Genomic DNA, 144,179 nt, shown 5'->3' on the forward strand with positions numbered 1-144,179 from the left:
CTTCAAAATCGACTTTCCCACTCAGAACTAGTAACTCTGCATGTAGGCCCTACTTTCAATTCTACACATCATGTAGAAGCCACATACTGTTGTAATGAGCCTACATTTTTAGGCCTATGGCTTTAAGTTTAACCCACAAAAAAAAAAACCAGACCATATAAAACCTGAAAAGAAAAATAAAGGAAAGAAAAGAGTTTTGATCAGCAATCACTGAATCAGTTAAAATGGCACTGCCGCCACTGCGGCACTGGCACGAACTTTCGACAATTTCGACATCTAGTCTAGACCTAGAGCTATGACTACCGGTATGTCTTTACAAATTATACAATGCATGTAATTACAGATCTGACAAAAAAGGGTAAATCGACAAAGGTTTGATAACAAGTGCAGGCGAAGCAATGGAAGTAGAGTGGGTCTTCATATTACATGCTAAAATTTAACATCTGTCCCAGTCATACGTTACAGCATGAAGCAAGGAGTTATCGTAGAAAACTCCTTGGTACTGGCACTTCTACTGGTCTGTCTCGGAGTCGAAGTCACACCAAGGAGGTACTAGTAGTACCTCCTTGGTCACACTCACTGCACTCAACAGTAAAATAGCAACACTGCATGCACTGTACTGTGAAACAGCTTGTTGAGAATATGACGGTAAGGCATACGATTATTGCACAAGACAACACACTACACACAGCTGGTAAGAGATCTCTGCACGACCAATCGACTTACCTTGCTGTACTATCCTCTAAAAGCAGGCTTTATGCTCGAAGTGATCCAAGAGAAGAAGAAGGGTAACCAGCACCTGTAGATTCACACCTTCGATGAGCTCAGAAATTCTTGAAGTATGGGAGAAAACTCTAAATTACGTGGATGCTTTCTTCCTTGTCGCGGGAAAGATGAACAAAGCACGTCGATCAATGTTTTGATTATTGTGCGTGCGCGCGACGTCGACTTCAATACATGGCTGCTATACTACTAGCTGGAGTGCCAGGAAAACTCCATAGAGAGTGTATGTACGTACGATCGGTGAGAAGATTACATTTTGGAACGGGGTTAGTAATATTATCATAATTTAGTCCCTCGCCATGTGGGAGTGAGCTGTCGAGGAACAAAGGATTATCATTTTGTTTCCCATGCAGAAAGAATAAAATGTCTTTGTTCTGAAAAACTTTTTTTTTCAGATAAATTTCAATCCTTAATTTTTTTTCACAGATGTATTGTCTTCACGTTATGAGCTATTTATGATGATTTATTTATCTATACACCTATTTATCTATTTATCCATTCATCTATTTATTCATTTATTTATTTATCTATCTATTTATCTATTTCTTAGTCTTGTTTTCACAGGGTGGCTTCATCAGTGCATAATTATATGTTTCTTCTTATTAGAAATAATCATAACTATTGAAATGACGCATGGAACATAATAATGCTTAGACAAGGATTACGGAACGTGCATGGGGGAATATTTTCATTTTGATATTGTAAACTGCTTTGGTCCGAGGATACAGGATATTTAAAGGGGGACTTACATCAGAGACGTTTACTGTGACTCAATTGTTAAGATATAATAGTGAAAGTAGCATTGAGGTGTTGCAAGCAACACTTACTAGGCCTATATGGCACGTGCGGGGTCAATCCATGAATATGCTCTCAATTTTAAGCTTTGAGGAAGGGCCGGAAGAGAACTGAATTTTACCATATTCGACAACTGAATCGCATCGCCATTCATTCTTCCCAAGAACTGTAAGGAACTGGAATTCCCTGTCGTCAGAAATTGTTTTAGCGCCATATGTGGGATCATTTCGAAACCGTCTAACGGTTGATCACAGTGGCTAGTTATTTTCGTCAAATTTTCTATGTGCTTGTAAATATCTGTAAATGAATTGTATTATGATGTAAATAGCACCAGTCTGCAAGAATCTTCAGTCTATTGAAGGAGGCAGACTTAATCAGAAGAAGAAGAAGGAAGGATACTTTTTATGAGAAGCAATCAGATTAGAAATCAGAGTCTCGAGTTCCGAGACTAACGCCAGGAACCCGTGCGTGCCCTATTAAGTTGTTGCCGCCTTGTCATATTTTTATGTCTCATTTTTGATCCTGCATTCTTCGTTCATAAACCTCATCATTATTACTGTTTTTATCACAGACAGCCAGAAGTAATTTCACTTTCTCACGAACCGTGCTAAATTGATACCGCCAACCGCGATTGTGGTTGCGTTATTTATCAAACAGGAAAAAGTCACAGTAGGTGATGGCTCCAGACGAGGGGGAAAAAGAGAAGAAAAGCATACAAACAAAAAGAAAAAAATTGCCAGTTTAATTCGCGCGTTGTTCTTGTCTCATCATCCTTCCGGTAAAGGCCAGAGACCTCCGCCGTTTCTGCACACGAAAGAATGTTCTTTGTCACTTGTGTGCAGATCTAGTATGTGTGCGTGTGTTTTGTATTCATCTTTATTTCTTAAAATACAATATATATATATATATATATATATATATATATATATATATATATATATTACATGCAGGCTTTTATAATATCATAGATATATTTTATATGATAATACGTAATAAATGTCAAGCTAAGAAATAAGCATTAGCGAAATAGTTTCTCTCTCGATCTTTCTCTAAGATTCTACTTAATATTACAGACTTTGTATCTTCACTTTTGATTCGTCAAGATGATTTGATAGTCAAATAAAGGGAGAGTGAGGGAGAGAAGGAGAGGGGGACACACAGACAGACGGACATACTTAATGGAAAACTTCGATCCCGCGCGCGTAATACATCTTTCTACTATCCCCCCTCCCTATAAATGAAGCCATCCCAGCTTATCCTTCCGATAGTACCGTGTAAGGTTCTATGCACACCAAGGTGCACACCTTCATGTTTACAATCGATCTTTCCCCGATCGTCGTATGGTACGGTACGTATAGTACGGATAACCACCCCCGCGCGCCGTTGGGTTGGTGACAGGGGACAAAAATAGAATATTGCGAAGTTTGTTATGATCTCTATGCAAATGAGAAAGTGGCGGAAAAGCTCGTTGTGTAGACTTTGACCCATAGGAATATAGGCGCGAGATACACACGTACAGTACCAAATGCCTTCCATCTGTGTAAAACGTTGTTAGTTCTCTTTTGTGTGCCGTTTTGGACGGAATATCGTGACTGTACACGTGGACTTCATTTTTTCCCATTCAGCAAGCTTGAATAGCTGGCGTTATGCAAAGGGCAAAATTTTGCGAGCAAATACAGAGAAGAGGGAGAGAGAGAGAGAGAAAAAAAAAACCAACAATACACACACATAACAGTACAACTACTAGTAAGCTATGAAATACTTGACAAACATGGCAGGCTGTATCGAGAATGTGCCTTGTTGTTTTCTTTTTTTTCCTGTTGCGTGATTAACAATGCACATCAGGATTTGACATAATATAGTATTATTGTGATATCAGCATGGAACAATCGACCTTTTCGTCTTTGCCAAAACTGCTAAACTCTAATTAGTATGAGCTGTTTGATACTGGCACATATCATTTAAACTGCCCGCATTGTTGAATCTCGAAAATAATAATAATAATAATAATAATAATAATAATAATAATAATAATAATAATAATAATAATAATAATAATAATAATGATAATAATAATGATAATAATTATTATTATGTATATATATTTATTTATTCATTCATTCACTTATCTATATATATATGATTTCATAATTGCGTGTGCGTGTGTGTGTGTGTGTATGTGTCGATTTATCCACGCACTAGTATTTACATATTGATGATCAAGAGAAAATATATATATACAAATATATATAAATAAATTTAAAAAAAAAATATATATATACAGTATATGCTCATTTCGTTTTGCATCAGTCATGATTCAAGATTGCAAGAAAAATTCACAGGAAGAAAAACAAAGAGAAAGAGAAGGAATGTGAAGAGTGGTGGAGAAGTAGGCTACCTTGGTATTAATCCTTTGATCCTGTCGCAAATTGTGCTGTACGCCAGTACGCCATGCGACGAACGACATCATACCGCACGATTTTCACGTGTAATACATCGCGTAAAAGTTGCCTACTGCCGTTTATAGATCACTTGTACAACTTTTCTTTAAAAAGATTGTTGAAAGCAAGAGATTATTAAGCAGAGGGATGAAGGTTGAGGTGTGAATTTTCTTCAATTCTGCCTCCCTCTACAAATGAAATTTGTAAGATCGCAACTGCTGATCTATGCTTACAAATTACATTTAGAGAGGGAGACAAATCGAAGAAAACTCACACCTGCGTGTATTTGTTTTGCCCCTTTTTTATAAATTTTCTAGCAAGTTTTCATTGAGACATTTCAAGAAAGCTCACTTCATATCTTATTCAATTCTTGTTTTTGTAAAAGAAGGAAATCGGGTCTAAGTAATAATACTCGTTTATTTGAGGATACCTATCAGTACCGATTGTGCATCCTGTGTCTGTTCTATACGTCTAGATTTAGTGAACCGTAGCTATCATGAGATAACCCTCGATATCTTTCATTTCAGGGAGTCTTCAAAACATGCCTGCTTCGATGATCCTCATTATACGAGGATGTCATTTCATTAGCTATAGTACAATAATATTGTTGTTTTTTATCATTATTGATAGCAAGATAAATGGAGCATCATGACCTCGGATTGCAAATAGAAAACCGATTTTGGTTTTCACCAAAGGATTTCTATCTGTATTCTTGATGATCCTTGAAATTCCACTTTTAATATCACAACTTTTTAAAATCTGAATTCTAAGGACTGCCCCGTTTGCCCTGAACTGCAAAGTATCACGACAGTACTGGCAGACGCGATGGGTCTTATAGCAATGATTAAATTCATATATCATCGGTATAGTATAACAAGCAATCACAACGGCATTCTGATGAAATATAGATCACTCTGAATGACAACATCTTTTTATTATTATTATCATTATTATTATTACGAGGTTTCTGTGCCAATCCGCATTAAAAAAAAAAAAACATATAGGTTTTACACTGAGTGGTGTACACAGACCGGTCTCATTGGTAATGACGGAGTTGAACAATTTATGCTGTGTATATACTGTGTATACTTATAGTATACCAGCAACATCGGGGGCATCGGAATTTGAAACCCCTGTTGTTGACTACAAAATTTCACCTGTATACCCGCAAATAAAAAAGGAGAGAAAAAAAAAGCAGGGGGCATGTTTTGCATGCCCATACATCTAATGTTATGCGGTCAAGGTATATACAGAGTTTCCACTCCAATGCAACAGTTTGAGGCAACGGTATTACTTTATGCTCATTATTATAAGGGTATATATATCCTTAAACTCGTGAGTATTATGTAGACATATACGGGCAAACCAGACCTCGTACCATTGATATAAAAAAAAAACAGCAAACGAGGACACCGCTTGTATAAACTTCCTATCTTATGAAAGTGCAATGTTCTCTTATCATTTTAAAACCCCGTTATGTTTTACATCCGTCCAGAGCAGAATATCCATGACCCGATTAATTTGACTGGGCATATGATTACTATACTCTCTCGATACCTCGATCACTGTGCAACTCATTTCAAAGGACATTCGACTTTATTTCGAAGTTCACCTCTTTCATATCCTCGCCTTGTTTCGAATGTTTTCATTGTCTTATATCTATACTTTGGTATGTAATTTGTTCATATCTACATGAATTAATCTATGTGTTGAATCGATATAAAGTATTGAATTAAATAATCTCTTCACAGTTTTTAAAGGGATGGTATACAGTATTGGTGGAGATGAGAATTGGGCTTTTAACTTTTTGTGAGATACCAAGAAAACACTTATGATATAATACAGAGCATATCATTTTAAGAGGAATTCAAAGTTTATTTGATGAAAATCAGGTTTGGAATGACTGAAACATCCAAAAACAAAGTAAAACAAAGCGATCGTAATAAAGTGTGGGTCCCACACTTCATTAGAATCGCTCTTTTTTGATATCTCAGCCATTTCAAAACCAATTTTCATCAAATAAACGTTGAATTCCTCATAGAATTACATGCTCTTTCATTTTTCAAATGAGGTGTCTCATTATTTCAACAAAAAATGTTAGAAACCTGAAATTAGGTCTCAACCAAAACTGTAGATCCCTTTAAGCCTTGTAGTACGCCCTAGCTGTACCATGAATTTGAATACAATTACATTCCACATTGTTAAAAAAATAAAAATAAGTCAGACATCCCCATAACACTCACACACACACACACACACACACACACACACACACACATACACACACTAACTAATCCCTCTAAACTTACAAGCTTAAACTTATAATCTATATATCTATACCTACAAATCAACAACCTCGAAGAAATCAAGACCTACATATTTTTTTATTGACATTGTAATGATCACTCAAACCAGGGAGGTGAGAATTTTAGTCTCACTTCCCTGCTCAAAGCATTATTGGCTCAGTGTTTGCTGTATTATATGAACAATGCTCTCACGGAAGAAATTCCAGCAAGTGCTGTCTTTTGTCGCATATATATATATATATATATATTATATATATATATATATATATATATATATATATATATATATATATATATATATGTATATGTATATATATAATATATATGAGTGAATAATGATAGAATGATAACGAGTGAATAATGATAGAAAAAAAGTGCAAATCTCAGATGAAAAGAAAAAAAAAGATAAATTGTAGGGGGCGCTATTGCAGAAAGAGCGGAGAATTATTATTTTCATTATCACCCATCCCCGATGAGCTTGGTTGAGTTTGGTATAGGCAAAGACAAATTAAAACAAACAAACAACTAAAAACATGGAAAGCAAATAAAAAACAACAACATAATAGTTTAACATTCACACCTAAACTTTATCATATTCTTTTAGAAGCATATAGGCATGTAACCTCACAGCATCTAGATGTTTTTTGTCAGTTGATCACAGATATATTAATTATGTACGTACATGTACATGCTTCACTTACTTTCCTCGTCTCCTTTCGAATATATCACCACACCAATGAATCTCGATCATCCTCAAAAAAGAAACAAAAAAAAAATGATAATTAGACACTATTCTATCTGCAAGTCCTGTCTGGTCCGCCTCATCCCGTTTGAATCACCTTCCTCAATCCGTTTTAGCTTCGAGGCTGAATTCCGCTCACATTAATTTTCAAACATGGGTGCTGAACTTTGCACACGTGCATGCTTTAAGTGAGAGGCGCATTGAAATAATCCTGGCATCTCACATCCAACGGGAGTCTATTGACTTGACGTGGAATATCAAGCACACACACTCTTGTATTACAGCAATGTTCTTCAACCCGAATAGGGACTAAATAATTGTCTGCAAAGTTATTTTTGCTATTTAACATTTTAGCGGTTTTTTTTTTCTTCTGATAAGTGAATGATGGAATGACCGTATAATTCAGTGTGATTTTGATGTATTTTACTGGTCATCTACAAAGTAAAGTAAATTTGGATTTGACTTCATTTTGAATAGCAATGAACGTTGAGATTTCAGGATTTTTGGCTGTGCTCATCGATTTTGATTAACTTGTTTGAATGAAGGAATTCTCGCTGGAAACATGGTGTAATCAGTGCATTGAATGCTTTTCATGACAAACAATGGCTTGCGATCAATACTGATGACTTGTAATAATGTTGGGATGAAGTCTTTAAAGCTTTTTAAAAGGAATAATCTTACATTTCTTTTGCAGATGAGATGAATCTTGAAATGTAATGATTTCTAATAATGACCTACAAGGCATTGAACAGAGGCCCGAGTGTCACTGAAATCTGTTATTTTATCGAAACTGGCTTGATTGACACACACACACACACACACACACACACACACACACACACACACACACACAAAGAATCAGGGTATGCATATCCACAGGGGCGAATCCAGGAATTCCGTACTCTCTTAAAAAAAAAATCGAGTGAACATTTTCACTCTTGAAGGAGTGAATACAAAAAAGAGTGAATTTAGAGTGAAATGGGAGTGAATTTCGAGTGAAAATGTTCATCTTCACTCGTTTTAGAGTGACGTCAGGGATCACTCAAAAATCTTCGAGTGATCCCTGATGATCACTCCAAACTGAGTGAAAATGAACATTTTCACTCGAAATTCACTCCAATTTCACTCTAAATTCACTCTTTTATGTATTCACTCCTTCAAGAGTGAAAATTTTCACTCGATTTTTTTTAGAGAGTAAAGGGGAGGGGGGGGGGGGGGGGGCGCCCAGTGCGCCCCGCCTGGGCATGGATCCGCCCCTAGTGTATAGCATATTCAGCACAACATTGGATGGAAAGATGGAGGAGGGATGAAGGGGGAGAGAAGGTGAAAAAGTCCTATTATACCAAAGGGTTTTGGAGTTTTTAAGAGGGAGGAGATTTCAAATATAAGTTCGTTGAGGATTTATTTAGGAGAATATCAGATTCTGGAAGAGTTATGGAAGAGTTGCTCTTCCATAACGTCAACCCTCTTCTATAATGAGTCTTATTCTGAAGTGTCTCTCGATAATACTTCAGAAGAATCAATAGACTATAATCACCACATGATATCTTACAGGGATGATATAGTTTTTGGTGGAGATGGGGATTCAGGTTTTAAGGTGTTTTTTTTTTCAAGATAATCAGAAACCATGTACGGTATATGAAATATCAAAAGGCATACAATTTTAAGATGAATTATTTGATGAAAATCGGCTTTGAAATTCCTCAGATATCCAGAAATAAAGCAAAGCAAAGTGGTCCTAAGAAAAGTGGGGAAAAAAACCATCAGACAAAAACATGCAAAAAAAAAAATCAGGTAGGAGAAGGAATAAATTCCTGTCAGGACCACCATCCTAATAATATCTTATTGATATCAAAATAATAAAAACTTGTTTCACACAGAATTTATAAAACAAATAGTGGTGCCTCGCCGTTGATGGCGCACATGCTGTGTGACTATCGAAGAGAGATTGGGATTTTCTTGTTTGGTAACCGACGACTTTACAGATCCATCATGGCGACTCTACGGCATCTGTCGCTTGCCTCAAAATCGGGTAAGTAGGCCCTACTCGCATTTGTAATCGTACTTGAATTAGCTGAAGTCGTTCTAAAAAAGTTGTGATTGACTTGATTTTAGGCCGATATGAGATTATGAATTATCACAGAAATCATATTTGCGCAAAATATAAGCAAAAGATTTAGAGTGGACAAGAGGTAGTCCCATGTGTTCAAAATTCTGTAACCCGTAGGCCTACGTGTAATTACGGCATAGATTGGTCTAGATTCTAGTTCTAGTTGTCTAAGTTGTCTAGTTGTCTAAGTTGTCTACGTTGTCTAGTTGTGTAAGTCTAGATTCTACTAGTTTATAGAAGTAAATTAGGCTTCAGTTGTACTGTCATTAGTGGCAACATAATAGCATATTTTCATTGGATTGCAATTTAGAAAGTGAGTTTTTTTTTTGTTAGCATGATATTGCTTTACTGGAGCTGGAATATTTAAAATTTTATAAATTTAACAATGAAAAGATGGAAGTTACGACTTGTAGCGTACAATCAATAGTTGGATCAGACTAAGTAATGTTAGATTGTTTATTACATTTCCATTTTTAAGTATTAACTATTATGAGTGTGGCCATGATTTGACTCATTTTGAGTTGAGCCGAGTCTGGGACCAATGGGAGTGGACACAGATCTCCAAGTACTAAGTTGACTGATGAGGGAAAGCTGGCATATTATCATTCTGCATACTATGCCATTATACTCATGACTAGTAGAGAGGGACTTTTAAGTTTTACTTTAGTTTGACCCACTTTTGTCAGCATTATTTATCAGGGGAAAATATTGTGGGTTCTATGGGAAATGCACAGCTAATGACATTCCTGTTCACTTAGTATTATTTAAAGGCAGTGTATACAACCACATGCGTGTGTCTTTACCATCCAGCCACACGAGTGTGGTTGTAGCCATGGCCCTAGTTGCTGGACACAGCCACACCGGTGAGCCACACTCGTGTGTAATGTACATATCCACACACACGAAGAAGCTCTTTATTGCGTAGCGGGAATGTGTGTGTGGCCGGCCACATCAACACGCGATCATGCACCACCGCAAAGCGATGAACATGAACCTGCCTCCAAGATTAATCCCATTTAATATTATCACACCATCTAGACAAATTTACTTTTTATGCCTCCGCCAACGAAGTGGCCGGAGGCATTATGTTTTCAGGTCGTCCGTCCGTCCGTCTGTACGTACGTACGTCCGTACGTCCGTCCCGTTTTGTTTTTGTCAATATCTCAAGTACCGTGAGGTGGTTTTGCATCAAACTTGGTATGAGAGTATATCCTGGGGGGATAATACTTTGTTTGGATTTTAGGGTCACAGGGTCAAAGGTCAAAGGTCAAAGGTCACAGGTTATTTTGTGAAAAAAAGGTTGAAATTTCATGTTTTTCTCCATATCTCGCAAATGGTTCAAGGTATCTTCATGGAACTTAGTATGTATGCATGTACCGATGGGCAGTGATTATCTAGGGAAGTTGGGGGTCATGGGTCAAAGGTCAGGAGGTCAAAGGTCAAGGTCAACTCCTCAATATATCACTACTTTCCTTATATTTATGCAATGCCTGAAGGATTTTTTTTAAACTTGATGTATGCATGTATAACCCAATATATATTCTGTGGGAAGTTTCTTGCCAAAAGGTCAAAGGTCAAGTGAAAGTGCTAAATTGCACTTCTTCCTCCATATCTCAAAAGTAACTCAAGGTATTATCATGAAACTTACATATTTATGCATGTTCTACCTAACAGTGATTCTCTTTGGAACTGTGGGGTCAAAGGTCAAAGGCCAGGTTTAGATAATACTATTTTACCATTTGATACTGAAATTATACTTTTTCTCAATACCTTGAAAATTACTCAATGCATAAACTTATAAAAGGGTCAAAAGTCAAGTAAAAATCATCAGTTCCCCCAAATACCTGCACTCTAACGTTTTAATCATTCATCCAATTGAACCTAGTTCTGGGAAAGTGAACATTCAGCACATTTGTGGCAAACCTGTCATTTTAATATTTTGCCAATTGTGTGAAACTGTCATCACACATTGTCAAGACATTGTACTATAGACCTATTAGGAGAACCATGCATTATGGCGGAGGCATACACCAGTCGCCGTAGCGACATTTCTAGTTTCATTTTTAACTATATTCTCATTTTCTTGATTTGATGAGGTGAATTTAAAGTTACAATTGATTTTGATACATCATGTCGTTACGGAGACTTCGCCTTCGTTCGTTCAGCCCGGGTACTCGCAAATCGCGCATCCATGATCCAGCGTACACAGGCAGCCGGCGCACGGGTCCAGGTCCCTGCTGGGGCGGCGGGCGGGCGGCACAACTGCGCTGGCTAGGCTGCAGCTGCGCTGAGCGATCGCTAGCACACCACCAGCAGTTTAGAGATGTCAATCCAAAGTCCCCCAATTTAGCGGCAGTTGTAACTTTGCTGTTAATTCTAAACCCATCATATCAAGCAAACACGATGAGAATGGAGCGAAAAATATATTTGTAAAATAACAATATTAAAAGGTATGAAAATGAGGTTACTTTCAACACTTTGTGAGCAAGCTGATTGTGTGGCGTTAACGTGTTTGACATGCACGCACAGCGATCATCTTCTCTGTACTGTGTGCATGTGTGTATCCCTATGTACATGTACATTACAGGCCTTGAATTAACCGACGGCCACCGACGGCCATGGCCGTCGGTGCCCCTCTCGTTGGCCGCAATGCCTTTTGTTTTTTGATCAAAGTTACGGCCAAAAAAATGTGCCCTTTTTCTTGGGGCCGCGGTGCCCTTTTAGAATGAAAGTTATTATTCATGACGTATGATATGCCCTTTCTCAAAGTCTCTTTAATAAGCTTGAACAACTTTCCTGATCTCAAATATCATACCTTCAGTTCACTCGCGTCCCGATATATCTGATTCAAACTCAAAGTATCTTTCCGAGATACGAGACGACGTGTACGTAATACACATGTACGCCCGACCGGCTTTTACCGTCCCGACTGCCTCCGCAGCGCAGCGGCCGCGAGTATGTACTACAGTAGCTAGGCAGCGCATACTAGTAATGATAGAGTAGTAAAGAGTGAACTCCAAGTTCACCCAGAAAAAAGAAAAATCCCACGATGCCAAGGTGTGCCAGACTGGGGAATGGGGAGGGGTGGAGAGAGAGAGAGACCAATCAACAGAAGAAACCGCGCGTACTGGCGCATTCTTGGAGGTCATGAACTGTCTGTCACAGACTAATCATAGCAATCTACACGCGCACACAAATTCCTTTGCCTTGTGGTTTTGCCAGCCAGCTGTCGGAATGTGCTTTGAAGTTTCATCATGGCAGCCTGGCCTGGCTGGCCTGAAAGGGTGTCGAGTTTCAATCAATACCTACTGTTGTTTTATTCCTGTTTTAAAAAATGTCGTTTCACCTGATAGAAACGCGGAGATCGGGAATGTGTTACAGCTGTAGGGAAGAGGTTTTTGTTGTGTGTTGCACTGTGTGTGTGTGTGTGTGTGTGTGTGTGTGTGCGTGTGCGTTTGTTTGTTTTTCTCGGTTTGTTTTTCTTCTTTCTTTTTTCATAAACACCAAACATGCCCTTTCCAATGTGGCCTTGGTGCCCCTCTGACTGACTTAAGTGCCCTGGCCTCTTGGAAAAAGTGCCCTTTTCTAAATGGCCGTGCCCCTCCAAAATCCTATTTCGAGGCCTGCATTACATGTACACACGAGTGTGGCTGTATCCAGCGACTCGGGCCATGGCTACAACCACACTCGTGTGAGTGTGGCTGGATGGTAAAGACACACGCGTGTGGTTGTATACACTGCCTTATTTAAAAGCTTGTGTCTGCAAATGCCAAATTTCTGGCATTTTTATGGGAAAATATGAACTTCTGTTGTCCATTGTGATAACGATGATGATGACTAAACAATGATGACTATTATTAATTTTGAATTATCATCATCAAATTACCCAGGCCCAGGGAAACCTTTTACCATTAATATATAACTTACAGTGTGATTCATTTCTGAAGTATATGTGATATCCAAACAAGAATCATTGTTACTGCATTAGTAGAAACAAACAACAGTGTAAGTAATTCTGTTATTTTATTTTGTGCAGGGACTACTCTGCTGTACAATGCACTGAAACCAGTGACATATGCATCGGCAAGAACATGTTATAGTAAGTGCAATTACTCATTTTTTGGGGGTAGTGTTTTTGTGATTTTGCTTGAGTCAAGTTTTACATAGGTGCTTGTTGTTGTTGTGTTTTTTTTTTGTACATTAAGAACATGAAGTATCTTAAGTCGACATTTCCCAGAGAAGTACCTACGATACATTAAACTTAACTGCATTCAAAACTGATCTTTGTTTAATCAATATCAAACTTTTGCTCATTTAATGAGGACTGTTGGGATATTTTTCACATCGTATTTACATGTATGCATCCTTTTGCAACAGGATCAATTTCTAGTCCAATTATTTGTTGATATGAAAACTTTGTTGATTGAATTGGAAACACCATGTATACATTTCCTCTCTGAATGAGTTTTAATGGACAGTATGAACTGATAACTCAACATGTAACTTCTGTTCTCAGGTAGGAATTCTTTAATCATGACCTTGGTGTATAAATGGGTACCTGGTAATGCTAGGGTGATAGTAATGGCAGGGCCCTTTTGAAGAACAGTGTCAACACTGAAGAGACTACCCTGGGTAAAGAAGACCATGTTGTTGTTATTATCTCTATCATTGTTATTATTGTCATCAGACAAAGGGGCATACATGTATATTTATTAAGGAGAGTGCATTTTAAACCAGCAGAAACTTGTGTTTTATGGTTGTACTGCTTGAGAATGCTCATCATATATGTATCATCTTGCAGAGTATGTGAATGCCACAGAGCCGGGAGACACCATGAGGGACATCACAGACCGGGCCGCCTCAACACTTTTCTTCACCGAGCTGATCAGAGGTAACACAGCCCTCACCGCGTTCAGTGGCTGCCAGCTTACTAGTTCTCATAATAATGATAACAATGACCATTTTTATATCTAGTGTATATCACAATAAAAGAGAGAAAATAAATCAATGTCTCTAAGCATATCAATGGAAGAAAAAAAAAATGAAATTAGACAAGACAGTAAGAGAAGAGGAAACTAGGTAAGATGAAAAGAGACAATACTTTGACATAGAGCACAATGTAGTCACTTTGTGACACCTAATGTTTAAAAAAAAAAAAAAGGGAACAAAATGAGGAAGATATGCCTGTATGTTGCATGGTTTCAGAGAAAGTGTAGATGACATCAACTGCACCATGGTGATTACCAGGTATAACTTGTCTAGTGTTTCTGTGCCGTTTCTCGTACTGTTCCATGGATCAAACCATGACTTTCGTTTTATCTTGTTCCCTGTAAAATATGAAGATGTTTTTCTTCTGATAGATACGCATTTGCAAATGAGAACATGAAGGGAGTTACAGAAACAATCATTATCCATGATGTGGCTGCATGTCAGCAGTAGAAGCAATATTATATTGCCTTTGCCAGGCACATTGTACGGTATTTGGGTACCTAAAAAAAAAAAAAAAAAAGAAGAAAAAACAAACTGCTTATGAGAATAGTCATTGTCAAATTGTGCATGTTCCGCGTGAAGTGAGATTGGGAGGCCACTGATGCACTGATAACTGCAAGTAGTTGGATTGGTATTGTCAAATGTTGAATTTCAGTTGTTTGAGTTGATTTGATTTTGATTTGATTTCTGAATTTCTTTTTCATACATAAATGAAATACAAAGTCAATTGAACAAAGTAATTGAGCACAGTATAATTTGAATCTGACAGTTAAAACAAATAAATGATTACTTCAAATATCCAACATTTTTTTTTTCCCTGACACAATGCAAAATGAAAACAAACAAATTATTTCATGCATACATTGATGCAAACATAAGTTCTAATGTTCAAAGACAAATTAGGCAACTCTTGATGTACAGAAATTCAGGAGACCATCATCATAAGCAAACGCTTGACGAGGACAAGGGCCTCAGAAATGATTGTCTAAGCAATACGACATTGTTAGATGATAATATACAAATCACCACTCCCTGAGTGGCGATAAAGAGAAAGGGAGGGAAGAATGAGGGGGAAAAAAAGGTGCATTGTGCAAAGAGTGAAGTGTTTGCGTGGAAATGACTTATGAATATGTGTTAATGTTCATGTTTGTTGTGTACGTTCAGTTCGGAGCCCTTACTTTAACTATAGAAGTAAAAAAATAAAACAGATAATGTTATGATATCATTATGATTATGAAATCTCAGGGAATGATTTTCCTGGTATTGCATCGCAATTTTGCTATGCATTTTTACACCACTGCTACACAAACTAACTTTTGTGTAGCAGTTTTCTTTCATAGAAATGTACGGGATACCATTTGAAATATTGTTCATCAGCTGAAATTGCTAAATCAAATTTCAGTTGGAAAATTATTCCCTGAATCTACTCACTCAAAAAATCTTCTAATGTCATTTGTATATTTTACTGAATTGTGTTCAAATTGCAAGCTGCATCATGAATAGCATAAGATTTGTATTATTCATAATTTTCTGTAACAATCGAAGTAAAAGACTTCTGATTGTTAGATGTTTTCTGTAACATGGAATGTATTCTGTTCTGTGAATGATTGCTATTTGTATTTCATTTATGTCTTGCTGTAAAGCCTATTTCCACAATTTTATTAGTGGACAATGCAATATTCAATTCAGTTCAATTGTCATCTTTATCCTTAAACATGTATTCTTCTTACGCACCACTGAAAGGTTTGGGCATGACACTGAGTTACCTTTTCCGGGAGCCAGCCACCATCAACTATCCGTTTGAGAAGGGACCCCTTAGCCCCAGGTTCCGGGGAGAGCATGCCCTCCGCAGGTATCCCTCTGGTGAGGAGCGCTGCATTGCCTGCAAGCTCTGTGAGGCTGTCTGCCCAGCACAGGTTAGTATGGGAGCTGTTTTTTCTTCTTTTTTTTAAATCCTGTGTCTGGCCATTCTGAGGGTTTGTTTGTTTGATTCTGGGATGGATTTTGTTTTGTTTTGTTTTGTTTAGTTTAGTTAAGTATTGGAGCCGTGTCTTTTTTTTATCCTGTGTCTGGTCATTCTGAGGGTTTGTTTGTTTGATTCTGGGATGGATTTAGTTTAGTTTAGTTTAGTTTAGTTTAGTTTAGTTTAGTTAAGTTTAGTTGTCCCCGCCGAACGAGTTCGAGCAGGGGACTATGAAACGGGCTCCGTACGTGTGTGTGTCCGTGTGTCCGTCCGTCCGTCCGTCCGTCCGTCCGTCCGTGTGTCCGTGTGTGCGTCCGTGTGTGATCAAAATCTTCAATTTGCTACTTCTCTGTCATTTATGAGCCAATTTTGATTCTGTTCGCTTTATATGATAGCACTACATGGGAGCTTTGAAACTTCTACACAGAATTTCAGTCGTGACCTTTGACCTTGACCTTTGACCTATATTGTACATTTTGCTACAAAATGCTACTCCTTCGCCATTTCTAACCCGATTTCGATTCTGTTTGCTTTATGTGATGGCACTAGATGAGGGCTTCAAAACTTCTACACAGAATTTTGACCTTTGACTTCTTTGACCTTTGACCTTGATTTTTTTTACCTATATTGTACATTTTGCTACAAAATGCTACTCCTTCGCCATTTCTAACCCGATTTCGATTCTGTTTGCTTTATATGATGGCACTAGGTGAGGGCTTCAAAACTTCTACACAGAATTTTGACCTTTGACTTCTTTGACCTTTGACCTTGATTTTTTTACCTATATTGTACATTTTGCTACAAAATGCTACTCCTTCGCCATTTCTAACCCGATTTCGATTCCGTTTGCTTTATGTGATTGCACTAGGTGAGGGCTTCAAAACTTCTACACAGAATTTTGACCTTTGACTTCTTTGACCTTTGACCTTGATTTTTGACCTGTATTGTTCATTTTGCTACAAAATGCTACTCCTTCGCCATTTCTAACCCGATTTCACTTCCGTTTGCTTTATGTGATGGCACTAGGTGAGGGCTTCAAAACTTCTACACAGAATTTTGACCTTTGACTTCTTTGACCTCTGACCTTGATTTTTAACCTATATTGTACATTGGCTACAAAATGCTACTCCTTCGCCATTTCTAACCCGATTTCGATTCTGTTTCCTTTATGTGATGGCACTAGGTGAGAGCTTCAAAACTTCTACACAGAATTTTGACCTTTGACTTCTTTGAACTTTGACCTTGATTTTTTACCTATATTGTACATTTTGCTACTAAATGCTACTTCCGGCGGGGACATATATTACGCACCGCGTAATTTCTACTTTTCCTTGTTTAGTTTAGTTTAGTTTAGTTTAGTTTAGTTTAGTTTAGTTTAGATTAGTTTAGTTTAGTTTAGTTTAGTTTAGTTTAGTTTAGTTTAGTTTAGTTTAGTTTAATTTAGTTTAGTTTTTGTTTGTTTGTTTTATGGGGGGCCCATCTTGAAGGAGAGTTCTTGTGCTTGACATAATGTGTGTACAAGTCTAACTTTCTTGAGACCACATTTAGCCCTATGTTTTTTTTGCTGTCTGTGTATCAGCCTTACAGAGAGTCAAGAAGTTATTAACTTTTGAAATTATTTCCCTGGTTGTGCTGTACCTGTTACTTTGTTTGATTTCAATTTTTTATTTATTTATTTTTTTGATTTGCATATTTGTGCACTCATTGCACTATATTTTGTTTTTGTTTTGTTTTGTCATTTTGTTGTTTTAAAGATGATGGTAGAAGAGCATTACTGGTAGCCCAAAGGCCATTCTGTTTTGAATTTTGCAGTCAAGATTACCCAAAACAGCTTATTGACACCATAGACAGATGTACAAGGATGTAAGAGCAGTGTGAGATATCATGACATATGAAAAATTATAAATAGAAAATTCAGCATATTTTCACTTTTCTAGCTTGATAAAAGAATTCTTAACTCACCTCCTTCAGAAAGCAGGGGAGAATAATATTACCCTTAGCATATATGAGTATCAAGTCAAAGGAATGTGTACTTAAAAAAAAATGAATTTTGTGGAAGGTTCTTTACATTTTCATACATTGTTTTCCATACGTGACGTCACAAAGAGTTGCAGTCTTCTCATCAAGCAATGGTGGCGCCAAACTTTAAAAATTCATAACTTTGCAACGGATTATCTGATTTTCCTTGAACTTTCACTGATGTATTCTACTGATATTGCTGCATTCACTCGTTCACATATACATACCATAACATGTGTATTTGGATTTCATTCCCCTTTAAGACTTGCTGTGAGCAGACTGAGTGAAGGATTGAAATCTGTCAGTGGTATTGTGTGAAGAGTGAGTCATAGCAATATAAGAGTTTGACATTTGTGGTCTTTCGCTTCCTGACAGGCAATCACCATCGAGGCAGAGCCCAGGGCAGACGGAAGCAGGCGGACGACTCGCTACGACATCGACATGACAAAGTGCATCTACTGCGGGTTCTGCCAGGAGGCGTGTCCCGTGGATGCCATTGTTGAGGTGAGAGGGCGATGTGTACAGATAACGAGTATGTGCTTATCTTATACCGTGCACTCCCGCTATAACGAACACAGTTTTAACAAAATCCCTGAAGTAGACATTCAGGTCCCAAAAGTATCATCTACATTATATCATATACTTTATTATATACCTCATTTCTAGAATCCTCTCATCTGATTGGTTAAAAGGGGAGTCATGAAAATAGCTGTGCCCTATTTTTGAGTTAGTGTGACCGGGGCCCGGGCACGGTTAGTAAATAGGTTTTAGAGACAGTCGCGACCCCATACACATAGATCGCTCATATGTACGCACCAATGATACGACCGCTGCGCATTCGATCAGCGTGCTGTAAAAGAGACTAGCGGACTGGTTTGGAGACAGTCGCAACTCGCAACGTACATACACTGTGTACACATAGATGATCACATGTACGCACCAATGATACATGTACGTACGACCGCCGCGCTGTCGATCAGCATTGATTACAACTTACAAGTGCTGTAAAAGAGACTAGAATCTATATTTTCGGTATCTATATTTCGGAATCTATATTTTCGGTATATAAAACAAATAATGACTGCTTGATATTCGGGGCACAGTTAAGATTATGTAGGCCCTCAGTGATGTGAAAACCATAACCATGCCCTCAGCTTCGCTTCGGGCATGGTTACGGTTTTCACATCACCTCGGGCCCATAATTTTAACTGTGCCCCTCATAGCAGTCATTATTTGTATACTGTTTGGCTATAATGAAGGAATCTTTAAATTGTGGTCAGCTAGTGATATGATGTCACTCGGCGTTTTCACATCAGACCGATAAAAATCCAAGCTCGAAATATTTTCGCGATTGCGAACTAGCGCGCTATTTCATTTCTTATTCACATCAGTCCGAAGAGACTTAGCCCGAATTTTTCAAGCTAATTCGACAGCTGAGTATGTGCAAATAGCATAAGTAATGTGTGTGCCCGCTCAAAAATTCCTCATGATTTGTGTACGGTTTGCCTCGATCGATCGGGTCACACACACTAGGCATAATGGATACATCGCGCTAATTTCTCGAGTCGTTTTCACATTATCAAATAGCGCGCTACTATCCTGCTATTTCAGAAATTTCCCGAGTTGGACTCGAGAAATTTTCTCGATCAGAGCGACACAATTAGCGCGTTAATTTGTGCTCACATTATCAAATAGCGCGATATTTCGCTATCGGGAAAATTTCCCAAGTCAGAAAATAGCGCGCTATTTCGAAACATCGGGCTGATGTGAAAACGCCTAGTGACATTTCATTGCTTAAACAATGCATGCTCCTTTGTTGTGTTATGGCAATGGAGGAGCTTCCCTCAAATTTATGGTTTGTATGGAGACTAAGCTTGGTCTGATTTCTAGAATACTGGCCCTAGTTTCAATGTACAAAGCAGACCTCTACTTGCACGCAGGTGATCGTGGTGACTGTTGCTGAATTTGGGTCACATAATCTATGTATTTTGAATTATCAGCTTGTAGATAACATCCTTTTTTACACCCCCATCTACACATGGTGTGTATGGGGTATATAGGAATCACTCTGAGGTCGGATGGCTGGGCGGTCCGTTGCAAATCTTGTGGATCAAACTACTCGCTCATTTTATGAGCAATTGACCCCAAATTTGGCACGTGTGTCCGCTATCAGAGGTAGATGTGCAAGACACCTTTTTTCATTAGTATCGCATAATGCGTTGCCATGGCAGCAGCAAATTTTTTAAACTGAAGGAGGAGGTCCAACTATTATAGCACTTTAAACTTGCAACTGGCCTTCCAGCCGTAGAGCATCCTGAAATAATTGATATGTATCGTATTTCCCCCCCCCCAAAAAAAAAAAAAAAAAAAAATTACAACGGTACCCTCCTTAAAGATAACTTTAAAAATAGTGAATCAATCCAAATACAATTTTAAGGTATGAAACTATAACTCATTGCCCACATCTTACAGAAAACCCCATTTGATTTGCTTCAGTGGTCAAGGAGAAATGAGGAATTTTGTAGAGCATGTCAGGAATCTCTTTCCTCCAAGTTCTGTCTATTGTGTTTACACATTAACATGCAGTTCCAAGAGCATCCAAGTGCCAAACTTGGAAGAATCAGACTCGTGACATGCTTTACAACAATCCACATTTCCCTGTGACCGCATAACCAAATTGAATGGGGTTTTCTGCAAAATAGAGCTAAGATGTTATATTTTAAGACCCTGAAGTAGCATTTAGAAGGTTTAATCATATTGGGCGTTATCAATGCGAAAATCTGATTGTAATTTTTTTTTTGGACATACTGTAATGTGTGTTTCTCTTTCCACCTCCCGTCACCTCTCAAACATACAGGGCCCCAACTTTGAGTTCTCCACAGAGACCCATGAAGAGCTGCTGTACAACAAGGAGAAGCTCCTAAACAACGGAGACAAGTGGGAGGCGGAGATTGCTGCCAACATCCAGGCCGATCATCTCTACAGATAGGAGGATGGCCAAAGGATGACTTCTGTCATTTTGTTTTTTGAGAAAAGAAAAGAAAAAACTTCAAATAACAAGAGCTTTTATCTATACATTATAAAGCAAAGTCACATCACATAATATCGCCAATATATACTCACTTTCTTTTGTCTTGTGAAAAGGCAGAAAGCCCGAGAGAAATATTGTTCTCCTGTGATTGTAGTCAGTTATATGAAAATATAGGAAAATGTTGGACTTACATTTACTTGTTTCAAGTGTTTTCTGCCAGAAAACCCAATATTGCACATGTTTCTGGAGAAAAATTCATATTCATTCATCAGTTGTTGTAGTGTAACCCATATTCTACACTTGTACATCATTAAATCTGTGCAATTTTTAAAAAGTGGACTACATTTGTCACATAGAGTTTGGTTTCCTTTGGTTTGCTTTGTCAACATTTGATATGCAAGAAACATAATGGATTTAATTGCATCCACAGTCAGTGGGAAAGTGAACATTATTAGTTGTGTCAAGATGTCAATCAGAAATAATGTATTTCATTTTGCAACTAAATTCTACAAAATCCCTTCTGAAATGCTGACCTTTGCTCTCCATGCATACCTGTAAGCAGATGTTCATGCAAAATGTCTGTCGCACAAATTCATCACTTAAAAGGGGCATCGAGTTGCTCATCTTTGTGGTAGTTTGTGTGAGCTGTGTAAGGTTGGCAATTGCACATTGGCATTACTTGCAGAAACCTTTGTCCAGCCTGTCGCCTGTTACACAAATGCGTGGGTAAGGGATGCTAGAGTTTGATGAACCCTCTCATGACAATGACCCCAAAAGGCCACTGACATCGTGAGCCAACAGATTGCCAGTTGTACATTGGAACCTCATTATAAAGAGGTCAGATTTGACAAAACTCTCTTATAGCAAGGCAATTTTGCAGATCCAAACTCTCTATACATATATTTCCTCTTTATACATGCATTTCTTTGCTTTTGTATCCTGATGTAGCAAGGTAAATGTCATGGTATTTAGGTACTAATTTTGAGGAGATTCCCCCATGCCAACGGAATTAAAGTCTGGATGCTCATCAAATTCTATTTGCATACATTTGACATGTTACATTGCTTGTATCAGTCCCTGCAATATAAGAGTTTAACTCTCCACACTCATAAGTTTGGCGTGAAAGATTACTAGAGACTACTGTGTGTGTATTTTCATTGTGATGCTCGCATCAGAGATGCTCCTGACTTTCAGACTAACAAGGTCAGATTGTTTCATTTTGCTTCACACAAAGTATGAGGAAGCTTTGAGAGTCACAAGAAATCTTTTGATAGGGCAGTATTGTATTGCTGTACTTGTTTTTGGGAGAAACTCGCGAGGGTATTTTAAGGTGTAAAATATGCACCTGGAAACAAAAGAATTAAAAAATGTGAGAGCTTGGTGATGGTTGGTCGGAGAATAAATATTGACTATTAAATATTTGTCAAGTCCAGTGAATTGTTTTATCCACAAGTGCTGTCTGTGTGCTGTGAATCATTAGCTTTCACTGAAATTCTAGTCCATGTGTATGTGGATTGTCTTATAGAGTATAGAATGATGAAACAGATAGTAGTGTAATTAGATTTTTTGATTGAGAACATACAAGTGACCAAGCATTCATTTGCCCGACACATAATTTTGCTCATGACTGATCATACGTATACAGTAGTACATTGTACAGTGACAGGTCATTAGCACTAATACATGTAGCAGTTTCATTTCACGTTGGTGACCGAGCGAGATTTCATATTTTTACTTACACCTGCGAAAATGGCTGATGCTTCGTTTTATAAAACAAATAATACACATATTGTTTGGGCATTTGTATAATTATTCATGTTTACTTCATATGAAGTAAACTTGATGAGGTGACATTGTATTTTTACAGTGTACTCCTATTTAATCACAATTCTGATAACAAATTATTCTCATCTAGGTAAGATGGCAAATGGAGTGGACCAATTCTAAATTACTTTTGAACAAATTGTTTTTCCTCAAACTTTACCAGGTTTTAACTCATCTGTCTGCAGTCACTGAACCCACATTGTAATTGTGTGTGAGTGTGTGTGTGTGTGTGTGTGTGGGGGGGGGGGTCCCTTTTAATGTCTGATGCACATTCCCAATCTGTATGATTCTTGTTGTATGGACATTTATTTTTTGTTTCAACATCTATTTCATTACATAATTGACGGGCAAACCCATGGCTAAAAGTTCATCATTTTGAACATTGAAGAAAAAAATCTGTCTTTGGGGGTCATATTATTCTAAGAATATCTATGGGGCAGAGGGCTCAGGTCCTAGTTTCATATGATTTATTCAAATCAGGGGGGCATTTCATCAACGAGTTCGTCGGAGTTTTCACCGACAAATTTGCTATCAGCCAATCAGATGCAAGGATTTTATTAGCTTTTAACAGTTGTCCGTGTAAATCCTTGCGTCTGATTGGCTGATAGCAAATTTGTCGGTGAAAACTCCGACGAACTCGTTGATGAAACGCCCCCCTGGAGTTTTAGTGAAAATTTATGTCTAAGTCAAAAGGCCAGTTTACTAACATATTGAAATTTATGGATGTTTCTTCCGTCCTGACGTAGTATATGTAACAAGCTATTCAATTAACCTGTACCTCAAAAACATTTTTCAATACTTGGGATCCAGTTTCCATACATTAGTCATCACTACATTGAGCAAACCTTGGGCAAGCTTTCAGGTTTTAAGAAGAACCATATTCAGAGATGCAGACATAAAATTTGAATATGTTAGAAAACTCGTAGTCTATCGAAGACTAACGAAGGCTATGACATCACCTCATAAAATGTGAATATGAGATTACGACAAATAGTTGTACTAATTCTACTCTTTTATGAACACAGGAACCTTTATAGAGTTATCAAAGTGATGATGTCACAGCCCCCTTAAAGGGACTGTACAGTACTGGTTGAGGTGGGGATTCATGTTTTGCACATACCTAAGTGAGATAATGAGAATCCTCTTATAAAATATGAAAGAGCATGTAGTTTTAAGACGGGTTAAACGTTTATTTGATGAAACCTGGCTTTCAAATGGCTGAGATATCAAAAAAAAAAGTGATAGTAATAAAAGGCGACATGCCACAACTTTATTAGGATCTCTTTGTTTCATGTTTTTGGATATCGCAGCCATTTCAAAAGCGATTTTCATCAAATAAACTTTTGATACCCCATGGAATTGCATGCTCTTTGACATCTCATAGAGTGGTTTCTGAATATCTTGCAAAACATTCAAAGCTAAATCCTCACCTCAACCAGAACTGTACACACCCTTTAAGTTGTTAGAACATTAGTGCTGGTTCTAAACAAGATATCCTGACACAAGGCTCTGAGCAGTGGGTTGGAATCAATATGAGCACTGACGGCACCTTTTGTGTTCGCCGACATTTTTAGGGTACATGATGAGGTTACTTACGACCAGTTCCCATGGCAATGAATGGCTATGATGTCACACTGCTGTACTCAATAGGTTCCATACCACATGTAATATAATTTAATGAAATTCTAATGGTGTGTTTGAGCTTCTCTGTAACCATTCCACACATCCCACAAACTCATACACTGTGTATACAAGTACAGCCATGAACACCTTACTGGAATATTGTTATTTTAATGATAAGAATGTCTTGCACTTTAAATCAAAACTTGACAAGTAACAGAAGAAAAAAAAATCATATTTGAATGAGGACAGTAAGCATGTCTTGCATGTAATTGCATTAATATTACTCATGCCGGCTTCAAGATGGCTTGTTAATGGTATCGGCTGAAAATTTTTGAAACACAGGAGATACTGGTGCTTAACAATTCTGTGCATTACAATTAAACAGACAAAATAATGCCTCCGCCACCCTTCAGGCGGAGGCATAAAAAAGAGACAAATACTTTCATGGAAGTAACTCAATGTATTCCATCAGATGGACAAAGTGCGGCTCCCTAATTTACTATGAAACCTGCATTTGATACTTGAGACATTCGTCTTTACCTGCTTTAAAACGCAATGGATGGAATGGTCACAACAGTGTAAGATCATGGATAGAAAACATCTACTGACATTAAAACACAAGTTCACGGAATCCCTACAAGCTCGGGAGTGCAAGGTCGCTGAAGAAGAGGGACAACAAAACTTGCAAGGGGAAATTTCAATCTTGCTCCACCTATATGGCTCGTAAACTTGACAATTATGATTCCTATTCCTTTGCATTGACACAAATAACACTTGCAACAACAGTAACATTTTACAAATTAAAATAGCTGCTCAAATTTGACGATCAGAGCCCTCATCTCAAGATAAAAATACCTTTTATCTCGAGTCAACTAATTATAGTACTATACTGGTAACCACTTGGTGACATTGTCAAAAGAAACTATGTTGTCAGTTTTCCTGGCATTCTAACAGCCCCTGAGATTCAAATTTGCTGTGGGTATGCGAAGGGGGGGGCACAAGCAGGAGCAGAAGCGAAAACGGCAATTGCTTCTTCGTAGGCACTGGTTTACTGTCCCTTCCCTTCCCTTCGGACTAAAACATTTGCCACAGACGTCTACCAGGTACATTACTTTCAAGACTCCACTAAAATATTACGAGAATTAGCTGTTCGTTTAGACAACTGCACAGATCTGGTTATGGGTGAGAGAAAATCACTCCTTGTTTACAGTTGACAGGGAACACCACCACATGTAACTTTGTGACCTTGTATCAACTTTGTATCATGGTGAAATCTGGGAGTCTAAACTCTTTATAACTATGAACATTTAATATCTGAAATGTATTACTTGTTGCATCTAGGTTGCATAGAAAAAATAGAGCATAGCTTCAAAGCAGAAGGGGAAAAAAAATTGTCAGCATTGTTCCCAAAAGTGAGTTTACTGCAGCAAATCACAAATATGTTATTCTTTCTTGTTATTTGGTTTTGTAGATGGCAGCCTTTATAAGTAAACATTAACAAAACTTATTTCATATCATGTTAATAACAGTACAACAGTAACTTAAAAATGCAATGCAACTTTTCTGCCTACACCATACCAGAACAGCATCTGGTTAAAAAAAAAAAAAAAAAAAACATGACAGAGGAAGGCAGTTTCTTCAACCCTTCGAATTTAGGATATGTGCAATGCTGTTTCCGTTATACAAGCATGGGTTTTATCATCTCAACTAAAATGTTCAAAAACATATCACATCTAGTCAAAATCGAGCAAGATTGTCATGTCATCAGTGTGTCTGTCGTATCAACAACCCCAACAGCAGTAAATAAACACTGGATGTAAACATTACCCACTTCCTACACAGGACTGAGAAACAACGCAAAGTTGACAATCCCCATCCCGCCTCTCTGTTTGTTTCTTTTTTTCTTCAATATTCCTTGCTCCCATTTTCAGAAACAGGCAACGTAATAAAAAGATTATCTGGAAGGATAAGAAAAAAAAATTGGAAATTGATTCAAGCATAAATTAATTTCTGTTGGGAGTGGTTTGCCTGCTGTTTAAAAAGTGAATCGGGACTTCCACCATTCACCGACGATTTTTACACCCCAGCAAGATCTTCTCCAGTTTCTTGCCAACAAATTCTGAGTGCACTGACTGCATGCCTCACCCACTTCTTGGAAGGGTGCGTATGGCTCTAAGAAATTTGTAGGACAGGTTATACAGTGAAGGACTAGTAGTTAAGAGCTCCTCGTACAGATTTAATTTCATTCTGTTCACACACACTCAAATTTTCCCTTGAAACCGAAATACCGCTGAATGGGGTGAAAGACAAAACAGCCTGGAATGACTTTACGAGCAGTCCGGTCCTAAAAAAAGAAGAAGAGACATGCGCAATCCATACATGCAAACGAGTCAATCCATATTCAATCCTGCAAAGGTTCACACTACTGAATGGTTCTACGATCTTCAAATGATATGGAGGAACAATCTCACTGTCAATGCCCAGAGAAAACAACAATCAAGATAATGTTATACTTTATCATCATTGCCCATTCAAGGCAATACCATAAGAAGGTGATGTCAATTTGATAAATTCTAATGAGGCTGAATCAAGAAAGTTTAGTAAGAAAAGGTCATAAATTCTGACACACACCAAAGACGTCAATCAATATCACCGACTAACTCCCAGCTATTCTTCATGCAGCATTTATCTTATTTTTTCTATCAAGGGTTGCACTTTCTATTTTTCTGTTCGCAAAGTAGCTTGGTATCTTCTTCACCTTAATTATAGTTTTATCCTTACAACTATATACCTGTCATCCTACAATGCGTGTTAATACTCATCATCTGCCACGGGTAAAAAAGAGGTGCTCTGCATTTACTACAGTCACAAAGTTATTTGTGGCAAATTGTCCAATGACCTTTACACAATTTATACCCTGAGGAATACAACAAGATCATCTTTTTTTCCCAAAAAAACATTCTTCACAAATAATGCAGAACAATCTACCAATGAGCAAGATACAGATGAAGCTCAGCTGCTTCAGCAAATGCAAAATTGCCCGTGGCATCATCTGCGAGAGGCGACAATGGACTCACAGAAACAGATGTGTGTTCAATCATCATACCATGGTATAGTGTAATGTGCAACATACTGCAACAATTACAGAGCCACATGAAATGCCTTTACAAGAAGCAAGGAAGAAAAACAAGATAAATATGTTGTTGTTTGTTTCTTTACAGATATCATGACGAAAACAGCATACTGCAAAGCTTTATGCTCACAGCGATAAGTGAATAGCTGTGGTATTCCCTTTCATCTAGATCCCACACAGAGGCAGGTATATCCTATTCCCCAAGACCAAATTGCATCTCACGATGAAATTAAAATTGTCCTCACATTTGTCTCACCATACAACATAGAAAAGAATTAACTTTGCTCATTCTTGGTTCAATGCAACTTTTCTATAATTTTAAAGTTTACAACACATATTCTCAGACAATTTCTCTTTCAATCTTATTAGTATTAAACCTCACATTAATCCTGATGTATCAGTATCTGTGGCAATGAGACTTTGGATCGGATTATATCAAAATTTCAAGTTTGTTTCCAGTTTCTCCGTCGGACGACAGATACAAATACTACATTTTGTTTTCTGCAAACAAGCCTAAGTCCATTTAAGAGGATGACATGTTGATGTTAGTGGAGGCATTATATACTATCACAACGACAAGGCTTCAGATAGTTCATTTGACTGCAAGGGTACTCTCACTGCAAACAGTCTGGGGGTCAGCATGGGACGTACGTCAGACACTTCCATGACGTTCACTCCCCCTCCTCGGCCACCCACCGACTTTTCTCTGGGATGAGAGCCAGCCACAAAGAAGAAATAAATAGGAATCAACCTTGCATAATTAATTTTTTTTTGCGTTGTCCCTGCCACACAGCCGCCCAGTGACTGGTGAAGACATCTCCTCTCCTTCCAGAACGCTCTCCACCACAGAGTCTCCGTGTCGTTTTTTGTTTCCCCTAATAAACTGCTCTGATGATAAAATTTTTTTTTGAAGGACGTCCCTACAATCACCCCAGTGATAACTAGAAAGCCATCCTCAAGATTCCTCCTTGGCATCTCCTTTTCCTTCCGAGCCAGCCTTGGCAGGATCCGCCGTGCTCTCCTCCTTCTTCTCCTTTTCCTTCTCCGCGCCTTCTTTCGCCTCGTCCTTCTTCTCGGACCCGTCCTTCTTGTCTGCGTCGTTGACCGTCATGCCGCCCAGCTTCTCGGCGACATCGTCAGCTTCCTGTTTGGACTTGTCCGTCTCCTTGGATGCATTTTCTGGCATGTCGTCCTCCTTTTCGTCATCTGGTGGGCCAAAAAAAGATTTCCTAGTCTGGTAAGTGTGTACGTAGTACAATATATAGATGCACATATATCACTACTTGGCAAATGGATTCATTTTGAGAAAAGCAAACTGTGCAGAAAAATTATTAGCACAGTACACTGCTGTTCTGTAATCTTCAAATTTTTCATAAGTTATTGGCCGTTGAAAAGGCACTGTCATTTTCTTTGATATGGAAGATCAAAATCATAACATTATTGTTTGTATTCTTGATATGGACAGTGGCCAGCACATCTGGTTACATTTGAATATGTGTGGACATGTCACGTAAATCAGTGCTCCTACTGGCAAGATACATAGAAAAGATTAATCTGAACATCAGGCCTGTACTTTTCAGAATACAAAATACTGGCAATATCAATTTTAGTTTCAGCAGAGCACATTAAGGTAAACCTTGTTACGAGATACTTGCGACCGGACCAATTTTCTCATTCAAACAGATGCCCATCTGGTGCTACATTAATACACACACATGGGACCAAAAACAATCGTGATAATATCAAGCCCCAGTTGCATTCGAGAGAGACATCCAGTTTAATAGCATATGCTTCTCTCAAATACATGATATTTTGAAGAGTAAATTTGTAAACATGTTTATTTGTATAATCATAGTGAAAATGCCCGCCTATTAAGTATAAATATCAAGTTTATCTGTGGGTCTACGACTGTAACATCTTGTGGAAGGGGTAGGGGGAAGAGAGAACGAGAGAGAGATAGGGAGATGGGCGTGGATATGTTCTACTTGTTTCCAATGACAAACTTTCTATGGATTCTTACTACTTAAAAACGAGGAATGTTTGCATGCATTTGAATTTCGCAAATTTCGCGAGCGCCAAGATTCGCGAAATCAAAATGCACGCAAAAATTCTTGTCTACACAATGCATTGAATGCCAGTGGCATTTCGCGAAAATTTCATGCCGCAAAAAAAGCCGTCGGCTCCAATCCGCGAAAAATTCATGCCACGAATATATCATGTTTTACAGTATCCATGTGGGAGTGGAACGTCCTTCATCATAGCCAAAGAAACAGAGTCAGTCTCTCCTACAACTATGGGCATAACATGAGAAGATAGCATGCTGTATACTGCATGCTATAGTCTCAAAACTTCCAGACGCTGCAAAGCGAGTGTTGCCTCCCTACTTTGTGTGTGATGAGGTGAAAAAAACGCACCTCCCGTTTGTGGATGTGTTACCAAATACGTACAAGGTGTGTGCCTGGTCGAGAGTTCTCAAAGCATGTTTAGATGTCAAGTTTTCCCCCAATACTTTCAATCTTGTTGTGATGAAGCATAATTAAAGGAAGTGATGACGGTTTCACTGATGAAATCCTCTCAAACTTAAACAAAGTCTTCAAAAATGTGTTTACGATATCGGCTCAGCATAGCAAGCAAATTGTGTCACAGAAATGCACGTTGAAAAATCTATACCAGGAAAATCTTTTTGCAATAATGAAATCTTGTATTTATTATAAAGAGGTTTGCCTGTATTTTCAGTGCATCATTACAGTCAGAAGGATACAAAAACCGAAATCACTTTAAGAATAGATTACACATGAATTCCAAACTAACATGTTATCACAGAAGTCATCAATCAATAAATCATGCGGATCATCCTTACCTGATTCGTTGTACTTGCGCAGTTCTTCCTGGCACTCGTCGACCTTCTCTTTGAATTTCTTTGCATCTGATCAAAAGAGAGACAAACAAATCAATCAAAGACATCTTATCGGCTGTCACTGATAAATTCTAATCCAACATGTTTTCTTTTTTTTTTTCTCTCTTTCTTTTTTGTTGGGGAAAGAGGCCTTACACAATACTTATGCAAGTTATTGAACCCATTGAAAAAGCAGTATGTATAAAGTCCTGTTGTTTCGAAAGAATTAATGAGTAATTTAACTCTTGTACTAAAACACTAAAACATCTAGTCCAGTGTGCAGAAATATGTTAAAAAATCTATAATTTCCAGCTCTCCTACGTGCTGTAACAGAAGCTGCTTCCAAATGAAACAGAGCTTCAGCACACTCACTTTCTGCATTTGCAAACTTGATGGCTAGCGTCTCCGGCTTGGGCTTCTCATCTGCGAAGTCAGCCTGTGTGTGCCAGACAAAGGCCTTGTCGCTACCGCAGTTGGGCTTCAAGTCCATTTTCAGGGAAACTGAGCAGGGGGAGAAGGGGTGGAGGGAGAAGATGTTGAATGTTGCAGTAGAAGTTGTAATCATAACCCTGACATTTTCTTCTCTCTGTGTTTGCTCACTGACATTTACAAGACAAGGAGCATAACTGATATTTGACAGTTCATGATTAAGATAGGAACTAACAGATGGTATCCAGTATCTTCTTAAATTAAATAAGAGCACTAATATTGTTTAGAAATGACATATTCACCATTCCCAAATTACCTCTGCAGGTGTCATTGAAATTACCCTTTATTATTTTTACTACATGCACATATATTGTTACTAATCGAGTTAACAAATTTTCCAAACCATTTTCCAAATCAATCATACATAAGCAGTATATATACTATGATTGTCCAACCGTTCATGTACAAGGTTACTTTTAAAGATGTGCAAACATCAGGAAATTTAAGTGTACTGTACTTTAAGGTGAGTCATTTGGGGCATGCCAACATGCAATGCAAATTTGATAATTCATTCTCCTGTACAGAGAACTGACTTACAAGCTGGAAAGGCTTGGTTTTTGCAAAGATACCTGCAGGAAATTATAATCTAGTTTGATGTTGAGACTGCTTATCTTAAAATTCTTCTGAAAGTCTTGCAATGAGGATAATCTGAAAAAGTAGGAGTGCCTGACAAAAATCTAATCAAGGCAGTGTGCCATGATGCAATTTCCAAGGGCAAATACAACTCAACTGTTGGGCGAGTGATATGAATGGATGTTTCCCTATTGAAAGTATGGTGCTGTTATCCAAAGCCCCATTGGAGCAACTGGAAGAACTCTCACTTTGTAACAGCGAGCATGGTGGGGATTCCAAGATAAGAACAATTTGCTTAAGGTGCCTCTAAATTGTGACTCATAGAGTAAAGACAAACACAAGACAATGAGCCATACATAGATAATTAGTCATGATGGATCATCAGTGTGAGAAAGTCACAACTTCACCTCCCAGAAAGTGGCTTGCATTTGCACACCTTAGTATACCACTTCAACTCAATCTTTTCTTTTCCATTTTATTCCTAACTATAGACGATCTTTGCAATGAGTGAAACTTCAATCACTTTTGATATCTCCCTTTCACTCGTTTGAGTGCTTTATAGGGAGTTTTCAGTAACCTCTCTCTGAACAGATCGACCTCATCAATCAATATACCATGTGAATTTTGCACGTTTACCATCAATGCACTCATGCGACATGAATACCATATAGTCACCAACCTATTCTTTTCTTGTCGTTGTCTTATTTTTTTTTCATTACTACATTGTATTGATATTGTGTTATTTTATGTATGTTAATGTTCTGCATTGTTGGAAATGAATAAATGAAATGAAATATAAAGGACCCCAAAATCAACACTAACAGCTGATAATCCCCAAGGTGACAGAAAGACTCTCATACATATAAATGCAAATGGAAAAGAAATTAAAATTTGACATAAAATGTATGTGGCCATTCTTAGTGCTAAAACAAGGAAGGAGTTACAGGTCTATGACTGCAAAGCTATTCCACACAGGCATAAACATTCACACATCTTCCTTCCAAAGGAAATAAAGACAGGCATATCTTGGCCCCATATTCACAGGTTAGGTAGCATAAATCAAATTCATGGTTTAGATGTAGCCCCTGAACTAAAACGACCCAAAGAAGGCATACCTTCAACATGCATGTGTCCGAATGTGTTCAATATCTCACATCTGGTGTTCTACATAATATGTCATGCACCATTTACTGTATATGCCGTTATTTTCGAATACAGATATTTTCAAGAATGGGGGAACAGACATTTTCGCGCTTTGACATGGAGGCCATCATAAGCGCATTATTACCTTAGCCCATGATGACATTTTCACATGTCAAATCCGCAGTCCAACTGCGACTTGCGAAATTCCCGAAAATGTAAACCCTCACAAAAACAACAGCTTATACAGTACACAATCAAAATCTTCATACTCCATGCAATCGGAGTTCAACTATCGCCCTCGCAGGCCAGCATCCTCAAGACTTACTGTAATGGTTGGCACAGATCTTGAACGTCTTGTCTCGCCTCATGAGTATCCTCACTTTGCCCTCCGTGTCGTCCTTCCTCTTCAGTAGTTTGATCTCCCCGGTCCCTCTCTCCTTCCACTCTGCGGGGCTCTCCTCGTTGGCATAACGGTACAATTTGGCTCTCCTGCAGCAAAAAGAGAGGCATAAAAATGACAACCATTTTTTTAAAATGAAGCAGCCTTGGTGTGCTACATCTCAATAGAGTTTAACACTGAATTTGTGTTTGGTAAATTTGTAGCAAAACAATATGCACGTGACTTTTCACATGCACCAAAATTAACATGTGATTTGATATTACAAACAGATGAGTGATCATTATAGGCACTAAACCCCCCTAAAAAAAACAAGAAGAAGAAGATAATAACAGCCAACAAACAATTTTCCTATTGCCAAGCCCCCCAAAAGCTCTCTGTCAAGCAAGTAAAATATAGTTGGCTTTCCTACTTGCGAGGTCTAGTACACATAGCTAGGTAATGCATTTAGTGTGCTGTAGTCAAAAGTATAGTGACAAGGTCACACAAGGCCAAAGATATTATGACTTTTGCAATCACACATTAGTATTCAAGAGATTTCTACTAAGTGCTGGTCTCAATATCCAGTTAATTGGATAAGTGAGTCCTCTTTTCTCCTCCAGGACTAATTCACCCCTTTCTCCCCATTTTGCCTTGAAATTCCAGAGATTGCTGTTACCCCCAGCACAATTTATTGCTCCAATGTGAGTCATCAGCAGTTGGCATGTGTAATCCCCCCCCCCCCCCAACTGATCTGATTTCGCTTTTGTAGTCTGTATTTCTGATCCATCATTCGCTATAATATCTGGAAAACAACTGAAATGAAAACTTGAAACAGCACCCCCAACGAAATTGAGATTCCTTGTGTCAATGTGACCATGCCTTGTGATAGTGATTTGTACAATGTCTGATACACATTGAAGCCACAACCCCCCCCCCCCTCCGCCAAAGAAAGAAAGACTTTTATAACCATTAGATGCTCACATTTTAAACAGCTCCTCCTCATCTTCTTCCAGGGTTTTCACTTCCACTGGCTTCAGCTTCACAATGGGCTCGAAGTAAATCTCGGGACTTGGCGTCTCCTCCACTTGTTGTGGTTGCTGTTGTGGTTGCTGAAAGAAAATGGACAGATACCGAAACATTAAAGGGGATGGCTAGTAACTGATCAGTGGGAATCAGTGGGAATGCTTGGGGATGATTGTTCCAATCCTTGTGGGATTCATTTAAGAGTACATTACAGGGGTCGCACTTAACTTTTTTTTTAACTAGCCAGGCGGACTACTTAGAATCAATTTTGACACTGAAGCAATATTTTGGCTAGCCAGACGGACTAGCTACTTCAGAATTTTATGATTTTTAGCTAGTCCGACATGATTTTGGGTGGCCAATGGCCAGCGGACCATCGCCAATTTCGAACCCTGCATTATATATCTATTGTTGTGTGAAAATTATTTGCTTCAGAATGGTTTCATATTCAAGTAATGTGCAATTTAATGTTTCTAGGTTAGTATGCCTGTACAGTTAACGGGGTCGTTAACGATCGCCCTGCCACTGTACAGGCATGCTCACCAAGACAATAAAGACATCAGCTACTGGAACATATGGCAAGCAAAATAATTTGTGTGCTTTTATTTTCGCTCTCGAGTAAATGTCTCAGTTTGCGGCCAGGCGCCGGTTTGCGGCCACTACAGCATATTTGGTAATATAACGCTGAACACAGCGACACACTCTATACAATGTATAAATGACGCACAGGTCTGAGTGCGTCAGTCGGAATTGTGTGCATACGGCAATGCTGCACACTGGTACTGGTCTGATGGTCCCTGACCAGTGAAAATGACTGTCGGACCACTAACTTTTTCAGGATTGGACCAGTAAAACGTGAAAAAAACTGGGTACCTACTGGTCTGAAAGACAGACTGGACCAGTAGAAAAAATGGGTTAGTGTGCAGCCCTGCATAAGGTAACTATGGAATGCTTAACCCACGAGGCGAAGCCGAGTGGGTTTAGGCTAAATTCCATATTACCGCATGCACACTATATTCCGACTGACGCACGAAAAGACATGTGCGTCATCTGATTTATAGAATGGGTAATTTTCTTGCCAAAAACCCATTTTCCTATCATGTTACCCGATGACAAAATTACTGGATGCATTTCCTTTTGGCTTGGCATAGACGAGAGCTCGAAAACCATGCATCAGTTTTTACTGGACGCACAGCCAGCCATGCATCAGTAAATACTGATGCATGGTTGTTTTAGCCAATAGGCGTCTCGTACTGAGTGCGCGAACGCTTACTAAGTGCGCGAACCTTTGTTACAAGTACGGGTACTCTTGCTACAAGTGCGCGATAACATGTTTACCACTGTGACTCAGCGTGCGGCCAGTAAAAATCAACACATAGTTCTCGACCAATGAGATCGCAGGATTCTCGCTACCCATTCTATAAACATGTATACCACACATTCACTAACACAGCGCTAATCTACAAAAATCAACCGATGACATGGGCAAAATCTCCAAACAAAAAGAAATATTCTCACCAAAATGACAACATCTCGCATCCAAAATTTCATTTTCGGTACCGGTACTTCTGAACATCACAGTTAAGGAACAAGGGGTCTAAGAAACTGGATTTTTGTCATTTTCCTGATGTTCATTGATTTTGAATACATGTCCTCACATAGAAATAGAACTTTCACAAGCCGATGTGGGCTGCCATTTTTTCCCGGAAGTGGATGTTACGATCGTTAAAATACAAAAAACAGAAGACAACAGTAACACCGCCACAACTGCAATCCCTATTCGTGGTCAGTGCACGCGCGCCAGCCTTTTTCACATGCTTTCGCAATGGGACTTGGCGCTTAAGCAATGTTCGTGAGCCAAATGAAGGCGTTCAGCAGAAAATCTTGGAGCACGCACGTATCGCATAGGAATTGTACACGAGGCTGGAACCGAACTATCACGGTCGTGAACTGGCGGACGCTGTACCGGATCGTGGCCGTGGTCTTTATTTATTATCGCGATGGACATTGGTCTTGCGATGGTGACAACAATGTAAATTGGTAAGTGGTCAACCTCTATGATATAACCTGGGTTAAAGCAATTTGCAAGTAGTATGCGTTTCAGAGTGGAAAAACCCTTATGCAGCCGCAAACCGGGACACTCTAGTTTCTGGTTGCATGAAATGCACGAAAATTTCAACACTGCAAAAAATATCAACTTTTACACCCACTTACAAAGGGTATTGACATTTTGTAGTGTCCTGTCTTCATCACTCCCATCTGACTACCTCACAATATAATATACAGTTGTCAATTAACAGCAGACGTGACTGATACTTGGGAGTTTTCATTTCGAGTGAAAGATGGTAAATTCAACCTATAGAGCTAATATATAAATTTACTTTTGTCGTGCAATGCGATTTACTTATCCCTTTATCATTTTCTAATTTGTCCCTTTATTATCTCCTTGCTGGAATGTAACGGTTAGTTAGAACTAACGGTTAGCTAGTTCTATCATCCTCAGAGATATCTTATTCATTCATTTCAGTCATTTCTTGTCCATAACATAGCACCATGGCTTGTGCCCTGAACTCCGCCCATGCGCAATTCGCTTCTGCCCGCACGCATCACAATGACGTCATTATTCATTCATGAATCGGGAGCTACACCGAAGCTGCATCATCATTGGCTCTTTACCCCCGTCATTTACATATTTTCCCACAACGTTATAACATATGTGTGCGACGATTTCCAACGCGATCGGCCAAACAATTTGATACCAAACTCGGCATATTTACATCAAATTTTCGATTTTTGGCAAAATATTTTCCTCCTTCGGTGTAACCATGTATTCAGTGAAGCTATCGTTATGTTTGAGATTCGATAAGTCATATTTTTACATGATTTCAAGGTGTGAATTTGTGAAGTTGTTCGATGTGTTCGTTGGTGTGTGTGTATCAATACATGCGATATGTATGGTAGCGACATGTACGGGTGTGGAGCGACACACATAAGAAGCTCAACACCAAAATGCAAATTGGTCGCCATATTGTATGGTTTGTGTAGCGTTGTGTACTGACGGGAGCTCTTCAGCGAGGTCACCGCCATAACCGCTACGTAACACGAAGGCAAGCACGCATGTTGAGTGCAAGGCATTGTGTACACCACACCGATCCATGGAGTAGTGAATCTCGCACACTGCGCTGTGCAGGGAAGCGGACGGCCAGGCGATCAGCCAATCAGCGGCCCGGCTATCATTTCACAGCTTTCAACGGGGGAGTTCCTTAGTTTTAGTGTGCATAGACTGTGCATAGACATTTGTTTTCTTCACATGCTTTTTACAAAACAAAAGATATACAATACAATTACATAAACAACATTCATTTCGTATAGAATATAAGCAACACACTATTCGTAATTTCAAGGCAGGGAAGCCAAATTAAACAAAAATTTATATGGCCCATCTACAGTTTGCATAGCCACGGCACAGCCTGCCATTCTATGTAAAATATACACAGACGCGACGCTCGATATTCACGACACAAGAAGTGCAACTTGCAACAGAAGCCAAAGTCTACAAGATAGATCCAAGTCGCGTCGTGTTATCTTGTCAGTTGTTGGCACGAGTCTATCAACGTCTTCAGTCGTGTCTTTAAGTGTCTATGTGTACCAACATCATTAGTCACACACTTTATTTCCTTATTTATTACAGATCTACCACAGTATTTTTATCATTCATTCATTTACGTTGTTCCCGCAACTACATACTTCGCGGGGAATCGGCTACGAAGCGCGGAGTTCCCCCACACACCACGCAGCATCGGCAATGGCCGATCGGGTATCGCTAAAATCTGACAAGCTCCTATGATTTTTTCTAATATAGGTCTGATAAAAGCACTAAATGAAAAATCTCGAAACATTATCAACACTCACATACATGTGCATATTATACATTGATTTTAACTTACGTCAGCCATCATGTTGGACAGATAACTTCGGATTTTGAGATGTATTTCTTGTGGTTGTGAATGAATGAAATGACGTAGTAATCTCAGTGTGATCACACGTAAAGGGAACGTAGATAGTAGACCGTAATTCGTGACTCTCACGCTGGCGCTATGGCCAAGGCGGCCAATCAACACAGGGGTTCAGCTCGGGCGCCAAACGCGAACCGAACGAGGGGGAAGTACACAAGTGTGTTAAAGAAACCTTCATGCGGCCAGTTACGTAATTACTGTCTACTTTATATCAACCATTTATTATACCTAGAGCACGAGTCTGCAGTAGCAGTAATGTTAACAGGAGTATTCTCTTCAAACTGCGGTCGTGTTGCTACCTTCGAATATGACAAGCTAAAAGCTGTGAAAAATACAGCAGTCTCACCCAGTCTTTCCCCCTTAGATAAACAAACAAGTAAAAGTGCAATGGCAATTCTTAGTACAATACATGGATTTACACCATAAGAGGGGTAATTGAAGAGGAAAGAGAAAGAGAATGAACTATAGCAAAAGTGCAAATATATGCAGTGGGTACATCATGATTGATATATATATATCTCATCAAGAAGAAGAAAAAAAATGTGTTTGATTTCCTTCTCCTGAGTTTAACTGGATGACTGATATTTAATAGTTGTATACACAGGAGTTGTAAAGACAACACATAAACCTGTCCATAAGGTTTGCATTATAACATTACTATTACAGCCTACTCCAGTCATCTTTTCATTTAATCACAAGCTGCGATGAAATTCTATTTCAACAGAGATGTCAAGGCCAAAAATATACACTTAACATGTAAATAGACTCTTTTGGTGATTGCAATTCTATATATATTCATTTGTGTGCATGTGCGCTCGCGCGTGCACGTGTGTGTGTTTGTTTATTTTTTTATTAATGATTTGCTTCCTTTTTTTTTGGGGGGGGGGATTACTTTGTGAGGGGTGAGAAAAAGCTTGGCAGGTGCATGATTGTGAGAAAGGTCCCTGAGATGTGAGTTTTGGTATGAGGGATGAGACTTGCATGAAAGTTTCAAGCTCTGACTTGACGGAAATTCTTCTGGTAGGGGATGATGAAGAAAATAAGCCTCTTGGTCACAACAGTAATAATAAAAGAATCTTATAATAGTAATAATAGAATACATTTCTGTATCAATGCACTTAGAAATGCCAGTATTAAGTGCTATATAGTTATTATTGTTTCAATAATAATAATGATAATGATGATGATAATAATGATAATAATAATAATGATAATAATAATAATAATAATAATAATAATGATAATGATAATTATATCATTATCATTATTAATATTATTAGTAGTATTATTAGTATTATTAATAATAATGATAATAATGATGATAATGATAATGATAATAATAATAATAATGATGATAATAATAATAATAATAATAATAACAAATATTATTATTATTATTATTATTATTATTATTATTATTATTATTATTATTATTATCATTGTCATTATCATTATCATCATTATTATCTTGCATTGTGAAGGTATCATCTACAATTCATAGCTATTATGCAAGATTTATACAATATATTGCTTCTTATGAAGGCTCAAATGGAAATAAACACAATAAATCGGCTTTCAAGAGAGAGAGGGAGAGAGGTGCTTTAAATTTTGATATGAATGTGTCACAGAATGACAGTGCTGCATGTGTAATGACTCACCTTCAGATTCTAACTTCTAAGAATCAGTTTGCCAGTTTTATCTTGAAGCATAATTTGCTGGTGGAGCAACACAACTTTGTATCTAACAGATATCAAATTTTAAAGGGGCATAGTCCCGTTAGTGTAAAGGGCACTGTTAATGATACTGCCGATCACCGTTACCATTGATACGAAGATTACCGAAGTTGAGCTGTCATAAGAGTAAAGTGCATAGGTGTTGCTAAGTAACGTTGCCTTCATTGTCTTCTCTGTGCATCGCCCAGTCTGTAGTAATGCCAGGGTGCGTACATATGTGCTTGTTATTATGACACCACAACAGAAGTTTGCTAAAGCTGTCATCCCCCTCAGCCGATTCATGAGCCGAACTGTGATCGGACCACTGACTACAGTGGATTGGACTTCTTCGGACTCGGGGAAGTGGGCCAAAGCGTAAGCGCTACAGAGAAGTCAATAGCGTAGGTCTCTATAGGAAACTTGCGCCCGCGCACGCATTTGACTAAAACACCGGGACCATGCACCTTTAAGAGAATGAAAAAAAAATATGGCAGCCAAAGCACTATAATGAATGGGATTGTCTTTGTCTTTGACATGCCATGGTGGCTTCATTTTGGGGGTAAGACAACTAGGATATTGGTCAGGACATCATTTAACTGATTATGTGACAAATAAAACAAAAAGGTGATTTTCACCATAATTTGAGATATATGTATAAGGTCTTGTCACCCCACCGACCAATATTGTTAGAATACCCCACGATAGCTCTTCCTTCTCAATCACATCTGAATGAAAAAAGCAAAACAAAACAGAAGAATTTTCAAAAAAATATAAAACACCTAAAATACAGCTCTTGCAATGACTTTAACCATTACTGGTAATTACACTCATATCTCTATATACCGTCACCATACCACAACGTACCACAATCACTTCTTTCGATCAAATCACTACTGGAGAAACAATGTCATCAGGGAGTACAACTATAACTAAAAAAAAACCCAACAAACAAAAACAAAAACAAAAACAAAAACAACAACCAACTAAAACTCATTTTAACCTTTTGCATGGCAATTGTCAATCTTTATTGATGCGCATTCCAGGCAATGTAGCTAACAGACACACAGATTCTCAGTACATACAACAACTTGAAAGACAAAAGGTATGGCACACTGACAGCTTCAATAAAATTGGACAGATATCTCATTCAAAATTCACTAGACACATCTTTTTTTTCCCCCTTCTTTTTGAAGATCACTCAAACCATTTCTAAAGACTTCATTACATACATATCTTTTTTTTTGTTTTGTTTGCCAACAGACTGTTAACAAAAAATCATTCTAATAATGATGCAAAATGAACTTCTTCCACAAACATCAGTATTAAGTGTTGGATAAACATAAGCACAACAAAGAATGTGTTTGTGATAAGTAAGTACATCTTCAATTGCTTCATTGATCATGTAGTTATTTAAGTCAGGTCTAACACAAAATATTTTTGACAGACGTGATTCTCATTTAAAATATACAACGAAAATAATATTTTTTTCTGTAAGATAAATCATAACAAACACATTGCCATCATCACTACTACAGACCTCCCAACCTTTCTAACTGAAAAATAGGGATGTTGGCTCAAAAGTAAAGAGCAGTTTCCATCGGAGTGTGTAGTACAATTATCAAGAAAATAGGAAACTCCTTCTGAAACAAGAACTGGAAATGGTCAAAATTCAGAGTCTTTCCTCTAAATTCAGAATAGTTGGGAGGTCTGCTACTACTAGTATGTACAATATTTTATTTTCTCAAAGGAGAATGAAATCAAGGGAACGCCTAGTGGATAAAGTGAAGTTAAAGAAGAGACTGGAGAAAGTTTATAGGAAAGAGGGCATCTGACAGACACAGTCTTGAATATCAGTATTAAAAGTAGGTATCTCATTGGACTGGAGACTAGTTGGCGACCTGGTAGCGACTTGAGTCTCCCTAGTTGCAGAGACGTCTCCGTGATGTTTCCTGCAATGTAGCCGAGTCCCTGGGGAGTCGCAAGAAAATCAATCATGTTCAACTTTTCGGAGACTCTTTCGGGTCTCCAGTTGGCTGCGGAGACGTCTCCACAACGTCAACGTTTTGGCCAAGGCATGGAGACTAATTTCATTCACGAGGTCTCAAAGACATCTCCGTAAATTTTGCAGAGGCCAATAGGGGACATCTTGGAGATGTCGTGACGACATCTCTGTGAGTTCCAGATGAATACTTAAAAATTTTATCTGGAAACATCTCTGAAGTCACCATGGAGTCGCCTCCTTGGTGAGAGAGCAAGCCATTTTTGGTCTCACACGAGTCGTGTCAAAGTCTCGTCAAATTAAATACACCATTCAGTCATCTTACATAATGCAACAATTCATTCATAATTTCTTTCAAAGGAGAGGATAACCAATCAACTGACATACAACATTAAAAGCAATATGGACATTGTTGATACAACATAATAAGACAAATGAACAGATAAAAATCAACACAGTGCTAGTATAGTGCATTGGCATTGCACTGAAATCTTTAACATCTAGTCTTTAACATCTTACATGCAATGATCAAACAAAAGTTCACTTTTACCTACAGAAAGGTAACACATTGATAAAATTCTGCATATATGTATACAATAAAAAATGATCACTTGAATACACAAATCCTACTTATTTCGACTGGCAGTATCCAATCAAATTCCATTCTTTCATTTCATGAAGACAGAAGCATAGTAAGGTGTGTCTATTGCTTTGCAATTTTCAAAAACAGTTAGTTAAATAAAGGTCTTCCCGTAAAACATGCCGATACATCAGCTTTTATGACAGAGTGAGGCAGTACAATGATTCACACACGTGAATGTAAAACATCTGTAGTAGCAAAAAGATTCAGACATATTGCAACTAAATGGTACAAAATAAGCCTATGGTAGTTTACACCTACTAATTCAGGCACCATTGCATAATATGGATGTACTATCAACTGACACTAATCAAGGCATACAAAAGATATGCTGAAAGCTGATTGGATGTTGGATCACTTCTGGTCACCATGACAACAGGCATCTATGCAGCTGAGCTAATAACTACAAGACGAGTTTGAGTTTGTATTCACTACTTTAATGAAGCTCCAAAACACCACTTTTTTAGCAGATTCCTGTCATAGAGAAATATTGGTTTGAGCATAATCATGTAGAGTATAATTCAAATCTGTAACACTGAAAACCTGCACACCATGATTTTTTTTTCTTTTTTTGCAGGGTGAATTTCAGTGGACTTTGCCAGTTCATAATTTGACAAATGATACATCTTTACATTCATGATTTAGTAGTATCTCCCTAATATTTGCCTTTATTATATATTTTACTGATCTTCTATTTTATAAGGCCTGTGTGGGATGAAATTAAAAAAAATCCTCAGAGAAATATGTCATATTCACAGTAGTCCTATACAATGCTCTTTCATGAACTGCAATGAGTATAACACTACACTGTCTTTACAACTGACCCATTATGGTGGTCCTGGGATTGAAAGATGAATGAATCTCTGAGAAAATGACTCATTTATTTAAGAAGGATAATTATTTCTTTCTTATTTTGTTGTTGTTGTTGTTGCAATACCCATCTGATGGTTCTAAATTGACATTCAGAAAGATTTTCTTTGGCTTATGTTCACATGTGTGTGAAGTCTTAGGGGGAGTTGCAAGAAAGTTGCAATTAAATGCAACTCCCCCAAATCTACTGCAAATCCTGCAATTGATTGCAACTCGACTTTCTTGCAACACCCCCTTAGCCATCTTTAAAATCTTAATGCAATTGTCTTTTCACATTACCCTTTAACCATTTGGCTTCCCATACTTCTATTTCTCAGTGGGGTAAGATGACAAATGGGATACTGTATATAATATGCCATATACTTAGCAAGAATAATTTTCCACAATTTTGTGAGCGGTTGATTCTGTGATCATAAAATACAGTAATGGACAGAGAACAGTACATATAAATGTTGCATCCATGTCCTGATCAAAATTAATAATTTTTTCATGGTGCACAATTCACAAATAGCACCCACATCACAAAATTCTAGAAACTGAAAACCCTGCAAAATGTATGGTGTAAACAGTACATTGATCTCTCATTTGGGCTGCCACTGATAATCCACAGAGGCATACTATTACAGACGCACAGAAGCTCTTATCACAGCCTCCAGGTATGGCAATTCACTGACTATCTCTATGATAATGACTGCCAGAAGAGCAAACATATTCATATCTCCTTTAAGATAGCAACACTTTGGAACTGCAAATTAGAAACATAAATATCTTTCATATCTTTCAAACATAAATAAGTCTTTTTGTTCTGGTGTAAAGTGCCTTGAGCATTCAATCAGAATGGAAAATGGGGCTGTAGAAATTGTATTATCATCATTATTATTCTATCCTTCTTTCTTTTCTTTTCTTTTTTTAATTATGTCATTATTCATCTTTCACCTCCTATCAATGCAAAGAGAGAGAAAAAAATGGATTATGCATTTTTTTTTAACATTAACATAATAAACCAAGTACAGGTAACTCACATATAACAAAGTCCTCCAAACCATTATTCCCCCCCCCCCCCCACTATATAACAGTTTTATAATGGCTAAACTTATAAAGTATATAGAAATAAATAGATGATAATTTTGGGTCCTGCATTTTTACTTCACTGAATCAAAATTTCATTATAACCATGATCAATATAACAACAGTACATTGTATGATTCTCATTTACCTGAACAATCCAATACATTTTTACAATCACATACAGAATTACTCTTTTGGGAAGATACAGAAGTAGTATGGAGTGAAATATTCAAGGCAACATTAGAATGGATGCTGGATATCTTTTTGGACCACTATATACATAAGAAAACAAATACACAAAAAAATACACTGAAAAAAACAACAAAGGTATCAGGTGATGCATGAATTTTTGTGCTTAGCACTTGTGAGAACATGTGTACATTAATTCTTTTTTATTTTCCTTTTGTGGCAAAGTCCTTACTGGTGTCAAGCCTGGATTACAAAACATGAATTCTCTTTTTCTTAAAAAAAAAAAAAAAATCCAGATACGGACATTATCAATGTACATGTATATTACCGGACAAGATGATGAGGCACTTTTCTCATTCACTGTCTCAGTCGTAAACCCAGAGATAACGCAGAAAGAGCACGAAAGAACAACATTTGGAAAGCCCATCGGGCATATATTAGCCACACGTACACATACATAGTGCATACATACATAAATGCATCCCAGCAAACACCTATGGGAACATACAATACTGTATAGACATTGCACATAGGGTCTTTAAAAAAAGGACATTTATATAAAAAAAAAAATGAATCCATTCAAAATAATGTGAAGAGGCTGCATTTATTAGGATGCTTTAGTAGGTTCATTTAGTAGGTGCATTAATTAGGAGTTTATGCCCATGCATTCACAAAAGTCAATTTGATTGCATAATTACACAATTGACAAACTGGACCAGCCAGAAAATTACTTTTTGGTGACATCTGACTTGACCATTCACATTCACCCATCATTTAAGGCAATTCATTATCTCTATCCTTCCTCCCATGGTATATTGCCATTGGACATTCCTAGCTGAAATCAGGGTGATATAATAACATTTATATGTGACCTTTGACCATGAATTTTGACCTTTCACAACTATGGCATTCACATGAACACTTGTCAATATTACTACTTTTCTCTGTCGACCAACATACTGTAAAACATGATATATTCGTGGCATGAAATTTTCGCGAATTGGAGCTGACAGCCTTTTTCGTGACATGAAATTTTCGCGATGTGCCACTGGTGTTCAATGCATATAGTGTAAACAAGAACTTTCGCGTGCATTTTAGTTTCGCGAATCTTGGCGCTCGCGAAATTCGCGAAATTAAACTGCACGCGAAAATTCCTTGTTTTACAGTACATCACCACTGGAGATTGCTAGGTGAAGCCAAAACGTGAAATTACAGCCTTTTTTTTTTTTTTTTTGTAACGGCAAAGCTACCATGATGTTTGAATGTAACTTTTCCAAACTATTATGAAATGGGACTATTTCTATCCCTCCTACAAAAATTTTTATCATCAACAGACTTCCTGAATGAAGTTACAGCTGAAAAACCCCATTTTTATCAAAGTTTTGAGACTTTTGACCTCGAGGAATTTTTGACAAAGAAAACACCGAAACTATGAGCACATCTACATCTCATGTAGCATATCTGAACAAGGCACACACCAAAAGAATCTGTTTAGTGATTTTTCTCAGATCATGTTTATGAAATTTGCAATGGACGGACAGACTGATTGACAACCTACAAACATATTGCTCTGGCAACCTCTAGGTTGTAAGCATAAAAACATAATAACTTAATCAATTGATTGTCCACATTATTTACAAACATAGATATTTTGTGCATAGCATATAAGACATTCCTTGACATTTTAGAACATCATGCAATTAAAGTGAAAACATACTTTTTGTAAGGGCTTGAGAACCTGTCTGGCACCATTTCATATTTGCTTGCAATATATCGCAAGAGTCTACAAAGAAACTTATCTGGCTGACGCGATTTGCCGGGATGATGAGTCGTTTTGGAGTATTTGAGAAAAATAATGAAAGTCAGATAACCAACTTTTATTCCAGAAGGATCCAGACTAACTCGGTCTCAGGGAAAACTCGACCCTATTTCAGACAATTTACACGCAGTTCGTGATCGCCATATTCTACAGCATAATACCAAACAAGGCCTAACTGAACAGACAGGAAAGTGCGTGCTAATCCTGTACAAAACAAATGGACAGCACGCGGTCCTCACGCCTATATGCACATCACCTCAGTTGCTGAGATGCGCTCTCTTTGAAATTTTTGTTGTTGTTTATCAAGTGTCTTTGATTGTTTTTAGAGGACTCTGGTGCTTGATAGGCGCACACTAATTTTGCATGCGCGCCAAAGAGGTTTTTTGATGTGCGCGTTTTAACAACTCGGACCATTACTGCGAGTAGCCAGAACGCGAAGTGCTAGTTTATACAGGCCGTTCCCATAGTTCAACACTGTACAATCCAGAGGAACAACCAATACAACTCAGCCCGCCATCAAGCGATGCCGAGTTATCCCCGAGTCCGAGTTTAGCCTGACCCCGTTCGGGTAAGTTCTGAGACTGAACCTTTTTGGTGAATATTTCGCATTTTCGTCTTTACCCATCTAATATCTTGTTATTACAGCATTATTCCGCACATTTCCTAGGCATACATTCACATTTGGGAGCGAAATTTGACAACTTTTGCAGGCGTACCAGAACTATGTTTTGGCTTTAACCCATTGAGGACAAGCAGACTTTATCATGACACACACTTCCCAAAGACACCTGCCCAAGTATGCTAAGGATTAGTCATCAGTGGGTTAATATTTCAGAAACAAAATACACCTAAAAGTAAAGAAAACAATGCACAATGAAAGATATATGCTTGAATAATGCTGCTTATTGAAAACGTATACTAAAATCATTCTGCTAGAGCTTATCCCATCAAGACACACAATCTAACTTCTCTAGAATCAAAGTCAGTACAGTGCACTCCCATTATAACGAACGCGGTTATAACGACATTCCGGTAACAACTAAGTAAAAAATTCATGCCACATTATACACTCCATGTATTTTTATCGTTTATTTGTTCGGTTAGAACGAAATTTCGATATAATGAAAGAAAACTGCTGGTCCCGAGGACTTGGTTATAATGGGAGTCCACTGTACACACACTTTATATGCACACTTGAGTCTACCTCTTCCATTCAATTTCAATTCGTATTCCTATCAAGCAATCAGTAAAACTTGTAACTCTTAAACACACATTACCCATCTCTCCTTTCGATTTGTATCTATCAATCCAGCTTATAAATAGTATCTTTGCCAAAAAGATAAATCCAGAAGGCTTTGAATAGAACATTATCAGAGACCAAGAGCACCAGATGTCTTACTTGAATTCATTTTCCCTGAAATTGTTACAGAGGTCTTCTTTCATAGCAAAGGTGAAATCGCTCATCCCTCCGATGCGGCCACAAATTCTTCTTCTTCGTCATCATCCTCCTCATCGTTGTCCCCCTGGTTCTCTCCCTCGACGTCAGGCTCCATCAGCTCGATCCAGTAGCTCAGCTTCTTGCTGCGTGCCCAGCTGTAGCTGTTGTCCATCTTGACCACGTCTGCAAGAAGGTGAAACATTAAATCTCACAGACTTAAAACAGGCAGTTACAACACCACACACAGAGCAGGTCATGAAAAGACAACCATCACTTTTGTATTTTGATTGCCATTTCATGGGGGAAATTCTGAAACAACAGATTGATATCATGTCTTGCTTTCTTCGCCCTTTTGAAATGACAGAGATCTGTTGTGACACGTTGTGCCTTGTTTGTGTAAGGATGAGAAGACTATTCCCTGTAGATAATGTGGACACAATTTTTTTTGTTTGCTTTCTGTTTGCCATCTAAAACCATCACACTACATTTGTGTTACAGATAACTCCACTAATGATGAAAACAACCCGTTATTTGGTCTAATGATAACATGACAGCCTTCACTGCCAAACTTATTTATCACCATTATTTTTCCGCCACTTTGCTCACTCTGTTTTTCACTTACAATATAGCATCAATCGTTAAATTTGTCAGAATTGTCAACAAGTTAACTCAACATACTACAGTACACATTTTGAAAGCATCATTAAAACATTGCCATCACCATAATCATACTGAACACATTAGCTGAATTCATACGTACAAAATAGCGGGATGATGATCGCGCTCCATATCTCGAGATTTTTTGCAACCGTTCACACGCTCCAAATTAGCGGGATAGTGATTGCGCTCGGAATCTTGAATTTTTTGCAATTGTTCACACACACAGAATTATCCCGCTAATTGCCGATCGAGATAACAGCCAAACCTGCAAACTGGGTCCCACAGCGCGCTTCACTGCCTGCGCTTCTCTTTGCCCATTGTTTTTTGTGCGTCAGTGGTGTGGTTCGCGCGCTGTTGTTGTGGGGCACCAAAGAGGTTAAGGACCTCTTCGCAGAGGCCTCGCTGTTGTGATGTGCGCATTGCATGATGGGATATAAAAACTTGAGATTCTAAACCCAACCGTTCACACGTACCGGCACGGGGCAAATTAGCACGAGATTTCTTAGGATTAGCATCGCGATGCTGACCGCGCTCATTTTCGGGTTTTTTGTGTCCACACGCGCAAAAATCTCGAGATTGCGATTGCGATGCAAATCTTGAAATTTGTATCCCACTAATTGGTGTACGTGTGAACCCCCCTAAGATGAACTTTTTAGAGTTTCTTATAATGTGTGTCATCACTGCTATTGACATCAGCAGTGGTGTCATAAATTTCAAGCCTCTCCGCCTCCTTGAATTCTTCCCCCACCCCCCTTCCTCCAACCAAAGCCATCACACCAAAGCATCAGAGGTTTCCCCCTCACTCACATGTGCCTGGCTCCTCCAAGATGAGCTCTCCCGTCTCCGGGACGAGATGGCAGCTGTACCGCTGCGTCTTCACGATGGCCGCTTTGCTCCCGTCATCACCAACTCTCTTCACCCCAAATGCCAGATCATGATGCTCTGTTCGGAATTCATACCTGTAGGGACATTTGTGTGTGTGTGTGTGTGTGTGTGTGTGTGTGTGTGTGTGTGTGTGTGTGTGTGGTTTTTTTTTGGGGGGGGGGAGAAAAAGCAGCAGGGAGAGAGGTAAGGGGAGAGAGAAGGGTGGAAAAAAAGAAGAAAACAAAAACAAAAAGGGTTGAATGTCAAACACCTGAAACATGCAACCATGAGCGATAGCACCTTAATGTAGTGATTCTTTACAGCACATTTAAAGACAAGGTTGACTAAAGCAAACTGGCATAACAATGTTATAAATTATCAATGGAGGGAATGTGCAACTCATACTATTAAGATAGCTGAGTGTCCTAATGATTCAAATCCACTAAAAATGGAACAGCAAAAAAAAAAAATGCTATATCCACACCCAATAATGGTGCTTGTGGTAATTCACATGAACATTAATAAAATGTTGTAAGTGTACATCAAAGCTCCCTTTGATTGTTCAACAACAAAAAATATTCTGAAATCCTCATTACAGTGCAAATACTCCATGTCAACCTATTGTTTATAAAGCCCACCACACACTACACGACCTAAGGTGGTACAACCTTCCGACCATGAGACTATGTCATGCAACCTGGCAACACATACTGTGCGACCTGACCTTAGGACCTGCAACCTGCCTCCCATGTGCTTTAACACACAGCACGAGCGCAGCTAGCAGCTAGCTAGCTATAAACGCACGACCACTGAAAAGATTCAACATGCTAAACCTTCCCACCAGGTCATGTGACGTAGTACTACAATCTGACACTTTGGTGTTTGAAGACGTCAAACCGACAGTCGGAAGGACGTACGGCCTCAGGTCATGTAGTGTGTGGTAGGCTTTAGTCAACAACCATCAACTGTTTTTGATATCATCTCTGAATTTCAGAGAATCCAAGAGTGCTGTCATAAAATTATGTCAGTCAACAGTAACAAACGATCTAATCTGATGTTTGATATGATTCATGACAATGAATTTGGTCAAGCATGAATTCAAAATGGCTTTTCTACCTTTACATAAAATAGCAGAACTTCAAAGTCTGAAACAGTTTATGCATAGAGTGGCTAACTCACAAGCAATTCAGACTGCATCACATTTAAGCAGTTGTGATTGACCCCCTCTGAGAACCAACATTCATCCAAACAATTTGCTGTCAACTGTTCGTTCTGTCTATTCATAAATCTTAGAAATGATCTCTTCTCCAAGCACACCTGAGAACACTATTGCACTGTGTGGTCCTGTATGTGAGTTGTAGCGTTCCTCCTCGCGCTATCTCTTTAATCGTCATCTGTGATGCGTCGATGGAAAGATGGCGACCTGTTGAGTAGTACTCCTTTGGCACTTTTCCTCCAAGTTTGATCTAAAGGAAGATATATATCATTGTTTGGTGATGTTAGAAGGTCCAGTTGGCATGTATTGGATGATAATGTAGGCTGTGATAATAATATAATACGAACTGGCCTTGAGGGGGATACAACATTTATTGCCTGGACTAGAATCATATTGCCCGAGTCAAAGATGGAACTATTTGACTCGGGCGATAAAATTCCCATATTTGAATTGTTTGGGTCTGCATGTTTGACCAAACTGATAATAATTATAACAATAGTGGCCTCTTGTAAAGCACTGAAGTCCATAAAAAATGACGCTCATGGCGCTGTAACATAACCAGCATGAACAGTGCATATACAACCATATGATAATCAAACACGATAACTTATCGGAACAATGAAATACAAAAACAAGCAAAATGCTACTTATACATAACAAAATTGCCTATTAATGGACATCAATGTCTTCCCATCACTCAGACAACTGATTTTGTTTCCAAATTTATGTCCTATCGAAAGATGGTTCTCTTCTGCCCAAAGAGCCAGTGATTGGAAATTGGAAAACATGGCAGCTATGACCCCGCATGGGTTGCTCATGGCAGGCATTCAAATTCTTGACTGGCTGCTGAATACGTGTTTGTTGTTGCTGTTGTTGTTGTTGTTGTTGTTGTTGTTGTTGTTGTTGTTGTTGTTGTTGTTGTTGTTGTTGTTGTTGTTGTTGTTGTTGTTGTTGTTGTTGTTGTTGTTGTTGTTGTTGTTGTTGTTGTTGTTGTTGTTGTTGTTGTTGTTGTTGTGTTTTTTTTTGGGGAAAATTGATTGTTTTTCACAAGTATATACTGTGACATCATTTCAAAAATAGTGTACTATATGGAAAATGTTGTCACAAAAGAAGTTATATCATCTTTCAAATAGTATGCCATGGAGGTCAAAGATTCCAACATTCTGAAATAGTTGAAAATGCATACAATCACTACAGGATAAATTTTTGATCCAAAATATTAATAGAAATATGTGTGCACATCTATGCATGCACATATACTGGTACACAGAAAACAATTAACTTACAGTTCCTGGGCACATCGGGTCGCCATCTTCGATCATGTTCCCGCCCCAGTACTTGGGCAGCATGTCAGCATCTATTACCTTCAGAAGCTCATCAGCAAAGTTATCTGTTAACAGGTGCAACAATAAATTCTTTGCATTAATTGGCATTGATTCTTCAGGCAAACAAAAAGGTTCAACAAAAGATAAAAGAAATACATAAAAGAAATAACAGCGAAAACAAGTGAGAAGGCACTTGGACACTTGTTGTTGAATAGATTATATCCTGTGAAATTTGTGTGCTAAAGATGCCTGTTACATCCCTTACAGTAATAGTTTAAGAAATAGAATCTACATTCTGCTAGAAAAATTCTGATCCACTCAATGAAAATATCTGACAAGAAATACAAAAGACAAAATATCTAGCAAGAATCAAGAAAGACCTGTATTTACTGTGTTCCCTACAAACAGCATGCTCATTATTTCTATTTGACACATCCCTTTTTTGTTTAAGGCTACATATCAAATGAATTTTCTTGTTCCCTTCCCAAAAACAATAGTAATAATGCCACATCTTCACTTTCATACTACACCTGTACCTATTAGACGTTTATGCATTTTACCCCCTGCATATTAATCTAACCCAAGACAATAGCTGAAGTACAGTGGATAAGACTCTTGACTTTGGAGTGGAGGTCCTAAATTTTGTCAGTTCAAGTCCTGCCAAGAGCTTACTGTAAAAGCGGAAATTCTTGTGCAAGTAATCTTTTGCGCTTAGCTGGGAAAATTCAATTTTGCATATACTAATTCCGCATATCAAAGAGATTAAATATCATTACATATCACACACGAAAATATCCACAAACTTTTAATTTCATGCTAGTATCATGCTTGACAAAATGTGCACAAATTTCAATTTTTACAGTACTTTTTTGGACAAGACATTTCTACGCAAAGTGTCGCTCTCAATCGAGATATTAAAAATGGGTACCTTCCAATGCTTTAGTAATAACAATGGCAGGGCCCTCTTGGAAAAGCAGTGCTAACACTGAAGAGGTTACCCTCGATAAAGAGGATGTTGTTGTTGTTGTCAAAAGCACGAGGAATTCAAAATTTCTTTCTTTGCCGATGATGTGGTGTAAACCCGATACCGAAAATGACCTACTTTTCAGGACAGTGATCTTGTTCCGTGTCTCCTCACTGAGGAAGGGCCGAACTATTGAGTACGCCAGTGGAAATAACCGTGGAGCTCTGACGACGATGATTCTGTGGAGAAGCTCAGGGTAGTGCTGCTCACACAGTTGTGTCACCTGCAGAATATAACAAAGTTTTAGACATTTTATCTTTGTCCCCTTTGATTTTGTATCCATCCATCCATGTACAGTTTTCACCTTTGTTTAAGTTTTGTAACAGCAGGCAAGAAAAAGAAAAGCAGCACAACTACCAGCCTACATTTCTGTAGTAAGTGGCCCACATCTCTACCAGTTTGCCTTTAACAGGGGCCTCTCTTTTCTAACAACACAATGATTTTGTTCCTTTTAATATATGTTATGCACTTGCTAATTTTTCTTTTCTGTTTACAAACACATGTTCATATATATTTTGTATTGCATAGACTTCTTGTAATAACTGTATTTGAAAGAATTATGTGCTATTGGAAATAAAAGCTGAGATGATATAAATTGAATGATGTTCAGTTATCTGCCTGAAATGCAAAAGAAGTAAGTGATCAGTCAGAGGATGTCAAAAAGAATATCAGCTCTCCAAATTGTAGAAACTCTTTGAAATCATCCATGTTGACAGGCTATCTATACTCATGCTGAAGAGTTGGTTATATTTCCTGTCAGTTCATACAGTATTGTGACATGACTAAGATGCCCTAGAAACTATTGACTTGAAGATGGTGGTGAGAATAGAATGAGGGAACACTCAATCTTTTGATCAGTCAGTCAACGTTCACTGCTAGAAGTATGTCTGGATACATTTTGGTTTGTCTGGGCCATTGAAATAAGAACTGTTCTCATTCTGCTTTTCTATCTGTAGCCTGTACCCCTCCACAGGGAATGCATCAATGATAGTAGGCACGCCCCTTATACTAGGCAGGGCTTTCTCTGGAGCACCTGCAGCTTAAAGTGAAGCCAGGCTCAACCAGGTTAACTCTCAGCTTTTAAGAAAGCCCAAGGTGGGGGGTGGGTAGCTGGGCAGGGGCAGCTGAAATAGGCAAGGCTTACTGAACTCAAAGATATCAAGTAACGTCTGGTCTCAAATCAAATCACGATCCCACAATTTTGAGTCCAAATACCTCATAAAATTAGAATCACAGTTACATTGATCCTTTCACATGTGTAAAACGAGGAATTTTTGCGTGCACTTTAATTTCGCGAATTTCGCGAGCGCCAAGATTCGTGAAATTAAAATGCATGCGAAAGTCCTTGTTTACACTATATGCATTGAACGCCAGTGGTACTTCGCGAAAATTTCATGCCACGAAAAAGGCTGTCGGTTCCAATTCGCGAAAAATTCATGCTGCGAAAATATCATGTTTTACAGTAATTGCATTTCTCCTCTCAACTAGAACGAGTGAAGATCTAAGATAAATACACACAAAAAAAGAAACATGATACAATTTTCCATCCATAAACTCACACTTGTAAAGAGGTGCACTCCAGGTTTCCACAGGTGGTGTTGACCCAGGTTCTCCAGATCGACAATGTAGTAGATTCCATCAATTTGTCTGTTCAGCTGCAGAAAGACACCAAAAAAGAAGAGAGAGTGTAACTTCATTTTTTGGATGCATGTTCAAAGGTTTTTAATTTCAGTAACAACCATTGGTGCATACAAGAACAAGTGGTACTGTCTTCTTTAAATGCATATCCTCTAAGACAATGCCAATTTAGGAAATTAACAATAGCACTTTCTTATGTCCTGGATAAGATATTGTTACATACCTTGGGCAGTAAAAAGTATGTTGGTGGAAAAAGAAACCATTGATTTGATAGGCATATACACAGTCAAGAATATAACATGATAGCTGTCATTTAGAACATACATTTTTTTAAGTGATGACATTACAAGGGAAATTTTCTCATGGGTAACTTTTCATGCTCAGTTGGGTAAAGATGAATTTCGCATGTTTTTAATTCCATGGAATCAAAAGGTTAACCAGTATTACATGCAACAACCCAAAAATTCACTAGCTTTCATATCGTGCTACTTTCATGTTGCATGAAATACGCAAAAATTCCCGGTTTTACAGAATGCCATACTACCCAAAGAAGTAATAAAAAATTTCCTTCATAGATTACTGTCAGAGCCAGTGACTCTAACCCATTGAAGACGAGTCCCGAGTATACTCGGGCAGGTGTCTATGGGAAATGTGTGTTATAGCAAAATCAGATCGTCTGCAACAGGTTAATGAAATAACAGGAATAGGAGGTGATTTTGATTAAGTGAAAGAGAGTTCTCTGCAAACTGGGTACATCACTCAGCTACGAAATAATACAAACTCCTACTCTATGAGTGCATCGAGTCAAATTAACATCGCAGCAAACTAAAAAAGCCCATTCTTTATAACCACTGACTGTTTAAGATGAGCATACATAACAAAAAAGCAGACTTGGATGTTTAGGGCACTTTCAATATGTACTTTTTGCCTTTTTCCTCTTTTATCTGTATCTCTGTCTTTCCGTCTCTGACACTCTTAAATGACAAGTTCACCTTAACCCGTTGAAGACGAGTCCCGAGTATGCTCAGGCAGGTGTCTATGGAAAATGTGAGTTGTAGCAGTATCAGCCCGTCCTCAATGGGTTAATATAAATTTTGTGGACCGAGTAAATGCAAATTTTGAACAATTGTCCGATTTCCCTCAAACTTCACCAATGTGTTCTACCAATATTGTTGCATTCACTCAACCTACACATATATATTAAGGTGAACTTGTCCTCAAAGAATTAAACTCTGCTTTCATATCCATTTCTTCAAGTATTAATGATGTCACAAGGAAAGTGGATGAAGGAAAGAGAGCAACATGACAGCACATGCTGACATGGGGATATGTGTGCGTGTCTTTGTGCATCTTTTCTTCGCTCTGCAATTATGTACTTTAGACCTCAATTTGGCGGAGTGGTTGTGCACATATCCTCTTCTATTCAAGCTTGTTGATGTGAAATGATTACAATAGGGAGACAGATGATTGGATGACCCACAGCCTAGAGACCATCCATCAGACTCTAGTGGGCAAAATCTACATCCCACTTGACCCTTGGATCAAGACAAGATGGTGGAGGGGAGGGGGTGGGACCACATATTTCTGATGCTAAAGGAGAAGTCCAGACAATATTCATAATTGCGTATCATGTAGTACATGAATCGACAGCTCCATGTATAGATTTGTGGAATTTTTTGTAGTCCTTGAGCAGCGAAACCAATACTATGAAAAACTCCAAACAAATCACACAGAACAAGGATGATGACATGGGAGGCTCACATATTTCAGAAATGTAGCAATATAATTCCATTACAATACCGCTTGCTTTACAACTTCACCTGTGTAGAATTGATGCATGTATTCTTATGGTGAATCTGCCATGTCATCATCCTTGTTCATTGTGATTTGTTATGAATTATGAAGACATTCATATTCTTTATCCCACTCACAATGAATTTTGAAACTCTGTACCCAGTATAACTGATTTATAGTTGTTGAATTGTTAAAGTCTGAAAATCATCCAGGGCCCCGTTTTATCAATCGAGATATAATCAATTATAAATTCCCTTACCACACAGGCTGTCATAGACTTAAGACAGAAATCAACTATAGATATAATCAACTGTAACTCTTCATTAAACAGAGCCCAGAGCTCTCCTTTAATGGAGTTCCAACCCCCCAGCAGAGGATCTGTTCCACCAGCACCCCACCTTTTCCGTCTGCTGTATGACAGCGTTCTGAAGCCTCTCCAGTGTCTTGATGTACAGCTTAACCATGTCGGACGTTGGGACGGAGTGAAGCAGACCTGATGATTGGGGCACGGTGGCGATAAAGGAGGAGGAGGGGAAGTGGGAGGGTTAGAAAACATGAACAAATGGTATTCAGGTTTCACAACATCACTTGTTCCATTGCCTCTGGATCTCACTCCTGAAAACTATGCTTGAACATATGACAACTGAGCTTGATACACATTTGACATACCATATTTTTCACCCTCTGATCCCCTCACATCCACCACTTAAAAATGCCATTAGAACTGCATGTTATAACAGGTTGCAAAGTAGCAAGGACAGAGTCTTAAAGAATGATGATAATAGCAGGTTTTCTTCTTCCATCACTTTTCCACTGCATCGTGGCACTCAAAGCACTTTCCAACATCACGCTATCCTGGTAATTTTACTCAAACCATCGCATGCAGTACTCTCACTCCATTTCCAATGGGAGCATTCTGTAAGGCTGCGTTCACATGGAAGTATTCGGTATTCGGTATTCGGTATTCACTATTCGGGCACCCAGTACACCATCACCCGCACCGGCAACTCACCATCCCATGCAGTGAGGATTTCTTCCTCCTACATTACAGCAAATCTTATTAACAATTTCTAAACTGCATCAGAATGTCAGTCTACATGCTTATTTTTGCTAAAGGGCAAATCCAGACCAAAATTGTCATTATTTCATAAATGAGAGATGGTATACGCTGCAAGAAAATCGAACAAGCTCGATTCCCACTATGCTGTACTATTCGCAACTATTCGGTACTTTCGAATAGTGCCCTCTTATGTGAACCGGTGTAAGGAAATCCTATCATTCGATTCAAGTTATTCGCGTGCCCTCGAAAATGAGCCCCGAATACCCGAATAGTATACTTCTATGTGAACGCAGCCTTAAGGCTACCACAGTGAGCTACTAAATTCAAACACAATAGCTTTCAGCGTCCTACCAGTTACTCATTCAGAGACTCCAACCCCCAAGCATCTCATCAACTTGAGAGATTCACCTGCCTGGACCCCCATCAATCTGGAGACTGATTGTGCGAACATGGGCACAATATTATGAGTATGTAGGGCACATCACAAGCTCGAAGCTCAATGGCCATTGCAGCTGGGGTCCAGTTCTATGGATAAAGATGCTCTCTGGTGCTATCTTAGCCTCATTATTTAACATAAATGACAAAACTAAACTTGGATGAATAAAAAGCTAAATTTTAAATGGTAAACACACTAAGCTAGAAAGGGAGAAATTAGGCCTCAAGTGGGAGAGCGGGAAGTTTTGCCAAAATGGCCTCAAACATGGAGAGTTGGAGTCTCTTCCCATCTATACACCAGGAAAGGTGTGGTCAAAATGTCTTGTTTACAAAAAAAGACAACAAGTACCGAGTATGGTTACCTCTACCAAAAAATATATGTTCTTTCACACAGAAAATGTGTTTGATTGTCATCGTAATCTTTTCAAACTTGTACCAGGGACAAGAATGATATGATTTTCTTAAAAACAAACAAACAAACAAACAAACACAACCACTAAAGCAAAGGCACCAGGGATTTTACATAACAGAGGTTTGTACTGCTATGCCCTAAAATTGTACTTGGCTCCAAAGAGACTAAAACATATCACTTTAGCTTATTAGCCATAATGAAACAATAAACTGGTTAGTACACATTCATATACTACAGACATAATGAAATTGACACACGTATCTACCTAAAAGAACAGTATAAGAAATTCAGAGGAAATTTTTTTGTGTTATTACAAAACCAAGAGCAGTGAAGAACATAAAAAAAAAAAAAAAGATAGAGATAAAGTTTTACACCTCTCTTTTTCTTTGCTTCTAAATGCAGACGGCCGGAAGATTGCCAACTATACTTGGCAAAGTGCCCAGTCCAATGTATACCATTACCATGAGATGATGGGAGCTCAGCAGTCTTACAGACCAAGAGATATGATCCAAACATCAATATATGCAAAAAGTGCAAATGCAAGAATTATGACTATCGTTCCCTCAAGGTTGACCAACAACCAACACAATATTGATTGTAATTTCATTCACTGTTTGGCATTCCAAACTGAATTCAATCTTCACGCTACACCGACTATGAAATATATTCATAGAGGATCATCCTACACACATAAATAGGGCCAAACAGTGTACTGCTGACTAGTAGAAATAGAGCCTGGTACGACATCACAATGTGTGATGAATATCGCTCACACTCACCTTTGAAATCCACATTTCCTGTAGGATCCAGGAATGCAGGACGGCCATCTTTGGCTGGGCCTAGATATCCTCCGACTCCATACTTCTTTAGCACCTGGATAGATGCAACAGACATTCTGTCAGAGCCAGTGTGACTTTCAATTGAATTGCATTGAATTGAATTGAATTGAATTGAATTGAATTGAATTGAATTGAATTGAATTGAATTGAATTGAATTGAATTGAATTGAATTGAATTGAATTGAATTGAATTGAATTGAATTGAATTGAATTGAATTGAATTAAATTGAATTGAAATCAATTCAATAATGGTTTTATTTCAATCGTATTGCAGTCGGTGACTGAATTACACAAAGTTACAATAGAGTATAATGCATACACAATACAATGGAGGATCACAGCAAAATGGGATCATCATGCCAAAGGGATTATCTTTTCTTTTTAGTTCTGACAAGCCAGCCCAAAGTATTCGGTTATTTATTAAAAAAACAAAACAATATTAACATAAGCTATCAAAGATTAGAACCCTCAGAGAGACTTACACTAGTATTCTTCTGAATGAAATGGTTAAATGATGCAGATACTAGGAAACCAATATGTTCACAATACTAGCAATTATTTAATGTTAGGCAGAATGACAGTCCACGAATTCATATTATTGACCTTTAAATCTAAATAGCAGACTCAGGTAAAATTTATAAAACTGCCTTCCAAATTGTGTTTACCAAGGGCCCCCTACAAACATAATTGATAAAAGTGAAAAAGCTCTCTCATGACAAAGACAGGGAATTCCATTCCCATTTCTCTGATAATTTTCCTGAGCTTTATGTAAAAATAAGCTTTAAATGAAATCTGATAAGAAAGACTGTATGATACCTTTTAACAGAATTAAAATTATTATCTTCACGGGAGTAGATTATTTGGTGTGTTTTTTTTTAAATTCTTTAATAACTTCCGCTGTACACTGACTATCGATTAATGTAATTGGCCTTTGATCCCCCGATTTCAATCAAATCAATGAACTGCAAAATTCACGGTCTATCTACCAGATGCACTATGATATGCATATAGCCTACTAGTAAAGATCCTTTGCAAGGGTGTGCTCTTTGCATATATATCTCTCCATTGTAATTACGATAACAAATGAGATTGATTTAACAGGCGGTGCCTATGATTAACTTTGACATTCAATTTTACAAGCCAAGGAGAGCATCATATAATGGTCTACATCTGATAATCTGTGAAATTCTTGTTCAAAATGTGAAATGTAGAGAGCAGACATAGAATGAATATAAATGAATAAATAAATAAATATATACATTGTATGTGTATATATATATATATATATAAACATTCTATGTATATAAACACATATATGTACATATATAACAATACCATGAAGAATACTTATCACTTATTACTAGATCAGGAATACAAAGAGTGAAAGCCACCATCACATTAAATGCATTAAATTGTATACTACAAGCTCACAGTAAAACATACATTGCAATTTTAGTGTTAATATTTCATCAAAATGTATCATGGAATATCCTGCCTCATCCCTCACATATGACGAAGATATGTCCATGCTTTATTCTTTTATATGAAATCATTGCATAAAAAGAAGCCTCTGAAAGTAGATCAGTGAAAAAAATAACAATAGTGCTCGATATGATTATTGCAGCTGCAGTCACTGGTCATAATCGATTCACATCTTAACAAGATGTCTGAACATTACACATCCAAAAAACAAAAACAAAACAAAACACACACAAAACACACACAAAAGGAACCCATATACATAACATTTTCTGCTTTCTTTGTTATACTTTCAAGTAGGTATTTCAGTCATTCTGGTGAGACTCTGAAGTAGCAATGATGTTAGAACTCACATTTAATAACCAAACATTTTGCTAATAATCTCTCATGCAGAAAAAATATGATAATGAAAACATGAATATATTGCTAAAGCCTATGTATCATCAAGGGTGTGGAATGATTGCACTTAATATAGTTGTAATGGGTTAGGGTGATTTCAGAGTAAAGTTGATATCTAACCCTGTGTTAAGATTTGAATGGTACAAAGTCCTAATCATGGGAGAATCTTGAAATCTGGAGAGTTATGGGAATCAGTATGCAAAATATGGAAGGCGAGGAGGAGGGGGTGGGGGGGGGGAAGGAGTTGATTTAATGCTTATTGCAATCTTGGGAGAGTTAAAAAAAAGAGAAGAGCATATACGGAGACTCTCATCCAGACATTCTCATCTCAGCATGCCACAGAGAGAACAAACTCTTCAAGTTTGCCAACCTATTTAGTTTGACTATAGCTATATCACATGAGATGCGAGTCACATTACATTACTGGTAGATACCATCTTTTCACTTTCAGCATAATACTACATATACAACCCTGCATCACGAAACCACCAAAAAGTCAGCAGACGGGGAATTTTAGTTAAAGCAGACTCTGAAAGAGCAGACTCTAAGTTTCAATACAAGAAGGCTTCCCTAACCTATCTAAATAATGACAAGAAAGGACACACTGAAAAAGTGTTTACTGAGAAAAGAGGCTTTGAAGGTTATAGGGACTATTCAAAGGCTTAATCTCATCATACTGTGCTCTGTGCAATAAATGGGACAAAAAACAATACAAAACAAAACATGATGTAAAACTCCATAGCAACCACATTGAAGAGATTATCTCAATGTAAGCCAAAATTGTGCATACTTTATCAGCACATTCTATTCATCACTTCTACTAACTTTCAATGCAGTGACACTATCTTTTCACAAATCATTAGAGTTGAAAGCAAAGAGTGTGTAAAAGGTTTTGAAAAAATATAAAAGCGTCTCTCAGGTCAGACATACCTTTTCACACTAGTCTACACAAATGTCCTAGAAAACTGAAAAAATATTATTTCCCATGTGATTTATAATCCCAAATTTTAGATTTAAGCAGAAGAATTGCTCTTTCAGAAAATATGAAAAACCAAAGATAGACTGGGTTGACCCATATCACCTATTTTGAGTCCTCGCATACACTTGGATTATGCAACTTTTTGTGGGTTTTGTGATGCACAGTCACATATGTAGTACCAAATACTGTATACACCAAATATTTCGCGAGGTTTTTATTTTTGTGAATTTCGCGAGTCAGGTGCTATTCGCAAAATTAAAGGCACATGAAAATATTGACTCTGATCCCAATGTGAATGTGACGTATGTGTGTACATATATTTCCCCGTTCAGTACAGGACTCCACGATCACGAATTTAACCGCTCGCGAAATCGTCGGGAATTCCCAATTCACGAAAATTTAGATTTGAGAAATATATGAGTGTATACAGTATGTACCAAATAATGCTCATCCCCACCTCAGTGCATACATACAGGTCTTACCTCTGGCTCTTCAAAGTCTTGCTCTATTGACGTGACTTTATTCTCTGCTCTCCACTGTACATTCTGACAAAACATGTTGGTGAAGATAATAAGAAGGGTTGAAGTGTTACCAAAAAAAAAAAGTACAAAATGTTTATTTCAATGCAGTATTGACTTACTGCCCTTTGACAGTTGCAAAGTACACGTATATCTGTTTGACAGTATTTAGCAAAATCACTGAAGGTTATTCACTGCATTCAAAGTAAATGTTAAAAACCAACAACAAAACTCATAGAAATCCACTGCCATAGCAAATACTTTGGTGCTTGCATCAACTTTACGTAAAAATCCTTCATAATATTCCAGACAGATAATGGCAATTTTGTTTTATTGACGACATCTACACTGGTAGACTATTTTTTTTTCCCCCAGGCATATCGAAACGGTGCCTATTTTCAAGTAACAGGAAAAAAGTCTGCATATCAAATTAACCTGGTTCACTGGCATATATATAAGCAGAAAAATGGATTTATAAGTCAACATAAAAAAGAAAGACATGCAAAAATCAAACTGATGAGTTCTAGTTGTGTAACTTTAACACAAAGGCACAATTTTAAAGCTCATGAGCCCACTTACCTTCCTAAACATGCTCTCTGACTTCTTTAAGTTGAAGTTCCTTGCTGAGAGATAGATAGACAGATAGATAGATAGATAGATAGATAGAGAGGGAAAAAGAAACTGAAAATTGAGACAAATTCACATACACTTGACTCTGTAGATAGGATGCCCATGTTATACTAATGTAAGCAATCATCACCATGTAGAGCCACAACTCCACTCACTGCAGCAACAACTGAAACATTCATAATTGACAGCCTTTTCTTTTCCTGGCTCCTTTCAGAGTGACTGCACTTAGTGTGACATATATATTAACCCATTCCTTCTGCAATTCTCTGAGATCCATCAATGCCCCCAAATGAGATTCTTTTTGCAAGTGGACAGGCTGGTAATCCACCTGTGCGAAAGCACACAAGAGGTAGGCGGACATTGTACATGCATCCCCTTTCCATGGTCAACTAAATACCTGTGCCATCGAACAATGAAAATATCAATTGGGTGCAAGGTATGAAAAGAGCGTGCTCTGATGGGCTCACAACCTCTTTTTTTTTTATGCACGAAAGAGGCACCTGAATGGGGTCAGCGAAAATCAGACTCTACTGAGCTACATGTAAGCCTTGATCGCTTTGAATATGTATATGTACATCTTCGTTTCATTAGAAAAAGGTAAATCAGGCAATGATACATGTACATACAGTTTTCAAATAGGAAGAGAGCAGATATTGGTAGAGAAAACTCTAATTGTTTTATCAAAGCCATTTTTCTGGGCAGCATAACACAAATTTACATGAATTTAGGCCAGGAATGCAGACAGTTTTGTTTACATTTTTGGGAACATGGTAGACCTTGTTACTATATAATGTATTACCAGGTTCCAGTAAAGAAGGGGTTAATTGCAAACCTCTTTGCAAAACTACAAAATGCTCAAGGGTAGCATAAAAGAATGAAAAAGAAGAAGAAAAAAGAAATAGAGGTAACTAGGTACTTCTTTCTGTGCTCCTTACCAGTTACCATGAGGCCACCAACATGTACATTTTGACAAATGTTACTGCTGGCCTGTGTTTACTGCATGCAGAAATTTCCCATGAAACACATACACACACACGCGCGCACACGCACACATACGCGTCTATGGTGGAAATCGAGGACATATTTTACCAACAAGAATTTTACCATATAACCGAGGACCTGTGTGTAAGTAGAAATCTGGTCAAGCAAGGACTCATTCGTATATTACCATACAACCGAGGACTTATTACAGTAATGTTAATTGAGGACCTACAACATGTACCCCTCAATGCAAAAGCAGACCGTCTGGAATGGTCTGTGAACCGAGGATGTCTTTGGTTCGCTGGGTGTCCTCGGTTTAAATGTTAAGTTCTTGTGTATGTACTCGTTTTCCACCATTGGCAAGTGCGTGAGCACACGCACACACATACAAACACACAGATAAATTGAAACCAAGAGAAAATTGACAAATGGTAATATTACCTCGAAGAAATCTGAGGAGCCAGTAGTCATTGTGCTCAGGTTGGAGGACGTCCTGGAGTCTTTCTCGAAACTTAAAGAGTCAAAAGACATATATTTGTTTAAAAATATAACTACACGTATAACATATGCCTGAATAATGTTGGGTAATTAAGAGAGGGAAATCAAGACAAAGTACTAAAATCCATGAATATTAATTTGGAAGGGGGGGGGGGGGGGTAGGCACATCCGAGGAATGTATTAGAATTTGTCACATATGGAAAAGAAATGAAAACATATGTACTGATTTGAGAGTATACAAAAAGGATGTTATCCTGGTACAGGTTAGACTGAAATATGTCTACATTTGGACACACAAAGCACAAGAAACATGACACGATCCCGGAAAAATTAAAGAGCATTGGTATTCCAGAATACAATTGCCCGAATATGATCATGTCTACAATTTATGGTATAAACTGAGCCATGCAGGTAATGTAAACACATGCCTCCATCTGTAAATTGCTACACATTCAGTTTCGAATGGCTTGCTTAACCCATTGCAGTCTTTGTTTCTCCATCTCATTTTATTGTCTAAAAGTAACAAAGATTTTGACCGAAAGATCGGTCTATATCTGGTCATTGGGGATATGTTTCGCGGAGACTGCGTCTGGCTTCACGGGCTTCACGGAGGAGAGTGATAATGTCAGAAAAATAAAAGACTCCTCCGGACAGACGGATCTTTCTGTCTAACAAAGATTATGCCATTCAAAGGAGAAAATGGTGTTACGTTAGGATAAACGAGATAACAATCAGAATAAATTGCACCAGATTTTTTTTGCTTGTTTGCTGATGAAAGCGGAAGTGGGTGGCAGAAAACTGAGCCCCCCCTCCCCTTTTAAAAATGTGGCGCGGCGCCGGCCATTTAGAAGGCATGATAATTATGATAATTATAATTTAGCCAAGTAAAACATGTAACGGTTAGGCCCATGTCCTGATGCTGATGTTGACCGAAAGATCGGTCTGTATGATACTGATGACGTAGTGTTGAGATTGACAAGAATCAGTACATAAATATTACATATTTCTGACTTCGTCACTCGCTATTATTTTGTCAAGATTGAGATACTTCGTGACAGAAAACTATTTCACCTTGAGTAGCAGATCCCGGTGTTTTGCCGACAATACAAGCTCGTGACTGCAGTTAGCCATGGCCATCGACATCGTGCATACCAAGTGTCACTGTCAATGTCCACAACTGCACTGCTGTGAATCGCGGCGCGAAAATAATGGTACAATGTACGTAGCATCCACTAAATGTTAGAGAGCGACGTCACTATGGCATCAGAAAGTTAGTGTCTAGTTTCTTAACGAAGTAGAGAGACAAGAGTGACAATATCACAAGGATTAGGAGTCGTCCTCGGACGTTATGACTTGAGACACAACCAGTCGCGATTCCCATTCATTCCCACAAATGACCTGTAACTAGTTCCGTTCACATTGCTACTCATATCATTAGTGTACACTGCACTTCGGTACCTTCTTGCCTTCACTCTCTCCCTTACTGTATTCGATTGTCAACACGATGGACTTAACGTTAGTGGTTTCGCAGGAACTTACAAGTATTTTTTCCCGGGAAAATGGCGATTACGCACGCTATGGTGCGGGATGGATTTTGAAGAAAGCAACAAAACGACTACATTGAGACAATTAGTTGTAAATACGTCTCACGCTTCGATGATCTGCGGTGGGCTAGCTGCGATAGAGAATAGAACACGCAGGTCTCGACGTCCTCTGCTACGGTCGGTACGTACACATCATTTTTCGGACAGGATCAGCCCGCTCCCTCTCTCTCGTTGTGTATTCCTCCACATGCACAAGGACAATTGCTCTCACAACCGCTGGCATTCAACCCGATTACCGAGGTTCGGAAACTGTCTATGGATCTTATGGTACGGAGTTAATCAATAGACGTGTGTAATCAGTTAGTGCCGAGGACCGAGGAGACTGGAACCTAAGTAAAAGGCTGAGCCTGAGTGCCTCTATTGCAAGGAAAACTCACATCACTGTTGTTCCCACGCCCAGGTACGGACGTAACGTGCAGGGGTAGAGGTGCTCAGTGAGTCCTTCGCGATTACATCACTGCAGACACCGTGCCGTGTTTTGTGCACTGTGCTGTGCCAGTGCAGTATTCTTTCTGCTCAAGCTAGCCCCCACACTCAACGCCCGACTTCCCCACTCAGAAGTATAAGAGGCACATACGATCATGAGTTCACCAACAGTTTCAGCGGAACAGCTTGGAATTACATCAAAGCAATATGAGCAATTTTTGAAGGTATGGTCATGGGTTTTGCAGCAGTCGTTCGTCTGGCATAGATCATAAGATACTCAAGGCGATACTATTTAACGAGTAAAGTTGGATTCCTAAAATTTGATTACTGTAATAGACATAGTCTGCATTCACTAGGCTATGCCAGTAACATTACAGTGTAAATTTACCACACAGTGCAGACTCAGCTCAGCTTTGAAACTTTTTTTAACCCTTCCCTGTTTGTGTGCATGAGTGCTGAAGACTTTTTTCGAATGGAATTGATTACTAGTCAGAGTAATTACGATCAACATTTGCTTAAACCTTCTTGTTGATTAGTTGTTAAAATCTGTACCTCTTGATTATTGACCGACAGACTTGATAAAATCTTGTTTGAGACTGCACGTTGCGTTGTCATTGATTTTGCAATCTCTCACACACAACTCCTGACATCTTTATATGTACAGAGAAACTTTATTTTTATTTATTTTCTTGATGTGAAAGTTTAACAAACAGTAAAATTGAATAGATTGAAATCTAGAGAGCTATTAATCAAAATAAACATGAAGGTGACGAATATACTTAACGGTCACTGGCCTTCACAGTTGAGCTAAGTATTGAGAATGCTCACAACTGCATACCATATATAATCAAATTACCGTATGTAAGTGTATGGCTTTCAGGTTAAAAAAAATCCCAACTGCTAAGTCACCAGTTTGTATCTAAAGGGTGTTCTAAAATCGTGATTTTGGTTGACAATTTAGCCATGAACACTCATCCAGATAAATCATCATTGACATTTAATTTGATGTGAAAATGCTGGTTATTAAATATTCATTGTTTGTAAATGAAAGAGAAGAATCAGAGCAACATTTGTGAGTACGACTGTTGGGGGGGGGGGGTTGGGGCTTGTAACATACAGTCTGCTGTTGTCATCACCTTGCATTTTTGGGTGATTGCAACAAAAATCACTGCTTCATAGGAAACCTTTATGTATGTGTGTGATTTTGATCAAGCCTCTCTGTTTTGTGAATTCTTGATTCATTCAACTTGAACATGGAGTGATGTTTAAACATTAAGCAATGTGAGATATGTGCTGCAAATGATATTGACATACTTACCAGGGTACTTGTTATTTGATTGAGAAGAACCCCATCATTTGATATCAATGGAAGATACACTGTAAATGGATTGAAGGGTTGAATAAGGAAATTATTTCAGATTTGAAATAACTGCAAAAAATGTTTAGATTTTTATTTTTTGAAAGTAGCAAGTCTACAAAATCATTTTCTTTGCACTGATGCAAAATTTCAGATGTCTGCAGATTTGAAGGCTGCTTTTCTTGAAATGGAAAATCATGGATTGAAATGATTGGAAGAAGAACATGTGACCTTTGACCCTTTGTGCCATTTTGTAAGGGCATAATGTTGCAATGAAGTGTAGGACAGAGTACAAGTAAATGTGAGGCTAGATGTGAATGTGTCTGGTAACATTTTATTCTGTGATCTTGTTGAGCAAATTGAGGGAAATTAATGCAATGTAGACCTATAGCCACCAAGGTCCCTTGCATTTATTTCTAAACAGATTTTCAGAAAAGTCTGTTGTGCAGTGGCTGATCGGGGGGGGGGGGGGGGGGGGGGGGAAGGGGGGGTGCATCAGGTGTGCTCCCTTCTTTATTTTGTGTTAATACAAAAGAAATAAAAACAAAAAAAATGGGGAGGGGGCACTTGTGCCCCTCATTAATTTTATAAAGGTGCCTCCATTTTATGAAATTCCTGGATCCGCCCCTGGTTTTGTATGAACATGCAAGAAAAAAAGGTTGAAGAGATGTACTACAGTACATGATATTGTGAAATGTTCAGTGTGGTGCAAGGGAGCGATTTTATGCAGACATAATACTGTGGATACTGGACTGTAAAATCAAATAATGTTTGCTATTCAAAAGAGTTGCAGATCTGTGACCGAAAATTTAACTAGTGGAAAAAGGAGAGACTTTGTGGCATTCCTGGCATTTCAGTACCTAATCCCTTTCTTGGCCATTCTTGCATTAAACAAAAGAAATCCCCCCCCCCCCAATTATGCCACACTGTAAAGCATGGATCACAAAGAGCTCCTCTCTGTACTACATTTATACTATACTTACCTCATGGTTTCACATCAAAGGGGCTTCCAGAATACTTATATAATTTCAGATTTGGTAATACATGTACAGAACTGTGTGTGCATTAATCAATTGTTTCATGTACAGATCTGTGGAATTTAGTATGGTCCTTGAGCAGGATAACCAATACAAATTGTTCAGCTGTACTCTGTAAAACCCAAAACATATACTGAACAAGGATGATGACATATATGAGGCTTAAAGGGTGTGTACAGTTCTGGTTGAGGTGAGGATTTAGCTTTTAACATTTTGCTAGATATTCAGAAACCACTCTATGAGATGTCAAAGAGCATGCAATTCTAAGCGGTATCAAAAGTATTTGATGAAAATCGGTTTTGAAATGGCTGAGATATCCAAAAACAAGGTGAAACAAAGAGATCCTACATATTTGTAATAAAAGGCGTGGCCTGTCGCCTTTTATTATTATCACTTTTTTGGATATGTGGGCCATTTGAAAACCACTTTTCATCAAATAAATGTTGAATCCTTCGTAAAATTACATGCTCTTTCATATTTCATAAGAGGTTTCTCATTATCTCACTTAGGAATGTTCAAAACATGAATCCCCACCTCAACCAGTACTGTACAGTCCCTTTAAAGGGTGTGCACAGTTCTGGTCGAGGTGAGGATTTAGCTTAAATTAACGTTTTGCGAGATATTCAGAAACCACTCTATGAGATGTCAAAGAGCATGCAATTCTAAGGGGTATCAAAAGTTTATTTGAAGAAAATCGGTTTTGAAATGGCTGAGATATCCAAAAACAAGTCAAGGTGAAACAAAGAGATCCTAATAAAAGGCGTGGCCTGTCGCCTTTTATTATTATCACTTTTTTGGATATCTCAGCCATTCGAAAACCAATTTTCATCAAATAAACGTTAAATCCTTCTTAAAATTACATGCTCTTTCATATTTCACAAGAGGTTTCTCATTATCTCACTTAGGAATGTTCAAAAGATGAATCCCCACCTCAACCAGTACTGTACAGTCCCTTTAAACATTCCAGTAATGTAACAATTATAGTTCTCTTACAGTTCCACTTGCTTAACAAATTCACCTATAGGTGTAGAATTTATGCATGCTTTCTTCTTTTGTTCTCTTGCTTGGGCACCCATTCAAGCATTCTCATCAATGTTAAGCTGCTATGTCATCGTCCTTGTTCACTGTGATTTGTTTTATAAATCTTGCCAACATTCTTATTGCTCATCCCTATCACTATGAATTTTGGAACTCTGTTCTGCCAAGTATGACCAATTTTTGTTCAAAATATCATATGGAGGTCTCCTTTAATCCGTTGTCAGTGAACTGATTTTGCTACAACCTGCATTTCCCTTTTAATAGACACTGGCCCGAGTATACTAAAGGGACTCGTCCTATGGGTTAATTAAAGATATGAATTTTCATGTGAAATGAAGTTGATACCTTTTAGTGCCATGTTTGTGAATGAATAGAATGAAGAGAATATGAAAGAAGAGGACAAAAATATCTGCATTTTTTTTCTGTTTCTTCTGTAAAGCAAATTAATGTGTGTGTTTTCTGTGTGATTATGACTTGTGTATTTTCTTTTTATTATGTTCTTGTGTGTATCGAGATGAGGAACTTGGGATGATAAGGAATGGCTAAGGGTGGGAGAGTGGAGGACGAAAATGATGAAGAGAAGAGAACGGAAGCTAAGAGATTGCAGTCAGCAGGATGGAAAGACAGAAGCGAGACAGAAAATAGGAAGGATGCTGGGGAGAAGAAAAGGAGAGTGAAGGAGTAGGATGGGAGGAAAATGGAGACAAATGATGTGAAGGATGTGGAAGGGAAGAGAAGGAATGAAGAAGATGGAAGAAAATGGAAGAGAGGGGAGAAAAAGGATGGGAGCAGATTGGAGGAGAAAGGATGGAGGAGAGGGAAAGAGGAGGATGGGAAAGAATGTTCAAAGGAAGATACAAGAGGAGAGTAAAGGATGGGAGGAGAGGGAAAGAAGAGGATGGAAAAAGAATGGAGGAAGATATGATGAGAGTGAAGGATAGGAGGGCAGTGGAGGAGGAGGGTAGAGGAGAGAGGGGAGGAGTAGGGTAGAAAGAGAAGGGAGGAAAAAAAAGATTGTAGGAAAGTGGACGAAAAGTATCGAAGGAGAGCAAAGGATAGGGGGAGAGAGGAAGAAAAGAATTGGAAGAGAGAGGGGAGGAAAATAGTGGGAAGAGAGTGGTGAAGGGGAGGAGAGGGAATTAGGATGTTTCAATTCATCCCATACCTATGACGGGGATGTAAATAGATTATGCATTATATTTTTCATGTTCATTTAATTCTTTTTCTTAAGTCAAGCTTTTATCATTTGACTTAAAAGAACCTGTTGGACGAAGAAAGACTTATTTTGTCTGATTTTACAACACAAAATATGTCAATGAAATATCAATTGGTTATGATTTCTCTGAAGAGAACCTTTAAGTATTATCAATGTTGTTTACAGTGGTGTCTATCCAGTGCATAACTTTTTTTTGGGGCAGCTTTTGTCTATTTTGTGCACTTTAACAATGTATGTTACATGTTCATTGCTTTAAAATCATTGGATAAATTGTATGATCTATGTATCTAATAAAGCTAGGAATACAAAGTGTATATCAGATGAAATAATTGTGATTTAAAAGCGTGTTTTATGAATGGTGTATCTGACAATTTAGCAAAAACAAAGTCTTTGCCCAATGGTTCCCTTTAAGCTTGTCTTTACCGCAGCTAGAAATTCATACGTTCTAGCAAATGACAAATTGTGTTAAAAAAATATTAGGTAAGTGTGTGCACCATGCTACTTTGAGGTGCAAGAACAATAGATAATTGATTTATTGATTGACAATTAATGGGCTTTTCTGTCCATGTGAATGCTTGCAAAAAATCTTGAGATTTGGAGCGTGATTGTCATCCTGCTATTTTGTGCATGTGAATGTAGTTATTTTCTTCTACTTTTTTTTTTTTGAGCAATGTTGATATTTCCATGGTTGAGCACACATATTAACCCATTGAAGACTAGTCCTGAGTATACCAGGGCAGGTGCCTATGGGAAATGCGTGTTGTAGCAAAATCAGTCCGTCTTCAACGGGTTAAAGTTTGGAAGTAGTGCGAGGCTTTGACCGAACCGAGCTGCTCACTTGGTGAATATAATTGCCCCAGAAATATATTGACCTTTTCTCTGCCCCTCCCCCATCTCTACAACACACCAACACATCATGGTATTGAATACTATGCCTTGTGAAATTTTGTCTTCCATGTGAATGCAGTCCATTCTGTTAGATTTCTTTTATTCCTGTTGTTGTCGAAGCAGACAAAAACTGCCTGAGGTTATCAGAGTGCCCTGCATTGCATTCAGGTGCAATACCATTGCCAAAGTTCATTTGTAAGGGCAAATGGGTCTTTAATACTTCTGTTTCATATTTGTCTGTATTTGTGTGTGTGTGTGTGTGTGTGTGTGTGTGTGTATGGATGTTTGTTCTCCTAGTCTTGTCCTTGTTGACAAGGAAATAATTTGTTGTTTTGGTTTTAATGGTGTGTATCACTCAGAATTGAGTATTTACGCAAGTTGTTGTTGTTGTTTGTTGTTGTTTTGTGTTTAGTGGCATTTTCCATTCTCTTTAGAATATTTACGCAAGTGATATATTGCTAGATAGTCTTCGACAAGTCATCCCACATGTCAAGGATATTTTTTTTTACTTTTTTCACATTCAAGCAAATTTTCTACACTACTGTAGTACCAAAAGTGTTTGCATGTATTTCAATTTCACAAATTTTGCGAGAGCCACGATTTGCAAAATTAAAACGCATGAGAAAGTTCTTGTTTTCACTGTATCTTTTGAATTACAGTGCTCGGCAATTCACAAAATTGCATGGGCGGAAAAGCAGCCATCAGGTCAAATTTGCAAAAATTTCTTGCCGCGAAAAAATCTTGCTTTACAGTATCTTGCAAAGAGAGTTTTGTGTGTGCAGTAGCATTGAAATATTGAACTAAGGGTCCTGTGAGGGTTACTGCAAAACAGGAAACCTTTGGATGCACAAAGCTTTCACACATCATTTTGCAAGGAGCCGCAATTCGCGAAAGTAAAATGCATGCGAAAGTTACTTTGTTTTCACAGACGAGTACCGGTACATATGCTACTCTTGTAATTTTGTAATGGTCAGTGATTCATGAAAGTCTCATGTGTGGAAAAGACTGTCAGCTTCAATGCCCAGAAATTTCACGCCTCTTTAAATGTCTGGTTTTACATTACTATAAAAGTTGAAATTTTCGCGGTGTTGAAATTTTCACGCATTTCGCGCAACCAGAAACTAGCGCGAAAATAAAAGCACGCGAATATTTTTGCTTGCCATATGTCCTTGTGCGCGATGTCTTGATTCTGCGGAATTAACAACACGCGAAAACTCTTCTTACCCGGCCAAGCGCGAAAAATTAGTCGCGCGAAAATATCCACTTTTACAGTAAATCTTAGAAATTGCATGATATCCATATACCATCATTCATCTCTATGGGTGTAGTGTACAAACTCGGCTGGGTTTTGATGTACATACCTCCAACCCAATTAATGAAAAAATCTAATCAGAATGTCCTTTCCTGGAAGTTATTACGTCATAAAGTAATCAGTATTTATGTTAAGTTCCAGTTTGACCCTGAAGCGGATACTGAATCAGAATTCTGCATATGAAATGTCGTTTGTCTCGAACATCCATGTCCAATGGATGCACAATAATGGATCTATGATGATAGTGCTCAGTGATACATGTAGTTCTATTCAAATGACAACTCTCATTATGTATGCCCATTCATTGGTTTGCGTGTGGATTGGACACGCGTGAGGTGACAATGATACCATAGTATTTCATGTTTGCATGTTTGATTGTGTCTGAGCTACAACCAGAAAGGTTCATGATATGAAATTTAAGCACATTTGAGCTGACGTCCTTTTTTTTGGCATGAAACTTTCGCAAATTGGCATTCAAGATGGTGTGATGCAACAGTGCACTGGCATTCAGTGCATTGTGTAGACAAACATTTGTGTGTGTGTGTGTTTTACTGTCATGAATCTTGGTTGTTTGCGAAAGATTCATGCCAACTAAAAATATCCTCCTGAGATAATTTTATCCAAAAAACAAAGAGGTTAATGAAAGGTGGGACCCACCGTTTAGTAGGACCATTTTGTTTTACTTTTCACTCCAATTTCTATCAAATGAAATTTGAATTCCCCTTAGAATTGTATGTTTTATCACATTTCATAAGTGGTTTCTAATTATCTTGCAAAAAGTTGACATCTGAATCCCCCAATCTCAACCAAAACTATATCACCCCTTTAATGCTGCTTATGAAACAGGTCTGTTCAGCCTGAACGTCGCACATTTAGAATCCACTTTTTTTGTTCCTTTACGTGTTTGTTTTTGAATGTATACGTGCGGGTAGCCTTTATATCATGGTCCCACCCTTCCTCTTTTAACACACAATTCTTAACATCTCGATCATGTTTATGTCAAGGTCGAAATGAAATTAATTGTGTAGTGACAACAGCAGGATCATATAAATTCAATTTTATTCAACCCACAGTGCTATACTATCTTTTCTGAAGAGGTAAAACCTGGCAGTAAATTGTTTCCCAGGAGCAAACAAGTAGAGATAACAAGCTTTGCTTGGTAAACTTGTTTAAGGTGATACAATGACACCCGTTCAAATTGGCAGTAGGGATAATAGTCAGTGATTAAATATTTGTATGCGAAATTGATAGCAGAATATGATAGTTGAGCCAAGTGTTGAGTTGTGTGCTGACACTTAAATTCTGCCAATAATATTTAGAAAAGCTGAATAAAGTCAGGACTTTTTTTTAAATTTCATTGCTGGACAATTGAAATTGACAGGTTGAAAAGCACTAAATTTGCCTAATTTTTATGTCACATGTCTCTGTTTGACAGTTTAAGGAGCGAGTGTCGGATGTCATACAGCCATACCACGATGACTTTTGGTTACGCAGGTTTCTCAGAGGTATGTTTTCCTAGAAGATTAACTATTTTGTATTCTTTATGTCATTATTTATTGAACAATATTTAAAAGAATTACAAAAACTATTAAGGTATAGAAATACATGAGTGTACAAAGCAAGAATATGTCATATGAAAACTGTTTCATATGAGTAATTAAGCAATGTACAATAGACTTAAAAGAGTGTTTGGGCTGTTTAAATCGTTGAGTAATGTTCCTTGATATCATAGATTTTATAATATAAAAAAAAATATTTAATGAATTATATGTTCCTTTTATTTTGAATTCGTAAACTCCTGCCTTTTTCTTAGGTCACATGGTCTTTCACCTATTTTGTAGACAGTGACTTCATGAAGAGTGATAAAAAAGTTTATAATTATGAACGATCAAGCAACTGTCTCCCCTTGAAAGATTGATAAAAAATCTGAAAATGATAAAAGATTTGTTCTTTGTAACTTGTATTCGTTTTAGCTGAATTTATACCATGATTAAATTTTTCATCCTGTTTGCATATCTTCAGGTACCTTTAACATTATCCAACATCATTGTGACAGTCAGAACTTTCTTCCAATTTGCTGTAGTGCCCTAGTAATGATGATATTTTGTTTATTATACTGTATGGTGCATTAATCTTTATAATGAGCGAATGTTTCCTCTTTCTTTATTATTTTCTGTCATCAGCCAAAAGGTTTGACATCAAGAAAGCTGAGGGACTCTTCAGAAAAGTAAGTGTTCTGTCCACATTCATAGTACTACATGTGTAATCCAAAAGCAAGTATACAACTTGAAATCTCTTCTAACGTAAGTTCAGGTTTGCATGAATATATACATTGTGTAAGTGTTTTGTGTAAAAGTGACAAGCGACATAAACTTGTATGTCCTCTAGTAAAAAAAAAATGTAAATGACTGGATTGCAAATATTAGTTTTCCTTCTTTATTTTTAAAAGAAAAAAGAAAAGTTCACATGCTTTAGATTTCAGTTGCACACTGCTGATCATCATGGCATATATATTTTCATATTTTCATCTTCATTCAGAAAAAAATGCAGATGTTATTCATCTTGGTTAAAATCTGGAAAGAATCTTCCACATAGGAAAGAGAGTATTTGGGTTCATGCTAGCCCTACTTAACCTTGGCAGGGGGCAAAGCCCAAAGGGTCCATAACTAACTCGTTTTTAGAATTTTTTGGCAACACAATAGAATGGCAGCCAGAGCTAAGTGTGTGGTGCACTTTATCTCATATTTCATTTACTTTGCAGTTGTTGTATTTTGAAGAAATTTGTAGGTAGTCTGATAATTTGCCAATTTGACAACATGCCAAAATATTGTCATCTGTATTCAACACAAATTCAGCTTTACTGACCTTTGTTTTAAAATTTGATGATACTTTTTTTTTTTTTTTTTTTTTTTTTGCATGTACATCCTGTGGTTGTTATGTACAGAGTTATCAGTTACAGATTTTTGAGAACAATGGAATATTTTTCTTGAGAGATGTATTGGATATGACAAGAGTAAATTATTTTATATATGAATGGTACCATAGCTGTTCCAGCTCAGTTCACTGAATTCAGCTTGGTACCCCACTTGTCTGCTATTTACAATAATATCTGTGTACTGCCGTGGTTGTTTACAGTAAGACAGTAATGCTCAGGTGAGCATGAGGCTCACTGTCCACCCCCCCCCCCCCCCCCCCATTATTGTTTGCCAGGGTACTGCATAATGTTTGAAAGCATCGGTCGGGCCAAAGAGATATTCACATGTAGAAAAAAAAAAATAATCCATGGTGAAAGGTGTTTTGAGCATGGACACTGAAAAACACATTGTCACAGTGGAGTTGAAAAATCCTGTTTAATAAAGTTTGAAAAATGCTGGGCACGATGTCAGAGCTGTGCTGCCATTTTCACTATTTTTTTAGAGCATCGTTGTTGAAAATAGATGGTAGTAGTTGACATGCATTGGGATGAATCTGTTTGTCAGTTGCTTTCTATCCAAAACTTATGACAACAGACAGAACTTAAAGGGACCGTACAGTACTGGTTGAGGTAGGGATTCATGTTTTGAATATTCCTAAGTGAGATAATGAAAAGCCTCTTATGAAATATGAAAGAGCATGTGATTTTAAGAAGGATTCAACATTTATTTGATGAAAATTGGTCATTTTTAAAATGGCTGAGATATCCAAAAAAGTGCTAATAATAAAAGGCGACATGCCCCAACTTTATTAGTATCTCTTTGTTTTACCTTGTTTTTGGATATCTCGGCCATTTCAAAACCGATTTTCATCAAATAAACTTTTGATACCCCTAGAACCGCATGCTCTTTGACATCTCATAGAGTGGTTTCTGAATATCTCACAAAACGTTAAAAGCTAAATCTTCACCTCGACCAGAACTGTACACACCCTTTAACAAATGAAAATATTTACAAACGAGAGATGGCTAGGGTATTTCAGAGATACACATTTGTAGCTGATGTAATGTTACAGTGCTTGGGTATTAAAAATGAGATGTTTTAAAACAAATGTAGTGAGAGTTGGTTCAATCAAGCATACTTTTCTAGAGACAGCATAGATACGAGGCCCATTTGCATTGGCATAATCACACTTTGCATTAAAACAAGTACATATGCTGTAAAGCAAGATATTTTTGCAACATGACATTTTCTTCAAATTGCTATTGGCATTCAATTCATAAAATGTAGACAAGAACTTTTGCATGCATTTTAATTTTGCTAATCTTGGCTCTTGAAAAATTCATGAAATTGAAATGCATGGGAATATTTCTGGTTTTACAATGTATTTCTGGTGTACCATTTTCTGGTTTAAGAAGAAAAAAAAGGAATAAGAAGCCAGAAAACTTTTTTTTTTTTTTTTTTTAGGTTGTGAAGTGTGAGAGAGTCAAGAATTAAACTACATGTATAAATGGAAATTTTGCCAAACATTGTAGGCTGTATTACTTCAGTGTCAAAACAGCCTTCTGCTACCATTTGACGATTTGATAGTGCAAATCCGACGTCATTATATTGTCAACAACAACAACAACAACAACAACAACAACAACAACAACAACAACAACAACAAAAAACCTGAAGTTCTGGTAGTCTATTCATTGTCACAGAATGTTCTTATATAATGGGAGAGTTTAGCCTGCAGGAAACCAGGGGGTCTGCTCACCTTTGCCCAGACTGAACTTCACCTCATGTTGAGCAATAGGCAAGCTGCCTTGTACATGACACTTGTTTTATAGTCTTTGTGTCACACAGTTGTGATATCTGACAAGACTTTTTTTTTTCCTCCCTTCACCCCTACTCATAGCTTTCATTTCCTCCTTGGACAAAGCCATGGTCTGGAATTATTGGGGCATGGAGGATTGTTGAGTATTATGGTGGCATATCAAAAAAAAAAAAAAGACAAATAGAGGAAAGAAGTACCCACACAGCCAAAGGCTTACTTCATTAGGGCAATGTTACACAAACTTTGCTCAGTTTCTCTTTCCCTAGCAGTCTATCTATCTACCTAACTATCTATCTATCTAACTATCTATCTACCTATCTATCTATCTATCTATCTACCTACCTATCTATCTATCTATCTATCTACCTATCTATCTATCTATCTATCTATCTATCTATCTATCTATCTACATTCATGTACATACAAATGTACATCTGTGTCTCCATCTATATAATCCTCTTTTTGCCTCCATCTCTCCCCCTCTCTCTCTCTGTCTCTTTCTTATTTTCCCTCAAATCTTTCTCCACACTCGTTACCTAATTTAATTTCTCATTTGAAATAAATCTATCGACATGAAAAATGCTTTTTTGTTTTCATCATCTTTTTCAGAGCACATTCCTGTACAAATGTAAAATGTGAACATTGATGAGGAATAATGAGTTGAGGGAGTATGAAAACGGCTGATACAATAGTGCATGTATGTTGAGCAAGTATCACATTGGCATATATGATAATACTGTAATCACTCTTTATCTTTGAATGTTGATATACTTCCAGTGCAAATATGAACTATGAAAGTAATTAGGAAAGCATGTGTGGAAAAAAAACAAAAAACTTCTCCACTCTGACTGTCGGAGTAATTTATAGCAGTGAGGTTTAATCTAGTGCACGTTAGGCATATGGTCTTAAAACACAGCATGAGAGAAGTGCATATAAAATGAGGGGAGTGATGGAAGAAGATTACTCATCTAGTTTACCAACATAACTATGAACCTTGACCTGTACATTTAAGTGATATTTTGATTCAAAGGGTCTGACATCATTACAGGAATGTTTAAACTTCGAGAACATCATTAGTAAATAAAAAACAAAAATGCTGTGATTAAGGGAGAAATATCAATGTCATATAACTGCACACTTCAAATGGGCATTGACTTAAATTACCATTTTTCACCCTCCTCTCCCGAGAACCTGTTGTCTATTGCTGTGTTTATCCACTTTTCCATGTTTGAAAAGCATAAATATTTAACACCCACTATCAAAAGGTGTTTGCAAATGTCGCTCAGATCTCGTTTCTCGAGGTGTAATGTTTATCAACTCTTTCATCAGTCCATTGGAAGACCTTGTCACTGTGCACTTCCATTGCACAGTTTGACCCGTGGAGCAGCTGTGTACAATGTACACTTTTGTAGTTGGCCATGGTTGGTGTAGGCTGGTCCGAGAGCTACCTGATGCATTTCAAAATGACTTTGCATTTATCAACTCTACAAATATGCCATTTTGGTTCAAATGCATTTGCAATCACACTTTTCTTTTGGCATTTCAGAAACACATTTCTAACCACATAATCAAAACAGCTTTTAGTGTATCAACTGCCACGCCTATGGAAGTTGTTTGGAAACCTTAATTCTGTACTAGGAGTGAGTTGCACGATAAGTGCACCTTTTTTTTTTCTCCCCTCTCACTCCTTTGCTACAAACAGGTGAAATTCAATTAACGTGAGAGCACATATTTATCCATTTCAACCGCATAAAGTACTATTGTATTTGCGATGCCAAGTTCCCTTGCCACATGATGGGACAACTCTTTCGTTGAACCAACGACCTGGCACAGAGCCAAACTGAAATCTGGCCTGGCAAACTTGAATGGAAGGGAAATGAACCAGATGGAAAGGAAGAAAGAAAAAAAGAAAGAAAACAAAAATATTAGCCTGCAGTCCTGAATTCAGACTCGTCACCACAAAATTGAATGAGCCTGTGGAGTAAAATCCTGTTATTTTCTTCCACCCATAGACCGATTCTAGTTGCTTTGGTGTACCATGGAGCTACAAATGTACAAGCTCCATGGATGTACATTTGTACATTGTCTGTGGTGGGGAGGGTGGAGAGAGGATTTCAGTGGACATAAACATCCCTGTTAATGTGTGAAATAGGACGAAAGACTTATGTTGCGCATGTCTTCCATGACAAACACACCTGTTAGGATACTGGATATGCCGAATATTTCGTGAGGTTTTTATTTTCACAAATTTTGCGAGTCTGGTGTTATTCGCAAAATCAAAGGCATGCAAAAATATGACTCTAATCCCGATGTGAATGTTACATACACATGTACATTTCTCCGTTCAGTACAGGACTCTACGATCGCAAATTTAACGACTCGCGAAATCATCTGGAACTCCCGGTTTGCGAAAATTTAGACTCTCGAAATATATGGCGTATACAGTTTATGTTTGTTGAGGGATGGTTATTGTTCAGCAGTAACTTTGATAGCAAATGCTGAGACAGGAATTGATAGACATTGATGCAGAAGTATCTAATTTTAGTAATGAAGTTCTTGGTAAAACAAGATCCAGTAGCAACGTAATACCTTGTAGCTGATAAATTTTCATCATACATGTGAGACAATGACATCCTCACCTTCTCAGGGGGGTGTTTCATCAATTTAGTCAGCACTGACAAGTTGTCAGTCACTGACAATTTCAGCAAAATCCTTGGTTTTGATTGGCTGAGATGCTCTGGTCACTGACTGTTACCATGGTGATTGTCAGAGACTGACAACTTGTCAGCACTGACTAACGTGATGAAACACCCCCCAGATTTGCGTTGTGCAGTTGCGACTAATATTACTGTTTTAATGAGAACACATAACACCATACAATATTCAGTATTTTTTTAGTTTAAGGGCGCGTTCGAGCGCTCTCCTAAAGTGAACTGTACCGTACCGTACCGCGCTAGAGGAGCGTTCGAACGCTCCTAAAGTGTACCGTACCGTACTGTACCGAGCCAAAAGTGGATCACTTCCCGATGTGCTCCAAAAGCGTACCAAAGCGTACCATAAGTTCGTTGTAAAGCATGCGCGTTATCATGTGCATACGTCACAATGCAAAAACATCATTCTCTTTGTTCGGGGCAGCTGTAAGAAGGTCAAGCGCAAGGTGAATGACCTTCTCGCTACAAACAAGCGTGACCTTTTCTAAAAATAACTCGAGAGGTACGCTTTCTCCACAGAGCTTTCGAACGCTCCCAAACTGGCACAGTACGGTACGGTACGCTTTAGTTCAGTTCGCTTTGGTTCGCTTTAGAGCGCTCGAACGCACCCTAAGTCGTTAGGGATGGACTGATTTTGCAACAACACGCATTTCCCATACACACCTGTCTGAGTATACTCTTTACTCGTCCTCAACGGGCTAAAGAAAACTTTTCAAGGACCATTGAAACTCTCTCCATTTCATTGACTTACAAGTTCTCAATCAGTGATGGTTGAAATGTGGCACCTGTTAGGAGTTCATGTAATGTACATTGAAGGCTTAAAAGATTAAATTATTATTATTTTCTAAAGGAAGGTAATACTATCTGAGCTTACAAGAATTTTTCTCCTTCATTTTGACTCACAAAGAAAAAAACGAAGAATTGGGAAAGAGTTAGAGGCGATATTGATATACCTTTTATGTGTTATGCATTCAAAGTCTAAGTGACTGAAAATGTTGTCGTGTCGATTGTATTAATACCATTTATGCCTGGATTCAGTATTCAAATGTAGTCCTTGGAGAGCAGGAATGTGATTATTGTGCTATTCAAGGAGAAAATTTATTCCAAGAGAGACAATTTAACGTAGTAAAAACAGCAGCTCAGGAGCGACAGAATGGTAAAATGCACAGCGAAATAAAGTAAATTGGGATTGCTTTGACTAAATCAGTGTCGGAACAGTACTTTCGTTGAACCCTTTGGGAAGAGCAAAAGATCTGTTTGGGGCATTGTACTGGAAATTGCTACAATTGATAGTGACTTTGCTCGATACATTGGTCTTCATTGAAGAGCAATTGGTGTTGGTGTCACTATCAATAGCAACTCATGTTCATGCCTTGATCATGTGACCAAGGTGGTGATGTATGCCTACATGTGTTCTGTCCAAGCAATCACTGAGGGTGCATTTTCTGGAAGAAAACATTTTGTCTTTCATTCGACATTATCATCTGATACAGTATCCAGTAGTGTCTGAGGGGAGAAGTAGTTTTTTTTGTTATTGTCCAAATAAAAGAAAAAATCTCAAAGTATTTTAGAATTCCAGTGTTTCAAGGCAGTGAGGGATATTTAAGCAGGAGATGTGCTAGTCATGTGATCATTACCCACGCCGATGAAAATCGGCAGGGGGTTATGTAAAGGGTTCCGTATGTTTGTTTGTTTGTTTGTTTGTTTGTTTGTTTTTTGTTTGTTTGTTTGTTTGTTTGTTTGTTTGTATGTTTGTTTGTTTGTTTGTTTGTTTGTTTGTTTGTGTACAAGATAACAAGAGAACGGGTAAACGGATTTGCACGAAATGTTCAGGGAATGTTTGGATAATGACAGGAAAGAATCGATTAGATTTTGGTGATAATCGGTTGACCCTTGCAAATTCTGTGTGACCTTGAAGTTTTGACCCCATGGTTTAGTGACCATTCCGAAAATTTCCCGTTTCTCACTTTGCGATTTTCCGCTACCATACGAACACATGAACTCCCCAACGATCCGACTTCGCTGCTCAAATGTTCGTAAGAATTCCGAAATTTACGTTTAGGCCTATTTGAGGGACTATGTCCTTCTAGATTTATGAAAGTTTGTTCTCCGTCATCACAAACTGGCCCGTATTTTGATGATTTTTATGCCTCCGCCACGAAGTGGTGCCGGAGGCATTATGTTTTCGGGTTGTCCGTCCGTCCGTCCGTCCGTCCGTCCTTCCGTCCGTCCGTCCGTCCGTCCGTCCGTCCGTCCTTCCGTCCGTCCGTCCTTCCGTCCGTCCGTAATGAATTTTGTGGACAGGGTAACTACCAAAACCTTTTGAGGTATCCTAATGAAACTTGGCATGTATGTGTATTAGGGGGTGAAGTTGTGCCTATCAACTTTTGGGTGCACATGCTCAAGGTCAAAGGTCAAAAGGTCAAGGTCAAATGATTAAAATTTCACTATTTCCCCCATATCTATGCAATGCCTAAAGATATTTTCTTGAAACTTAGTGTGTACATGTATTACCCAATTAAGATTCTCTGATGAAAGTTTGGGGTCATGAGGTCAAAAGGTCAAAGGTCAAAAGGTCAAGTAAAGTGTTAAAATTTTACTTTTTTCTCTGTATCTTGGAAATTGTTCAAGGTATCTTCATGAAACATAGTATATATGCATGTACTGACTGGCAGTGGTTATCTAGGGAATTCAGGGTTCATTGGGTCAAAGGTCAGGGGTCAAAGGTCAAGGCAATACTTCAAAATTTTACTATTTTCCTTATATTTATGCAATGCCAGCAGGATTATTTTTGTTTAACTTGATGTATGCATGTATAACCCAATAGAAATTATCTGGGATTTTTTTTTTTTTTTGCCAAGAAGGTCAAAGGTCAAAAGGTCAAAGTGAAAGTGCTGAACTTACTTCTTTCTCCATATCTCGGAAGTGGCTCAAGTTATCTTGAAACTTAGTACATATTTATGTATGTTCTGCCCGACAGTGATTCTCTTATATATCAAAGGCCAGATGAAAATGATAACAATTTACTGTTCAATACAGAAATTGCACTTTTTCTCCATACCTTGAAAATTACTCGGTGCATAAACTTATGAAAGGGTCAAAGTCAAGTTAAAGTTCTTAAATCCCCAAATACATGCTCTCCTCCAATTCATCCAATTAAACATACACGTGTAGGTCAAGGAAGGTAAACATTCAATACATTTGTGACAAACATGTCATTTTGATATTTTGCCAATTTTGTGAAAATGTAATCACACATTGTCCACATGTACTATAGACCCATTAGGAGAATCATGCATTATGGCGGAGGCATACCAGTCGCCATAGCGACATTTCTAGTTCAAATTAACATTGATTGTTTTTTTCGTTGGAGGAGCATTTTGCTCGGTCGCAGTCACACTGCACGATATGCGTGCTCAATGTCAATGCGTGTGCAAGGCCGCTGAAAATGCATCGCGCTCTACACTGTTGGTGCAAAATTGCACCGGGGACGTTGCGGCGCTCGTTGGTGGCCGAATACTGGTGCAGTAGACATTTGCATTCAACCCTTGCATTGAATAATTCCCGTAGACACTAATCATAGGGGTAATTGCCTAGGGGGTACGTAAATTTTGTTTTTCTTTTTTGCTTTTGTGGATACCATCAAAGATCGTACACTCATACGACCTTTGATATTTGATGATTTTTCAAATTAACATTGATTGTTTTTTTCGTTGGAGGAGCATTTTGCTCGGTCGCAGTCACACTGCACGATATGCGTGCTCAATGTCAATGCGTGTGCAAGGCCGCTGAAAATGCATCGCGCTCTACACTGTTGGTGCAAAATTGCACCGGGGACGTTGCGGCGCTCGTTGGTGGCCGAATACTGGTGCAGTAGACATTTGCATTCAACCTAGGGGTAATTGCCTAGGGGGTACGTAAATTTTGTTTTTCTTTTTTGCTTTTGTGGATACCATCAAAGATCGTACACTCATACGACCTTTGATATCATCACACTCTCGGCTTGCTATAATCAAAATATCCCGCAAGAAAACGGCGTATTTCTCGATTTTTAGCGCTTTTTCCGCGACCCGTCGCGTAGACAATACTCTTAAAACTGGACTTAATTCGCGCGCGCTTGGAAAAGTTCCGATTCTGCACTTTTGACGGTGGAATTTGGGATTTTCGATGGATTTTTGGAGGAGACTTAAGGACTTTCCTGTACGTGAATGAGTGTTAATACCGTATGTGTAATGATGTGATTTGCGTGTGATGTGACTGTAGAACCAAAGATCGTACACTTCAGTGTACGATCTTTGGTAGAACTCACTGGCTGGTGATAAAGCACACTGGCAATTAAGTGGCCGAATTCTGGTAGATGACCGAATGCACATTATGTTTACCCCGACTTTGTACTTAGGCGTGGGTCTGCCGCCTTTGACGGCCCCTCTCTAGTTTATACTGCAATTCTGAGCTACCTGGATGGTGTCAGAACTGTTAAAATTTCTGTGTGATCTTCCCAGTCATAACCTTATGATGTGTAATTTTGCTAATATAAAAAGAGAAAAAAAAACTTGGTCACTGCACCTGTGCGGCTATAGCTTTTCTATCAATATGCAATCCAGATTTGGATTCTGCACCCTCAAAATAGGGTACAGCCATTCAAAAAACAAAACCAAAACATCGAGCGGATAGTAAAACAAGGTGACAAATAGTTGCAATGTGGATAGAAAGCTCAAACATGATTATTAAGTCATGATAGTTACCATTCGTTTGTTGTTGTTGAGCTAAGAATGACAAAACCTTGTGCGCTGAGAGTGATAATGGCTGGAAATAGATGTGTGAATGTGATTTAATGGGAAGGCCAGCATTTGCGATTTTCAGAAGGGATTGTAATACCAGGGTGTCTTTCAAGCACGTCTGTGATTATGTATTACAGTGCTTCAGAGCACTGAGGTGCGCAGAACAGCCATTGTTCTTTTTTTATACTCATGGTGATACTGCTTCTTCAGCAAAGAGGGATTTTGTTTATTTGTTTGTTTCTTGTTTAGTTAATTTGAGCCAACAAAACACAGATTTCTCCTTCTCTTTGGTCCCTAAATTCAATGTTTAGAAATGGCTTCAGCCATCAATCAAAGAACTGCCTCATGTGTTGCCATTTATTGTAATTTTCAAGGGTGCAATTTGGCATTTTCTTTTCAATTCTCCAGTGTGTTCAGAACTCACTTGTCCACACTCTGTTAAAGTAGTAACCAATTTGCTGACTAACATGAAGCAGCCTTCCTGCATATTGTTAATTTTGGCCCATACCTTGTAAGATCAGGGTATACCTATTCTTCGGTGTATTTTTTTTTTTTTTGGGGGGGGGGGGAGGGGGGGACTATCATAAAAACATGAATTTCACACTTGACTCACTCTATTCAGTTATTTGCAAGGAAAAGACCTGAATCAACAAAGAATTTCATTTATAGTGGTAGATACTGAAAAATATGAAAATGTTTCCGAAAATTGAAACGCTTGAGAAAAATAATTTCTTTAAATGGTTGTTTTTTTCTTTCTTATGTTGATAGTAAAACACTGAGTTGCTTGTTGAAGAAAACCATTCAAGAAGTGAGCTGCTCATCTAGGGAATTTTTGTCCTTGTTCTGGCTATTAAATAGCTCATTCTTTCTATGTGCCCCAGCGGTATTGTTGATTTATGTGACATATGCAAACCAAAGATTTCATGGTATACCCCAGATTTGATGTGTTTACCCTGAATAAGCAGGCGTGCCAGTCATTGCCAACTACAACCACATTATGACAATGGCTGCATTCATCCATAGACTAATCCAACATAACAAAACAAGCATTGCTTTGTGAGTACTGTACAAGGATAGTGATACATGCGCTCTTAGTAGGCATTAGTATGCACAGTACAAACTTGTTCCATGCTGTCGCGCTATTGAATATTCAATCTGTAGATAGTAAATAAGTCAGAGACTGCTAAGCAGTCCTAACCGAGGACTATTTCTTCTTTTTTTTTGGGGGGGGGGGGGGGGGGAGGAGGGTAGACCGTTATGGTGGTAAATTCTATTTGAGAAGAGTTGTCATTTCTTTTCGACTTGATACTTGCATGCTCTTCCCTTTTCTGGTCATAGCATTTCCTTTCAAGACTGATATTATAAATATTCACAAAATTAACTCCTAATGAAGATATACTGCTTCCTATAAAACAAGGGCATGCATTTTGTGCTGTCTCCAAGGTGGGAAATCGCTATAACTTTCCCACTATAGCAGCACAGGTGTAGTGACTGAGTTTTTCATATGAGTAAAATTGCATATCATAAACATACATGTATGATTGAGAAGATCACACAGAAATTTGAGCAGTTTTGACACCATCCAGGCAGCTCAGAATTGCAGTATAAATGATCACATGACTAGCACATCTCCTGGTTAAATATGGGCTATAATTGCCTTCAAACATTGAAACTCTAAAAAACTAAAAAAAGTGATAATTCTTCTTTCTCATTTCATGCAATGTAGTTCTTATCTACTTAAAAGTTGTCGTACTAATCCCAATTAGGAAAATATACTTGTGAAATATGTGGGGTAAACAATATCCTCACATGTCTAAGACTTCATTCAAAAGTTAATATTGAATTCCTTTGTCACTAGCCAGTGCTAAGGACATGAAGTCTCACTGTTTAAAAAATGGCAAAACTCTCGCATTGTGGGATAAGAAACTTCTTTCTCTTCTTTTCATTCTCCAGCTTCAAATTTCAGTCACCAGTTCAAAGTGGAACACAGGATCTTCTCCTATCATTTGCATGATGGTTTGATGATACAGTTTTAACAGAGGCTTTTGGGATTCAGCAGCTTTGTGATGTAGGAGCCTAGAATGTGAATCTATTGTTGCTGTTGTAGTTGTATTGTTCCGTTATGATAGTATTGCCATGGCAACTCAGAAATCTACTCAAGATTTGCTACAGGCTTCTATCGCTGAGCTAAAAAAATCCAGTGCGGGGGAAAATTAGATCACGCAGTAAAAAGTGTAGGAACGTAAAAGCTGATGACGCAAATGGCCTTTAATTCATGGACCATAAGACACCGACTCATTCATAAATTAGATGATATCTTGACAACATCAGCCCGCTGGAATTGGTCCTGATGTTGTACTCATCAAGAATTGACTACCGGTACATAATCACTTCATGTAATGGGGATGGCGTGTTTGTATCTCACTGGCTGGGAAATGTCACGTTTGATGGTATTCCAAGATACACACACCCTTCTGTTATATGACATAATTAGTAGGCAATATAACATCACATATTTTGTAATGTCACGTCCCTTTCTAAGCCACTCCCTGCCTCCACATATATAGATTGTATTTGTATAATACGGAAAAAGGGCTTACTGATTGAAAAACAAAACAACACAAAATACCCATAATTAAAGGATAGCACAACGTCCATTGTTGCAGATCCATATATTGGAATTTTGTGGTGAAATGACATGGCATGATGTATAATATTGGCATTCATGATTATGGAAGCGAAAAGAACAAAAGAAGAGAGATATTCAAGTACAGATCTGTCATGATGCCAACAACGTGCCATGGACAGTATGGTCTCAAATAGTTTGCATTCTTCTGCTGTAAAAAGTCTGCTCACTGCCAGCTCTGTGGGCGGGATAGATTGCATGAAGCGCTATCGACTGAGGTACAGGGTACTGTATATGCCAAATATTTTGCGAGATTTTTGTTTTTGCGAATTTCGCGAGTCGGGTGCTATTCGCAAATTTAAAGACACACGAAAATATAAACTCTGATACCGACATGAATGTGACGTGCACGCATACATTCCTCCATTCAGTATACTGTACTCCAAGATCACGAATTCAACCACTCGAAAAATCGTCTTGAAGTCCTGATTCGCAAGTATGTAGACTCGCTAAATATATGGCACATAGGCCTACAGTAATAGCCACAATGTTTGTTATGTCCTCTTATTCTTTGTAAATCGTTGTGCACTAGATTGTGCCTCCGTTGAATGCTATGACTGAGAATGTAGACAGACACGTCAGTTTTTCAAATCACTTCATTCTGCCATGCAATGCTCTGTGAGCTTACTACACATTCACACTCATAATGAAAATAATACTGATAATAATAATAATAATAATAATAATTATAATGATAATAATAGTAATAATAATAATAACAATAATAATAATGATAATGATAAATTATGATAATGATAAGTACAGCATTTGTAATGTGCCATCGATCTATTGGCCTATTCTGAGGCGCAGAGGGATATATAAAGAGAATTACACACATTGTATACATGTAGTTGTACGTATAAAAGTTGAAGAACAAGGAAAGATAGAAATATATGTACCCGGTAAGTAATTCAACAAATATTCAAATATATACTGATATGGGTTAATGGTTGTTCAGAGGACACAGGCTAAACATAGGTTATGCATCTACAATCATAACGACATATTTGAATACTTTAAATACATTGAACTTTGAATACATTATCATGTTGTTGTTGTTTTTTTTTTGACAAGCGAGGGCACATACATATGTATACATGCTTATCGCACAAGAACATACTGTAAAAGTGGCTTTACGGTGTTGAAATTTTCGCACATTTTGCGCAACCAGAAACTAGGGCGAAAATAAAAAACACGCGAAAATGTTTGCTTGCCATGTGTTCCAGTAGTTGATGTCTTGATTCCGCGGAATTAAAAACAGGCGAAACTCTTCTTTGCCGGCCGAACGCGAAAAATTAGTTGCGCAAAAATATCCACTTTTACAGTACCGCAAAGCCCAAAATTATGTGAGCATGAAACTGTTGCAAATTTTGCAAGGAGCCAAGATTGGCAAAAGTAAAAGACATGCAAAAGGTTTTGTCTACACAATGCATTGAATGCTAGTGACAATTTGCAGAAAGTTTCATGCAGCGAAAAAGGCTGTCAGCTCCATTTCGTGAAAATTTCATGCTGTGAATGTTTCTGGTTTTACAATACTGTCCACATTGCAGAACCTGTGCAGTATCTTTCACTCATTGCATCAAACATACTCAACCAAAACACATACATTAGCCATGTTCAGACGTATTTCTAGTCTTACCATGACCCTGTGTCCACACGACGGTCGTGGGAAGAAACTCCGACCGATTTACCACGTCCTTCGTGGGGATCACCGTGGAGGGTCGCTGTAACTTCCGGAAGTGGTAGCGCCAGCGCATACGAGCATACGATTGTTTTTTACCAGCGGCATTTGTCTTCTCCATTCTTGTTGATGAGAATTTCTGAGTGCTAGCTTCTTCGTCGCGATTGGCTAGGTTAGAATTGTACTGCATACGCACGTGTAGGCCCTACTCGTAAAATGTTAACATTGTGATTTGCCCTCAGAAGTTTTACTTAGGTCGTAAGGTATGTAAGGTCATAGAAACTCTGAGGGCTTGTCCGCACGGGCAATTTACTCCGACCGGCTAGTCATGGTAGTGAGATACTCCTGAAAAAACTCAGGAGTATCTTGGTCGGAGGAAGAGGTCGTGGTAAGTTCCCCGACCGGAGGAAGTTACCATGACCTTGTTCAGACGGGCACTACTCCGACCTTTCCTCCGACCTTTCCTCTGACCACCCTCCGACCTTTCCTCCAACCTTCCTCCGACCAAGCTTCCTCCGACCCTTCCTCCGAAGTTACTCCGACCAAAACTGCCTTCGTCTGAACGCAGCTACTGTAAGGAGGAGGAGAACTCAAGATTAAACTTTGAATACATCTGGATGACATGCTGAGACGCAGCTGGGACAACATGGAATACATTGACAAATCACACTGGGCATGGGACAACACACCTTGACACAAAGGGACATATTGGGACACATGGGGAGAACACATTGAGAGGCAAAACACAAAGACATCTTGCCCAAACTGTACCTTGGTTCCCCCCCCCCCATGTTCTAACCATGAGTGTTACACCAGGGTGTTTCACATAGAATTTAAGTCGATCGTTAAAATTAAGATCATCTTAATTATAGTGTGTCACTGGTTTCCCTGGGCCATGTTTTATGAAGAGTTAAAATTTATTATAAAGTTGATTTCTATCATAAGTCTATGGCAGCCTGTGTGTTAAGGAAATTTAAAATCGATTATATCTTTTGATTAACAGGGCCCAGGTTAGTTTTATCACCCTTTCAGAATTAATTTCAAATTACTATCAAACCTTTGAAAAAAAATTCTTTGTCAATTATTTTATTTTGTATATGAAAGACCGCATGGAAAAGTCTCCAAAATGTTCATTTTCATTAGGAAGTTGGAATATTATTGAAGACACACACAGCAGCATGCCATAATTTTTGATTCGATCTAAAATCTAAAGATCAACTTAAATTCTTTGTGAGACACCACCCGGCCTCCATTCTATCAATGGCTGAGGTTGTTGATTTCAAGCAGCAGTGAACCGTAGAAGAAGAAGAAATGCTAGACTTGGACTGACAAAGAGAGGAAGGAGGTACAATTGTATTCCCATAACACAAAAGAGAGGGTTTCCTATTCAGCTCTAATACAATACTAAATGCCCTGGTTGAAAGCGGGAATGTGCGCCACAGTCAACCTCAACTTTAACCCGTTGAGGACGGGCTGATTTTGCTACAACACGCATTTCCCATAGACACCTGCCCGAGTGTACTTGGGACTTGTCCTCAACAGGTTAAAGCAGGGTTCAAGTCAAATGCAAAGGGACTGGCAAAAAAAAATCCTTCCACTTATATGAATTTTGTCATAATCAATAGAATTATCACATGCTTTACATCCATCCATTATGAATCTTTTTCTTTGACTTTACTAATTTTTGGCCTTGTGTTAGGTAAACTTAGGCAGGCTTGACTGTTTGTTTCTTTAAAGGACAAATTCACACATGAATTGAGAGAATGCAGCAATTTTAGTAGAACGTATCAAAGAAAGTTTGAGGAAAATCCGATGATCCGTTCATAAGTTATGAATTTTTGAAGTTTCAGTCATCGCTGGATGAGAAGATTACTACAGCTTGTGATGTCACCAGCAGTCTTATTTTTATGCCTCCGCCACGGAGTGGTGCCGGAGGCATTATGTTTTCGGGTTGTCCGTCCGTCCGTCCATACGTCCGTCCGCATTCGTTTACGCGATAACTTGAGTTATATTGACTGGAATTTTACCAAACTTGGTCCAAGTATAAAGTATGATGGGGCAATTACTTGATTAGATTTTGGGTGAAATTGGGCAAAGGCCAAAGGTCAAAGGTCAAGGCCAAATCATGAAATTGTATTTGTTTACACGATAACTCAAGACTGGATCAAGCCAATTTCACCAAACTTCATCCGAGGATGATGTATGATGGGACAATGACTTGATTAATCTTTTAGTGAAATTGGACAGAGGTCAAAGGTCAAAGATCAAGGTCAAATCCTAAAATGTATCTGTTTACGTGATAACTCAAAAGTGGATGAAGCAGCTTTCACCAAAATTGGTCCAAGGATGATGTATGATGGGGCAAAATTGGTCCAAGGATGATGTATGATGGGGCAATTAGTTGAGTAGATTTAAGTGACTTTGGCAAGAGGTCAAAGGTCAAAAGGTCATGGTCAAATGCTAAAAATGTTGCTATTTCCCCCATATCTATGCAATGCCCGAAGGTATTTTCTTGAAACTTAGTGTAGACATGTACTACTGCGTAAAGATTCTCCAGAGAGAGTTTCATGTCATAAGGTCAAAGGTCAAAAGGTCAAAGGTTAGGTGAAAATGTTACAATTTCACTTTTCTCGCAAATGGTTCAATGTATTTTCAAGGAACTTGGTACATATGCATGTACTGACTGACAGGGATTATCTAGGTAACTTAGGGGTCATGGGTCAATAGTCAAGGGGTCAAAGGTCAAAGTCAACTCCTCAAAATTTTACTTTCCCTCATATAGTAGTATATGCAATGCTTGCATTATTAGTTTTAAAACTTAATATATACATGTATTACCTACTGGAGATTCTTCGGGAAATTTCCAGCCAGAAGGTCAAAGGTCAAAGGTTAAGGGTCAAAGGTCAGGTTTAAATGCAAAAAAAAAATCTATTTTGTACTGTAATTACACTCTTTCTTCATACCTTGAAAATTACTCAATGTATAAACTTATAAAAGGGTCAGTTAGAAGTGAAGTAAAAATCCTCAATTCCCCAAATATGTGTACCTGCACTCTTAGACAATTATAGCAAACCCAGTTCAAGGAAAGTGAACATTCAAGATATTTCTGACAAACCTGTAATTTCAATATTTTGCCAGTTATGTGAAACTGTCATCACACATTGTGAAGACATTGTACTATACACCTATTGGGAGAATCATGCATTATGGCGGAGGCATCAGTCCCCATAGGGACATTTCTAGTTCAATTCTGTGAGAAACTTAACAACAACAAAAATCTGCAAATGGAGCTTTACCAAATTCATTATGGGCTGCCAAACTTTGGAATGATGTGTGAAATCACAAGAGGTACAAATCACTGTATATGCCATGTTTGCGAGATTTTTTTTTTTCAGGAATTTTGCAACTTGGGTGCCATTCACAAATTTAACAACACACCAAATTATTAACTCTAATCTTTGATATGATTGGGACTTGAATACATACTTTTCTCACTTCATCGCTGTACTCTAATCTAACCGCTCGCGAAATTGTCAGAAAATCCTGATTCGCGAAAAATTAGACTAGCTGAATATATGGCCTTTACAGTAGGTAGAATACAATCATGTAAAAATATTCAGATTTATGCCGACATTGTATGAGTAATTTCTAAAGCATCATTGCAGTGACAGGTAACTGATTTTGAATGCTTCATGAGGACTCGATCCTTTCTTTCATCTTAATGCAGGATGTCATTTGGAGAGCAGAAAACAAAGTGGATCAGATCATGTCAGATTTCAAGACACCAGAGGTAAGCGTTCGGGAGCAATTTCATGCCCCAATTTATCTGTTTCTTCTGCTCTCTCTCAAGTAAACCAATACAATACAACTTCATTAGTCTTACCAAAAAAAAAAAAAAAAAATATGCACAACTGTAAAAGTCTGCTTTGACAGGTGAATGTGAAAACATTCCATTATGTTTGACTTTTTCTTCAAAACATTATAGGAGTATAAACCAACCAGCATAGTAAGCATATATGCTGTCCTTTCAATGTCAGATGCGTTTTTAAAGTGTAGGTTGTAGTTGTCCTGTAACAATCATAACATATGCCTTCTTTACTCTTGGTCAATGAGAGTGATGGGCAAGACTGAAAATGTCTATGTGGTAATGAACATGAAGGTGTTCCTATTTATAACCATCTATTAATCTATCCATATGTCTGTGTGCTCATCTACATGTATATACCTTTGTTTTTTTTTCATGGATACTTTGTATTTCTGCTATGATCCTCAATTTGCGTTGGCTGATAAGCCACGAGATGTACATTTAGCTTTCCATAATAGACTAAAGCCAGGCTGACACTTGCACGATTCTGTGGCACGCATTGGCACGACTCGAGTCGTGCCAGTGCGCAAACTAGTCGTAAACTGGCGTGAACTGTGCGTTGCCACGACAAAATCGTGGCCAAAAGTCGTGCAAGTGTCAGCCTGGCTTTTAATGGGTGCATCTTCTGCTCCCTCCGAGTGACCTGCATATGGGGAGTATACTTCCACATTAAAGTAATCTTGTGACGTGGTCAGGCTTGAATGTAGACTAGTAGAGTCATGCTTGTGCATTGGTCGTCATAGAAACCACTGGATGAGGTGAGGATTTTGTCCAAAGCCAATTAAAATGGTTGTTCTTATTTTAAGCATTCTATGTATAGAAGAGATATTTTTCCTGCACATGGCATATTGCAGTGACTCTACAGGTGGTCTAATATCTAGAGAGTTTTGTTTTTTAATTGACATTCATGTAGGTGTGAAGTTATTTCAGGAATTTAAAGAGCCCATGGATACTTTGTAAAATCTGATGTTATTGAATCAGAATTGCCCAAAGGAAACTAGCATTATCTGAGCAGAAGTTAGATAGCCATAACATACTTGTTGTTGTTGTTGTTGTAATACTATTGTGAACTAACAGGAAACCAGGTGGTAGAGTTTGGTCAGTTATTTAGTTTTGTTTTTTTGTGATGTCACAATAAAGTCAATTCACTCTAGATCGTCCAGTTTGGGTCAAGGTGAGATAATTATCCATTTCTGGTCAAGAGGAATTTTGATTTGGTGCCAAATCCTTTTGATCAAGACCTACGCTTAATGATAAAACGAATGCCCCTTCTGTCGTGCAGCATTTGAACGGGTCTCTGACATTTTAAAGATACCATAGAAATCTTCACTGAAGAGCTACCATTGCTACCAAACATGCCTTCCTTTTCTTTTTCCTCTTCACTTGCTGTTTCAACTTCACACACTTAACAATCGGTTGTCAATCAGGGAAATGATTCTCAGTTGCATATTTCATCATCAAACTTCAAGATGAATCTTGACTAGTGTTCCATTCCCTGTGAAGCCCAAGCTGATAAAAATCATTAACACAAACATTGTGATAATATGTCCCGATTTGGTGCTCCCATTTGAGTGTCTTACCTTGAAAACTATGAGGCATTGTAGTTAAACAAAAGCTACTCATTTTTATGTATGATGGTAAATAAAGATATCAAAGCTTGATCGACAGTGCAGTACATATCAAATCTATCATTTGGTTTCTTTTTTTTTTTACATTACTTGCTTAAAAGTAAATCTCTCTGGGGGAGAAATGCTGTTCAAACAGAAAGTTACTTTAAAAGATGGTGATCAGAAACAGTTTGTTCAGGCATATATTTCAAGTGAATCTAAAAGGAAATAAAATTGTCACGACTAGAAAAACAGAAAAATTCTTACCACATAGGAAGCCATGGCTCTTTATGTTATGTTTAGTTTTAGACAGTCCTCTTCTTTTCTGATTCTCATAAGGAGGAAGGAATATTTTGTGCGTACTCAATAACTGAAATAGCATTTTGCCATTTTTGCCAAGAAAATATGAAGTGCTAAAGGCATTATATACCGTTTGCAACTGAAACAAAACCCAGCATTAGTGCTTTAAAATAGTTCTGAAATGTGGGTTAAGGATAGAAACAACCACTGAAAATTTGAATCAGTGAAATCGATGTTAAGCATTTTTGATACGCAAAATGTCAACAATAGTTATAATAAAAAATGTTTCCAGACTAAACCGTCTACTGTTACGGTTTATTGAGAAAAATGCTGACATCTCCTTATATTCTAGGCTTTATTGCAAACATTTTATATGGAAGGATGTTTTGTAGTACAACAGAAGATACACATTATGTATGAAAGGCGATATCTTGAACATTTTTCCAATCACTGCTCCCAAAGGTAGACTGGACCTTTAAGTGTATGATATCCAGGTCACATGTCAGTTTTACTAAATGCCCATTGTCAGCTTTCTTTTGTTTCAGCACTGACATTTAATGATACAATTATAACCTTATTGCTACCTTTTAATTTCACTCTAGTGTTCACTAGCCTGTTGATGTTTTTCATTCAAGAATGTTATATTAGGTATAGTTTTTCAAATGTTGCAAATGCACAAAAGCATGTGAACACACACACACACACACACACACACACACACACACACACACACGTGGAGTAATTTCTGTTAAATGAAGTGATATAACATCCACTACTGCTAGCTTTGAGCAGGGAGGTAAGAAGACCCTAGGCATTTGTGCTTGTGTTTTCATGTACTAGTATGTCTGCAAGTAGCTACTGGTATTCACTTTACTCTGAGAATGCCCGTATTACGGGGCCATAATGGGCTGTGGAACCATTTTCTGTGGCTCCTTGGAGAAAAAAGAAATGGCACAAGTGGTTTAAAAACTTCCTCTAATACTCACTGATAGACCAGATACATGGTCCAGATGCAATGGGGACAGGTTGTTGTTTTTTTCGCCCGTTATGTCATTGTTTTCTCATCTGTTACATCACCAGGTCTTAGAGAAGTACAGAATAGGAGGGACAATAGGCTTCGGCAAGGACGGCAGACCAATCTTTCTTGATCCATTTGGCCTCATCGATTTCAAAGGTAACCACGCTCTAAGCTGGTTGAAGGGTTGCATTCCCTCTAGCTTTTCTTTCACTTACACAATTTTCTGTCTGTGTTTTCTTCTTTTTTTTTCCAGACAGAGTGAGAACAGTACACCCAAGCTCAGAAAATGACTCTGATAAAGTATGGAGGGTTTTCTCTTTTCTTTTTTTTTTGTGACAAACTAAACCTTACAATAGGGTTCAGTCTTTTCCGTTGACTTTGTCTGTATTTTGAATGCCGTATGGCCAAAATAGGGAAAGCTAGCTGCAATTAACCTGTCCCTACTGTTCCATACTGAATTCTGAAATGCCCATAGACTTAATACACAGGCCACCAGGTTCCCATATGAAACAGGTTAATCTTAACTCATTAGTGGTATAGTACAGTTAGGCTTTGTGATTGTTATGTTTTTTTTCCCTCTCTTTTTAAGCAGGTACTTCTTTTAAAAATCATGAAATTGCTACCATTGTGTAGAATATCTGATTAGTACTTCATTGTAATCAACATGCTCACTTCATGTGAAACATCCATTCCGTCCATGGAATTCCAAGAAAGACATTGTTGTGTGAAGTGCCTAATTTTCATCGTACGATAACTTGCAGTACCATTCTATAGAACAGAACATATTACATTATGAAGTGGTGCCTTGTGGGTTTGTATATAGTGTTCTGTAGACTTGAGGTAAATGAAGAAAAAAAATAGACTTGAGGTAAATGAAGAAAAAAAAATGGTCGTACATTGATATGCATGTATCATGCGATGATGACTTTACTAATGGTCGTTGGTATTGATGATCAACTAAGATTGTTTTCAGGGCATTTTAATCAACAATTACAGCAGAGGCTCACATTTCATATTGGGCACACAAAGTCACACAGTGTCTTAATCGTAATGGATCGTTGTACACAGCACATTTTCACATGTATGCTCAAACGTGAAATTAACTGCTCTATTGCTTCTCAGCAAAATTCATAACAAATCACATTGAACAAAGATGATGACATAGTAGCATCACCTAAGAATGCATGATTGGGTGCTCATTGAAGCAAAACAAGTGAAGGAAGCATGCATTTATTATGCACAGATAAACTTATTAACAAAATGGTATTGTAATGGGAATAACATTGCAGCATTACTGGAATATGTGGGCCTCCTGCGTCATCATCCTTGTCCAGTGTAATATGCTTAGGGCTTTTCAGAGTATTACTTTATCTGCTCAAGGATCGCAATAAATTCCACAAATGTATATGTGGCACAATCAGTTTGTGTACTTTGTAATGTAAAATCATATAAATCATGTGGGCTGTTCCTTTAAACCAGATCTATCTATTTGTCTTCACCAATATGCTGTAAAATTTAGTCACACCAATATAATGATGCCAAAATGATAATTTTCCCCAGGACTTGATGCATTATAGAGTACAATATATACCGATCAACTATCTGACAGGACTAACTAAGCATATTGTGTTTATATCATATTTCAATATATATAAAATATGTATGTTGCTTTTTTGGCATGATAAATTTTGTATACATACTTTGTTGAAAATAAATATGAATATAGAATGAAATTAAATAAATGTAAATTCTAATCCGTAATCTGCCATTCTGTCTCCACTCGTGTTTGTTCCTAGGCCTCCTGCATTCAGTCACGAATACAGACATGATGAAGTTCTACATCAAGCGCTTTGGAGGTCTCTACCAACTCATGTTGGAGCAGTCAGAAAAGGTACGACTACAAAATCAAGTCAAATCTCAGATATCACGTCTTTTGCAGAGGTTCTGTAGATCATTTGTATCCATTGTTACGAGGAATATGAAGATTAACAATCATCGCTGTGAGAGAGAGAGAGAGTATCGGGTATTTCCTACTGTTGTTTGATATATATTTATGCATACATGCACATGAATACATTTTTTTAGTATATTTGTGATATATTCATATATTTCTTTCTTCATTGAATCTTATTGTCCTTGATGAAATATATACATGGAATGGCAGAGAAATGTCAAGTGTCCTGTACGGTGACAGTAAAATGCTCTTTTCACAGCAAAAACACTGAAAGACTCAAAACTGTAACAGGTACTTAGATACACATAACTTGACCTCTTGCAGTGGCTATAGCTGTGCTTGACTATGAGTAAAAACACAGGTCAGAGAAGCCTATCCAGCTTGGTTCACCCCAGGTGACAAGTATTAGTCTGCAACCTGTATCAAGCAGGCCAACCATGCCATTCAAGAAGATGAAGAGGAAGACTTTGTGAAAATACAAAATATTCTGGAAAAGCATAGCGTCCAGAGCTTTACATGCATCTAGATTGAAATATGCATATGCCAATTTTGTTTGTTCACCAAACTGGACAAATATATATACCTAATGTAAGACTTGTCATTTATCAATATTTTTCTTTAACCCATTGAGGACGAGTCCCGAGTATACTTGGGTAAGTGTCTATGGGAAATGTGTGTTGAAGCAAAATCAGCCCGTCCTCAACGGGTTAAAATACCATTTCCATGAACATTGACTTTTGATATTGCGCCTTTGTCTCACAAAATGCAGCGCATTACATTCATATGGGAATTCAGGCTAATAAAATTGTTTTCTTCTTTTCATTTACGAGCTTGGACCTTACTTCTTATGTTTTTCTCTGCTTTTTATATATTTTTTTTTTGTTCTTGAATAGCTGGATAGGAAAGTAGAAGGAATTCACTTCATCATGGATTTTGAGCATCTAGGCCGTCAGCATCTGTCCAAACCTGCCACCCAGCTGCAGATTTCTGTGAGTCATCAAGAGGAAATTTTGTTTGGATTTGATTTTTGCGTACAGTATTTTGTTGTTAGTGCATGGTAAAATCACAGACACTATCTGTTACTTTATGGCAGAATTTTTTTTTTTTTTTTGCCGAAAGTAATGCAGATTTCGTAGAAAATACTTTGTTTCTCAAGTTGAATGGAATGAGTACACTTGTAGGAAAGGTAAAGATACTGTTTTTCCACCAAAAATACACCAAGTCCGTGGAATAATGCACAACTGTTTTAATACAGGGTGGACATCTCTTCTAAAATGAATACAACATATTTGTTCATGAATCATAGTTGCATTTCACTTCAAAAAGTCAATAAATAGAAATAAGGAGAAAGAAATACAAATAAAAAACAAATAAGAATAATAGTTATGAATGAACATTGTTACATAAAAAAAGACAGAGAAAAGTAGAAGTTGTAGACAACATCCCACACAGGAGGTATAGCAGTAAGCAGAAACTTATAATTTTGAAAGTATCAAATCTCCCTTAGTTCTGGATATGCTGCCATGTACAGGAACTCTCGGGCATTTCTTTACTGAATTTCTTTCTTTTAAGATTGTTGATATCAATGTACCAGTAAAACTTTTTTAATTTTTGATACTTCTCCTTCAAAAGGATTCTTTCATTATACCATTCATTCCAAATATGTATAATGTACACCAGTCATTTAACTTTACGCATCTTATATTTCATTCATTCAAACTTAATTTCTGCACCATTAGAGCCCACACAATTCAGTAATTTCTGTAGGAATAACATCTGATTTTATATTCATTACACTTGTTTGAATTAAAAGATTAATGTCTAAGGTGGGAAGGAAATTCCCTGCTGAAATTAGCCTTTTCCCAAGGCCCTCTTGCTGTGTGGTGGTGAGCGAATGGGGCGACGAAGCGAGCTCAGCTGAGGTGGACTGCGGGAGGGCCTTTTGAGATCTGATTCACATCCTTGTGTTAGCCCTTTGAATTACTGAGTTTGCTCCCCAAATTGGGGAGCAAAAGTCGACCAATCTCCGTGTCTGTCTGCCCTAGCCTGATTTGCATACAGAGAATGCATGCCACAGACCTCTACGAGTGGTCAGTGATGCATATGAAGGGGCAGACAATGCCAAGATGGAGGATGTGGGGAGCGCTCCATTCCATTGGTCAACTGGAGCCCATTAATATGACTATTCAGTAGGGTTCATGTGTCAGGAATGATAATGTGTGAAGCAGATCTCAAAAGGCCTTTGCGCTGTCGTGCTCAGCTGGGCTCGCTTCACTTGCCGGTTATAGCCATCATACAGCGAGAGGGCCTTGACAAAAGGCTATGCTGAAATGGGCTACTGAGTACATGGATAGCCACAATGTAAGATATTTGTCAATGTGTGTGATCAATGCTGTTCCTTCAGATCATTATGATGGTGGTTTCTGTCCAAAACTTCATCAAGTATGTCATGTCTTTTTTTTTTTTCATCTGTAATTTCTGTGGCACAGATTGTGAATATGTGTGAACACCACTTTCCCGAGCTCCTGTACCGCATCTACATCGTGAGGGCGCCGCGCCTCTTTCCGCTCCTCTATTCTCTGATCAAGCCTTTCCTTGGGGAGCACACGAAAAACAGAACGGTCTTCTGTAAAGGTGAAAAATCTTTTGCAGCAAAAAACAAACACTTTGTTTTCAGGGCAGCTCCTCTCCCTTAAGTAGTGGAGTTGACTGTGAACACGCTTTGCTGTTGAGTAGTCAAAGTAGTCATTTCTTTAAATTTTTTAAACAGATTTTTAAAGGGGAATACCAGACCGGTTCAAACTTTATCTGAGAAGAAAGAGTAAGATATAACAAGCACAACAGTGAAAATTTTATCACAAAATTTGATGAAGACTTAGGAAGTTCATGATATTTTAAAGATTCTCTAATTTTTGCAAAACAGTTCTCAAACAGTTGATGTGAATATGCACATGAATGAGTTGATGATGGTATCACATCACAATTTCCATTGACCATGCACTAAAAAAAAAAAGAATTGTGGTGCTGTACAAGTGTAAAACATAATATTCTTCCTGATGGCTCAATAACTTCAAAATAATGATCAGTCATATATGCTAGAATTTGAGACTGGGCATAATTGCATTTGAACAAACAGACTGGAAATTTCAAGATTTTATGTGCACACCAAATGACAAGTTGTTAGGATATCACATCATCAACTCACCCATTTGCATATTCTTATTGGCTGTCCAAGAATTGCTTTGTGGAAAAAAAATAGCAAAACTTCACAAATTCATACCTTCCCTATTTTTTACTAATTTTGATCAAGTTTTCAATATTGTGCTTGTACAATTGTGCTTTTTCTTTTCTGATCAACTATTCACTGGTTTCAACATTTTTGCCTGTGAGTGCTGCATTAATTCTTTCAACAGGTGTGTGTTTGCGTGTGTGTTTGTGTGTGTGCATGTTTTTCTTTAACCCATAAGTTGCTGTATTCCTTGTGCTCACCAGATCAATTGAAATTGAAAGCTTCCAGATAAGTCTATTCCTACTCAATATCAATCCCCCACCTAAGGCTAAGATTAAATGCCCATATTACCCTGTTCTAGAGTGATTGTTGACAAACTGCATCGTCCAATTTGCATTTAAAATAGTAGATAGTGTCAAAAGTGTGGAAACACTGTTTGAGCCATTCTTGCCTGAGAATTTTCAAGTCCTTATCCCCTTTAAATGGCTGCTATCAGTGTGCTATCACATGTCTGTCAAATCAGAAATATACGGTATGAATGATTATGAATGCATCCAGTTGTAATGAAGATCCGTGGTATACATATTCTTTCCCTCTTCCATCCATTCCTTGCTAGACAACTTTGCTGAAGAGCTGCTGAAGCAGATAGACCCAGAAGTCCTGCCGAGGTACTGGGGCGGGACCAGGGAGGAGGATGGAGACCCAAAATGTCCGAGTCTGGTGCGTGGGAGAGAGAGAATAACATTCAATCACAACCTTCTCTTTGTCTCTCTTTCTTTGTGTTCCAAACAGTGATCATCTCTTCAGATGTTATGTATTGTTGTAGTTGTGTGACAATGATCATGATTACCATTGTAATGACAGTGTAAGTGATTGTTATAGTTATTGTTGTCATTGCCATTAGCAGTAGTAGCTTAACTTGGAGTTGTTATTAGTTGTTGTAGTCATAGGATTTAAGATTAGTGGAAGTAGTAGTAGTAGTAGTAGTAATAGTAGTAGTAGTAGTAGTAGTAGTAGTAGTAGTAGTAGTAGTAGTAGTGGTAGTAGTAGTAGTAGTGGTGGTGGTGGTAGCAGCAGTAGCAGTAGTAGTAGTAGTAGTAGTAGTAATTTAGTAGCAGATTTAGAAGTAGTAGATTTAGTAGTTATTAGTTGTGACTGTTGTCTGTTTGCTACATTATTATCTTCATCATTTATTTGTGTTTGTAGTAGGAGGTTATATTTAATAGGTAATAGCAGAAGTAGAAGTTTGCATTTCCATTTTTATGAATATCATCCTCATTATTGAGAGTAATAGGTTAATGGCAATGGTGTAGATTCCGAAATGTGGCAGTGGCATGCTGCTTATTTTAATTTAATGTACAATGATAAATGAGGAATCAATGGATTATAGGGCTGGATGAAATGTAATGACTGTTTCAGTCTGGTGAAGATTTTAAGAAATTATCGACATTAAGACCCAAGGGTCATTTTTCTGAAAGGATTATGAATGAAACATTGTAAAAATGCTTGCATATCAGTAGTATTGATTACTTTCCCCTCTCTCTACTTGTAGTAACAGGAAAGAATGATCACATGTTTGTTTTTTTTATCCCCAAACAGGTCAGACAAGGCGGCAAGGTTCCCAAGGAGCTCTACCTGACGGGTCGCGACCTTCTCATCGACAATTCTCAGATGACGAAGAAGGAGATTTCGAGGGGCGGTTCCCTCGACCTGACGTACCAGGTCACCAAGAAGAACAGCATTATCAAGTAAGTAAAATGTCTCCATCACTGTAACAACATTCCTTCTCAATGTTCAAGGAAGCTTGATGAATACAGTAAAACCACACAACAACAAACATTCAAAACACAAACAGACATATATGAAAGTTTTTCTTGAATCAAGCTAAAATTAAGAATAAGGTAGGGAAGAACATATGTGAGGAAAATTTTATTGTTTCGCATGGTACTGTTTCAACTTACTGTAACCAGGTGCACCAGCTTCCAAAAGCAGGACAATTCTGTATATTACTGTAAAAGTGGAAATTTTCGCGGTGTTGAAATTTTCGCGCATTTCGCGCAGCCAGAAACTACCACAAAAATAAAAGCACGTGAATATTTTTACTAGCCATAAGTTCCTGTGCGTGATGTCTTGATTCCGCGGAATTAAAGACATGCGAAACTCTTCTTACCCTGTCAAGTGCGAAAAATTAGTCGCGCGAAAATATCCACTTCTACAGTAGATGCAGTGTCATATTTTTCTTGCCATGGACGAGGATTCAGTGACTTCACCAAGCGATGCCGAGGGGCAGAAACTGCGTATTGGAGGCCCCTATATGGGTGGGCAATTGCATAAGCGTTACATCCCATGTCCCATGATAGGCAGGCATGCGAGACGCATATCTTGCATTAGAGCTGCGCTTAATACACAATTGATTTGTTTTTGCTCCCAGGCAACGCGTTATTTGACGTCACAGAACCTTGCTCAATTAAAATAGCAATGACAGTGGTTCTGACATGCTTTTTTGTATTAAAGACTTGTCGTGCTTTTGGGAGTTTGTACATCAGTCAAAGTAAGGTGCGTAACTGGGTATTTGATGCCTTTGTTGGCTGACTTCACATTGGCTGGAATTCACAAGGGTAGTTTAAATCTGGTCCATAGATTATGCAAATTTTGACTGTGTAAATGCAAATGGCATATTGTATACACCAAGATACATGTACATCTAATATTAAATGGACTCTGAAATGTGCATGTGGAAGGTGTGCCCATTTCACACTTGCTTTAGTCCACAAACTAAATTTAAATTACGGATTTGATTAATATCATACTACTTTTTTTAAAATTCAGAACATTGAACAAAGACTAGCTCATATCTAATCTCATCACATTCTTTAACCAAAATTTAATACCATGTGGCTTCTTCTATCCTGCCAGCTATGAATTCCGCACCCAGGACCACGACCTCGGGTTTGGCGTGCACAGGATCGACGTCGGGGGCAACAAGATCGTCGTCATGAAACCCCAGCACTACAACTGCCACATGGTGCCAGAGACGGGCCAGATTGACCTGCAAGAACCGGGAACATGTAAGAATCAATTGTTCTCTGCTTCTACTTCAATTTAGAAAGGCCAGCCAAGCGGTCATGGTCTTCACTTGAAAATATGAATCTATCATTGAATGTATACCTCTTTCTCTCCAACCCCCTTCCGCCATCTGTCTGTCTGTCTGTCTGTCTCTCTCTCTCTCTTTCTCTATATATATTTAAATGTATGTATGTGTGTATATGTTTATGTGTGTAAATGCACAAATATGCACACACATGTATAATACTATGTACTCTTTTTATAGGCAAACATAAAAAAGAATATATGTATGATTATATATAGATCTAATTTTTTTGGTGCAACAAGTAATACTGTAAAAGTGGATATTTTCGCGTGACTAATTTTTTCGCGCTTGGCCGGGAAAGAAGAGTTTCGCGTGTTTTTAGTTCCGCAGAATCAAGACATCATGCACAGGAACATTACGGCAAGCAAAAATATTTGCGTGCATTTATGTTTGTACTAGTTTCTGGCTGCGCGAAATGCGCAGAAATTTCAACACCGCAAAAATTTCCACTTTTACAGAATTGAACTGTAATACAAGCTCTGTTATGTGTATGTCAACTGTTCTGTTTGACTAAACTGATATTGCATTACTCTGCTCTATTTGTTTGTTGTTTGTTCTTTGGAGCTAATTTTTACCATTTCGTTTCCTCCTTCAACCTCTTAACGCCTTACGGCCACAAACTGGACGGACGAGCAGATGTGGTCAAGTTTGACAATGGCTACAGCTGGACGCGCAGCAAGAAGCTCAGCTACTGGATCGAGCTGCTCGAGCCAGAGTCGGAGGACGGGGAGGCGGAAGTGCAAGCCGCGAAGAGCGAGGAACCACCCGAGGGTGTGGCAGGCGACGAGGAAGATGGAGACTTTGTCCAAGCCAACGAGAATTTGCTGAGCGAATGAGCCTCCTCTGATGGGCCATCGCATTAACCAATTGTCATCACGGATTTTGCATTTTTATTATTTTTTTTAACTTTATTTTGCTACCAAGAGTATTGGTGGATATGACATTTACCGTCTTTGCATATATGTAAATGGTTGTTCTAAAAATTCTATTTATCATTTCCATCACTTAACTTTTTCCGGGAATATATTTACAATCTATCTCATCCCGATGAGTCACGACGAATTTCTGAACGAATTTCAGGAAAAGATGTCATGCTGTATTCATATGTCCCAGAAAGGAGCTGTCAATCAAAGACTACCATTTTAGATTTTGCATTAAGATACAAAATAATGGAACTGAAATTGGTATTTTTCACCTCAACAATTTCTTGCATTCCTATTTTGAAAACCACAAATTGATAAGAATGGTATGAAAAACATAAAAATCACCAAATTGTCTTTCCAAGTTGACAGTATCTATATTGATATGTATAGACATACAATAAGCGTCATGTACATTTTTAAAAAATTCAATGCCTGGTACATTCCACTCCTTCTCCATGATAGTATGACAATAGTTGTGTATCATTTTACAGCTCCATAGAGTGCTGGGTTGACAAGACCTCATATCTGAAATAGCCTAAATTCAGAAACCTCCTTAGTATACTTTGAATATGGAAAATACTGATTTGAGTTTTGAAACATAGTTTCATATCATTGTAATATGTAAATGTTTCTTAGTCATTGGTGTCGACAATGATGATATATATATTCTTTTAAATGTTGCAAAAATACAAAAGTCGTCGTTCTCATGGAAAATCTGTGATATTTTAGATATGGGGTCTTGTTGCCATTAAAGTGGGACTGGGATAAAAGAGTACACTGCTTTGAAAGGCAGGAACATGGTAACATTCTCAACACACTCCATTTTTATCACTTTTAAAATGGGACGAGACTTGGGTTGTATGAGAGATATGTTTTGTCAGGTATTCATACAAAATAGAAAGTTTGTAAAAGACCTACCCTTCTGAAGGAAGAAAATTCAGTATATATTTAGTATGTCAATAATATAGCCTAGGGTATTACCTTTCAGCTTTCATGGTAACTGATCCTGTGAAGAAGTATTCTGCTGTAGCATAAGATTTATTACTGAACAAGGCATCATATTTAGTTCACTGGCATACTGAGCTCAGTCTACCTCCTCAAGCAAATATGCCGTTATTCATATTTATGAATATTAATCATCATTTATGTGTTAACAGTTACATGAGCAGTGATGTAAGAACATGTCTTCAGTGAATATACGTATACAGGCACATTGTACAGTCTCAGCTTGTTATGATATCTTAGTAAGTTTGTGCAAGCCATTTTGTGTAGGCCCACGTATTGAACTTCATGTAGAATACAGACGACACAATTTCTGATCTCTTTTAATCTGGAAAGTCACCTGATCATGACAAAGGTGCGACTCCCTTAGTCAGTCTGATCAAACGGTGGTGCATGTCTTTCCCTTTAAATCTTCTCATCTCTGTTTGCCAAGAAAGAAAAAAAAGTGCTTGCTTCCTGTAACAGTTTGAGCAAAAAACGATTTAAACACTGCGCATTCAACTTGATATGCTGCATCTTATTTTAACCCTAACTAGGCCGGGCTATTTAGGTAGATCATAGAGCCGGAAGGGGGCCTCCCAGGCCCCCCTCCAGATCTCGGCCATCGACCGCACGATCGCGACGAAAATTGGCACACACATTGTCTATGACGTAAATTATGCTAATTTATGCAGAATGATGCATGAAATCAGACAATTTGGTATAAATCACCAAATAAAGCTCAAAATGGGCACATTTTTTATGTAAATATTCTTTTTGGTGTCCTGAGCAAATGTAAGAGGAAAAAATTGTGCCATCAGAAAAAATTTCTTAAGTATTTTATTGTTTTTTTGAATTTCTTATTTATTTCTTTGTTTTTTCGACTTTGTGTTTTTCATTGTTTTTTCGATGAAACTTGTCCACGACATTGTTCCAAACAAGAAAATATGTTATTACTTGATTTTAATCAATAAAACCCCAAAATAATCGTGCTTTTATGAAATTTGCCTGTAAGCACAGTTTGCATTGAAATTGTACACGAATTCACGTTTTTGAGCAATTTTTGGTCTGACATGCGCGTACATATTCATGCCCAAAAAAGTCACAAAGCGTCGCGGCGATAGCTTTTCGCGTTAGCAATACATCGCGCGGAACGTCGAGGGGGGCCTCGGAGGCCAAAATACAGGGTGTAGATTTAGTCGCATGTTCTTTCGTTATTTGGTTTTTATTTTCATTGATCATCTTTTCATCTTCTCTGATTTTTCAGTTTTCGGCAATTTGCTTGAATTTTATGTCCATCTGACATAACGGCCAGTGGAAATTGATCATCTCTGCTCTCATTGCCTATGCAATGTCCATGTTCATGAAACTCAGTATAAAATTGTATCAGTAAATTTATCTGTCAGAGTCCGTTAATATTATCTGTATATTTTAGCAAGATAGCACATTATGTATTCACATGTAAACACACTGCACAGGGTTGTTTGTGGGGAATTGGGTATTTATAACTTTTTTTTTTCTTTTTTGTTGTTGTTGCTTTGTAAAACTATGGTTTGATGGTTGTGGGTATATTAATCTTGTATTCATACTAGTGCTGAAAGTGATGATGTATATTTTAATCTCTCTTTTAATGACATATATATATATATATATATATATATATATATATATATATATATATATCTAAATAGCAACAATGGTCATCTCCCAAGGTCATCTCCCAAGTGAGTAGTATAGCCAAGCAATGATCTTGTAAATTGATCGTAATAACATTTTGACAAATGGCTGGACATTGTATTTTTCTTCCACTAGTCCTTGAGTTTTTTCTTTCCTTTTCTACTGCAATATGCAAATGCAGGAATACTTGTTCTGAGTTCTTTGCTGTGATTGGGGGGGGGGGGGGGGGGGGTCATTACGTAAGTTTCTGCCGATGATGATGTAATTTTTTTAATCCATTTCCAAAATACTTGCATGGTATATTTATACGGGGGAAAAAGTATATAACTTGCCTGAGGAAAAATACAAAAACAAAAACAACCCCACTTTTCTTTTCTTTTGATGAATTGTTGCTTTTTGTTTTTGTTTTTGTTTTTGTTTTTGTGTGCAACACATGGGAAGACATTTAGTCATATTTTATGTATATTATCTGAAATCTGGTAAATGTGACATTTGACTTGCCTGTATTTAGAGTGGGGTTTTTATACCGTGGAAGGCCCTTTTTATAATGAATTAGTCTGTTAGATTCTTCTCTTTTTTTTTTACTGCATAATTTAAAGCTACAAAAATTGAAAATGATTAAGCAGACAAAGTTTGCCGGTGCGGATTAACTTGTAAGCTTGTATTTTGAGACAGATAAAAGATAATGCATTCATAAATAATCAGTATGTTTTGCTGAAATGAAATGGACTTCTATTCATCATGATTCCCGGTTTTGTGTCACAACTCTGAATATCTGAGTCATATACTCATAGGAAAATATTGTAATTCCTTTGGCAAAATGGTGTATTATACATTTTGCCGTTTTAGATAATCTTTCAAATTCAAAATTGTCTGCACGCCTGATCCCACAATGTTGTGTTTTCTCAAAGGAGCTCACTGAAGTATGTTTATGTGTACAGCAATTATAGATGGCTGATGATTTCAATGTAATTTTCATACAGTTGCTTGTACTTATCACTTACTGTCACGTACACATCAACAGATGAGAAACCAAATGATTATGACCAAAGATCATAATTCCATGTTAAATTTTCTTAAAATCAGAGATTAAAGTTCGTATGAAATTTGTTTTTATTACTGTATAAAGATTCAGGTTCAGTGGTAATTTTCTGTCCTTTTTGGTCCACGTGTACGACAAATGTATTTTAGTGTACAAGACGTACATATCAAAGCATAAATGGCCGTGCTAGTGGTGCTCTGAAAAGCGCAACCACAACTTCTGTGTACCTTTTATCCATATACTAGGTAGAAGCACAAAGCTTTGAGGGTTTGGGGCAATTCAATTACCCCTCTGACCATGAAAATTTGACCATGAGGGAAATCTGCTGGGGGGAATGGACATGTACAAAACACAGAATGACAAAACTTTAAAGAAATATTTAACTTGGGTATACGCTGATGATAGTATTTCACTGTAAAACCCTACCAAAAATAAAAAAAAGTTTTCGATGAGAAAAGAATAGGATAATACACATACTCAACCGTGTGGAATTTGTCTGCCCCATTTTAGTGATAGGCTTGATGCACACGAGAAGTGTGGATAGGTGGATAAGGCAAGTTAAAGCTCATAATTATGTTACAGTGAGGTGACAATGGGCTAGGTCCTAGGAATGGTTAAACTGTAGGCCGACAAAGTAAGCCCGTATAAAAATTCATGGACAGCAGAAAGAAGGAAGTGGAGTGAAAGAGAGCGCAAATTTTTTTCAGTATATTTTGATACTGTAAGATTTTAACGATATTTGTGTAACTTGCTGTAACCTTGTTCTGTTAAGTTTCCTAGTCATGCTGCATAATTTGTGTGATAGTGTGCTATCATGAATTCAAGCAAATTGAATCGCTGATATAAAAGGGGGGGGGATGTCCTTGAAACTCAATCAGGGTTGAGAATCTGGCAGATTAATTGATGGAACTCTCCTTTTACTTTGGTTACTAAGATTCATTCAAATTTTGCCTGTGCAGCATTGGCCAAACTTGATAGGGTAGAGCATTCCTCTCTTTGTTTCTGAGGATAGTTCATAATAGTCAGAAATACATGTAATGATATGGGTATCATATGCAAATCTTATTTTCGGCTGCTTGTACGGCAGTGTGACATAAGTGTGTGCTGCAACCTAGATTTGGGTCCAGCTATCAGTGCTGTTTGATAACAGGGTGTATTTATGTAGGTCCAAGTGGAAATGTTTAAAAAGTGTCTTGTTTAATAGCAAGATCAGATTATACATAAACACTGTGGATGGGATACTGCAAAGAAAGTATCCCACTGAATTTTGAATGTTGTGATTTGTACAAAGAGGATATTTTACAGAGAGGATATTTTTTTGAGAGTAACTGGATGGACTTTTATTCTTTATTGTCAGTACTAACCAATTTTGTCAATAACAGTGTACATGTTCTAACATGTAATTGACATATTAAAAGGCTGAGCATTTTGGTAAAGATGTCCGTAGAAGCTGTCATTATTCATGTTTTACAGATTTTCATGCCTGTAGATAATGGATATGTTTGTCCGAGACCAAGAAAAGAAGAGAAGAGAGCAAGACTTGGAGATACCAAAGAGTAATGGAAAGAATAGTGAACAGATACCGTAACCTACAACCAGCACAAAAACAAATACCTGGTACCATGTACTTCTGTTTTGTTTGTTCCGTCAACCTAGACTTTTAATGGGAATGGATTGGTGTATGATGCGTACAGGTCTTACCTGCAACTACTTGCCTCTTTCATTCATTCAACTGGTCAGTCATGTTTAAAATTGCACAGGCACATGATCCAACTGCCACGCAAATTTAAAGGGTTGGTATAGTTTTGGATAAGATGGGAATTTAGGTTGTAACTTTTTGCAAAATAATCAGAAACCATTAAAATCAAATACTAGACAACATATAATTCTAAGAGGAATTAAATGTTTGTTTGATGAAATTGGTTTTGAAATGGCTGAGGTACCCGAAAAAAAAGAGTTCCTAATAAAAGGTGTGACCCACCTTCTATTAGGACCATTTTGTTTTGCTTTTTTTATCGCGGCCATTTCAAGACCAATTTTCATCAAATAAACTTAATTCCAAGTAGAATTATATGCTCTTTAATATTTCATATAAGTGGTTCATAATTATTTTGCATCGGAAAAAGTTAAAAACCTGAATCCCCTTCTCAACCAATTACTGTACCATCCCTTTAATGACCATGAAAGATGTGTTTAACAAGTGCTACATTTGTATTTTAAATACCGCAGTGTAAGAAAGACCCAAGACCACTAGAGAAAAAAAAATGACATCACATCCTAATATATATATTTACATATATTTTTTAACTTTCAGTTATGGAAATGTTAGGTATTCAAACTGAAATGTTAAACAGTGAATTGAATGATTGTCTATATTGGCAGGGATCTCTAAAGGTGATGACTAAAATTGGATTTGGGCCATTCATATATTCGAGGATTCAGTTTTTCTGTGATCACTCATTCATGAAGTGTATTGTCACTTAAAAGATAGATGTGGCCACTGCACAATTTAGGGCTTACATGTACTGATAACCATGAAAGAAGTGTATCTGGTCTTTTTTCCCCTTTTTTCTGCCTTTTTTAAAATTGCAAACACAATGTAAATCTCAGGGTCTTGTTATCAAACAACTTTGCAAACATGAATGTATGTATGTATGTATGTATATACTTTGTGATACTACAGATTCACTGCATTTCTTTCATTCATTCTTTACATTCTGCGTATTGACCGATTCTGTGACGCGCTATGTGTATTTTTGGCATGGGCAGCGCCATTACGCGGTGTCTTAGCCGACCCCCCCTCCCCTCTCCCCCACCCCCTTCAGCGCACGGAATGAAAAACCGATGCATGGTTGTTTTAGCCAATGGGCGTGTCGTACTGAGTGCACGAACGCCTGATTAGTGCGCGAACCTTTGTTACAAGTGAGTGATAAACATGTTGCCCGGGGGGTGGGGGAGAGGAGGGGGTGGGTCGGCTAAGACACCGCAAAATGAGCTCATGGCTGCGCCCAGTGCCACAAATTGTCTGCTGCCCTCAACGAACCCGAATCGGTCAATACATACAAGTTTCACACCAAATAAGGACTCAACTGGACACAGGATCTGTTTTTTTTTTTGTTTACCTCAGGAGACATACTGCGTGAAGCTGAAAGTTACTCCCATCTTTTTATTTTTGATACAATTAATAGAGTGCCACAAATACCTTCTACATCAAAGAAATAAGGGATATCATCTTCAGACAATAAAAAGACAAAAAATTGACATAAGAAAGAAAGAGAAAAATTATGAATATAAATCAATAGTGTGTGTGACTGTCATACGACTGTATGATGCGGCATCGTTGTGAATTAAAATCAAAAGCAATGTGCACCCACGTTATTTGAGTTTACTACCTACGATTAGGATTGCGGTTGGGGGGATGAAACGAGTCAACCTGCACACACATCTTTCCTCATATCTCGACTCGATTAGTGGAAAGATGCATCATAATTCTTCCACAAAGCATGACTTCACGACAACATCGACACAAAGTGTGCATCTTCTTGTCGTGGTGGGCATACTCCCGGAACTCCTAATGAAACAATTGAAACGGGACTACTTTACGGCAGTCGATCCACGGAGGGCGTTTTGTTTTTCGCTGCAAAGGCTTGGACTCATCATGTATGTACAACACACACAGCCTTCTGCGGACATCACGCAACATCAGGCTTCAAATTATCTTTTTTTTTTTAAATTTCCTGCCCAGAAACTCTCACCAAAGGCGGGATTTTTACAGCATATCCACAATGAATTCATGCGCATTTCTCTACAAGTGCATACATACACATACTGCGTCCACCAGCTTTGACAACCACACCTGCTTTTGTTTCTCCACATATCAGTGCCAAATTCCCAGTTATATTCCTTTACAATGCCACGTATGTACAGTAGAACATCACCACATAAATTATATGCTTTACAGATTGACACACATGTATTCACACACACACAAACATACACACGCACACACACGCACGCACGCAAGCACACACACACACACACACACACACACACACACACACACACACACACACACACACACACTCTCACTCACTCACTGGTGTGATCCTAAGAGAATACCTTCTGGAAGGTTAAAGACCTTTTATATATAAACAAGGGCACCAGAATTCTCTTCCTTGCAATACCTGATACATTATGGGGGCATTCATTTTTGCCTTCTTCTCTTTTGCTTTTATTAGTTTCTATAACTACCCAGAAATTAGCAATACCATTTCATTTCCCTGCCAAAAAAGCAAAATTCTGTTCTGATAAATGGATTTCTTGGGATTCCTGTGCAAATGATACATTATAAAAAAATAATAATAAATCGCACGACTCCAAGGAAAATTGAAAAATATTGGCAATAAGGTCATGAGTATCATCTTTGGAACTCTACACCGACACTAGACGAATGATTACAGTGCATCTACGCCTGATTTGTCATCACTTTGAGATGCAGAGGGTATTAACTCCATACGATTTAACATGGTGTAAAGACTGCTCTAAGGAAAGTTGCTGAGGAAAGTAGCTATATAATGGCAATAAGGTCACGAGCACCATCTTCAGAACTCGACACCAATACTTTAAACAATGATTACAGTGCATCTACACCCTGATTTGTCATCAGCGGAGGTGCAGAGGGTGGTAACTCCATAAAGATTTGACAAGGTGTAAACACCACTCTGCCTCTCACCTGACTATAACTTATATAACTGGCTTTTGTACAAGGGGCGGTAAAATGTGTGAAGATGCCCGTAATTCCTTCGAGATGTAATAATTCCTCCAGGGAAATAACACGTCAGCAAAATATTTTGTCCAATTGTGATGCATTGATGCTATTTTCTAAACAGAAGAATCCCCCTTCCCACCCCTCCACTATCAGCAAAACATGCATGTTTGTATGTCCCCAATGACATAGCACACAAGGAGAAGTCATTTGCATAAATAAAAGGAGAAGAAAGTATATAAAAAACAACCAAATTGAGTCACCGAGAGAAATATACACATACACAGACCAAGTTCTTACCCCGAGGTAATATAACTTATGAGAATTCTGCGGCTGACACATACTTTGTACCATGTATCTCATGAAATTCCCTGTAAATGAATGGACCAACATTAACTCGACTGCCACTTATGTTCAGTGTGTCACACACTGTCTAACAGAAAATCCAACTGACAAACTGCCAAATGACATTCCAGTGTTCCTGAATTGCCTCTGAATATCCATCTATCTTTAGCGTTAATCGAAGGATTGGGCACTGGAGAATATGCTAAGTGGCAAGATTTATCGTCACTACTTATGCTAAACCTGCACTACACAGACTGCTAGACTTAAGCTGGGAGTAATCTTTTTTTTCCCCCCATAGTGCTCGTACAACCAACATCCGTCACAACCCACCTACCAGTACTCAACCATCCTCTTAGCATTGCATTGACCAGCCACTGCTGGGCAACATTCACTTATATTGACTGAGGGTGAAACATCACAATCTATCCACACGTCATCCTGTAAAACATATGACAGTAGGGCTCCCCATGTGTGTATATACCTATTAAAGCATACCAATCATATCGAGTCAGTTTTTGATAAGCAACATGAGCTGTTTTTTTTTTTTTCAAAAGGGACTTTCCATTGTGAAAAGGCTGTCTACAACTTGTGGATTTTGAGCTGGGTCACCCCCCCCCCCCCCCCCGTTTAATTCCTTCTTTTTTCTTTGCCAGGGAATACACTCCCATGAGAGAGATATATGTATATATATATATAGTTATATAAACACATATGGCACTCGGTGCATTCGAACGAATAAAATAGTACATCAGAGGCAAGTGGACGCTAACAACTACCACATGTCAAATAAAAGATAACTCTAACAAAATATACAATTCTCTTATATAGCTTGCTGATCCTCCAAAATGAAAAATACAAATAATCACCACACATCTTTCTCTCGTCATCTCTCAGATTCTCTTTCACCCTGAACTCATAATTTGATCTGTATCTTTAAAAATCTACTATAAAATATTCTATACACAGACACGTACAAATAAATGTTCTTTTTTTTTTTCTCGCTCTCTCTCAGTATCTATAGATATTGAGACAGATATGGGATTTTAAAAAGTACTATATCAAATACAAGAGTTTTTCGTATGATACAAACTTGGTTTTACGGTCCAGAGTCAGCCGTGTGTTTAAGGTGATCACGCTTCTACCTGTTTCGTTTTAATATTCCGCTTTGACTACAATTTCTCGTGCTACAATTTGATTGTCCCTTGCGGAGGGACTGCTGGGCATGGGACAGTACTGATAATGGTTTGCTTGCATTCGCAGGTGCGTCAAATCAAAGCGGGTTTCATTAACAGTAACCTTTTTTTCCACTTCTTGGAGCAACCTTCCCCCAAAACAAAAAATCTTTCTTTGCCGTACAGAGAGAAAAGGACATTTATATAAACAGATTCCCCTAAAAGTCACTGGCATATCATATGATAATCACAGTATCCACTGTTTTCCATGGCCGCATCAATCAGCCCCCACAAGTCAGAGCGCTAATCTCAACGGTACATCACTTATCAGAAAACTAGACCACTTGTTAATTATTTAAGTAATCCCAAACAACAAATACCAACAGAACACGTTTCTAATCATAGCTGCACAAGAAAAGTTAAAAGCAAAATACTGAAAACAGAGGGGGAAAAAGAAAGAAAAGGAAACAAAACAGGTAAGAAAATTTGGTCTTTGAATCATTTAAAACATGGCACCTTCAATATCATGCAATCATACGAAAAATCCACAAAAAGCCCTATGAATTTCACCATTCTTCTTCTCGTTGTTTGGGTTCGTGCCCCAAAGTCTATACGAGGTTTGGCAGTTACAGCTGCAGTCACGTACCCATCTATGCCAGGCAGACCAAGATATGTCACCATTCGGGCTTTTATGTGGCACATGCAAAGCAGGACAATGTAAATACTGCTATACACAAACTCATGTGATTGTACACAACATCTCCCTTTCTTTGGTATCAATTTACGCTTTTTGGATTAAAAAAAAAACAGAAAGAAAGAAAGATAAAAACGACAACAAACCCAATACAACTAAATACTATCGCGACGACTAAAATCATGATGCAACAATTCGCTCAATCAGCTAAAACAAAAATATAAGGGGAAAATATATCAGTTATTTGTCATAATTAATTGATGAATTCACTAGTAGCACAAGGTGATTTCACATCAAATATGATTTGCAGGTGTTTTACTTTCTTTCCCTTGACAGTTACGAGTTTAAAATAAGACACCACCAGTAAGCCATTTGACAAAAAATTAGTTTGCAATTCTACCCAAAACAAAATTTGACAATATCTCCTATTATAAAAGTTTCATCTGAAGATCTAATAATCTTCAACCTTCCACGAACATGCAAAACTATACATACAACCTTACACCCACACACACTGACACACATACTGTAGTCTCTCACATACACACAAACCCACACAAACACACACATACACACACACTCCCTAACAGAATACACTTATTGAAGAAACTTTATTTTAGTGTTTCTATGAGGATGAATGTATTTTGCCAACATCCACACGCAGCATCATTCTATCCTCCAGAGTTTGAAGTCTTTGATTTTAAAAAAAAGTACCCAAAAAAAAAATTCTATAAGAACAACCGAGCACACTATAAATGATGACATGTATACAGCAGGCAAGGTTATGGTATGGGAAAAAACATAAAAACTGGACAAAGTTTTGAATTTTCTAGTGAGAAAAGTAACCTCAACGGTTAGGTAGCAAGGCGAGTTTGTAATCATCATTTTGTATGTTATCATTCATTGTTCAAATTTAGTCACCAATATATGATTCAACCAACGATGTTGTCGTTACAATTGTTTGCGTACAGCAAATATTATTCAATGAAGAAACAGAATGGGGGATTTCTTTCAAAATCATGTCAAGGAGAAACAAATATGAATTGTAAATATCCATGCTATCATATAAACTGTGATTATGTTGGCAATTAGTCTTGACAGATTCATTCATACCCAAAATTTACTTGACAACGTCTGCATGAGATTTTGAATGTTCACTTCTTTATATTGTTTCCTTTGATTTCATTTGCTAAAGCTGATAATCTTGTGATTATGAGAATTTTGGATGTTAAGGTATTGTTCTTGCTTAAATACATCATACTTCAGATAATTTTCTCTGAAAAATCAACTGTAACTTCTAATTCCTTGAAATGATCTGGGCTTCTTTTTTCCCCCAAGTCTTCACCTAGCCTCAAATAATTACATTATTGTACAGAATGACACTGAAAAGAGACAGTTACTAGTATTTGACCTCTATTCTCTATAACTTGAATTTTGTTGTACAATCTCCAATGCCTGGATACAGTTATTAATAAACACGTAGATACCGACACTGTTTGTATCACATCAATATTTTGAGGCTAATTTTAGGGTTTGTTTTTTTTTTCGGTCTTTTTCTGGTTACATCAAAATGTGTTAATTCAAAGCTTTTTTTTATTTCTATTATCACACAAGACATATGTTTCATGTGCAGTACTTACTTGTATGTGTACATACAAAAATGTTTAATGAATGTAAGCCATAGTATAACACAGATAAAGTCCCACCACAATTTGCAGCAACACCAAATCAAAAATTTGGTCTTATTATATCTTAACATTTTTTTTTTTTTGCCCTCTGTCTCTCTTTCTCCAACTCTCCTTTTCTCCCTCTTTTTCTACCTCTCTCTCTCTTTCTCTCACTCCCATCCTTAATTTCAAATTTCATTATATTTCATTCAGACAAATGGATTGATAGTAATTTTATTTACATTATCGCAAAAACTGGCAACAAGCCAATTCAAGTTGCATGGGGATAACACCACCCTGGTGCACCTTGCCAACCAATCAAATTTGACGGGAACATGATTCATCCAAACGGTTAAAGTGAAGAGGAGTCTCTGACATTTTCATTCCTTTCATTTCCATCTCCGCTATGCACGTTGAATCTGTCTCTGCTGCTAGAGTCTACTGCATGATTGATAAGTCTTGAGAAAAAGCTAATAAAGTGGAATAGTTTTTATCTTTGCTTGTTGCCAGTTGTATGATCTGGCGGCGGAGAAGAGCAATCTGTCCGACAATTTCATTTCTGGAATCTTTGTCCGGTCACCCATCGATGCATCCATGCTACCTTTGTCTTGAGGTTTCTCGTTTATTGCAGGGATAGGGTTATTTCAATTTCAGCAGCTTATTCATGATGCTGTTGTCTTCCTGAATGGCTAACTGGGTTGTATGTATCAGACCAAAAAAGTAGCAAACTTGCCTGGACTATGCTTTGCCTAATTCTGTATTTCAAAAAAAAATATTTAAAAAAAAAGTCTAATAAACATCATTTCTCCACCATCAGCCTGATAACAGGAATTGACTCTGCTTAATTCTGAATTATTCCTACACCATGTCTGACAACTGATTGCATTTTTGTGCAGAATTTAACAGTGAACATTGGAGAAAATGTATTTGACTGCACAGATATTAGCATTGCTTTGCACCTCTTCATACATCCCCTCTTTCTTTTTTTTTTTTTTTGAAAAGCTATTCGTTCATTTTAATACATGATGAAACAGAACTGTCATTTCGGTGCAAAGTCCGTGCCAAAATGTTCACCTGGACAAGAGAAAGTTTACATCTTTGGGCTCGACTTTGAGGAATACTACGAAGGCGAAATAAAATAGAATAAAGCTGAACTGGTGAGAGGCGCCAGCGCCCAAAAAACAGCGTGCTTCTGCATAGTATTGAGATCCTGCTTTTCGCAATTTGTTCCCTGCATGGCTTGGAAATCAACATTGTCACTGTCTTCGTTGCCAGTTGTTTCCAGTGTATGGCGTTTCATCAACATCATCAGCAGCAGCAGCAGCAGCGATGTCATCGTAATCATCATCATCATCGCGGGCAACATCATTATCATCACTCTGTGTGTCGTACACAGCATCATCCTCGGCATTAGCCTCTTTCTATCATCACCATCATCATCGTCATCACCATCATCATCATCATCATCATCACCATCATTGTCGTCATCATCTTCATATTGAACTAACACTATGGATCGGTCCTTCTTGAACAGTAGTACGGAGCTAGTTGAACAAAGAAAAAAAATAAACCTCTGGGACTGTTCGACATAATCTTAAGCTCTACATTCTATGTTGCATCAAGGTTTTGTACCTGAAAAGGGTTTCTCCACAAAAGGTGCCATGTTTTCTTCTTTGTATAATACTCTGACTTACGATACCAAAGAAATGCACATGCCAATAAAAGCAAGAAACAAAAATTGTATCTGTCAACCTTGTATCATGCAGAACGGTATATGATAATCAATTCTAGCAAAGTCTGTACACTGCCTCATGAGTGTAGGCTAGGTACGTCCACACAGAAATGGTGAACTAGGCTGAAAATGAGGTCTGCGACTCAAGACTATGAGATGCTTCCATGCAGGGAGATGTTGATGCCGGCTTGGTGAGGAACTAGAAAAATCATCAGTATGGTATGGGGAGATTAAGACCCTTTGGAGGCTGAGCCCATATCTCTCTCATAGAGCTGCCGGGTTTCCAGCAGGTTGTATTCAGCTTCAATCTTTTTATTGTCATCCAAGCCTCACTCATCCGTTTCGCATATGACGCAAGTTACTTTGTTGCGTAGTTCACTGCTCTCTAGAAGCTGCGTCCATCTCTATTTGCCAAACTCTCCCCTGCGTCCTTTTCTAATCGCATCATCATCATCATCATCACCGTCTCCAAGTTCTCCATCCTCCTCCTGCCTGCCCACAAGAAGTCCCCACTAAGCAGAGTGGTGTCGCCATGGCAACAGGAGCTGCCATTCGGGCGTGTCAAGTCTTTCGGCGTGGGGAGGGGGATGGGGGTTAGCGTTTCAAAGGTCTCTCTTTCACGAGGCCGGGACATATAATGTTGGTCGCACGGGGGTGGCTGGAAAATGCCCAATGGGGAGTTGAGGTTTGAACGAAGCGGGGAAGGGGGAAGGGCGGGGCATTGGTAGAATGTCTGGGTGTAGTGCTAGCTCTCCTGGGCTACTCCTCGTCCTTTGTAATACATACCACTAGCTGCAGGAGGAAGAGAAACGGGGAGAATAAAGAGAGAGAGCAAAACTGTAGTTAGATACCTGGAGAATACACAGATCAACAAATCTACATCAATTCCTAATGAACATTTGATGATATTGTGGCAGTCTCATTACATCAATTCTACAGCACTGAATTACTAGTAATTAGAAAAAAATACTACATTGTTTTAGATGGTACAAATTAAAAAGGAAATTGAGTGAGGAGATGGCTTGTCAAGTATCATTGCTGCAGATTTCTTGCAGCCCATTTTAAAGTATTCACAATACATATATATATATATATATATATATATATATATTTTTTTTTTTTTAATTTATTTATTTATTTATTTTTTTTTGGGGGGGGGGTGGAAGTTCTCAGCATTTAACCCCCTCAGGCCTACAATCATTCCTCAGGCATTCTCAAATTAATTCTGCGATGTATCATCACAAATTTAGGCATTATCCATTGCTTCTATTCATTAGAAATATACTGTCTTGATCCAAACATTTATTGTTTTCAATGTTTATCCCAGTAGGGAACAAAAGTTTTAAGCTGTCTAAAATTGGATTTTTAATCCCCCCCCCCCCCCCCCCCATAGTCACAAATTATCAAGCTTTTGCACTTCAACTTGAGAAATAGATATCAGGAGAGACATGGTATCCCAAGAATATTGCTTTATCTACAATTGTACCTAGATCAATGCTTATCTAACATCTATACTAGTCACTGTGAGCACACTGTCCTAAACTTTGAAATTAATTCCTTTCAGCCCAGTCTCATTCTACGTCTCGACATGGAATATCATGAAGTAATGCTTTTATATGACACCTGTCTGACAACATCCCACGACTTAAACAACCTTGCATACAACTGAGTAATATCATGGAGCATGTACATGTAGGGCATTACTACTATTTTGCTCTTTGTAAAACATGTGCACACAAATCACTTGGACTGTGAGTATATAATCATGCTAAAAATCACTTTTCCACGACTGCATGCAAAGACTAAAGAACAGCATCACAACAAAAATTTACAAAGGAATCATTACTGGCCATACACATAAGACTGAAAAAAAGGTGAATGGTCACAAAAAAAAAAATAGTTTCACTCACAAAATATAACCAAGAGTGCTGAAATCACATCTTTCTTTAAGACTAAAAAAACAAACAACAACCAACGATTTCCCAGCCATGTCTGAAACATGGTGCATGTGGTTTGAGACCTCAGCTAGCTAGCACAGCACTCAAGCAGACACAACACACAGATCAGCAGTAGCTCTCTTTCTTTGTTGTTGTGGTTGTTGTTGTTAGATTTGGAATCAGCGCACTCTCTGTTCCAACAGAACGTTACTCGACTCATTTTCCACATTTTAACTTATCTTCTGGTTAAAATATTACTGTGCTACAAATAAGGCCTTATCCTTGGTGAGAAGAAACAAGGATTCATAGCATAAGCCATAATTTTCTTTCTTAAAACAAATTATAATATGTAATAAAAACATTGTCCTTCAAATAAATAAATAATGCCTAAAGATAGCCTGCATGCTAATTTTTGTCCAAAAAAAAAGCACAACCAAAAAGGAAAAATGAATACTGACTGTATACTGATTGTAATCACAAGGATAGAGATGAAGCATTAAAACAAAACACAAGGTCTGAGGTACAATTTTTTGAGATGCCATTAAAAAAAAAAGAATCTTTAAGTAAATGGCACAGGGGCATTTTGCTGCACTTTGTTTCATGCATTGGAGAATATAGAAAGACATCGAGTACTAACATTTTTGTGAGATTATCTTGGGACACATTCATGCAGGTGAAAAAGACAACAACAATATTTTGCTGGCATATTGTGCTGTACATGGACCTCCAATGGTATGATTTATAAGGGTAGATAAAAGCATTAGGGTGAAGGCATGTAACTGGATCGAAACGACTGACATCTTTGGATGTGTCGATATGTGTAGGGCAGGAACTAATTATGTTTCATGGTTTAAAGTCCAACTTGATGTCAGAGCTTTTATATTGACCTAGTTTTGTGTTATACTCTGTATTTGACATTTTGGCTATAATTCTTTTTTTTTCCCACTGGAATGTTAACCAATTAAGCAAATCAAACCACAATCACAGGTTTTTGAATAGATCTCTCGGCATGACCATCTATTCCCAATTTCAGTACTATGGAATCAAATCTCAACTTTTGACTGCTTAATTTTCCTTCTTTTTATTTTTTTATTAGTTGGGGTGCTTGCACTACTGACTTTTGGCAGTAATACACTGCATAGGATGGCCTGATATATCATTTGTTGTTCATAACACTGAGATGTACGTACAATAACTTGAGATAGGAAATTTGGCCAAAAAAAAACCCCCCAAAACAAAACAAAACAAAAATAACCAAAACAAAACAACATAAAACAAAACATAGAATGACCAACAATAGATAGAGTACAAATAAATATCATCAAGGAAGCATTACACAATTGATAGGGGGGAAAAAAAGGAGTTGATATACAGCAAAGAGCATTCACTTCAAGATTACAGGAGAGTGAAGCAACTGGGTATAACTGAGCCTAATGTTCAGTTTAGCCCAGGGAAAAAAAATGCAGGGACTGGGAGAGACTTATATGTAAATATATTTTAATATTTGTACACATAAAACTTTATATTATGCTGATATACGATAAACATTTACATACATACATACATAGAATTAATTTTGCAATCTGGTGGACTACAGGGGGCGGGGCGGGGAGCATGAACCGTTCAAAGGAGCAAAGGGTAGCCTAAGGGGGTGAAAGAAACTGAAATTTTACCAATTTTATACATCCAGATCACACTGAAAACATGAAGGAAGAAAGAATATCAAAGATCGACTGCATCACGCACATACACACACACATTTAAAAAAGAAAAAAAAAAGATAGACGAACAAAGAGTCATGTGACTATTATTGACAGCAACAGTTTACCCAGAATGCAACGCTGTACACGGCGCCTCTCGGACACGGCGGGGAGGGATGCTCCCGGTTTTATGGATCGTTTGTGGGCTTTGGGGGCTTGCAGCGGAGAGATATAAAACTTTGCAACACATATTAGACTCGACTTGTGGGTGAGAGAGAGTACCAGCAAATGTGTCAGAGCATCAATGGGGTGTTTGCAGAGTGAGTGTTCACAGAAAATATCATGGTTTGTGGTGAGTTTCCCTGCCTCTCACAGACTCACCGTCACGTGGTATCGTAATAAAGATTTCTCAAATAGTGTGTGAGCTCTTTTCACACGCTAACCAGTGTCTACACATTGGCTACGCTAAGACGAAAAAGTAACTATGAAATTGGACAGATATCTATGAAGGAGTGCTGAAAAGTGAATACCGACACAAAACGGGGGGACAGAGCCTCAGCCTATTCAAATATTGTTTCACTGTTTCTTTGAGTGTAATTCACAAGTCGGCTCTTCGCAAGCGGCCGTAGGTATTCTGAATCGACTGCAATATTCGTGACTTCGCCCATACTGCTTACTTTGTGGGTACACATTGCTTTGGTTAGAAATCATAGAAAACGTCATTAAAAAAAAAATGAATCACAATCCAATAAAAAAACAATCAAAGATATTACACAAGTTATGTCATTTGTAATATTGTCTAAGCTGCTCATTCACATACACACAGTAAACGCATTGTACACAAACAACAAAAAGCCTTAATCAATCTGATAGTATACATATCTTTGAAAAAAAAAAAGAATTATGGAACTACTAGCATTTAGAGAATAGTTGTTATACTTCAGTCATAGGAAAGAGTTAGACTTTACAATTTGCATTTTTTCAGTACTTAAAGTTACATCAATTACGCACAATTTTCAAGACAACACTTCCATGTTTCCGCTACAAATTGTTTAGGATTTTCAAGAATCTATTAAAGTGAATGATAATAGAAGAAGAGGGGGATAGAATGAGACGTGACAAAACCAAAGACCTACAAAAATGGCCGTTTCGTGAACACCAAATCATGAGTTGTGTTTTCAAAGCGGGCATTCCAGTTAGACAGTCAAACTATTTTTTCCTTTCAAAATATGAGATCATCTGCTTCATATGCACTGTTGTTGTTGTTGCTGCTTTCGTTTTCTTCTCCCCACATATGTCACATGTCAATTCAAAGCAGCGTTTACAGGTATGATAGAGAGGGGAAAATTGTTTTCTTGCTTGTGTTTTTGATACATATTTTGCATACTACATCCACCCATTGTCTGGCGGGCTACTCAGGTAAGAAATGTGCCTAAAAGACAAAGCGGGACAGAGTGCCGATTGCTGATATACATGTACAAGTGAATGATTTCATAAACAACATTTCATTCAATTCTCTAGTTGATTTTTGTCTGTACATTAAAAGCTACACACACACACCCATACACACACACACAGCTGTTGCGGAATTATTCAAAGCTGTGTGCTCTCATTATACATTTCCAAAAAACGTTTTGGATAGTGCAAATCGGTCATGGCATAAAACAAACAGACTACAAGAATGCACACGATACCTACTTCTTTTCTCTTTTTTTTCTCGCTAGAACCCATCAATTTAAACCTTGAATTGATGTTCAATGATGTAAACAAAGGAGAAAAAAATATATGCACATGATATTAATCATTTCTCTATAAAAACATACAATCTGATTGTTAGCATGTCAATTGAATAATATCTCCAGTTAATCAGCTATGTTTCTAAACAGAAAAAAAAAATCATGAAGATGTTTCTGAAAAACGAAAACACTGCCACAGCTTTGATGCTGCTCTGACGAGCAAAAGTTTGAACGGTGCAATTTCTAAACAGATGTCCTATATCGAAAACAATTTCCTCATAGCTGTGAGATTTGTGTAAGATTATAGAACATAGACTACATAGCCATGCACATCTGAAATTCGTCTCTACTCACATGAACCTCTGGACTCAAATGGAGTCAGGTATTGGAGTGCTCGTAGTGCACAGCACAAGTCACCATTTTCATTTTAAAAGCAAATAAACTCCATAATTTTATTGACTACCTGCGTCGACCTGTCTTTTTTTTTTTTTCAAATTCATACATTCACATCATTTTTATTTGTTTTTAATCATTTGTAGCACACTTACAATAGTTTTTTTGCATGTACAAAGGTTGTTGATATATCATACTGTCTTCCTTTAACACACACTAAGCAGATCTAGAGCACAGGACTAAAAAAATACAAAAAAGGATTCTTTTCCCCATAATGAATAATTTTTTTTTCTCGCTTACATTTCACACAAAAGACGTAAATGTTTTCAATTTAACAATTGTATACTGGTTAGTTTAATACAAAACAAGAAAATTTGATAACACATTCGTAAATGAAACAAAACACTTTTTTTTGTCTTTTTTCTGTCTTTTTTTTTTCTCTCTGACATTCTTCTAATATTCAATCAGTGAAATAAACCGAAGGCTACTCACTGTAAAACATAATGAAAATATGAAGTATAGCAGTGTATAATATAACTCCTCTTGAGTGTGTTCAGTTAACTCACAAAGTGATGGCTACTATCCTATATGAAGAAATCTTAAAACTCGCTAAAAGAGTTCTGGCAGATTTTGTATGTGTTCAATGTATAGCACGAGAGTACAACGGAATCTGTCAAAGCTAGGAACGCTGCCTCATTGTTTGTTTTATATCTTTGGCCATTGAAGACCGACACATCACATGCTCATAGGTCATCTCAACTGTTTTATAGCGCATCTCCCCTTGCTGCTATGTGACATTCACCCTTGAGAATTTCACAATACAGCAGCGCAAGGTACGTAAAAAACCTGTGTACATATACTTGTGTGCCTACAACAATTTGGCAGTCTCTCTAAAATTTCTGGAGTGATCAGATAAGTTGTGTGTTCTGCTCTATAAATACTACTGGTATATAATAATAATATTAATCATAAATATAGGTACACTAGGACTTGTTCTGTCAGAGTCTTAGCGTATATTTTGTCTTTTCTGTGCAAACAGGTGCTATATGGCAAACTAGCACTTCGCGTTCTGTGTCACATTGGTACACCAGGGTACATGGTCATGTATTGAGACGAATCGTCGCTTTGATGATATCAAACTCAGGGCTGAAGTCATGCCTCATACGTATTGTGTGTCCGAACAGATGTCAAAATCAGAAACAAATAGGTCCTATTCAATGGATACAAAAACACAATATCACCCTCTACCCATTACTACTCAGATTCTAAAGTCTAACAGACAGCGTTTCATCATGTTTAATAGTCAGGTAGTGTATACAGTCGCAGTACTGTGGTAAAAAGTTCGTTTTCGCACTCCACGAGTCATGTTGTCGGTACAAACATACATATATCTTTGAACATACTCAGTTTGTCATTCTAGACAGAGATATAAATAGCGTTTGCCTGGAGATAAAGCAGCCCAACTTCGTAAGAGTCAGAGTTGGTGCTACGACTTTGATCACAACACAGATCAAAATATTCAATTGCCCATCCTTGATATATCAAAGTTTGAGTCTCAGCTGTCGTGAGACCTTGCTACACGATCAACTCTTTCCTCACAGTCAAAATGGTTTAAGTATACAGTTACTTTCCCTCTACCAGGCAAAATGCCATGGCTGCATAAATCATAAACATGTGTGAAAATTATTGTTCATACGGAAAATTCAATTCCACAGGTAAAACATATTTAAGCTGAATAGCCACATGATGGTTCATTCACATTTGAAATACATGTACTCTCAAAAACGCTTGCAGCAAAAATGTGATTTCTCAATTTTTTGAGTCATTTTCTCTATTTAAAAAAATAGAACCGAAAAAAAAAATAACATACACTACAAATTTTTTTTTGTGAGCAAAATGCTGTTAGGTTTTCAAGGTTTAGAAATGATGTGGATACAAAAAAGTCAAGGGGTGGGACTGTTGGCCTGCTGAGTTATCGCTGGATATGTTAGATCAATCACCTGGCATTCATGTGGGTTAGTCTGGTGAAGAAGAAAGAGAGATGTCATTGTGAAAATAAACCTCAAGCTTGCCCGAGCCTTTGCTGGGCACGAAACGGCGACCAAATGACTTCGGGGGGAGGTTATACGACGTATCATGTGAGTTAGTGACACCGAGGGCAGCATTGAAAAGCCCACACCACACATACATTGTACATATAGCACCACCTTTCCAATGCTATTGCTTTAATGCCCAGCACTATATAGTTTATTAGAATTATATTATATAAGTCTTTTTTCTTCCTTCAGCCCTATCTTGTGAAAGGATCTTGTCAAGATTTCACTCTAGCCAAGTATAGAAAGTTTCCAATTTACTATACAGCAGATAAACTGAGTGAGCAGGGATTTGGATCAAACAACAGACCGGGTTGACGATTTTTACCTTCTTTTTTTTTTCTTTATGCAAATTTGCTGATATTCTTTGATTTAAAATTTTTTACAATTTGCTACTGTATTTCCTTGTTTGCTTGGTTTTTTTTTTCCCTAACACAAGCTGATTACAATCAAATACTAAAAATCCATTAAAATATGCACAAACAAGATTTGCACTTCCTCTAATTCCATTTTACATCATTGTCAAATGAGCTGCCATGATACATGCTATGAGGGCATCCATTTATGGGTCGGCAGTACTGAACGCTTTTTTTTTTTTCGTTCTTTTACTTGCTTTTTTTGAACAATTGTCAGTGCTGAAGAAGCCATTTTGGTTTATACACTTGGGTTGGTTTGACCTGCTTTCCTGGATGAACGCGGGTCATGTCATGGGGATGTGGGAGAAAGGAAAGGGAAACGCCTAATGGGAAAAATTTGGGGCCAAAATCTGCTTTTTACATGCAAATTTTCTTGGAATCTGAACTTGATACACTCGAGGTACTTCTATCGTCAAGAAGATGGCACCGATAAGTTCTTCTTTCATCCATCATGCAGGGGATGTATATCTATATGAATATATTGTTGGACCAGCACAAGCAGCTGGAAATAGTTTAGAAGCTTTTGATATTCCACATTACTAGCAGACCTGAACAACTCCTTGATCAAGGTAAAACTGGGCATTTAAAAAAAAGAAAATGTGCCCAAAATAGACACCAGCAGTTTGTTAAGCTAATACATCTAAGCCATTGCATATATGCATACTCGCTAGGGATAACGAAAATAAATTTGAATAGAAAAAAAAAAAACAAGATAAAAAAAAAGAGTTGTTAAGTCATTACAAATGCATGATTCGATTCGGGTGATCGGGGTCAGAATCTGGGAGGGCTGGGCGGTAGGAATGGTCTGTTTGGGGGAGGAGGGGGGTAGAGGAGGTTGTTAGTGTGGGCCATTGCTGTTGCGCTGGCCTAGTGGGGGGTGGTGTCGCATGATATCAGTGGACGAACCTTGGGTCGCAAACATCTTGGGGCCCTTCCGCAGCATGCGCTGGGCCTCGTCGAAGGTGCCACGAATGTCTTTGAACCACTGCACGTACTCTGGCTCGGACTGTACCAGAATGGGAAGGAAGAAAGAGAGAGAGGACGTTTACGTAGACAAGACATAAATAGATTGATTGATCGTCAGATAGATAAATTGGTTGACCAAACCGAGGAGGTTCTAGAGCTGGAGTTCCAACTGGCCATAATTATTCAAACAATTGTCAGATTTCTATGGATGCACAAAAGAATTCCACAGGTGCATTTGTACCTTTGATGTTCGATGTTTGAAGCCGCCATCATTCTGGGCAATTAGAAGAAGGATTTTGAACTCTAACATTATATCAAATATATATTGCTTGTTTATTCATTAAATGACATGAAATTTCTCCTTACGATAAAACATTTATCACAAAGGTCAAACTCGTCCAGAAATACCTGCAAAAGTGTAAATCGGAGCTGTATGTTGTGAAAGTATTTGAAAGTACGCCCTCTTTGAATGCCGATTTTAAAATTTTTCCGCGAAATTCCGCCACATGAAAATGATATGGAATAATCTTCGTCAATAGTTCTTTATACATCAATATGTCAGATTTGTGCCCGGACATGCCCATGTCCAGTAAACTTGATTTTCATTTCATTAATTTCTTTGTGATTTCTATCCTCACATCCCCTGCCTATACCTTTTTGTATTGCTCATGTTCCATAAGTAGGGATGGCGAAAAGTTATTACCATCATAAAGACATATCTTTCCTAGAAGGTAGCTGGTCGTTATGCAATGACACATGAATCAATTGTCTTCCTATCTGTGGGGCAGTTCCGGTTTGGTACATACTTCAAAAAATTTTGAGTGGCAGCTTCGAACATGGTTTCAAAGGGAATATAAGAGTTGTGACCCCATTCTCTTGAACCTCCTTGACCAAACTTATGTCAGGATAGATAGGTGCGTAAATAGAAAGATGAGAAAAATTAATATATGATATGATATAAAATACACAAGGCTTCGGGCAGTAGGTTGGAACCAGGTAAGGGTACGGTTAGCAACAGTTGTGTTGGCAGATATTTGGGTTGCACGAGGTTGCTTAGAAACCAGTTTCCATGGCAACGAATGGTTATGATGTCACACTCCAGTACTCTCTCACCTCTGCCCTGAGAATGCAGGATTTGCCAGCCTTCATCTTCAGAGTGATGCTCTTGTATCCCTTGATCGTCGACTCCTCCACTGACATGACGTCCTCCAGGGCTATCACATTCTGCTGCTGGCACAAACAGACAGACACACACACACACACATACATACATACATACATACAGAAAATGAGAAGAGATTTTGTCAGGTGCACATCGACATACAGACACAGAAAGGCCTGAATTCACGAAGATGGTCTGAATCTAAACCGTGGTTTATGCAAATTTCTTCTCCATAAATATGATATATGATGTTTCAGATCGCGTATGCCAATAGATGTCCAGTAACAGACGTGCATTGATGCGCGCATTTCAAAGGTACGCCTATTGTAGGCCACAGTCTAAATTTGTACAATGGTCTAAGTTTAAATCACCTTTGTGAATTCAGGCTAAAGAGTTGCAATGCCAGGTGGTGAGTGCAAAACTTCTTATGTTTTTCAGCAACGTCCAAGCCTCAGCAGAGCTTGCATGGTTTTGTATGAAATCTTTTGCATGAGCAGGATAGAATGGCAAAGTTTTGCTTTTTTAATTTTTTTTTTCCATGTGAGGGGGTTCATTACTGTGGATATGGTCTTTAGTATTTCTCTTCCAATGTACACTACTGAGAAAACAATCTATTCCTGAATTAACACTACAGAGTGTTTTCTTTACCAAAATATCTGATATCCACCACACCTTTCAAAACTAACTGCTCAGCAGCATGCATTAACCCGTGTCTATGGTGTCTATGGGAATTGCGTGTTGTAGCAAAATCAAACCGTCCTCATAGGGTTATCAAAGTCTGACACCCTCCTACTTTCATGTTTCTTATGAGACACTCTCACAATGTGATTTCCATGTACTGCACAATCACATGATGAAATGGTCACATGATAAGTAACATGACCTATCCATGGTGAAACTAACATGATCAAGACATTTGTACCATATTGCAGATTGTTGGAGCAAACATCTGCTGCATTCGTCATGTTTAACAGTTTAAAAACAAGGATGGCGGAGGGTGGAGGGGGGAGGGGGGAGAACCCACCTGACTTGGACCCCTGTCGCTATCGCCGGACCACTCCAGGCGGTTGGGGAACAGGTAGAAGTAGCGTTTCTGCCAGGTGTTGAGGAAGGGGCCCCCCAGCCTGTGTAGGATGCCGTGCATGATGCAGTCCTTGCCTAAGGCGTAGACTGGGGGCAGGGAGACAGAAGCACACAATATGGCTTGAAATTGAGACCACGGTGAATATTGCATTCAATTGAAATTGACTACAGCATTCAAAGACTTAAAAATCATCATCATATCACTCACAGGAAATCACTGATCCCTTTTAATGATTCCCTCTTTACAATGCTGCATTGATAAAGTGCAGTGATTCAGACACTACATACTGTATACGCCATATTCAGCAAGTCTAAATTTTTCCGTACTGAGACTTCAATAATTTTGCGACTGGTTAAATACACAATCACAGAGTACAGCAATAAACAAGGAACTGTAAATGTGCATGTCGCATTCATGTTGGGATCTGAGTTAATACTTTCACATGTCTTTAATTTCGTGAATAGCGCCCGACTCTCGACATTCACGAAAATAAAAAACCCACAATATGGCGTATTCAGTGATGTTCTTTGCCGGTGCTTTCACGAAAGCACAGCCTCAAAACTAGCATATGCATAAAGACATAGATAATTTGTAACTTGTAAAGTCTCCATGATAATCTTCTCAGGTAATCAAAGCTCCAAGACAGGTTTCATTCCAACTCTGAGAACTGAAATTTCGAGAAGTTTGGCTGCCAGTGTAAAGGATGAGCAAACTTAGTGAAGAGTTCTTGAAGTTAGAGGCATTGTTTACCATTTGCAGATGATATAAAAACCCAGGTTTACTGCTTCAAATTAGTACTAAAATGTGAGTTAGGGATAGAAACAACCAGTGTAAAAAAGTTAACCAGTGTAATCTATATCATGTTAAATTTAAAAAATGTAAACAATAGTTATAATAAAACTGTTTCTAGACTAAACCATCTACAGTTATGTTTTAGTGAGAAAAATAGTGATATCTCCTCATATTTTAGGCTTTATTGCAAAATCTTTACAGGGTAGGATGTTTTGTGATACAGCTGACCTACACATACAATGCATCAAATGTGATGACTCCAACATTTGTTTTTTTTAAATCACTGCTCCCAATGGTAAACAATACCTTTACCACTTCAAGAACTTTTGAGTTTTGCTGGTGTGACAGCAGCTAGTGATACAAACTCTCAGCAGGCTTACTTCCTTCGTCCATCTTCTTGGCCTTCCGCTTCATCTCCACCTTGTCGTGCTCCTGGTTGACCGTCTCAAATATCGTCTCAGCAATCTCCTGCTGCCACCTCTCTGAGATGGTCACCGGGAAATTCTTGTACAGCTCCTGGTCTGCCTCCGACAGCTGGACAAAGTTCAAGGTTGTCAAAAAAACATTCATTTATTTGTGTGCTTCTCTCTCTATAGAGGACTAATGAGTCATGAGGTAAGGTATGAAATGTGAGAATAGCAAACTTTGACTCATCTTTTACACTTTGCAGAGACTCCAACCCAAAGCACCTTCTGATCTGGAGATTCTCCCGCCTAAAACCCCTTGCAAACGGGAGACTCCAGGTTGATGTGTGCGAAGTTCCTAGGGTTCTACATGCTCCCTTGTGCTATCTAAGGCTTATTTTTTTCAATATACAATAGCAATAAGTAAGAAATCCTTTCCAACGGGAGACACAGAGCCAGGGCGGGAGAAATTAAATCTCAAGTGGGAGAACGGGAGATTTTGCAAAAATGGGTTTTCGGCGGGAGATCTCCCGTCGAAAACGGGAGAGTTGGAGTCTCTGACTTTGATATAATAAGTTCTGACTGGTATGCATGTCAACCAATCAAATTTTGTAGCACAGCCCCAGTAAACATCAGATGAAAGTAGGACACCGATGCACCTTCCATTCTTACATAACATGAAGCTAACCCAAACCATAAGGAAATGTGAGAGATGCTTGCAAAGACAAACTTTAGCTCAATTTGTTTGCAAAGAAACAGATTCGTAATGGGATCTATTTGACTCTCCATTTGTGTCATGGACTCTAAGATCCATACCTTGATTCCTTTTACGTCATCCTCGTCAAAGGATCCGATATCAAAGGCATCAGCAGCGTTGACCTCTCCTCGCGGTGGGATGAGAGGTGGTTGGACCTGATGGGGGTAGGATTGACATTCTTTGTGATTAGCATTGATGTTATCACAGTTACCATGGCAATCAACATCATCATCATCACCATCCACATCACCATCACCATCACCATCACTAGCATCATCACCATCACCATTACAATCACCATCATCATCACCAACATCATCATCACCATCTATCACCATCACCACCAACATCATCATCACCATCATCATCACCACCACCACCACCACCACCATCACTATCACAATTTCCATCACCATCATCAACATCATCATCACCATCTATCACCATCACCACCATCATCACCATCACCACTACAATCACCATCACCACCATCATCATCACCATCAAAGATAACATGACCCTAATCTTCACAAAGACCATCATTTTCATTATCATCTTACAATTATCGTCTTCATCACCACCACCACTACTACCACTATCACAACCATTGGTGCGGTTCTTGATCCCAAATTCAACCAATCGCGAAATTGCCGTATAAGTCCAAATTTGGAAAATACATGATGAATACGGTATCATCTTGCCAAGACATGCAAAGAGATCATAAAGGTTTAGAGAGTCTCCTACGAAACCAGGAAAACTTTGAAGGCTGTGGTGAGCAGATGAGAGAACAAAATCACTTCTTCTTTCCTCATGGGAAGTGACAATGGTGTGACGAGAGACATGCTGTCATCCAATCAGCATTGATGTTCTGGGATACACTCAACCTTACCTTCTGGTAGTAGACTTGGTTCCAGTCTGTGGTCTTGAAGAAGGGATGCTCTCGAACTTCTAATGCCCTGTGGTGAATCAAATAGAAAGAAAGAAAGAAGAAAAAGGTCAAGCAAGGATCAAACATTTGTATTTAACTTTTCACTATGGAAAGTATTTGACATTCTTGCTCTTTGTTGGTTTCGTCACTCCATCGATAAAATGATTACATAACGCAACTGGAGCTTGAGAAGACAGGAAACCTTGTGGGCATGTGCTTGTATTGTAATCTCCCAGCTCTAATCTGCATCCTAATCTTGACGTCTTCAGACAAGTGTTTCAAGGTCCTCCCATGCCTCTGCATCTTGCTGCTTGTTTACTTCCTTCACATCTTCTCACAAACAACTCGATCGACTCTTATCGCATGACCCGTCTCCGTAAATAGGTCAAGAGGTTTGAAGTGAGAAACACTCGTGACACTATGACATCAATTAATGCTTACCGAAATTGAATAAGTAAGAGGTAAGTACACAACAACATTTCATCACTTGGTTCTCTGACATTACAGCAGAAGAGTACAAGTGTCATCCCCCACATCCTCTCCTGAAGGTCAGAAGATGCAACATTTCCTGTAAACAACATTTCAGTTTATTTCATTTCTATCATCACCACATTTCATTGAAGTTTAAACTAGTTTAAACATTTGACCCTTCATGACCTTTGACTGTAGCACAAGACCTTGGACAGCACTAAAACATCTAACCTATGAAACAAAAATGATGTAAATCTATATGTTGGGACCAAGTGTCGGCAAGTAAAAGTTATTTGTTCGGTTGTTTTTTTTTTCTATGTGAGAGTGTAATCCAACATGGAAGTGGACTGAATCTCATTAAATGTTACACATGACATTTACAGAACATCTTTTTGAGATATTGAGAAATCTCTAAAGAACTATGGAAGAGCATACAATTCTAAGAGAAATTTGAAGTTTATTTGATGAAAATTGGTTTTGAAGTGGCTGAGATATCCAAAATAAAGCAATCCTAATAAAAGGTGGGACCAATCATTTAGTAGGATTGTTTTGTTTTACTTTGTGTTTGGATATCTCAGCCATTTCAAAACCGATTTTCATCAAAGAAACTTTAAATTCCTCCTAGAATTGCATGCTTTTTAACATTTCATAAAGAGGTTTCTAAGTATCTTACAAAAAGTTAAAAGCTGAATCCTCACCTCAACCAATACTATACCATCCCTCTAAGGGAACTATTGAAAGAAAGGCACAGAACTGTAAGAAATTGATGGGTATAAACGACACTCATACAGACTGCTTCGTTTACGTATTCTAATTTCACATACTATCATCCCTTTGTTCAGCACAGACTCTTTTTTTATCTTCAGTAACTATGACATGGGAGAGATGAAGGGGGTGACGAGAAAAGGGCAGAACAGCATCATGTGATGCCAGGTCACACAGTCAAATGGGAGGGAGAGAGAGTAGTAAATACAGGACATACCCCCTGCCTTGGCAGCCTAGTCTACTGGATACCTCCCTCTGGAGCAGGCCTTGTAGTAATGATCGCATCTCCTCGGTCATCTTGTCAGGGAACTCAACATCCTGGAGAAAAAAAGAAGAAATACACAGAGTCCAAAAAACCATGAACACACTTTCTACACTCATTTAAATCAGTAATGATAAATACGTGTTTATAGAGCAATAGCAAAATATACTGTATACGCCATATATTTCGCGAGTCTAAATTTTCGCAAATCGAGACTTCCCGACGATTTCGCGAGTGGTTAAATTCGCGATCGTGGAGTCCTCTACTGAACAGAGAAATGTGTAAGCGTACGTCATATTCATATCAGGATCAGAGTCAATATTTTCGTGTGTTTGTAATTTCGCGAATAGCAGTTGGCTCGCGAAATTCGTGAAAATAAAAACCTCGTGAAATATTCGCTGTATACAGTAGCTGAAAGGATTTCATTTCAATGTGAAATAAGATATTAAAATGTACCAGTCCACAGTTGATTTATTCTACACACTTGCCTCTCGAAAGATAGCAGTAACAGATAATTCATCTCCAGTTTTCTTCACAAAACTCTGATGAGATGACAAAATGCAATTGCTCTATCTAGGCATACACTGCCAGTGTATGCTGCCAATACCATAACACAGCTGGCATTTAGTTTTGAGACATGAGGAATTTTGTTCCCATTTGCTAACCATCACCTTTAATGATGACAGATTTTGATATCCTCTTGCCTCAAAGGATGAGGGTGTGTGTGTGTGTATGTGTGTGTGTGTGTGCATCTGTCTGTCTGTCTGTCAGTGTGTGCATATGTGTGCTTCTGTGTTTTATTACGCTTGGCGACATTTTGACAACCTATGGGTGGGCGTATTCATGATTGATTTGTTTGCTATCTCTACACATCCGTCAAAGCGTGACTTTTGACCTTAGCGACTGCAGATCTGTGCCCAACCGAGGTCAGCTGAACCCCTAGAAGCAGCGATGATAGTCCTAGGGGATAAGATCACCTCTAACTTGTCTAACCTTCCCCTTTCAAGAGGAAATCCACACCAAAAATAAATAAACCTCAAAATAAAGAGAAAAATATTCCCTCCAGAACGATACAAAAATGACAAAAATTAGAAATAAGGAAGATATATTTTGACATTTCAAATTTAAAAAAAAAATACATTTTGTGACAGGTCCTTATGAATATTCAAATGTCGGGCTATGAGCAAGTTGATGACGTCATACCCTCACAATTTTTTCAGGTATGCTATTTATGAAATTCTGAATAATTGTTATTTCTTAGCTAATACGAGTAAATGCATGTTCTCATACCAAGATATATCAGAGTTAACATTTGTCCTTCTTTATTTAAGGTGGTTTTAAGGCAAGTTTTATATTTACATAGCGGAAATATGAGATTTTTTTTTCAGTTCTGCATATGGAATGAACAAGAAATTGTGAGAGCATGACCATGTCAACTGGCTCATATGAATATTCATAAGGACTGATCAACAAATGTTTTCCAAAAAATGTGACATTTCAACATGTCATATCTTCCTTATTTCTAACCCAATTTTTGTCACTTTTGTATCGTTCCGTAGAAAATATTTTTCTCTTTCTTTTGAAGGTTATTTATGTTTTTTGGTGCATTTCAACTTTAAACCCTGTGGGGTGCCCTCTCCCCCATACCCATTAAACCTCTGGGTAGCTTCTCTTGAGCTACACAACTGCACCATACAATTTCTCCTTATAGCTCGATACAATCAAAGGAGTCATTTGCCAGAAGGAGGACAAAAGTCATTTCTAGCGTAATCTAAAACTTAGAGATTAAACTAGCGTGATGGTTTCATCGCCTACATCCTGATCACACGACCGGGAGATATCTCTTTCAAGTCCTGATTCACGACAAAGGCATTGCTCGTGGGCAAACTGCTTTTTCTCAAGGGTTCAATATCAGGCAGTACTGGAGTGGAGAAAATGAAGGGGTTTTCCCCGTGTGTGCCATTCGAAAGGTCATGGTAGAAACCCAAGATCAGGGAATTCCCGTTTTGTTTCGGGGTCTCACTAATGAAGTGACTTCAGAGCTGGGCAGGTTAGTTACCGCTGACCGACGATTCATCATAAACATGGTGAAAACATGATGGAGTAGTAATTTGTTCAAAAGAACTACAGCATTTGTGGCATGACATCATTTCAGGGACCCATTCTGAGGCACAGAGGGACGTAATAAGAGGGAGTTATATCGTCGCTGGGGTGACAAGACCTTGTATCTGCAATTTTGGTGAAAATGGCTTTTTTGGATTAATGGTCAAATAATGGGTTAAGTGATGTCCTGTCCAAATCCCAGTTGTCTTACTCCAAAAATGAAGCCACAATGGCATGTCAAAGGAAAGGCTATCCCATTCGCCACAGTGCTTTGGCCGCCATGTTTTTTGGCTCTCCTGAACATTTGACATTTTGTAGATATGAGGTCTTGTCGCCCCAGCGACGATATGTTACTGACATAAGACACCACTTTAAAGACACAGTAATTCCAGTCCTCACTTTATTTCATCCTGGTGAGTGGCATTTCTTTACTCCTCTAAAACTCTCAACGACATTGTACACAAACAAGCTACCATGGTAACAGGAGAGTTAAGATATGACTCCCTGTTAAGTTTGTGCTGAGTTTCAATAATAGAGTAAAATCAAAAGGATAAACAGGTCTGTCAAAAGTAGACAGAAAATAAGAAAGTTAGGAAATTTTAAGGTTTCGCCCACATTGAAACCTTGTAACTTGACTATTTATTGAAGCCAACAAGAACATTATGTGGCTCTGACTTAAAAAAAACAAACAAAATAAAAATCACTGAGGAGTACCTTTACATGATTTGACTCTAGGCCAAATTGTAAGTATTTGCCTTAACATATACTGTACAACCAAAAATGTTTGTGTGCACGAAACTTTCGCGAGGAGCCAAGATTCACAAAAATAAATGAACGTGAATGTTTTTGTTTCTTTCATTTTCGATCTGAGAAGACAGCTGGATAGAAACAAACAAAAACATTCACGTTCATTTCATTCTCGTGAATCTTAGCTCCTCCTGAAAGTTGCATGCCTACAAAAAATTTGTCTACAAAATGCATTGACTGCCAGTCGCCAATTCACGTACGTTTCATGCCGTGAAAAAGGCTGCCAGCTCCATTTTGCAGAAAGGTCATGCCATGCATGTTTCTCGTCTTACACAACACGGCCACATATACGAAACGCAAGTGGCAGCTCCGGCTACGAAAGAGAAATGAGCGCAGATCTTGTCTCCATGAGAAAGAAAGAAAGAAAAATTCTGCAGTTTGCTTACCATAGTTAAGGTCATTCTGTCGATTTCATGCTTGTCCTTCGTTTTGTGCTGCCTGAATGGACTGTGCCTGCACAACATGAGATGAGTAGATCAAAACCAAATATTACAAGTTGGCCCAATGTGCTACATGACAAATTCATAGGTGGGATGGGGGGGGGGGGGGAGAAAGATACAGATAAAGAGACAGATAGATAGATAGATAGATGACTTGATAGAGAGAGAGAGAGATAAAGAGATAGATAGATAGATAGATGACTAGATAGATAGAGAGAGAGAGATAAAGAGATAGATAGATGACTACATAGATAGAGAGATAAAGAGATAGATAGATAGATAGATGACTAGAAAGAGAAAGCTAAAGAGATAGATAGATGGATAGATATATAGATAGATGGATAGATAGATAAATAGATAGATGGATAGATAAATAGATAGATAGACAGATAAATAAATAGATAGAGAGAGTGATAGATAAACAAACTATGCAACATAAACACCTAGAGGGAGAGAGAGAATCAAAGCCCAATATCAAACTTTGTGTAACACTCAAAGACAATTTCATACCAGAGACAAGACAAAGAGATAGATATATAGATAGATAGATAGATATATAGATAGATAGATAGATAGATAGATAGATAGATAGATAGATAGAAAGATAGATAGATAGGTAGATAGATAGATAGATAGATAGATAGACAGATAGATAGATAGATAGATAGATAGATAAACAGATAGACAAATAGATAGATAGATAGATAGATAGACAGATAGATAGACGACAGATAGATAGATAGATAAATAGACAGATAGACAAATAGATAGATAGATAGACAGATAGATAGACAGATAGATAGATGGATAGACAGACAGACAGATAGATAGATAGATAGATAGACAGATAGACAAATAGATAGATAGATAGATAGATAGAGAGAGATAGACAAATAGATAGATAGATAGATAGATAGATAGATAGACAGATAGATAGATAGATAGATAGATAGAGAGAGAGAGAGAGAGAGAGAGAGTGCGAGGGGAGGGAAAGAAATCAGAACCTGATGATCAAATGATGGTCACAGTATTCATTTACTCTCACTTCAAGTTTTGATACCTTGTCAAACAGGCACATGGCAATTGGCTGCACGCAGGTAAATAAAGAACAAATTACAATTCTGTAATATTCCAAATCGGAGGTGTCACATCAAAAATGCTCATCAAATTCTGCTTGATTCTTTTTTCTTTTGGTTTTTTTCACACATAATGATGAAAATTTAAAAAATTCAAAATGTTGAACGGATTGTCCGATTTTCCTCAAACTTTCAATGACGTATGCTACTAACGTTGCTGCGTTTACTCAATAGACACTTATATACATATACATATTTGGGTTTCATTCTCTTTTAAGAATGTCTTTGTGTCATTACAGCCACAATGGATCCCACCCATGCTCAAATCTTGCCGCTGCCCTCTGATTCTTCTTACCCATGGAGAAGTTTGAACAGCATGCATCCTAATGAGAACCAGTCGGCGCTGGAGTCGTAGGCAGTTCCTTTTGACAGTACTTCCGGTGCCATGTAGCCGTGGGTCCCTCTGTGGGCGGGCAACAGACAATGCATATTCAAATATTCAAATTTATATTCAAATGCATATTCATGTTTTCAAATCTTATGTATAATTTTCCTCAAGGACCTTGAACTACGCCACTCTATTTCAATCCTTCAGATCAAGATTGCATACATTTGTCATTGCCCGAGAGGCAAGTTTGGGCAAGATTCACCCTCATTAGGAAAAAACTCAATCATAAAGGTATGCAAAAAAATTGCTGGTTAATTCACTAAACAGAACCACATATAAGCTCAAGAAAGCTGGAGTTTAAGAGACCATTCATAACAGCAAATATGATGCAAATCTATGTCTACTACTTACACATACCTCACAGTTCAATAACTACAGTTACAATACGTTTCCTAAAACTACACTAGAAACTGGACTCAAACAATAACATGGCAAGGGAAAGATACATCCTTGGTGTATGATCAACAGAACACCAGATATGACTGAACTTTGGAAACTAGTCACATCAAATGTCTATAAAAAGAATATTACAAAACAAATAAACAAAGAAAAAGTGTGTTGGTGGCAGGCATGGAGACAGACAGTCAGCACAGCCACTGTGAACGAGTCCTTGCTTCTAATCTACACTGCTGCATTTTACAATTTCCCAAAGTTTGTTTTCACGTAAACATGGCGAGATGGAACGGAACCGGAGGTTTAGATTAACTCGTCAGAGTTAGTGGCATTTACTGCTGATGAGGCAGATTAATTTCGGTCTGAGTTTACTTCTCAGAAGAGCTCTTGCATTCCACAGCAAAGAAAGAAAAAAAAATAAGATGCACTCACAAATTTAGCCTTGCCCTCTTTCCAGAATACATCTAAGTATACTTTGCAGTTACGTTCAACATATAGATTAATTAGAAAACAAACTTGGCAGAAATTTCAAACATTGAGCTCCTCCCACTGCCCTTCTGTCTGGAATTCAAAAAAAAAATTTCAAATATGGTAGAAGCATCCAATATCAACTGAAGATCATCTCCAGATAGACAAAAATTGCCATTTACACTCTGAACTTTGCCCTCTCAAATTGATGAGGAGGAGACAAAGGTCTCTATTACCAGTGGCAGATCCAAGGGGGGTGCACTGGGCGTGCCCCCCCCCCATTAATTTTGTTTTCTTTTGCGCTTAAGCCTTTCTTTTCTTCTTTTTTGTTGTTGTTCTAAGCTGATTAACCCCAGAAGTTGTACGAGAAAATACCTGTTAAAGCCTTCTTTTTTTTTTTGCTTGTCAGCTGATTAAAACTGGAAGTGGCACCAGAAATATAAACTGCTTTGCAGCCCCTCCCTTTATAGAATTCCTGGATCCCCCCTGATGACTATTTCTCGATCGATGTTTCAGACAAAAAAAAAATAACAACAACAACAACATTGGAGGATGAAAAAATCTTTCATCCAGTGAAAGTTTAACAAGATCAGTTATGACGATCTATCGTTGTATGTCCTAAAACAGTAATCACATAACCTGTTCAAAACTTATGTTTGACCACACCCATCAATTTACTACTGGTCACGTTCCATCTACCAGCTAAACAAAAACAACAACAAAAAAAGCCTTATGCGGACTATCATCACTTTTTTTTCCTTCTATTTAATGATGAAGATTTCATCTGACTGACTGCAGGGAAATATAAACAAACCTACATACCGATGTCTACTCACTGTAATGCTGTAATCAAATGCTCTATCTATGTTTTAATATATCCTTCTTTTTTTTCTATTTCTCTTTTTGGAGAGGGATGGAAAAAAGTGAGGAAAAAAGATTTATCCTGGAATTTTCAACCTGAGAGAGCATCTACTTAGTGGCAAGAACTGTAACAGCCTGAGAGACATACATGTGACGTATAAAGGAAGGTAGAAAGAGAAACCAAACACCATATTGAGGTCATATGGAGTTTAAATGCCCGATTTTATTGCACCACTGAGTGCGTTCGCCTGGCTGCAACGGCCCGGGGAGCGCCGCCATAAATGTCATCTCCGCGATGAGTGGCTTTGGCTCAGGGTACTGCCGCACCGGCAATTTGCGAAATAATTTGAACCACAGGGGCACGGACTGTGTGACAAATTCACAGAATTCACACCCTACTGCCCTCCCATTAAAGCATTGCATACCCATCACATTAAAAAGTCTCCGCAGCGGTCTGCGCCCGAGATATGTGGTATGTGCGTATTTACCGATGCCTCTTTGCCAGAACTGACATGGCTGTGTGTGTGAAAGGTGGGCACATTCTATACAGAGACAGTGGCAGCTGTTGTACGAGGGACATAATGGCTTGTCTTTGTACATCCACACAATAATATTCATGTTGTTTGGTGTGGTGCTGGCAGAACTATTAGTAAATGCCTTGGGATTTTTGCTCATAGAGCAAGGGTGGCATGCCTCTCCACTGGTTGTTTATGACACACATATATAGCTTTTATCCACAGTACATCGTGGAGTGGTGTTGTATTCAAGAATTTTGTTCAAGCAACATAAAACACACTAATGCAAAAAAAAAAAGAAAGAAAGAAAGAAAAAAGTGACTGCATATGTCGAGCGTGCTAGCAGGAATTTGTTTGTGAAATCACATTTTCTTGAAATTACTGTTCGGTAGCAATACATACTTCAAGAGTGAGCAAGCAAACAAGTACAATCAAAGAATGAAGAGAACTTATTTGCCTAGAAAGAGTACTTATATTTACCTCCGCCAAGGGAGGAGGTTATGTTTTCGTTACCGTTGGTTTGTTTGTTTGTCCGTGTGCAAAATAACTCAAAAAGTAGTTAACGGATTTGGATGAAACTTACAGGAAAGGTTGAGAAAGACACAAGTAACAAATGATTAAATTTTGGTAGTGATCCAAGAATTTTTTGGGAAGTTATGAAGGATTTTTGATATTTTGACAGGTAGGTTCAATGAACTTGGGAGTTCAAACTGCGCACTATGAGGTTTTCAATCGCGCACTAAAGTGCGTGCTCTAGTATCTGCTGGGGCGAGGCACGCCGTGCAGCTGAGGGTTTATGACGTAACAAAGGCTTCTATATTGGGAAATTGGGTGATTTTTCGGCA

The 144,179-nt window shown here is 38.0% G+C and overlaps 5 protein-coding genes across 7 annotated transcripts in view; 2 read left to right on the top strand and 3 right to left on the bottom strand.

The window, feature by feature from the left end:
* The first annotated feature begins 9,059 nt into the window (after positions 1 to 9,059).
* Positions 9,060 to 22,606, top strand: LOC139711205 (NADH-ubiquinone oxidoreductase subunit 8-like). The gene is made up of 6 exons (XM_071623123.1): positions 9,060 to 9,099; positions 13,214 to 13,276; positions 13,979 to 14,068; positions 15,910 to 16,082; positions 18,524 to 18,652; positions 21,006 to 22,606. The coding sequence occupies exons 1-6, from the start codon at positions 9,060 to 9,062 to the stop codon at positions 21,135 to 21,137; spliced, it is 627 nt and encodes a 208-aa protein (XP_071479224.1). The 3' UTR covers positions 21,138 to 22,606.
* Positions 22,607 to 24,920: 2,314 nt separating this feature from the next.
* Positions 24,921 to 38,282, bottom strand: LOC139711206 (ran-specific GTPase-activating protein-like). The gene is made up of 6 exons (XM_071623125.1): positions 38,210 to 38,282; positions 34,221 to 34,348; positions 33,186 to 33,349; positions 31,028 to 31,156; positions 30,620 to 30,685; positions 24,921 to 28,965 (listed from the first exon to the last, which is right to left on the bottom strand). Exons 1-6 carry the CDS (start codon positions 38,219 to 38,221, stop codon positions 28,715 to 28,717), a joined length of 750 nt encoding a protein of 249 aa, XP_071479226.1. The 5' UTR covers positions 38,222 to 38,282; the 3' UTR covers positions 24,921 to 28,714.
* Positions 38,283 to 48,035: 9,753 nt separating this feature from the next.
* LOC139711204 (SEC14-like protein 2) lies at positions 48,036 to 66,082 on the bottom strand. Its single transcript, XM_071623122.1, has 12 exons — positions 65,836 to 66,082; positions 64,708 to 64,777; positions 63,235 to 63,278; positions 62,620 to 62,682; positions 59,221 to 59,314; positions 56,933 to 57,027; positions 54,662 to 54,757; positions 53,181 to 53,325; positions 52,040 to 52,143; positions 50,855 to 51,003; positions 49,481 to 49,632; positions 48,036 to 48,196 (listed from the first exon to the last, which is right to left on the bottom strand). The coding sequence occupies exons 1-12, from the start codon at positions 65,905 to 65,907 to the stop codon at positions 48,036 to 48,038; spliced, it is 1,245 nt and encodes a 414-aa protein (XP_071479223.1). The 5' UTR covers positions 65,908 to 66,082.
* Positions 66,083 to 66,553: 471 nt separating this feature from the next.
* Positions 66,554 to 106,195, top strand: LOC139711199 (SEC14-like protein 2). Its single transcript, XM_071623114.1, has 12 exons — positions 66,554 to 67,018; positions 75,078 to 75,147; positions 75,826 to 75,869; positions 93,963 to 94,025; positions 97,088 to 97,181; positions 98,822 to 98,916; positions 99,873 to 99,968; positions 101,469 to 101,613; positions 102,825 to 102,928; positions 103,808 to 103,956; positions 105,125 to 105,276; positions 105,996 to 106,195. The coding sequence occupies exons 1-12, from the start codon at positions 66,950 to 66,952 to the stop codon at positions 106,193 to 106,195; spliced, it is 1,281 nt and encodes a 426-aa protein (XP_071479215.1). The 5' UTR covers positions 66,554 to 66,949.
* Positions 106,196 to 119,030: 12,835 nt separating this feature from the next.
* Positions 119,031 to 144,179, bottom strand: part of LOC139711201 (G protein-coupled receptor kinase 3-like) — a 124,327-nt gene continuing 99,178 nt past the window's right edge. The window contains exons 12-21 of one of the 3 annotated variants that reach the window (XM_071623119.1): positions 141,005 to 141,112; positions 139,520 to 139,586; positions 136,179 to 136,279; positions 134,687 to 134,753; positions 133,857 to 133,952; positions 133,017 to 133,170; positions 131,785 to 131,930; positions 130,712 to 130,825; positions 129,539 to 129,638; positions 119,031 to 121,149 (exon numbers count right to left, since the gene is read on the bottom strand). In XM_071623119.1, the coding sequence (XP_071479220.1) occupies positions 121,103 to 121,149; positions 129,539 to 129,638; positions 130,712 to 130,825; positions 131,785 to 131,930; positions 133,017 to 133,170; positions 133,857 to 133,952; positions 134,687 to 134,753; positions 136,179 to 136,279; positions 139,520 to 139,586; positions 141,005 to 141,112 (1,000 nt within the window). In that variant the 3' untranslated portion in view covers positions 119,031 to 121,102. Of the gene's footprint in view, positions 121,150 to 128,024; positions 128,145 to 129,064; positions 129,639 to 130,711; positions 130,826 to 131,784; positions 131,931 to 133,016; positions 133,171 to 133,856; positions 133,953 to 134,686; positions 134,754 to 136,178; positions 136,280 to 139,519; positions 139,587 to 141,004; positions 141,113 to 144,179 lie in introns of those variants that run through there. The other 2 variants (XM_071623120.1, XM_071623118.1) reach the window with 2 other exon arrangements.

This window comes from Diadema antillarum, unplaced genomic scaffold (assembly GCF_040938485.1).
Source record: "Diadema antillarum isolate AM-2024a unplaced genomic scaffold, OU_Dant_1.0 seq00001625_RagTag, whole genome shotgun sequence".
In the NCBI taxonomy this organism is placed as follows: Eukaryota; Metazoa; Echinodermata; class Echinoidea; order Diadematoida; family Diadematidae; genus Diadema; species Diadema antillarum.

Excerpts from the sequence above, each read along its gene's own strand:
- LOC139711206 (XM_071623125.1), bottom strand. Across the intron at positions 30,686-31,027 it reads CAAGTTTGCAAATGCAGAAA|ATGCAAAGAAATTCAAAGAG; the intron begins GTGAGTGTGCTG and ends TCTTTTGATCAG. Across the intron at positions 28,966-30,619 it reads GCGCAAGTACAACGAATCAG|ATGACGAAAAGGAGGACGAC; the intron begins GTAAGGATGATC and ends TTGGCCCACCAG.
- LOC139711204 (XM_071623122.1), bottom strand. The coding sequence starts at position 65,907 with ATGTCGATGGCCATGGCTAACTGCAGTCACGAGCTTGTATTGTCGGCA. Across the intron at positions 62,683-63,234 it reads CAGAGAGCATGTTTAGGAAG|AATGTACAGTGGAGAGCAGA; the intron begins GTAAGTGGGCTC and ends ATGTTTTGTCAG. Across the intron at positions 51,004-52,039 it reads ACCCGATGTGCCCAGGAACT|ATCAAACTTGGAGGAAAAGT; the intron begins GTAAGTTAATTG and ends ATCTTCCTTTAG.
- LOC139711199 (XM_071623114.1), top strand. The coding sequence starts at position 66,950 with ATGAGTTCACCAACAGTTTCAGCGGAACAGCTTGGAATTACATCAAAG. Across the intron at positions 67,019-75,077 it reads AATATGAGCAATTTTTGAAG|TTTAAGGAGCGAGTGTCGGA; the intron begins GTATGGTCATGG and ends TCTGTTTGACAG. Across the intron at positions 75,148-75,825 it reads GTTACGCAGGTTTCTCAGAG|CCAAAAGGTTTGACATCAAG; the intron begins GTATGTTTTCCT and ends TTCTGTCATCAG.
- LOC139711205 (XM_071623123.1), top strand. The coding sequence starts at position 9,060 with ATGGCGACTCTACGGCATCTGTCGCTTGCCTCAAAATCGG. Across the intron at positions 13,277-13,978 it reads ATCGGCAAGAACATGTTATA|AGTATGTGAATGCCACAGAG; the intron begins GTAAGTGCAATT and ends ATCATCTTGCAG. Across the intron at positions 16,083-18,523 it reads AGGCTGTCTGCCCAGCACAG|GCAATCACCATCGAGGCAGA; the intron begins GTTAGTATGGGA and ends GCTTCCTGACAG.